This window comes from Bufo bufo, chromosome 4 (genome assembly GCF_905171765.1).
Source record: "Bufo bufo chromosome 4, aBufBuf1.1, whole genome shotgun sequence".
Classification (NCBI taxonomy): domain Eukaryota; kingdom Metazoa; phylum Chordata; class Amphibia; order Anura; family Bufonidae; genus Bufo; species Bufo bufo.
In genome coordinates this window covers 281,975,756-282,119,934 of record NC_053392.1, presented here as the reverse complement: position 1 = coordinate 282,119,934, position 144,179 = coordinate 281,975,756, and the positions used below count along the sequence as shown (strand labels likewise).

Genomic DNA, 144,179 nt, shown 5'->3' with positions numbered 1-144,179 from the left:
CGTTCCCGAAGCTAAGCAGCAGGTCTGCGGCTAATGGGGGACCGAGTGCACCTTCGAAACCCTGTTACAGTACCCCCATTTTACGAGGGGTCACCGGACCCAAGACTTCAGGCGATGGCCTTTCAGGGTGTTCTAAATGAAATTTTCTAACAAGTCTAGGAGCATGAACCTCCCTGGCAGGTACCCAAGATCTCTCTTCAGGTCCATACCCCTTCCAGTGAATCAGGTACTGCAAGGAATTACGCACCTTCCTGACATCTACTATTTTAGACACCACATACTCGACAGCATCATTAACAAGAATCGGCAGAGGCGAGGCTTTCGATGGTACTACCGGTTCAAAATATTTTTTAAGTAGAGATTTATGGAACACATTATGAATGTGGAATGACTCGGGCAGCTCCAACCTAAATGATACCGGGTTAATCACCTCCGTGATCTTATATGGTCCAACAAAACGAGGAGCAAACTTTTTAGAATCTACCTTAAGAGAGAGATTCTTGGAGGACAACCATACCTTATCCCCAACCTGAAAATTCACCCCCCTTGAACGTCTCCTATCAGCCTTGAGTTTCTGAGAACTTTGAGCCTTTTCTAAGTTCGATTGAACCCGGGCCCAAACTGTGCACAGTTCAGAGGAGAACCTATCCGCCTCAGGGTTAGAGGAGGAGACGGATGACCCAGAATGAAAACGGGGATGGAAACCATGGTTACAAAAGAAAGGTGAAACCCCAGCAGAAGAATTGACACGGTTATTCAAAGCAAATTCAGCCAATGGAAGAAATTTCACCCATAATTGCTGGTCATCAGCAACATACAACCTCAAGAATTGTTCCACAGACTGATTAAGGCGTTCAGTCTGCCCATTACTCTCAGGGTGGTAGGCAGAGGAAAAAGACAATTAAATTTTACATTTTTGACAGAAGGCCCTCCAGAATTTGGACACAAACTGCATACCCGTCAGAAACCATATTTTCCGGGATACCATGCAATCGAACAATTTCTTTCACAAAAATAGACGCCAGGGTTTTGGCATTCGGGAGTTTAGACAGGGGAATGAAATGGACCATCTTGCTAAACCTATCGACCACTACCCAAACTACAGTCTTACCCTCTGCCGGCGGTAGGTCAGTTATAAAGTCCATCGAGATATGGGACCAGGGTCTACTGGGAATAGGTAGGGGTCGTAGGTTACCAGCAGGGTGAGTCCTAGGTGTCTTGGACCTGGCACAAACCTCACAGGCTGACACGTAGGACTTGACATCCCTAGTTAGAGTGGGCCACCAATAAGATCTAGAAACCAGATCCTTAGTGCCCTCAACACCCGGATGTCCACAAAAGGCAGAATCGTGACACTCACCCAACAGCTGGAGACGAAATTGTACGGGAACAAACAACTTATCTGTTGGGGTGGATACCGGTGCCAGATGTTGTTCAGACCTAATGTCTGCCGAGATATCCTGGGTAAGAGCTGCTAAGAAGATTTTTGCTGGTAGGATGGATTCAGGTGGTACCTCAGTAGGTTGAAAAGCCTGGAAGCTCCAAGATAATGCGTCCGCCTTCACATTTTTACTTCCCGGCCTGAACGTAATGGAAAAATCTAAATGAGTAAAAAACAGAGCCCATCTGGCTTGACGGGGATTCAACCTCTTAGCAGACTCGAGAAGCATAAGGTTTTTATGGTCAGTGACAACAGTTACACAATGCCTTGCCCCCTCTAGAAAATGTCTCCACTCCTCAAAAGCCCATTTAATGGCCAGTAGCTCCCTATTCCCTATGTCGTAGTTTCTCTCCGTGGGTGAGAATTTCCTGGAGAAGAAGGCACATGGTCTCAGGTTAGTGAGGCTAGCAGGACCTTGTGAAAGGACTGCTCCTGCGCCGTCCTCTGACGCATCCACCTCCACAATAAAAGGTTTCTCCTTATCAGGCTGGATCAGAATGGGAGCGCTACTGAATGCCTCTTTTAATTTTTCAAATGAAGAAATGGCCTCAGTAGACCAATTCTCCAAATCCGCCCCTTTCTTAGTAAGGTCGGTCAACGGTTTAGCAATTACGGAAAAATTCATAATAAATTTACGATAGTAATTGGCGAAACCTAAGAACAGTTGTAAGGCCTTTGAGGATGAAGGTCTTACCCATTCCTTAATTGCTAGTACCTTACCAGGATCCATCTTGAAGGCGTGAGGAGTCAGAACATGCCCTAGAAACAGAATCTCCTGTACACCAAAGACGCATTTCTTTTGCTTAGCGGATAGCAGATTCTCCCTCAACACCTCTAATACTTGTTTAACATGAGACACATGGGATTCGGAATCAGGAGAGAATATCAAAATGTCGTCAAGATAGACTATAACAAATTTACCTAAGAACTCCCTAAGAATGTCATTCATGAAGTTTTGGAACACAGCTGGGGCATTGCTGAGTCCAAAAGGCATCACCTGATATTCAAAGTGTCCTACCGGGGTATTGAACGCCGTCTTCCATTCGTCTCCCTCCTTGATTCGGATTAGATTGTATGCCCCTTTCAGGTCAATTTTGGAAAACCAGGTTGCCCTCAGAACCTGGTTAAATAAATACGGAATCAATGTGAGGGAGTATCTATTCTGGACAGTGATTTTATTTAATCTCCGGTAATTGATACATGGCCTAAGACCACCATCTTTTTTCTTAACGAAGAAAAACCCCGCCCCCATAGGAGAGACAGAAGGTCTAATATGCCCTTTACCAAGGCTCTCCTTAATATAATCTTCCATGGCCTTGCGTTCGGCATAGAAAGATTATAAATTCGTCCCTTAGGAAACTTGGCCCCCTCTACTAGCTCTATGGTACAATCATAAGGTCTATGGGGGGGTAGAACCTCCGGGGTTGGTGATGAGAATACATCAGAATATTCTCTAACAACAGAGGGTAAAGTATCAGACTTTACTGAGACCCCAGCTTGTACCACGGACAAGCACGAGTCACACTTAGGCCCCCATCTCACCAACTCCCCATTGGACCAATCTATAGTGGGGTTATGTAGTCGGAGCCAAGGCAACCCTAGTACCACCTCAGCCGGTAGGTTCTCCAGGACTAAAAGCGAACATCTCTCTGAGTGGCACACACCCACGGTTAGAGAAATCTCAGAGGTACATAAGCTCACCGTACCACCAATAAGAGGAGTAGCATCAATAGCCATGACATGAATAGGAGTTGGTAAGGCAAACATAGGAATACCCAATCTTACAGCATACTCAGAGTCAATAAAGCTAGCCGCTGAGCCAGAATCAATAAAGGCCTTACCTGGCCATTTATCTACTCCCAGAGAAATCGTAATGGGTACCGAAAGCTTACATTTAGAAAATTCAGGGTGTACCTGGTCTTTAGGTTGCCTTGCCTTAGGAGACTTGACAGAGAGGACCTTCTTAGGACACTGGTTGATCCAATGGTCAGGATCTCCACAGTAAAAGCATTCTTCATGTCTGCGGCGAAGATTCCCTCGGGTCATGCCAACCTGCATGGGTTCCTCGGTGGAGACCTCAGCATTGTCTCTGGGATAGGCCTCTGGCTGGATCACCATCTGGGAAGAGAACTGTTGTTCCTGTCGTCTCTCTCTAACCAGTCGGTCAAGTCGGACAACAAGGGTCATCATCTCCTCTAAGGTCTCTGGAAGTTGATAATTGACCAGAAGATCCTTTAATTTATCAGACAGACCTGACCTGAACTGACTCTTCAGGGCTGGTTCGTTCCATCTTGAGGGGACACACCACCTTCTGAATTGGGTGCAATAATCCTCCACTGGTAGATTGCCCTGAACCAGTGCCTTTAGAGCCGTCTTGGCTACTAGAGCCCTGTCTGGTTCATCATAGAGGGTACCCAGGGCCTGAAAGAACCCCTCCACAGAAGATAAACAACTGGCACCAGCAGGTAAAGAAAACGCCCAGTCCTGGGGATCACCCTGTAATCGGGAAATGATAATGCCCACGAGTTGACTCTCGAGGCCAGAGGACACGGGGCGCAAACGGAAGTAAAGTTTGCAATTCTCCTTAAAAGAGAGAAACTTCTTCCGGTCTCCAGAAAAGGGTTCTGGGAGCTTAATCTGGGGCTAAAAATGTGGACTGGAGGCCTGAGGAGTGGAAGAACCTTGCCCTAACTCAAAAGAACTGAGTTTTCCCCCTAACTCCTGCACCATCTGCGTCAGATTAGAGACATGGTCAGTCAGGGTCACCAGAGGATTCATTATACAGTGGTTAATGGGCCTGTTAATCTGTAACGGTCGCGTACACACACACACACACACACACAGGGGGGAGGGAAGTGACCACTGCCCTCCACCCTTACCCCTGGCCCTGCCTACTTGCCTCGCGAGTCCTAATGACAGGGGACAACTGGACGGCAATCCCTAACTTGGAATAAGTGCAGGGATGACAGACAGACAAACAACAGGACGTGAACGGACCGAGTCAATACCAGGAAAGCTACAAAGTACAAATGGAGCAAGCAGAGAATTGTCAGGAGAAGCCGGGGTCATAAATACCAGGAGAGACGTGAAGTACCAAAGGAGTCAGCAGAGGATCGTCAGGAGGAGGCCGGGGTCAGAATACCAGGAGAGCAGCAAAGTACACAAGGAGCAGGCAGAGGATCGTCAGGAATTCAGCAGGAGGTAAGTACGCCAGGAAAGACCAAATCACAAGTGGAAACTAAATTAACAGGCAACCTGTGGCCAGCAGGCTGCCTGTATTTATAGAGGGAAGTGAGGGTCATGTGAGGTGGCCAGCGTCACATGACCGACAGACCAACCAGTCGAACACCGAGTGATCAGCTCGGCGCTCAAGGCAGACTTAGGAGCAGGGAGCCATCCAGCTAGTAAAGCCACCCTGGGAACGAGGTAAAACACAGATCCTCATTCCCGAAGCTAAGCAGCAGGTCTGCGGCTAATGGGGGACCGAGTGCACTATCGGAACCCCGTTACAGGAACGAATCAGGTAACCTTAATCTAAACGACACTAGATTGATTACCTCCGTAATCTCGTATGGACCGATAAAACGAGGTGCAAACTTTTTGGAGGCCACCTTAAGAGGTACATTCTTAGAGGACAGCCACACCTGATCCCCAACCTGAAAACCCATCCCACTAGAGCGTCTCTTATTAGCTTTGATTTTTTGATTATTTTGAGCCTTCTCTAGGTTCGACTGAACCCGGGCCCAAACTGTGCACAGTTCAGATGAGACCTTATCCGCCTCAGGGTTAGACGAGGAGACAGATGACCCAGAATGAAAACGAGGATGGAAACCATAGTTACGAAAGAATGGGGAGACAACAGCAGAGGAATTAACATGGTTATTAATCACAAATTCTGCCAAGGGAAGTTATTTAACCCACAACTGTTGATCACCAGAGACATATGACTTGAGAAATTGTTCCACAGACTGATCAAGTCGCTCGGTCTGCCCGTTACTCTCAGGATGATAGGCAGACGAGAAGGACAATGAGATTTGGCATCTCTGACAGAAGGCTCTCCAAAATCTCGACACAAACTGGACACCCCTATCAGACACAATGTTCTCGGGTACACCATGCAGATGTACAATTTGTTCCACAAAAACAGAGGCCTCCATCTTTCTTCAATGAACGCATTACCGGAACATTTGTTAATACCCATAGAGACAGTAATAGGTACTAATAACTTTTTCTTGACCACATTAAGAAATACCTGGTTCTTAAGCTCCCCTGTCTTGGTAGATTCATCGGAAGCAGGTTTCTTGGAGCATCGGTTTATCCAATGATCTGACTCGCCACAATAGAAACAAGCCCCTTGTCGGTGACGCTGATTTCTACGAGTCATCCCGACCTGCATGGGTTCGTCAGAAGAGAAATCGGCTCTACTCACAGGACAGACCTCTGACTGGAGCACCTCCTGGGAAAAAAGCAAACGTTCCTGCTTTCTCTCCCTAACACGTCTGTCAAATCGAACAGTGAGTGTCATAGTCTCCTTCAATGTCTCAGGATCTGGTAGTTCACCAACAAGTCTTTGAACTGGCTTTTTAGGGCTGGTTCATTCCAGCCAGAAGGAACACACCATCTCCTGAACTGGGTACAATACTCTTCGGCTGGTTGGTCTTCCTGTACCAAAGCCTTCAGAGCTGTATCAGCTACCATGGCACTGTCAGGTTCATCATACAAGGTACCTAGGGCCTGGAAGAACCCCTCGACAGAGCTGAGACAACCAGCGTCAGCAGACAAGGAAAAAGCCCAATCCTGGGGATCTCCCTGGAGATGAGAGATTACAATGCCCACACGCTGGCTCTCAGAACTGGATGACAAGGGGCGTAATCTGAAATAAAGTTTACAATTCTCTTTGAAAGACAGAGATTTTCTACGGTCACCTGAGAATGGTTCAGGAAGCTTAAGCTGAGGCTCCATATGATGACTAGATACATGCGGAGTGGAGGCAATCTGTCCTGACTCATGTAACTGGAGCTTCTCCCCTAATTCCTGAACCATCTGAGTCAGATTAGAAACATGCTCCGTCAGGGTAACCAAAGTATTCATGATAATAGTGGTAATGTGGGCCTGTTATTCTGGCAAACACACAGGGGGTGGGGTAGTGACCACTGAACTCCACCCTTACTCCTGTCCCTGTCTACTTGCCTCGCACGTCCTAGCGACAAGGGACAACTGGCAGACAAACCCTTAGCTAGGATAGTGCAGAGAAGACAAACAACACTTAAACAGAAAGGTCAAACAAGCTGCGTCAATAACAGAGCAGAAAAGGTACCGGAGGAGCAAGCGGAGAATCGTCAGGACAAGCCAAAGTCAAACCAGAAGAGCACGCCAAGACCAGAGAATGAGACGGACGGGAAATCGGAAGCCAAGCAGGAACAAACAAACCAGGTGAGTATCATGCAGGAAGGACCTCAATAACAGGCAATCTGTGGCCAGCATTTAAATAGAGCGCTGGTGGAGTCATGTGACATGGCCAGCGTCACATGACTCCTGAGTTCTGATGCAGCCGAGCACCGAGTGATCAGCTCGGCTCTCAGCCCTATTGCAGTTGTCATGGAAACGGGCGAAGCCGGGCGCGCTGATGACGCAAGCGCGCCCCGGCCGTCTCCGGTTCCCAGAACACTGCATCGTGACACAAATTTAAGATTCATCTATATTTTACTAAATAATATATATTCTAAAATATTATTAGCCAAACCCAACATAGGAAAAATGTAAACAGGTGGGTGGCTGCAAAAAAATAAATAAAAATTAAATCACTGCATTTATTTTCTTAATAATTTGCTCCAAGTGGTATATAAGTAGGGGGTTATTAAACATTTCTGATGTAGCTAAAGGATCCAGCCAATCTCAGCCTGAATATAGAATTATATAATAAAAATTATGGTAAATTAAGGGTCCAATCACCTTGGAGGGACTGGCCAACGAACAAGGAGGCCTCTCCTCATGCATAAATCAGCACCTATTTCCATTCTTTGTTTTATGAATGAGAGTAGCTGCACGTTTATGAATGAGACTAATTTTTGATTGGCTGCCTCGCCATACATTAAATTCATCATCCCGTGGTGCAAGGGATATCAAGAATGGCATAGAACACATCGATCTTGATAATTCTTCCCCCTTTACAATCATCTCAGAGAATGCCCTTAAATAAAGCAAGGTAGGACCATAGCATGGAAGCTTTTAATCACCTTCACCTATGCTGCTGTTCTGAAGCTGCTGTGGTCTCCACAGCAAAACCCTTTACTGCAGGCAATATGACTGATCGGTAAATATGCATACGGTCTGTGGCAACAAAATAAAAATCTGCCTGATGGTGCTAAAAGGAGTTGGCACCTTTAGAAAGGACGTAATAGAGGGGACTTTTGCTGGTCAAAACCCACATCCTCTATTAGCGAAAGTGAAGGCCACTGGAAAAAGTTCTCTTTCACTGTGGGACCTAGTTCACTGAATAATGCAGTGTTACCATTTCAGCAATGCTGTAATGAAATAAATCCAATCTGTCACATTGAAAATGCAGTCCAGGTGATAAGTTGCACTGGAATTTTTTGCACAAAACTTTATATTGGTCAGCACAATTCCACCTGCTGTATAAGGCTACTTTCACACTAGCGTTCAGAGCGGGTCCGTCTGATGTCTGCTCAGACGGATCCGCTCCTATAATGCAGACGTTTGTATCCGTTCAGAACGGATCCGTCTGCATTATAGTTAAAAAAAAAAACTAAGTCTGAAAGTAGCCTGAACGGATCCGTCCAGACTTTACATTGAAAGTCAATGGGGGACGGATCCGTTTGAAGATTGAGCCATATGGTGTCATCTTCAAGCGGATCCGTCCCCATTGACTTCAATTGTAAGGTCGGACGGATCCGCTTGCCTCCGCACGGCCAGGCGGACACCCGAACGCTGCAAGCAGCGTTCAGGTGTCCGCTTGCGGAGCGGAGGCTGAACGCTGGCAGACTGATGCATTCTCAGCGGATCCGCGTCCACTGAGAATGCATTAGGGCTGGACGGTTGCGTTCGGGGCCGCTTGTGAGCCCCTTCAAACGGAGCTCACAAGCGGACAACCGAACGCAGGTGTGAAAGTAGCCTAACATGTTGCCCGCAGACTGCACTGCATATTCAGTTATACAGCTCATTGCTGCTACAATCAAATTTGTGTTCCAAAGCTCTGACATATGTATATAGTAAGTGGAAGTCACTTACTAGCATTCTATGCTAGATTTTTAATGTAGAAAAGTCACAAATTTAGTTGATGTGAGACAAAATTTGCAACAATTTCACTTTTTATAAAACCATTGACCCTTTTAAAAAAAGGGTAAGATGTGTGCCAGAGTTGGGGGGGGGGGGGGGGGGGGGCTGGGTGTTTAGCGGCCTAAGAAAGAAAGCAAGGCCCCTTTTAAACACTTTGTCACAATACTAGTGGAATACTGCTGGAATCCAATGGCAGGGGCTAGGCTCAAACACAGGAGTCTAGAACAGGAGGTAGCAGAAATGGAGATGAAGGTAGGGATCCAGACACACCGTGGCAGTATGCAGTGGAGATGGAGGCAGGGATCCAAATACACCGTGGCAGTATGCAGTGGAGACAGGGATTCAGACGAGAGGTCAGGGGGAAACCCAGCGAGCGGTCAGCAGGTGTCCAGGTGTAGCAGGGTAAACCGCAAGGAGGAGGAACAAACCAGAGAGAAAGTTCCAGGCGAAAGGAATGAACAAGCAGGAGCTAAAACACAATACTCAAGCAATGAGTAACAGGCTTGAGAGGTTTATATCTGGAACAGGAAGTAAGATGGCACCCAGCTAAGACACAATCCACCATCTTGACTGAGGGAAAACTTAAGGGCAAGACAGTCTGAACTACACAGACATAGCAGGATGATTCCTGACACACTTTTAATAATTGTAATGATAGAAATGTCTATCCAGTTCTGTACTTTCAAGCCACAGATTGTTTGTTGGTAGCTTGATAAATGTCTAAGTTTAGAGACATGTTTTACACCAGCCAGAGAAACCTGACTTCTATGGGAGTGTTTTAGTGTTTTCTATGTATACTGTATGATGAGGTAAGCTGCGATCATCTATTGTCAGTGACGAATGTAACGTGAGTCGAAAGATTTGAGAATGAATAAGCTTATGCAGGCTACGTGAATAAATATATTTACTGAGTGATTAAATATACGATAACACAAAGAAATCACATATAGAATAATAAAAAGGCAATAAACCTCACAAGCCTTAATGGGGTGGAGACTCCATTGATCATGCTATAACCCATGTCTGTTTACTCCATTATATCACATGATCAACACCGCAGGGTGTACAAGAGATAGGGCAATCATACTCACATCCTACCTAGAATGGAGAGCCTGGTGGAGTCTGTTTAGGGAATGTGTGTCATAATGTTTTAACCTGTTAGCCCCTCCTCCAGTGCGCAGCACGCATGTCACAGGAATGTGGTCTTATCAGCACAATGTGGGATGGGTACTATCTCTAACCCACTTCATTACAAGGGAAACGTATAAACTAATACACAAAGTATTAAACAGAATTAAAGGGGAGAACCAATCAGAAAAATACCCTTACAATACAAAGAATCATACGTTATCTGCCTCCAGATTACATTGTAATCCTGTTATGATAATAGGTTGACTGCTGAAAAGTGATGTCTACAATACAAGAATTGTCAGTCTATGGAGTGTGTAGTGGCCAGTTTGAAAACAGCAATAATATTTTTAAAATATATCTGATTATCCTTAAAAATATATTGTAATTAAAATAGATGACATCTTTCATTTTTCCATCTTACAGTCATGCTCGATCTGTGTGGTTATGTAGTCAATCATATTCAAAAACTGTTACAAATCTTTTTCATATCACTATACAAATGGCTAGCCACACATTTAAAAAATAACTAGAACTTTTTTGACTGCTTTCCAGAAGCAGCAACTAGCTGTTAACAGGGTGTTAGCTAAAAATCATATTGTATAATCATCTACAGCAGAGTTCCTCAACTCCAGTCCTCAGGCCCACCTGCCGGTCTCGATTTGAGAATATCCCACCGAATGAATACCTGTAGTAAGTCCTGATGCATTGACACTAATTATATCGACCCCCTCAATACTAAGAAAATCCTGAAAACATGACCGTCACTTAGGCCCTGAGGACAGGAGTTGAGGAACACTGATCTACAGTATTGGAAAAAACACATAGCGATAATCTATCTGTACAGCCATATATCCTGGCACATGGCAGATGTAATAATAATTTATGTACACCAGATTAAGCTTATATAACACATCTGTTGCCATATCTAACAGTATAGTGCCTTGAAAAAGTATTCATACCCCTTGAACTTTTCCACATTTTGTCACGTTAAACCCACAAACATAAATGTATTTTATGTGATAGACCAACACAAAGTATTATGTGTGAAGTAAAAAGAAAATGATACATGGTTTTCAAAATTTTTAATAAAAAATAAAATCTTAAAAGTGTGGCGTGCATTTGTATTATTCATTTGTACTCCGATACCCCTGAATAAAATAGAGTATGACCAATGCATTCAGAAGTCACCTAATTAGTAAATAGAGTCCATCTGTAATTTATTCTCAGTATAACTGCAGCTGTTCTGTGAAGGCCTTAGAGGTTTGTTAGAGAACATTAGTGATCAAACCGCATCAGGAGAAGCAAGGAACACACCAGACAGGTCAGGGAAAAGGTTGTGGAGAAGTGTAAAGCAGGGTTAGGTTATAAAAAAACATCCCAAGCTCTGAATATAATGGCCATGCTGGAAGAAAAGAAATAAAATAATCTTTATCGTTGTGAGTGGTAGGTAAGTGGTAAGCAAGCCATAAGAAGTTCCGTTTGCAGTTTGCCACAAGCTATGTAGGAGACACAGCAAACATGTGGACGAAGGTGCTCTGGTCAGATGAGACTAAAAGTTAACTTTTTGACCTCAATGCGATATGTCTGGCGGAAAACTAACACTGCACATTACCCTGCACACACCATCTCCACCGTGAAACATGGTGGTGACAGCATCATGCTGTGGGGATGCTTTTCTTCAGCAGAGACAGGGCAGCTGGTCAGAGGTGATGGAATGATGGATGGAGCTAAATACAGGGCTATCCTGTATTCAGTTTCTGCATACGGTCCACAAAAACCCCCGGAATGGACACGGAAAGAAAATACGTTTGCGAGCATGAGCCCTTAGTTAATGAGTTTTTATTTATATGTTCAAACAACGCCAATGTATAGCTGAGGCAACTTCTTTTATCTCATAAAGATGAGCATGAAACTTCTTCGTTTTGTAGTCCAACATTGTATTAAGAAAAAAAAAATAATAATTGCTGACCCACAAACTAAAAACAAACCACTTTGGCTTCTTACAATGATCTATTATACCTATTACCTTCCTGTACAGTGCTTGCATTGTGCTGTGTTTAGAACTGCTGATACCTCCTCCTGTGTAATTGACTGCAGTGTTTTAAAACTATGCTATAAAGATTTAGTGACCTATAAATTGAATTGTATGACTTGTCCTGTTTTTCTGCGCAACTTTACTACATTGTAGTTGCAATATTTCTTTCTTTAAAGATAACTTGTGAAAAAAGCAATTAAAAAATAAATAAAATACAAATAAAAGTGCAAATCGGAGCAGTGAATCGATTGATTTAGAGATTACAATGGTTACAGTTCAGCAGGAACAATAAAAGAAACCACTGCACTAAGATGGTAGCCAGTGCTAGAGAAGACTATGGCTCAGAGGTACCTGAAGCAATGCACACTAGGAAACTTAAAAGGCATACAATAGTGCAAGATTTGTAGGAAAATAAGAAAGGAGAGCATTCAGGGGGAAATTTATGAAATCTGGTACAAATGTTGCAAATTATGTCACATGCAACTTTTTGCACAAAATCCTGTGACATTTGGTCTCTTGAACTAACCCGCGCCACTTTAACCACCTCAGCCCCCAGTGCTTAAACACCCTGAAAGACCAGGCCACTTTTTACACTTCTGACCTACACTACTTTCACCGTTTATTGCTCGGTCATGCAACTTACCACCCAAATGAATTTTACCTCCTTTTCTTCTCACTAATAGAGCTTTCATTTGGTGGTATTTCATTGCTGCTGACATTTTTACTTTTTTTGTTATTAATCGAAATTTAACGATTTTTTTGCAAAAAAATGACATTTTTCACTTTCAGTTGTAAAATTTTGCAAAAAAAACGAGATCCATATAGAAATTTTGCTCTAAATTTATTGTTCTACATGTCTTTGAGAAAAAAAAAATGTTTGGGTAAAAAAAAAAATGGTTTGGGTAAAAGTTATAGCGTTTACAAACTATGGTACAAAAATGTGAATTTCCGCTTTTTGAAGCAGCTCTGACTTTCTGAGCACCTGTCATGTTTCCTGAGGTTCTACAATGGCCAGACAGTACAAACACCCCACAAATGACCCCATTTCGGAAAGTACACACCCTAAGGTATTCGCTGATGGGCATAGTGAGTTCATAGAACTTTTTATTTTTTGTCACAAGTTAGCGGAAAATGATGTTTTTTTTTTTTTTTTTTCTTTTCTTACAAAGTCTCATATTCCACTAACTTGTGACAAAAAATAAAAACTTCTATGAACTCACTATGCCCATCACGAAATACCTTGGGGTCTCTTCTTTCCAAAATGGGGTCACTTGTGGGGTAGTTATACTGCCCTGGCATTTTCCAGGGGCCCTAATGTGTGGTAAGTAGGTAAATGACCTGTGAAATCCTAAAGGTGCTCTTTGGAATATGGGCCCCTTTGCCCACCTAGGCTGCAAAAAAGTGTCACACATGTGGTATCGCCGTATTCAGGAGAAGGTGGGGAATGTGTTTTGGGGTGTCATTTTACATATACCCTTGCTGGGTGAGAGAAATATCTTGGCAAAAGACAACTTTTCCCATTTTTTTATACAAAGTTGGCATTTGACCAAGATATTTCTCTTACCCAGCATGGGTATATGTAAAATGACACCCCAAAACACATTCCCCAACTTCTCCTGAGTACGGCGATACCAGATGTGTGACACTTTTTTGCAGCCTAGATGCGCAAAGGTGCCCAAATTCCTTTTAGGAGGGCATTTTTAGACATTTGGATACCAGACTTCTTCTCACGCTTTGGGGCCCCTAGAATGCCAGGGCAGTATAAATACCCCACATGTGACCCCATTTTGGAAAGAAGACACCCCAAGGTATTCAATGAGGGGCATGGCGAGTTCATAGAAATTATTTTTTTTTGGCACAAGTTAGCGGAAATTGATATTTTTAATTTTTTTCTCACAAAGTCTCCCTTTCCGCTAACTTGGGACAAAAATTTCAATCTTTCATGGACTCAATATGCCCCTCACGGAATACCTGGGGGTGTCTTCTTTCCGAAATGGGGTCACATGTGGGGTATTTATACTGCCCTGGCATTCTAGGGGCCCTAAAGCCTGAGAAGAAGTCTGGAATATAAATGTCTAAAAAATTTTACGCATTTGGATTCCGTGAGGGGTATGGTGAGTTCATGTGAGATTTTATTTTTTGACACAAGTTAGTGGAATATGAGACTTTGTAAGAAAAAAAAATAATAATTCCGCTAACTTGGGCCAAAAAAATGTCTGAATGGAGCCTTACAGAGGGTGATCAATGACAGGGGGGTGATCAATGACAGGGGGGGTGATCAATGACAGAGGGGGTGATCAATGACAGGGGGGGTGATCAATGACAGGGGGGTGATCAGGGAGTCTATATGGGGTGATAACCACAGTCATTGATCACGCCCGTGTAAGGCTTCATTCAGACGTCCGTATGCGTTTTGCGGATCCGATCCATCTATCAGTGCATCCGTAAAAATCATGCGGACATCTGAATGGAGCTTTACAGGGGGGTAATCAATGACAGGGGGGTGATCAGGGAGTCTATATGGGGTGATAACCACAGTCATTGATCATGCCCCTGTAAGGCTTCATTCAGACGTCCGGATGCGTTTTGCGGATCCGATCCATCTATCAGTGCATCCGTAAAAATCATGCGGACATCTGAATGGAGCTTTACAGGGGGGTAATCAATGACAGGGGGGTAATCAATGACAGGGGGGTGATCAGGGAGTCTATATGGGGTGATCACCACAGTCATTGATCACGCCCCTGTAAGGCTTCATTCAGACGTCCGGATGCGTTTTGCGGATCCGATCCATCTATCAGTGGATCCGTAAAAATCATGCGGACGTCTGAATGGAGCTTTACAGGGGGGTAATCAATGACAGGGGGGTGATCAGGGAGTCTATATGGGGTGATCACCCCAGTCATTGATCACGCCCCTGTAAGGCTTCATTCAGACGTCCGGATGCGTTTTGCGGATCCGATCCATCTATCAGTGCATCCGTAAAAATCATGCGGACATCTGAATGGAGCTTTACAGGGGGGTGATCAATGACAGGGGGGTAATCAATGACAGGGGGGTGATCAGGGAGTCTATATGGGGTGATCACCACAGTCATTGATCATGCCCCTGTAAGGCTTCATTCAGACGTCCGGATGCGTTTTGCGGATCCGATCCATCTATCAGTGGATCCGTAAAAATCATGCGGACGTCTGAATGGAGCTTTACAGGGGGGTAATCAATGACAGGGGGGTAATCAGGGAGTCTATATGGGGTGATCACCACAGTCATTGATCACGCCCCTGTAAGGCTTCATTCAGACGTCCGGATGCGTTTTGCGGATCCAATCCATCTATCAGTGGATCCGTAAAAATCATGCGGACGTCTGAATGGAGCTTTACAGGGGGTTGATCGATGACAGGGGGTAATCAATGACAGGGGGGTGATCAGGGAGTCTATATGGGGTGATCAGGGGCTAATAAGGGGTTAATAAGTGACGGGGGGGGGTGTAGTGTAGTGTAGTGGTGCTTGGTGGTACTTTACTGAGCTACCTGTGTCCTCTGGTGGTCGATCCAAACAAAGGGGACCACCAGAGGACCAGGTAGCAGGTATATTAGACGCTGTTATCAAAACAGCGTCTAATATACCTGTTAGGGGTTAAAAAAAACACATCTCCAGCCTGCCAGCGAACGATCGCCGCTGGCAGGCTGGAGATCAACTCTCTTACCTTCCGTTCCTGTGAACGCGCGCGCCTGTGTGCGCGCGTTCACAGGAAGTCTCGCGTCTCGCGAGATGACGCATATATGCGTGACTGTGCGCAGCGCTGCCACCTCCGGAACGCGATCCTGCGTTAGGCGGTCCGGAGGTGGTTAAAAAATGGGCTGAGATTAAAGACAAATGGGCAGATTCGATCACCTTTAAGTCTCATTTATCTTCTGAGACATTCACTAAAGTCGCAGCTCCACACCAGGCAAACCCCTGGCATGCTATCATTTACAAAAGCACAGCCACATTGCTTGTGTGCCAAATTTATAACCAGCGTGTGCCAATTCATACATTTGGCGCAACCCCATATAAAAAAAAAAAAAAAAACACTTAAAAATTACATTACGAGGACCCCAAATCCTGTTAAAATCATTCAACAGATTCTTTAGTTTTAATTATTATTTTCTGTATGCAAGCTATAAACTGCTTATTCTTTTAGTGCACCGGCTATCCTGATTCTCCTGTGCTTGCCTTCCTCACTTTGACTATCCTTATCCTGCTCCCTTCAGTCTGACGCTATGGATAACAAAGTAAGGCCTGTATTAGACCTTCAGGTCAGCATTTCATCAGGGAAGGAAACATTCCTTCCCAGCAATTGCTTGCTATTACATGCAGCGATCTCCTCCTCAGTATGGGGAGGAGCAATTCGCTAATGTCATCGCTCGTCTCCATACAGAATCATTATTTGGCTGCAGGAGAGCGTGATTAGACAGCACGATCTACCACCGGCAAACAATGATTTTTTTAGCCTGCATAACAATTGCAATTGCCCGATGAATGAGTGCTTGCTCATCGGATAATCGGAGGTACTTTTACACAAGCAGATCATCGCTAACGAGCGTTCGTATGAACACTTGTTAGCAATGATCTGCCTGACTATCTCCAGGTCTAATGCATCCCTTATGCTGTGACCCTGACCTTAGATTAAACTTCTGCTCAGTAAATGCTCTTGCCAAAATTGGAGGGATTCTCCATGTTTCTCATAAGGCTATTACAGCATTTATTTCTATAAAGATGCTTTGCAGCTGTAACGCTAATCTACCAGTCTTTCTAAGACTACTTTCACACTAGCGACAGCCTTCTCCGGCAGGTGAACAGCCTGCCGGATCCGTGCTGCCGCTAGTGTACGCGTGCCACCCGAGGTCCGCTCCGGCCCCATTGACTATAATGGGGGCGGGCCGGAGTTCCGGCGGAAGCACGGCAAACATACTGACAAGTCGTAGTTTTATTCCGGCCGCCTCTCGGCATGTTTACCGTGCTGCCGCCGGAGCTCCGTCCTGCCCCCATTAAAGTCAAGCGACACGTGTGCACTAGTGCCAGCACGGATCCGGTAGGCTGTTCACCCTCTGGAACAGTCTGCCGGAGAAGGCTGCCGCTAGTGTGAAACTAGCCTTATACATCCATATCTAACCTTAGTCTAGTTGTTCTAAAGTTCACAGCTCCATCTGTAGTAGCAAGCACATTGTTTTAAATAGAGAAATCTAACTGCTGTATACTAGTTAAATGGGGTTGTTAATGCAGCAGATTTTGACAGTGTCAAAATCCAGAACGGTTGTTCATTTTTGATGCCATGGACCCGCTGTCACGACCGCTACCCCAGCAGCAGTCGTGTCGCACCAGACGGAGGGGAAGGGGGACCCTTATCTACGGATGGGAATAGTATGGCCACCCCTGACTAACCCTAAGCTGGCACCTGTCTGCCCTGATACCCTAGACGGGGTGTGAACCCGTGCGGCGAGCAGGATGCCTAAACCCTCAGTCACCCTAAAGCCTAGAGTGGGGAAAGGCCTATGGGAGCACTAGTCACCATCACTAATGTCTAGGAGAACAGCAGGGGAAGACAGAAAACAAACAAACTATATCAGAGATAGACTTATCCAGTCACGAGCAGAGAAGGCGATCCCAATCACGACTGTCCACGCCGGACAAAAGCTCCACAGCAACACCATCAAACGATCTCCTTCAAAGGTCAGAATAGAACTGGAAGTAAGGACTATATCTGGCAATGACTGCAAGTGAAAGTGAAACTAATATAGTAGCTGGGAGTGGCAGACAGGACTCACCTGAGAAGGATGCCTACAAACTCCCAGTCAGGACAAAAAGGTTCACAAGGCAAAACCCAGATGACATACCCTGAACCACGGAGCAAACTAACAAGCTATCGCGAGTAGCAAGTCGCTGCGACCTTCTCCTCCCAGACCTGTCTGGATCAGTCACAGTCGTGACACCCGCTTGCAGTTTAGCACTATTGAATGGAGCTAAACTGATAGCAGACACCTGTCTCAGCTCCAAGCACTGTCACCACAATTGGAGACAGAAACCACATGGCCGTAAGCTGGAATTTTGGAGTGGTGTCAATGGTGAAATTCTGCCAACAAATTCCACAGTGAGAACAGGCCCTAAAACATTATTTTTCTGTTAAAAATGATGACAAGGGGAATTGTGAACAGTCTTTCAGTCCTTGAATATGTTCCTAGAAATGGTCTTTCTAAAGAGGTTATCTTCCTAACAACCGTCAAGATTTTTTTAAAAGGTCAACTTTGTGGAATTCTTTTCAACTTACAACCTACCTTTCGTTGTGTGATATGTGCTCCATATGCCTCTTCATAAAATTATACATTTTAATTATTGATGAGTAGAAATTATTAAGGTAATGAATTTGTAAGATTACAAGTAGATAAGAAGTCAAGTATGTCACTATGGTTAAAGGGTTGTCTCAGTTCAGCAAATGGCATTTATGATGTAGAGAAAGTTAATACAAGGCACTTACTAATGTACTGTGATCGTCCATATGGCTTCCTTTGCTGGCTTAATTAATCTTTCCATCACATTATACACTGCTGGCTTACATGTCTATGACCACACTGCAATTCAGCAGCAGTGGCCACGCTTGCACACTATAGGAAAGGCGACAGCCTCTCTGGTGGCTGGGACCGAGGGAGTTTGAATAGGCCAGAACTTTTTGCGCAGGCACAACCACTGCAACTGGATTACAGGGCGGTCATATCCCCTTGATATGAGCAATGTATAATGAGATGAAAAATTAATGAAGCCAGCAAAGGAGGCAATATGGACAATCACAATACATTAGTAAATGCCTGGTATTAACTTTCTCTACATCATAAATGCCACTTGCTGAATGAAGAAAAAACTTCAGAAAAAATCACAATGAACTATGATTCCGTAGAAATATGCTTTGCTTTTATTGAATCTGCGGCCAATGTTGATGTTAAGTTTCGGCCAATTACAGCCTTTATCAAACTGGTGCCGCTACGAGGGAGAAATAAGGATAATCTTGTAATAGGGTTATCAGCGCGCTCAATTGTAGGCGTGCGTGATGGGGTGGGAACCCGACTCCATGAAATTCTAAAGAAAGAAACTCCAAGTAGTGTGTGACTAAGCTACTCTTCAACTAGGATTGGATGAGGCACCTTAAATTTCCTACAGAAATAGATAATATTGTTAAAGCTTTACTAATTATTCAGTAGATTTTTTTGCTTCTTTTGCTTAGACTTGACTTTAAGTTCATAGGACATTTGTCTCTTGATCCCTAAATAGTGCATGTGATCTTCATCTTTGGCTTCTTATTTCCTCCCAATCTTTCTTTGTAAACTTCGTTTTTGACTTGTCTATTGCTTGTGGTAAAGAGACTCCTTGTAAATTGCAAGCGCTAAATCTTTTATTGTGTGGACTCCCAGTACAATGTGTATAAAATGTTTTTGGCCAACAAGGCCTTTATCAGATTCCAGGAATACTGCGCTGTAATGGACCGATCTGAAGATGGACATATTGTAGAGCATAAAGATGCCTCAGAACAGGCCCAGTTAATAGCTCTGATTCATGTAGGGCCAATGCCCTCTGTGTATGGCCCTATACAAAGACATTCCTCTGCTATACAATGTGCCTATCTTCAGATTGGTCCATTACAATACCATACTCCTGTAATCTGATGAAGGCTTTGTTGGTCAAACACGTTTATACACGCTGTACTAGGAGTCCACACATAGTGCAGGAGTCTTTTTACTACATATATTTGGCTTGGGGCCATCATCTGCAATCATACCTTTTGTGTGTCTATGCCTTGTCTCATCTCTTTCTCCTTCAGCTGTGACTTGCCTATCTCTTAGGATAGGGTGACGTGTTCTGCAACCCTTGAACTAATGACTGGCAATGGTGTTGCAGTGCGACCTGTGACATTCTGCGACCGTGATGCAACAGTTTAAAAAAATCCAGACCTGATGGATTTTGTGTCAGAAGTCGCAAGCGACTTTTACTCCATTCAATAATGTAAGTCGCGCACCCAAGGTACAGTTCTAAAATAGTCATGTGACAGCAAGTTGCCGACAATTTGCACATATTTTTGTCGCAGGTCTTTTCTGCTAATTGCTGATGCACACACATCGACATGCAGTCTTAAAAAGAACCAGTATTTTATGCTGCCTGAACTAAAGGCAAAATGGAATACAATCAGTCTCCCTGGTTAAACTATAGATGTTTTTTTAACCAGGGAACCTGTTGGTATTTCATGCCATCCATAGTTCTGGGAACATGTAGCACCTGACTGGCCAGCACAGCAAATTAGAGTTTAGCACTGTTGCCTTGCAGAACTACAGTATGGTCCTAGGTTCAATTTCAATTAAGGGCAGTTTCTGCTCGGAGCAGGGGCCTTGCTAGGGTCTCAAAAGATCCGGGGCCAAGCCCCAATGAATATGGCCCAGTTCTCTAAATTGACCCTCCCCCCACACACATTTTGTTGTAATTGCTATACAGCACCACATACCTGTCACATCCAGTGCCTCCAGGTGACGTCTCCTCCGATGTAGATCTTCTCTGTCATCATCTTCTCCATTTGGTCCGTACATCTTCTTTCGTCTCTGCAGAGTGTGACACACAGGCATCTTAGCTTCCTCACATTTCTATCATCATCCCCCAATCGGGAGTCCCAACAGTGTTATCCTGCTGTTCGCTGTGCTACCCAATACCTCTAAATACTATCCTGAAGAAACAATAGTGCCCCCCATAGTAATAGTGCTCCTCCCAGTCCCACCAATAGTAATTCCCTTCTAGAATGCCCTCATTAGTAATACTCCCCCCATTAGTAGAAAAGCCCTCCAGTATTATTAATACCCTCACAGAGCTCTTAGTAGAAATAAGCCCCCCCTATTGTTCCCCCAGTGGTAATAAAGCTCTCTACAGACCCCTCAGTAGTTATAAGGCCCCCCATAGTGCTCTTAGTAGAAATAAGGCGGATCTATAAGTCCCTCCTATAGACCCCCCCCCAGTAGTAATAACAAGGCCTATAATGTCCGCTGTATTTATAATACCCCTACAATGCCCCCTGTAGTTATATTTCTCCCTCCACCATACAGTCCCATGTAAATAACATCACTCCCTTCAGCCCCTCCAATATATAGTCCCATGTAAATAACATCACACCATCTCTCCTGCCCCCTCCAAAATACAGTCCCATGTAAATAACATAACTCCCTTCAGCCCCTCCAATATATAGTCCCATGTAAATATCACACCATCTCTCCAGCCCCCTCCAATGTACAGTCCGATGTAAATAACATCACCTCCTCCCCAGCCGCCTTCAACCTACAGTCCCTTGTAAATAATATTACCCCCTCCGACATTCAGTCACATGTAAATAGCATCATTCCTTCTCACAGTCGCCAACAAACATTCCCATGTAAATAACATCACCCCCTCAACATACAGTCCCATGTAAATAACATCTCTCCCTTCAGCCCTAACATACAGTCACAGTTAAATAACCACAACTGCCTGCATTGCTCTGCCTCTCCCTTCACTTACCTCTCATGTAGCAGACATCACCACAGCTTCTTCCCCCAGGACTTCTCCAATTCACTGCCATCCTCTTCTGCACTGGTCACATGATGGTGACATCATCACAGGTCCTTCTCAACCACTGCTTGTTTTACTGGTCACATGACCTGTGATGTCATCGCAGGTCCTTCTGCTCTTCCAGTGCATTAGATTTAATTATATTGCTGTCCTGAGGACAACAATACAGTTGTATTTAGCAGGCAGGACATTCGGGGCCTGGGACAAAACATCAGGGGCCCAGGCCCCGAATGTTTTAACCTAGCAACGCCCCTGGCTCAAAGTTTGTATTTTCAGTCCATTTTTTGTGATTTTCCTCCAACACCACTATACTAAAAGGTAAAATGGCTTCCTATAAAACTGACCCTAGTATGTCACAAACCAGCGGGTATGAATCCACTGTGCCATGTGACCAACCTCCTTTAAGGGCGTTGTCTAAGTGAACCCCTTGTTCTTCACAGTACTGCTGATGGTGGGGATATGCTTTCCCAAGGGAAACACCAGGTTCATACCTCTTCAGGTGGATTGACACACGAAGAAGCCGGTCGAGGCAGACCAGGTGGTACCAGAGAAAGGTACCAGATGTACAGTCGCAGTCAACAGGCCGAGTCATAACCAGGAGCTACAGTGCAGGACCGAAGGATGCGACAGAGGCAAAGTTGTACAAGCAATGGGCAGGTGGCTCAGGTACAGGTCAGGCCATCCGGGTCAGCAACAGGAAAGATGAGACAGGAAAGAATCAAACAGGAAGCGAAGTCCAGAATCCAAGCACAGGTCAGGAATGCAGGAACAGTCAAAACCAACAGCAACCTTTGCAGGCCACAAGGACCTTTGACACTCAGGCACCTGGGAAGTGGGCTGGACCACTTATATAGGTGCAGGGTGGCTGGGATTGGTCACATGTGGAAAACCCTTAAATCCCAGGAAGTGAAACATGCCATCCCTTAACGTGGTGCTACTGGGAACAGGCTGGAAGGCATTCTGTGTCCAGGGCTAGAAAGAAACCGTGGAGTGGATTCCATAAAGGATGGTGTCTGTAAGGACAGAACCCAGGACCACTGTGGTGAATGGGAAGACACTGGCAGCTGATCACTGACACTACCTTCCCCGTAATGCAGCCAGACACGGACAATGACAGAGGCGGCCAGGGAGGACACTGCTCGCCCAAGAATGGAGCCAGGGACCACGGTGGTGAGTAGGGGAACATCGGCGGTCTGCAACCACTGTTACAGTATTCTATTCCCTTGCATGGGTTCTCAGTGAAAACCAGGGGGCTACATAACCCCACAGTTCAGAGTAAATCTCATGCAACACAGAGAATCTGTTCTAGCTGTAATCTTCTCAGTCTACTATTTTATTTACTATTATATATGATTAGGCTTAGTAGACTAGAAAATATTCAGGTATTTATTAGATACTTCTAATTTCTCGCATTGTAAAACAAAACTCACATTTTTAGTGCATGAAAAATGACTGTTGCCTTTAAATTTGAGTCTATTTTCATGGCTTGTTTAAGAAAATAAAGGATACCTATTTTCCTAGAATATTAAGCATTCCCTTCAATCATGCCAGCGAGCAACTGCACCTGCACATTGGCTCAGCACAAACAGCAGGCTAGAAATAATAGGTAGCGCACTGAGAATGTCTCAGTCCATTTATTAAAGTAATAACTCGGCAAATCATTACTAATCTCAGTACATTCCCCAGGGAGTGGATCTTATTGTTCTATAATTACTGTGTAAGCATATTCCATATTATACTACCTGTTGTATCCATTACAGCAAATATGTTGCAGTAGCTTCTTGGATACTCAAGACCAACTGTAATTATGTCAGAACATTCAAGTAAGTTTTCCAAAACTGCAATCAAAACTGTTGCACTTCCTGTGGTCATTTTTGCATAATTGCCATTTTTTCATTGGCGCTTTGGATAGTATGTGGTAGAAAAAGGCAATACCTCTGTAAGCACAGAATATGCTGTATAAATATGGAACCAGGGCTGCAACTCATACTTTTGATAATATTATATTGCATGCCTTGAATTCTAATTGCATTTATCATTGTATATTTACAACCCATTAGAGAATCATAAACCTAAGCAAAAGCATACATGTACAGAAATCAACATTTTTTGCAGGACGAATGTGGACTCATTCATTTCAATGGGGCAGCAAAAAATGTATGACTGTTCTATGCATCCGCAAAAATATAGAACATGCCTTATTCTTGTCCACATCATGGACAGGTATAGGACTGTTCTATTACGGATGTTACGTTCTGCAAAATGCGGAATGCACACGGCTGGTATCCGTGTTTTACAGATCCGCAATTTGTGGAACGCAAAACAGGTAACGGTCGTGTGCATGAGCCCTAACAATCAGACTCAGGTAGTAGTTGCGCAAATAAATAATACTACAATAAAGGGGCACTCTGCATGTCAGTTTCTTATAGTTTTTAAGATCTCTGCTTGCAGTCATTCAGTAGGATCTAGAGATGAGCAAAGTGAACTTCAGATGTAGCACCAAGTCGCTTCGTTCCAAACTTCGGAATAAAACTGCACGGAGATTCGTCTCCGTACAGTATTAAAATGCATGGGCTCCGATGAGCCGAAGTCAGTTATTCGCAAAGACGTGCGAGACTTCATTGAATTACTTTGGTAATTGATTTTTAAAGTGGAAAATCACTTTAAAACTTGAAACCGAACTCGGCTTCGGTTCCGAGGTGCCAGTTGGAACTAAAGCAGAGTTCACTTTAAAAATACACTGTGTGGTAATGTGAACAGAAGAATATGTGGTAAAGTCCTGGAAGGGAAGTATATCTCATCCAGGTTCCTCAACTGGGTGAGGTAAGTAAGATCCAGGATGGTGCTGGCTTCAGCAAACATAGTTGTTGAAGCTATTTTCTTTAGTAGTTCATGGGCTGGATTTTATTGGGCTGCGGAAGGTAGGCTTGGTAGTGGGACCTCCCCAGTCCACCTCATTCCAGGGCCTGTTTTCCCCTAAGCCTGAGGGATCTCCAGGTGTGTCATCGTTAAGGGGAAATAAAAACTTGTCCCAGGCTGGCAGTCTGGGGGAAGTGATGTCTGGAGATAAGTCCGGGAGGCTGGCTGCTGTCCTGACTAAAGAAAAGCCTGATGCTCTCTCAGACGAGCAGGATTTGTTTTACATTTTTGCCGAAAGTGTAAAGGCTCTTTAGGCCTCATGCACACGGCCATTCCGAGCATTGGGGACCGCAATTGCGGTCCCCAATGCACGGGCAACATCTGTGCATCGAGCTGGACCCATTCAACTTAAATGGGTCCATGGTCTGTCCGCATCGCAAGAAAATATGACATGGAATATGAATGGGTACGCATTTGAGATGCGTGGTGCACACGGCCAGCGGCCGTGGATTGCCGACCCGCCATTTGCGGGTCGCAATACGGCCATGGTAGTGTCATGCCCCGTCCTGACGGTGTGCGGAGGTCGGCCAGAATAGCAGCACGAGTTTAGTGTTTTGTTTTGGAGCTGTGCTGGATCTGCCTCCCATCAGGTGCACTGGGTGGGGTTATGAGTTTAAATAGCACTCCACCCCAGTGCTCTGAGCGGATTATATTAATCACTTTGGTCTTGGATGCTAGAAAGGAAGGTTGTCTGTTCCAGCGCAGAAAGATAAGTGTGGTTTCTTGTTTGATGTCATCTCTCCCATCCAGGTTCTGTGCGAGCAGACTGCTATTTCCCCTTTTCACCATCTCAGGGAATTTAGGGTGTTTCATTCCAGGCACGAGGACACATCATACCTACCACAAAGGTCTGCATGTGGGCTGAGCAGTGCAGGGAGAGAGGTCAGGGATAAGTTAGGAGGTGACCCTTCCCCTGCCTCTCGCCTATAGCCTGGTTTGTGGTTTAACTGTTAGTCTGAGTGCACGTCCGCCGTGACATTATAATCCGCCCAAAACTTTGACTGTCATTGCTCAGCGGTTTTGTAATGGCGTCAATTGAGGCATTAGTTGACCGCATGCAGGGGCTATCCCTAGAGGTTGTGGAGCTGCGTGGTTCGGTCGCACGGTGTAAGAGTGCTCTGGCATCAGGAAGAGGTCAAGTTTGTGTGGAGCCTAAAGTGGCTCTTCCTGATCGATTTTCAGGGCGTACGGATGACTTTGTCCGTTTTAGAGAGTCCTGCAAATTGTACTTTCGGCTGCGTCCATCTTCATCAGGTGATGAGGGTCAGAGGATAGGAATAATTATTTCTCTGCTTAAAGGGGACGCGCAATCCTGGGCCTTTTCTCTGCTGGCTGTTTCTCGGGCCCTCCGGTCGGTGGACGAATTTTTTAAGGCTCTGGGATTGATCTACGATGACCCAGATCGTGTCTCGATGGCGATATTACGTAATTTATTTCAGGGGGAACATACTGCAGAGGCTTATTGTGTTGAATTCAGGAGATGGGCTACTGAATCAGAGTGGAATGATCCTGCGTTACGTAGCCAGTTTTGTCAGGGGTTATCTGAAAGACTGAAGGATGCCCTTGCTTTTCATGAATACCCAGACTCTTTGGAGAACGCCATGTCGTTAGCAGTACGGCTAGACAGACGTATCAGAGAGAGGTATAGGGCTTCTCCTGCACGAGGTATCCCTTCTGTGAGTGGTTTCGTCTCTACTGCCTCCCCGGGTGATGTTACAGGTAACGCGGGGGTAGCGGAGGAACCCATGCAATTGGGTCAGATTTCTTTCCATTCGGATAGTAGAGACTTTAGGAAATCGCACAAACTATGTTACTATTGTGGAAAGAGTGGACATTTTGTTTTTGCTTGTCCTTATGTTAAACCACAGGTGGTAGAGAAAAAAAAACTTCCCTGACACTTGGTAGCATGAATGGTGTGGTGGAGCAGGCAGGTATGCAAGCTCCCTGCAGTTCCCGTTTTCTCCTTCCAGCTATGGTGGCAATGGAGTCAAGAAATATTTTTTTAGAGGTGTTCCTTGATTGTGGTGCTGGTGTAAACCTAATTGACTTTCTTTTCCTTCAAGATTTAGGACTAAGTACTTGCACTTTAGAGAACGAGATTCGTGTTTTTGCAATTGATTCCTCCCCTCTTTCTCAAAGAAGTCTTACTCACATTGTTCATGGTATTCACTTAAGGGTGGGTGATTCACATGTGGAAATTATTTCTTGTTTTGTCTTGAAGGATTCGCCAGCTCCTATAGTTTTGGGGTTGCCATGGTTGACTAAACATAACCCAATTATAGACTGGCAAGCGAGACAAATCATCGGTTGGAGTGAGTTTTGTTCGGATAATTGTTTTGGCACTTCTATCTCTGGTGTGTCCACTTCGGCTTTACCTCCGTATGTCTCAGATTTTGCTGATGTCTTTTCGGAGGGTGGGGCTCAGGAATTGCCCCCTCATCGTGACTATGATTGTCCAGTCAATCTCGTCCCAGGGGCTAAGTTGCCAAAGTCTCAGCTTTATAACCTTTCTCAACCCGAAAGAGAGGTCATGCGAAGGTATATCGCAGAGAGTTTGGCAAAAGGGCATATTAGACCATCTAAGTCTCCAGTGGCAGTGGGGTTGTTCTTTGTGAAGAAAAAGGATGGATCACTGAGACCGTGTTTGGATTTCCGGGAATTGAACCGTATTACAGTCGGGGATCCATATCCCCTGCCTTTGATCTCTGACCTTTTTGATCAGATTGTTGGAGCCAAGGTGTTCTCCAAGTTGGATTTGAGAGGGGTCTACAATCTGATCAGAATCAAGGATGGGGATGAGTGGAAAATGGCCTTCAATACGCACGAGGGTCATTTTGAGAACCTGGTTATGCCTTTTGGGTTGACGAACACGCCAGCAGTATTTCAGCAATTTGTCAATGACATTTTTCATCATTTGGTGGGGAGGTTCCTAGTAGTTTACCTGGATGATATTTTAATTTATTCTCCTGATCTGAAGACCCATCAGGATCATGAGACAGGTTTTGACGATCCTTCGGGAGAATAAATTATATGCTAAATTGGAGAAATGTTTGTTTGCGGTGCAAGAGCTTCCATTCTTGGGATACCTGCTTTCTGATTCTGGTTTTCGTATAGACCTCGAGAAGGTCCGGGCGGTTCTGGAATGGGACCGACCAGAGAATCAGAAAGCCTTGATGCGGTTGTTGGGGTTTACGAATTATTATAGAAAATGTATTTCAAACTATTCTACCATAGTAAAACCTCTCACTGATCTGACCAAGAAGGGCGCCGACGTCTGTCTGGTCGGATGAGGCATTGCAGGCCTTTTCGGCTATTAAGGAGCGTTTTGTGTCCGCTCCCATTCTGGTGCAGCCGGATGTGTATTAGCCATTTGTAGTGGAGGTTGATGCATCAGAGGTGGGGGTTGGAGCGGTACTGTCACAGGGTTCATCCCTGGGCAAGTGGGTCCCGTGTGCCTTTTTCTCCAAGAAGCTCTCGGTCGCCGAGAGGAATTATGATGTTGGAGATAGAGAGTTGTTGGCTATCAAGTTGGCCTTTGAGGAATGGCGCCACTGGTTGGAGGGGGCAGTTCACCCCGTTACGGTATATACAGACCATAAGAATTTGGCATACCTGCAATCTGCCAAGCGTCTGAACCCTAGGCAAGCCAGATGGTCACTGTTTTTTTACCAGGTTCAATTTTGTGGTTACCTTTCGCCCAGGGGTCAAGAACGTCAAGGCAGATGCCTTGTCTCGCAGCTTTCCTGGGGGAGGTGATTCAGAGGATCCTACGCCGATTTTAGCGGATGGGGTGGTGGTCTCCGCTCTGTACCCTGAATTGGAGATGGAGGTGTTGAGAGCCCAGGAGGGGGCTCCTGGTTCTTGTCCCCCAGGGAGGTTGTTTGTTCCTGAGGGCCTGCGATACAAGGTGTTCAAGGAACATCACGATACTGTCCTTGCTGGACATCCTGGTGGTAAGTCCACCTGTGATCTGGTGTCCCGGAGGTTCTGGTGGCCAGGGTTACGCAAGAGCATTGAGAATTACGTAACCGCCTGTGAAACCTGCGCTCGGTCAAAGGTTGCTCATACTCGACCGGCAGGTTCGCTTCTTCCATTGTCTTTTCCGTCTCATCCTTGGACGCATTTGTCTATGGATTTCATTACGGATCTGCCGAGTTCCTCCGGGAGAACAGTGATTTTGGTGGTGGTTGACCGTTTCAGTAAAATGGCTCACTTTATATCACTAACTAGTCTGCCTAACGCTAAGACTCTGGCGCAGATTTTTGTGGATAATATTGTGAAATTGCATGGTATTCCTTCGGATGTGGTCTCTGATAGGGGCACGCAGTCTGTCTCTAGGTTTTGGAGGGCGTTCTGCTCTCGGCATTCAACTTTCTTTCTCTTCGGCTTTTCATCCGCAGTCGAATGGTCAGACGGAGCGTACTAATCAAAACCTGGAGACCTACTTGAGGTGTTTTGTGGCTGAGAATCAGGAGGACTGGTCCTCATTCTTGTCCTTAGCAGAATTTGCGTTGAATAACCGTAGACAGGAGTCCACGGGTAAGTCACCATTTTTTGGCGCATACGGTTTCCATCCTCAGTTTGGTACCTTTTCTGGGACTGGTTCAATTGGGATGCCAGAGGAGGAGAGATTCTCTTCTGCCTTATCCTCCATCTGGCGGAGGATTCAAGGGAATTTGGAGAAGATGGGTGAGAGGTATAAACGAATGGCTGACAAGGGACGTGGGACTGGTCCGGATCTGTGTGTGGGTGATCTGGTATGGTTGTCACTATCAAGTTGAGGGTGCCATCTTGGAAACTGGGTCCAAGATTTATTGGTCCGTATAAAATTTCTGCGGTGATCAATCCTGTAGGTTTCGGCTGGATCTTCCGCAGACTTGGAGGATCCATGATGTGTTCCACAGGTCGTTACTAAAAAAATATGTGAAACCAGTGGAACCATCGCCATTGCCTCCTCTTCTGGTCGAGGGAAACTTGGAGTTCGAGATCTCCAGGATTCTCGACTCTAGAATTCTTCGGGGTTCCCTTCAGTACCTGGTGCACTAGAGGGGATACGGCCCTGAGGAGAGGACGTGGGTTCCGGCGCTAGATGTCAACGCCAGCCGACTGGTGAGGGCTTTTCATAGGTCCCATCCGGATAAGGTTGGTCCGGGGTGTCCGGAGGTCACCCGTAGAAGGATGGGGGGGTACTGTCATGCCCCGCCCTGACGGTGTGCGGAGGTCGGCCAGAATAGCAGCACGAGTTTAGTGTTTTTTTTTGGAGCTGTGCTGGATCTGCCTCCCATCAGGTGCACTGGGTGGGGTTATGAGTTTAAATAGCACTCCACCCCAGTGCTCTGAGCGGATTATATTAATCACTTTGGTCTTGGATGCTAGAAAGGAAGGTTGTCTGTTCCAGCGCAGAGAGATAAGTGTGGTTTCTTGTTTGATTGTTTGGTGTCATCTCTCCCATCCAGGTTCTGTGCGAGCAGGCTGCTCCTATTTCCCCTCTTCAGCATCTCAGGGAATGTAGGGTGTTTCAGTCCAGGCACGAGAACACATCATACCTACCACAAAGGTCTGCATGTGGGCTGAGCAGTGCAGGGAGAGAGGTCAGGGATAAGTTAGGAGGTGACCCTTCCCCTGCCTCTTGCCTAGAGCCTGGTTGGTGGTTTAACTGTTAGTCTGAGTGCACGTCCGCCGTGACAGGTAGCCCAACGGTCGTGTGCATGAGGCCTTATTTTGCGGTTTGTAGCACAGTAAAGTGGAACCTTATTTGAACTTGATCCTGTTGTCTGCACACGAATCTGTCACCGCCGCCCTGCTTGAGAGAGCAATCCCTGACAACTGATACACGGATAATACACAGATACACTGCAGATTTGCCATCATGGATTTATGTGTGGTATTTGCAGTAGTAGAAAAGTGGGTCAGATTTTAGCAAATCTCATCCACAGGCTGCTGAAAAGAATCAGTGTAAATTTACTGATGGTGAGATTTTAAATCTGAAGCATGCCAATTTATGCTGTGTATTTTACCTTTTGTAATGGAGAGGATGAAATCGGTGGCAAATTTGCTGCAAAATCCAGCTCCCATCAGGAAAACAAAATGTCCCAGTGATGGGGTACACTGGTACAGGTCTGATTACAGTTACAGTACAATTTATTCTAATAAGTCATGCACCAGTATATTCAAAATATGACCAGGACTGATTATTATCCACTGGAACTAATATATGACAGGTCCTATTAAATGACTGTGTGAGATTTGAAGTAGGCCAAAACAAAATGCAAGATGGCTTTGACAAGCCACATTGACCCTTTTGGTTAAGGTTAAAAAAAAAAATTGTCCGGCCAACAGCCGGCATTTTGCTAGAAAGTGGCCACAAAGTGGATTCCAATATAGTCCATGGCCCCTCTGCGTCCAGCAGTATCTAGGTATACCGGATCCGGTGATCTCTGGAAGATTGTTGTCTCCCGTCACAGCCTCCAGGTCTGGACCTGACCTACATTTACACGATCTACAGGCTTGGTCAATCTGTCCCAGTAAGTCAGAAATCTGTTGTTATTGTGTGAATTGACCAATGGTGCCTGCGGTTTTACATTTTGAAGAATTAGTGCTGGACTTTCACTCGTTACCACTGGAACCTACCCTTAGACAGTCAATCTATACATGCACCAGATTTATCACTAGGGCTCAGGCTTGGTGATAAATCTGGTGCAGGGATAGACCCTTTTGTCTAAGGGCTCATGCACACGACCATGATTTTTGATGACAAAATGTGCTGTCTGCATCTGTATTTCCATTCCGCGGCACCCACAAAAAAATAGAACATGTTCTATACTTGTCTGTTTTACAGACAAGGATAGGACTGTTTTATAGATGGCAGGATGTTACGTTCTGCAAAATGCGAAATACATGTGGCCAGTATCCGTGTTTTGCAGATAGCAAAAACACCAACGGTCATGTGCATGAGCCCAACTATTGGTTGGCTTATGTTGAGGCCAAAATTATGTTGCAATGCATCTTTGCCACGACATTTTCAGACTAGGCTTAGAAACTTACGTTAAACAAAGACACTCTAAACTGCGCCACTTTTTGGCCCAATGTATGCCAAAATCTAGGCGCACCCATGTTACTAAATGTGGGACACTGTTTTCCTTACTTTTCTTTTTTTATATACAGTATATGACATTTGATGTGTTGTAATTTGTGAATTAAATAGCATGCAATTGTGGGGACAATATATTTGGAATCCTTGCAATCAATATAGAAAATGCTCTTCATATACCACTCTTTTTGAACATATATGTCACGTTTCTAGTTGATCATGTTATTTGCCTTCCATATATTTCAAGTATGCTTCGAAATCTGACAGGATGATCTAATTTTTGATATGATTATACTTGACAAATGGGAAATCAGCTTAAGCCACATTCAAGACATTATGTCAGTTTTAATCACTTGAATAGTTCACATTTATTCATTCACTTTAGTTCTTAACCAGAGGCATCCGCAAATGTCTGAGGGGATCCAAATTTTTATAACAGTGCTAGCTTTTTTTAAATATACTTGGGTATGGCCACACAATGCCGCCATGCCGCAGTTGTGATGAGGTCGCGGGATCAAAGTAACTAATTAAGACTGCATAGTTAATTAGGTCTTGTTTGTTAATGGGCTGTAGTTTTGTGGGTAATTAAAGAGGACCTTTCACCGATTATTACACTATGAACTAACTATACAGACATGTAGAGCGGCACCCGGGGATCTCACTGCACTTACTATTATCCCCGGGCGCCGCTCCGTTCTTCTGCTATGCCCTCCGGTATCTCCGTTCACTAAGTTATGGTAAGCGGACTCTGCCCTTGTTCTTATGTAGTGCTGGCTAATCACATTGCAGAGCTCACAGCCTGGGAGAAAATAACCTCCCAGGCTGTGAGCTCTGCGCTGCGATTGGCCAGCGCTACAGCAGAACAAGGGAAGACTCCGCCTACCATAACTTAGTGACTGGAATCTCCACCTACTATAACTTAGTGAGCGGAGATACCGGAGGGCATAGCAGGAGAACGGAGCGGGGCCCGGGGATAATAGTAAGTGCAGGGAGATCCCCGGGCGCCGCTCTCCATGTCTGTATAGTTAGTTCATAGTGTAATAATCGGTGAAAGGTCCTCTTTAAGATCGAAAATGTGGTACTAATTAGTTAATTTGATCCCGCTGTGGCTCATGTGGCCGAACCCTAATGGTGCTGCCATACATTCTTTAATGGTTATTAGAAAAAAAAATCTGAAAAAAAATAAATATATATTTTAAAAATACACCCATCAACCAAAAACAAAAACCCACCCGGATAGAAATCAGGTGAACGGTGTAAGAATTACAACAGTTTGCATATGTGCCTCTCACTTGTTAAGGAACCAAAAGTAATGGGGCAGAATAATAGATATAAATATAACTTTCACTTTTTAATACTTGGTTGCAAATCCTTTGCAGTCAATTGCAGCCTGAAGTCTGGAACGCATAGACATCACCAGACGCTGGGTTTCATCCCTGGTGATGCTCTGCCAGGCCTCTACTGCAACTGTCTTCAGTTCCTGCTTGTTCTTGGGGCATTTTCCCTTCAGTTTTGTCTTCAGCAAGTGAAATGCATGCTCAATCGGATTCAGGTCAGATGATTGACTTGGCCATTGCATAACATTCCACTTCTTTCTCTGAAAAAACTCTTTGGTTGCTTCTGCAGTATGCTTTGGGTCATTGTCCATCTGCACTGTGAAGAGCCATCCAATGAGTTCTGAAGCATTTGGCTGAATATGAGCAGATAATATTGCCCGAAACACTTCAGAATTCATCCTGCTGCTTTTGTCAGCAGTCACATCATCAATAAATACAAGAGAACCAGTTCCATTGGCAGCCATACATGCCCACGCCATGACACTAACACCACCATGCTTAACTGATTAGGTGGTATGCTTAGGATCATGAGCAGTTCCTTTCCTTCTCCATTCTCTTCTCTTCCCCTCACTCTGGTACAAGTTGATCTTGGTCCCATCTGTCCATAGGATGTTGTTCCAGAACAGTGAAGGCTTTTTTAGATGTCGTTTGGCAAACTCTAATCTGGCCTTTATGTTTTTGAGGCTCACGAATGGTTTACATCTTGTGGTGAACCCTCTGTTTTCACTCTGGTGAAGTCTTCTCTTGATTGTTGACTTTGACACACATACACCTACCTCCTGGAGAGTGTTTTTGATCTGGCCAACTGTTGTAAAGGGTGTTTTCTTCACCAGGGAAAGAATTCTTCAGTCATCAACCACAGTTTTCCGTGGTCTTCCGGGTTTTTGGTGTTGCTGAGCTCACCGGTGCGTTCCTTCTTTTTAAGAATGCTCCAAACAGTTGTTTTGGCCACGCCTAATGTTTCTGCTATCTCTCTGATGGGTTTGTTTTGTTTTTTCAGCCTAATGATGGCTTGCTTCACTGATAGTGACAGCTCTTTGGATCTCATCTTGAGAGTTGACAGCAAAAGATTCCAAATGCAAATAGCACACTTGAAATGAACTCTGGACCTTTTATCTGCTCATTGTAATTGGGATAATGAGGGAATAACACACACCTGGCCATGGAACATCTGAGAAGCCAATTGTCCCATTACTTTTGGTCCCTTAACAAGTGGGAGGCACATATGCAAACTGTTGTAATTCCTACACCGTTCACCCGATTTGGATGTAAATACCCTCAAATTAAAGCTGACAGCCGGCAGTTAAAGTACATCTTGTTCGTTTCATTTCAAATCCATTGTGGTGGTGTATAGAGCCAAAAATGTTAGATTTGTGTCAATGTCCCAATATTTATGGACCAGACTGTACATATATCATTAACTCCTTTTGGTGCTTTTTTCAATGAGTGTGGGATGAACTCAATTTTTTAAATACATAAGCATCTTCATACAATATTATTGAATAGAGGGGCACTGCCACTTGTAAAATTTCAAAGAATCATGCTTAATTTGGTGCATCTTTCATCTTTACACTGTCTAAATGTTACTGTATGAGTAAGGCCTCATGCACACGGCCATTATTTTGGTCCGCATCCAAGCCGCCGTTTTGGTGGCTCGGATGTGGACCCATTCACTTCAATGGGGCCGTCAAAGATGCGGACAGCACTCCGTGTGCTGTCTGCATCTGTTGCTCCGTTCCGTGGCCCCGCTAAAAAAAATATAACATGTCCTATTCTTGTCCGCGCTTTGCGGACAAGAATAGGCATTTATATTAAAGGCTGTCGTGCCGTTCCGCAAATTGCGGAACGCACACGGACGCCAGTGATTTGCGGAGCGCAAAACACACCACGGTCGTGTGCATGCAGCCTAAATCTGCCCTATGGTGTTTATCAGGGAAGATAATAGTTCGATGTAAATGTTCACAGATGAACCGGTAAACTGTATACATGAGACACATGTGCATCCCCTTTGCAATCTCAAAGGCTATACTTATGAAAAGGTCCAAAATCTCACCCTAAGTTGATCCCATCAATGGCAGCCCAAAAAGCATTTCTAAATGTGTTTCTATGAATTTAATTCAACCTAATAGAACATAGCAGCACTACAGGTCATATTTGGCTAGCTGCAGGTTAGACTTTTTCACTCCACTGTGTTATCTTCAAACAAAATGTGACCAGGCAGACTAAAGCAGTGACAGAGGACTTTAAAGACAGCATTATTTAGTGACATGGCTCCCGAGGAGTGGACTTTCCTCTTTAAAACAAAGAGAAAGGAATTTTCAGTTTCTTCACAATGTCATTCTTCTATACATCATACTCAGGGCCGGTGCAAGGATTTTTGCCGCCCTATAGTGTTTTCCTGGCACTATAGTGCTTCTTTAACACCAGTACTGCACAGTGTCTTTTCTCTGCAGGAACAGGCTATAGACACCAGTACCACTACATTAAACTGTAGTGATTCTGGGACTATAGTGTCCTTTTAATGTGAGGTAAATTAGTTTCCAATGTAGTATTAATAACTAAACAATTAAATAATAAACATATTGCATTGTCTACTTACCACCAGGACAATAAGATGATCTGGTCATTGGCTGCAGTCTGGCTTTGGGGACTCCCTTGTCACTCTCTTCTCCCCCCCTTCCTCCCTTGTCACTCTCATTCCCCCCCCCCCACTCCCTTGTCACTCTCATTCCCCCCCCCCCACTCCCTTGTCACTCTCATTCCCCCCCCCCCCACTCCCTTGTCACTCTCATTCCCCCCCCCCCACTCCCTTGTCACTCTCATTCCCCCCCCCCCACTCCCTTGTCACTGTCATTCCCCCCCCCACTCCCTTGTCACTCTCATTCCCCCCCCCACTCCCTTGTCACTCTCATTCCCCCCCCCCCCACTCCCTTGTCACTCTCATTCCCCCCCCCCCACTCCCTTGTCACTCTCATTCCCCCCCCCCACTCCCTTGTCACTCTCATTCCCCCCCCCACTCCCTTGTCACTGTCATTCCCCCCCCCACTCCCTTGTCACTGTCATTCCCCCCCCCCCCCCCACTCCCTTGTCACTCTCATTCCATTTCCCCCCCACCTCTAGTGTAGCGTGGCCGAGCTCTGTTCGGTCCGCGGTACAGGAGCATTTGTTTCCTGTACCCGGCTGGACTGAAAGGAAGTGCACACTAAGTGAGCACTTCCTGTCAGTCCGGCCGGGTACAGGAAACAAAAGCTCCTGTACCGCGGACCGAACAGAGCTTGGCCACGCTACATTAGAGGCGCTTCCCTCCTGTCAGTCGCTCTCTCTGGGCAGTGCGGCAGCTGCCCGGTGCGGGGGAGGGCCCGCTGCCATACTTAAAAAAAACTAAAAACTTGCGGCAACGCTTTTTTTTTAAACCGCACTGGGCCGGCACCCCCTGCTAAATTGCGACCAAGGCGGCTGCCTAGGTCGCCATACAGGTGGCGCCGGCCCTGATCATACTATTATTTGATGTAAACTAAAGAGCAGGTCTTTGTTAGGCAAGCACTATATAACATATTAAAGCATTTGCCACAGACGTACCGAGGCATACGGACATCCCTGCGACAGTGAGTGGCAGGAGATCTTTGAGACTGGCAACACGTGGTTTGATTTGACATGTTTACCTTGTGAATCAATAGGCGTCTGTAGTGGCACACCCTTAACCTCCAGGTGTTGCTTTTGTGATAATTTAATTTTCCCCATTTATAATTATCTCTCCCACAATGCTGTGCGGTTTATAGCTTCAGTTGGACCTGTGGATAGCTGGTGTTTGGATCTCAGCTGAGTTCCTGGTGCTGCCATAGCTTCTTGGAAGTTACGTGTTACCTTTGTATTTTGTATTTTCTTTGTTGTTTTGTATTAGGCCTTAAGGAGACTCCTGTTCATCCTTCTTTTTGGAAGAACAGGAGGTCTTATTCCTGTCATTAGCTCCGGGGTCCTTCAGGGGTAGATACCTTAGGTATTCCAGTGTATGAACACACCTACCTCTGGGGTCTGTTCATACTGGTAGTCAGTCAGGGCTTTGTTTAGGGTTTTCACTAGGAGGTGTCCATTTCCCTTCCCTAGTTTTCAGGCCTTATTTCCTTTTCCTCCTATGTTCAGTGTGGGGGCTTCCCTCACTAGAGAGTGACAGCATTTTGAGATTATGTACACTGCTCAAAAAAATAAAGGGAACACTTAAACAACACAATGTAACTCCAAGTCAATCACACTTCTGTGAAATCAAACTGTCCACTTAGGAAACAACACTGAGTGACAATCAATTTCACATGCTGTTGTGCAAATGGGATAGACAACGGGTGGAAATTATAGGCAATTAGCAAGACACCCCCAATAAAGGAGTGGTTCTGCAGGTGGTGACCACAGACCACTTCTCAGTTCCTATGCTTCCTGGCTGATGTTTTGGTCACTTTTGAATGCTGGCGGTGCTTTCACTCTAGTGGTAGCATGAGATGGAGTCTACAACCCACACAAGTGGCTCAGGTAGTGCAGCTTATCCAGGATGGCACATCAATGCGAGCTGTGGCAAGAAGGTTTGCTGTGTCTGTCAGCGTAGTGTCCAGAGCATGGAGGCGCTACCAGGAGACAGGCCAGTACATCAGGAGACGTGGAGGAGGCCGTAGGAGGGCAACAACCCAGCAGTAGGACCGCTACCTCCGCCTTTGTGCAAGGAGGAACAGGAGGAGCACTGCCAGAGCCCTGAAAAATGACCTCCAGCAGGCCACAAATGTGCATGTGTCTGCTCAAACAGTCAGAAACAGACTCCATGAGGGTGATATGAGGGCCCGACGTCCACAGGTGGGGGTTGTGCTTACAGACCAACACCGTGCAGGACGTTTGGCATTTGCCAGAGAACACCAAGATTGGCAAATTAGTCACTGGCGCCCTGTGCTCTTCACAGATGAAAGCAGGTTCACACTGAGCACATGTGACAGACGTGACAGAGTCTGGAGACGGCGTGGAGAACGTTCTGCTGCCTGTAACATCCTCCAGCATGACCGGTTTGGCATTGGGTCAGTAATGGTGTGGGGTGGCATTTCTTTGGAGGGCCGCACAGCCCTCCATGTGCTCACCAGAGGTAGCCTGACTGCCATTAGGTCCTGAGATGAGATCCTCAGACCCCTTGTGAGACCATATGCTGGTGCGGTTGGCCCTGGGTTCCTCCTAATGCAAGACCTCATGTGGCTGAAGTGTGTCAGCAGTTCCTGCAAGACGAAAGGCATTGATGCTATGGACTGGCCCGCCCGTTCCCCAGACCTGAATCCAATTGAGCACATCTGGGACATCATGTCTCGCTCTATCCACCAACGTCACGTTGCACCACAGACTGTCCAGGAGTTGGCAGATGCTTTAGTCCAGGTCTGGGAGGAGATCCCTCAGGAGACCGTCCGCCACCTCATCAGGAGCATGCACAGGCGTTGTAGGGAGGTCATACAGGCACGTGGAGGCCACACACACTACTGAGCCTCATTTTGACTTGTTTTAAGGACATTACATCAAAGTTGGATCAGCCTGTAGTGTGTTTTTCCACTTTAATTTTGAGTGTGACTCCAAATCCAGACCTCCATGGGTTGAAAATTTGATTTCCATTTTTTTATTTTTGTGTGATCTTGTTGTCAGCACATTGAACTATGTAAAGAACAAAGTATTTCAGAAAAATATTTAATTAACTCAGATCTAGGATGTTTTATTTTTGTGTTCCCTTTATTTTTTTTGAGCAGTGTAAATAGAGATGTATGACAGATGGGAGCCACATAAAGCACTCCTGTGTAGGACAGGTGACATCTATTAAAACCCCAAAACACAAGGCTATGGCCAGAAAAAATTCTGTCATTTGGACTGTTGAGCTTACATAGATCCATTGCATTCTTATTTTTCCTAATTCTCCATTTACATTTTTTTTTTTTTTTTTAAGGTTTGAGCTTAGATTAGCTTCAGGGGAGGTGAGAGGGGCTGCAGGCACAGTCGTCAGGGAGCGAATCTGATGGATTTAGCACAGAAGATTATTGCAATGTATGAGTATCGAATACAAGCCAAACAATAGAACATTTTTAATAAAACCAGTTACAAATCTCTTATTTGTAAAAAGACATGCAATGCAATAATGAAACAACTGTACAAAAGAATTCTTAGCTTTTAACTACACTTCTCTATGTAATAATAGCTGATCATGGTAGAACCTAGTAGCAGGATCCCTTGTAGTCAGTATTACTCCAGGGAAGCGGTAATTTGTAAAAAGGATTGTCTAAATATTGGGGCATTGCAAGTTTTGGTCAATGCTATAAGCTGCTTTATTTAAAGGGGTTGTCTCACAAAAAATATTCTACAGCTTTCAAATCAGCCCCTGGATTTGAATACTTTGTAATTGCTTGTAATTAAGGTTATTCACTGAACGCTATCTGTATAGCACCGCCTGCTGTTTGCTCCTTTTCTAATTGCTCTGTCCTGCTCACTCAAATGGATGCACATGCTCAGTTCCATCCTTCAAATGGCACCAGTTGTGAGCAGAAAGGACACACTCCAGAGAAAGGACATGCTTCCTCAGCTGACAGCTTGAAATAAATCTAGCAGAAAAAGTCAAGCAATGAATGGCGAGATTTTTCGATCCATGTGAGGTGCAGAGCAGGTTCTAGCTCTGTTAAAAGGAGATTTTTGTGAAACTCACCTGTAAAATCTTTTTCTCGTCTTTTCCATTGGGGGACACAGACCATGGGTATAGCTTGAGGTATTAGTAGGAGGGACACTATGCAAATGAAAGAGCTCCTCCTCCTCGGGCTATACCCCCCGACTCCACCAGGAGGAACTCAGGCGTTGCACAAGCAGTAGGAGAAGGAGCAAGAAAAAACTATGGAAACCATCGGACCAAGCCATAAAGGTCCAACCATAAGCAAAAACTGAATTGAAGACCCCTCCTGCAACAGACAGAATGGGTGGGAGCTGTGTCCCCCAATGGAAAAGACGAGAAAAAGATTTTACAGGCGAGTTTCACAAAAATCTCCTTTTCTCGTGCTTTTTTCCATTGGGGGACACAGACCATGGGACGTCCTAAAGCAGTCCATGGGGTGGGAAAAAATCTCAGCACCGCCAGGAGGAACGTCCAACGGTCAAACAGGAACCACAGCCTGTAAAACCCTGCGGTCAAAGACAGCATCAGGGATGCAGCTGATAAAACTTCGTAAAGGAACGTAAGGACGACCAGGTGGCCGCCTTACGCAGCTTAGACGCAGAGGCACGATTGCGCCTTGCCCAGGAAGCCTTCACCACCCTAGTGGCGTGAGCAGCATTTCGTGCCGGGGGAACCCTAACACGAGCGCGACAACAGCAGAGCGGATCCATTGCGCCACAGTGACCTTGGAGGCCGCCAGACCCCTACGAGGTCCCTCAGAAACCACAAGGAGGAATCAGAACTGCGAACGTAAGTGGTAGCCGTGAGATACACTTCCAAGGCCCGGACGACAGCCAGGGAGTGTAGAGCGCGTTCCCTGGAGTTTGCCGGAGAAGGGCAAAAGGAGGGCAGGACAAGATCCTTGCTAAAGGTGGAAAGAAGAGACCACCTCGGGCAAAAAGGAGGGAACCGGACGGAACACAACCGTATTCTGGAGAAAAACTAGAAAGAGGCTCCTGGCGGGAAAGAGCGGCCAGCTCCGACACCCGTCTGATGGGAGATGTGGCCACAAGGAAGACCACTCTCCAGGTGAGAAAGGTCAGGGAGACCTCTCTCAGAGGTTCGAAAGGGGCCGTCTGCAGAGCGCGCAGGACCAAATTGAGATCTCAAGGAGACAAAAGGGGAACATACGGAAACCGAATGTGCCACCCTCTGAAGAAAGAACTTCACAGGACCCATAAGAGCAAGGGAACCTTGAAAAAGGACGGCCGCGCCGAAACCTGACCCTTCAGGGAACTCAGAGACAGTCCCATCTCAAGTCCGGACTGAAGAAAAGACAGCACCATCGGGATGGAAAAGCGAGGGGAGGGAACCCCGACTTCTCACAAAAAGTCATGAAGGCCTACTAGGTACGATAGTAATCCGGAAGGTAGCCGGCTTCCCCTGATCATGATTCTAACCACCGAATCCGAGAATCCCCTCTTCTTCAGGATGGCGGTTTCAACAGCCACGCCGTTAAACGAAGAGACCGTAGATTCCGGAGGAAGAGAGGACCCCGAGACAGTAGAACCTCCCTGTCGGGAAGAAGCCATGGGGCATCCGCCAGCATCCGAGCCACGTCCGAGAACCATGCGCGGTAAAGTCAATCTGGGGTGATGAGGACGGTCGAATCCCATCCACCGCAATCTTGCGTAGACCCCTCGACAGAAGAGAAGCGGAAGGAAGACATAGAGGAGGCTAAAGACTTGCCACGGAGACACCAGCGCCTCCACCCCATACGCCTTCGGACCTCGGGCGCGAGCCGGAGACCTGGGAGCTTGTTGTTGAACCTATGACGACATCAGATCCACATCCGGACGGCACCACCTGCCACGCACGTCATCGCAGACACCCGGATGCAGAGACCCTCGCCTGGCTCCACCTTGTTTCGACTTAGAAAGTCCGCAGCCCAGATGCCTATTCCCGGAAGGAATACTGCTGGCCACACCGGAACGTGCGACTCTGCCCACAGCAGAATATTTTATTTATCTTTTTTTTTTTTTTTTACTTCCCGCATCACTGTCCGGCTGTGGTCCCACCTTGATGGCTGAAGTAATTCACTCTCAGCTCAAGCATGTTGATAGGGAAAACTATTCCGTCGCCGACCAAACCCCCAGAATCGAGTGGGACCGGAGAACGCCGCCCCAGCCAGAGGCAGGCATCAGTGGTCCAGGAAAAGAACGGGAGTAACGATCTTCCCGCCGTCAGGTTCTGTAGAAAAAAACAGAACGCGCCACCTGCAGATGTAAGCATACAGACCACGAGAGGGCTCGTCCCAGAGGGAAAGATCTCCTGTCGCGGCGACAGTGTGAGAAAAAAACTGGACATATGGTACGGCCTCGGAAGAGGCCACCACAAGACCGAGGACCCGCAGGTACCCCCGAAAAGGAGAGACACAGGGAGCGCAGAAGGTGCGACACCGCCATTTGGATCCAGAAGACCTAGTTGTCTGAAAGAAAAAATCTCTTGGTCAAGGCATCCAAAAATATGCCCAGAAGGACAGCTTCAGGGACGGGAGGAGAAGGATCGTGGAAGTCGATCAACCATCCGAGCTGTTTAATTTGAACAGTGATCCGGATGCCAAGAAATGTCCTTGGTGCGAGGAAGAGCCATCAAAGGCGCTAGGATCATGGTACAGACCCTAGGGGCAGTCGCTAACCCGAAAGGGAGGGCGAAAAAAATACATAGAGTCGGCCACCCATGGCAAGCGCAGGAATCGTTGTGAGATTCTGTGATCGGGCCATGCGGACAGGCGTCCTGGAAGTCTACGGACGCGAGGAATTACCCTGAAGAAGAGAAACAATAACGGAGCGGAGGGATACCAATTGAAACCTCCTTATCCGGAGGAAAAAATTTGAGCAGCTTCAGATCCAGGGTCGGACGCACCGACCCCTCCTTCCTTGGAACGATGAACAGGTCTGAAAAGAAACTCGTGCCCTGTTCCTCTGGAGAAACCGGGGTAATAATACCCCTGGTCCAGAAGGGAAGAAACTGCCATCCAGAGATCCGAGGCGCGGAACGGATCCCCCGAAACGCTGGATGTAAACTATCTTGTAACCCGACGTTACAATTCTTAGAGCCCAGGCGTTCCTGAACATGAGCCCTCCAAACCTGTGGAAGTAGCAGGGAGGCAGACTGCGTCCTTGGACACCATGACGGCTGGGGCTTGAAGGGGGGAGGTTCCTGCGGGAGTCCTGTAGCCCCCCCAGCGGCGGGGCAGCGAAAGGACTGGTACTGGAACCGGAGGACCCGGTTCGAAAAGGACGTTAGGACGTAGGTGTGGAATGTAAGAGTTCTTGCCCCCAGATAGCGGTAGGGAAGAACTCGTCCAGCTGAGCCCTAAAAAACCTGGAACCCTCAAAGGGGAGGTTAGTAAGGGGACACTTGGAGAAGCGTCAGCGTCCCACACTATTAACCCAACCTCTCTGTGCAGAATGACCGAGAGGGCTGGAATGCGGGTAAAGAGGGAATCAATGCCCATGGAAGCCTCGCAAAGGAATTTGGAAGACTGAGACACCTGGAGAACCAAATCCGGTGTGTCAGTAGACGCATCATGTTCCGCCAGGTTCAGGTGGTGGCGCTGCAACCACACTTGGGGAGAACACTGACCTAACGTGCCCGCCAGAGATAAATGGCTCTTGAGAGAGAATCTAGGCGCCTGTCCAGAACGTCCTGCAGAGAGGAGCCGGTAAGGACAGGGAAGGCAGTGATCCTGGACACTGGGGGATCCACCCTAGGGGAGAAGACCAGCCCTCCACACTGCTTAGTCGTAAAAGGAGGATCCTGTCCCAGGTTCTGGGTATGACCGCGGAAATTCCTCATGGATAGGAAAAAATGCGGCAACCTATGGCTTCTTGGACAGAAAACCAAAAAAGGGGGGAACTCCCGCGTAGAGGAGAATCCCCTTGGAGATTACAGGTGTCACGGACAGCCGCTACTAAGTCCGCCAAACGTGGGGAGCTTAGGCGGAGGGACCCGCTCCATGACCTCGTCCTAGCTGGACAATCCCCCTTCAGACCTGCGCTCCTTAGGGGGGGGAGAGTCGTCTGAACACACCTCTAGACGAGGGAGGAAAACTGAGTCATCCAAGATGGATGCTACCGCTCACGCTGCCTCTTATTAGTCAGGCGACCTCAGCGGGAACCACTGCGGGGAGACGGAGTGGTAGGGGCCACTGGATTGGCAACTGCCATACGGTCCAAAAAGGACATGGCTGCCTTGGCGACTCAGGCCAAATCAGCGGCCGCGCAGGACCTGGCAGATGCCCAGGCGGGTACCGCCAGCTCTGCTGGGACAGAAATAAGCATTTTTCCCACTTTTTTTATTTTTTTTAATTTTTTTAAAGGCTGAAAGTGGTTTGAACTCAGAAAGCCTGGACTGGGGCAACAGCCTTATCACTGAGATACCAGCTTGCCTTAGGAGCTGGGTTGGGCAGGAAGGAGATCCTGTCCAGGGCCAGGGCAGGAGGCACAAACACCAGTGGTCTAACAGGACCCCATTGGAGCCTGAGAAGGTGACTTGGCTTAGGCATGAGAACAACTATGCAAGAATCTACAGTTGCAGTTAGAGAAAAGAAATCTTAAAAGTGTCTTCTGGGAATCGAACTAGAGATCGTTCACATCAGAAGCAAGGCATTTATACACACACACATACACAGCTAGACAGCTGTTCAGAGAGAAGCAGATTGAATAGGGTTAAAATGCCATACCACACATACCCTTGTGGACCAGTATGGTGCTGCACATGAAAAAAGAAATGGTAAAATGACACAGCCCATTTAGGCTGACACCCTTAATCCATGTTCAGAGAGAAGCAGGGGAGCGGATAGGAGCGTGGGAACCTTTGTAGCAGACGGAGGAAGATGCCGGAGCGAAGCGCTAGGCTCCGCCCCCCGGCCGCGTCAGGCTCCGCCCCCCGGCCGCATCATAGAAGCGCGAAAAAATCGCGCACTCCACTCCCTGTGCTTCCTGAAAACATGTCCCCCAGTGCCGAACACAGCAAAGCGGGGGTTAACAAGGAACGCACGCCTGCCTGCAGTTGCAGCCCAAAATCCTTGTTCTGTCCAAGGTTAGCTGGCGCCGCCAGGGAAAAGTCATGCCTCATAAAGGGGGAGCAGAGAATCCCAGCAGGGAGATAAGCCAGTATAGTGCCTCTATGCCCCAGAACCCCCGGACAGAGAACATCCTCAGATCACCCAGGCGGCCCATAGACATAAGACATGGAGGGGAGGGGAAGCAGAGCGATTGCAGTAACAGCCACGCCGTTATACTTATCTGCTCCTGCAGTCTTCTCCCTTCATTCAGGACCAGCAGGGCTCACCTCTTCAGACGTCTGACTCCAGGAGTGCAGTCCTCTGGGAGGAGGGCAGCAGCAGGTGACCCGGGAGCTGGTGGGATGCCGGAGCTAACAGGTCGAGCCCGGTTCCACTTATCTTCTTGGGGGGAAATGGAGGCAGCCAGGCAACGTCCCAAAGACGGTGGCGGGCACTCCACGGGGGACCAGGAAGGCGCCATGCCGACCTGTGTCCCCATCTAGAATAAAAATAACAAAAGGGAGTAGAATCAGAGAGTGTAACCTCCTTCACCAGACACTAAGCAAAGACTGGGTTCCTCCTGGTGGAGTCGGGGGGTATAGCCCGAGGAGGAGGAGCTCTTTCATTTGCATAGTGTCCCTCCTACTAATACCTCAAGCTATACCCATGGTCTGTGTCCCCCAATGGAAAAAAGCACGAGAAAAGAGGTTGTCATGTACTGGATTAAAATTATACATCTATTTTTACATTATTCATGGAATAATGCTTTTAATTACATTCAGATTTCAACAATTCATTCATGTCATGTACATTCATATACTCTGATGCATACCTGTGGTACATTTCTCTCTAAGCTTTAGAAGTTCTTCCTCCAATCTTTTTACACCTCCAGCCTTTTATGCCTGAAAATAGGCACTATAAAAGGAAGTGAGTAAAATGGATTTAAATGTACTGTTTGGAAAAAGGACTACATTTATAAAAGCCCTACAGGAGTTTTATGTCATCAAAAAGTCACACGTTTTTGAGCCAAGCCCCACTTGAATAATACGGTGCTACTTCTTGGTGGGTTTGCGCCCCCACTCACCACTCTTCCATACTGAGGTAGTGGTAAAAAAGGGGAGGGGGGACGACGACGACAGTGAAGGGCTGGACCTAGATGGTAGAGCAAATTTATTATAATTTACAGCAGAAGAGTGACATAAAATTATACCTGAAATCTGCACCAGCTCTGAGGTGTCACAGATTTTAGTTTTGTGCACAGATCTGCCAGGCTGTTATGCACAGATGCATCTCTCTAGCGCCACCTTGTGGCAGTGGCTCCCTACGAGTCAAAGTCCGACTTTTTAACAAACCTTGGGACAGGACAAGGGAAAATAGCCAAGCCAGATACTCACTGTATAGAGGCAAGTTGTTTACTGTATAAACAGAAAAAAAGGGCGCACCATAGGGTAAAAACGTTTGGAAATTCGGATTTAACTCCAATTTAGGAGGCTCACCTTATAGGGTTGCGCAATTATAGGCACAACGCTATTGTAGACATGTGGTAGATGAATTCAATCCCCAGAATAACGGTTGGTATGCAGCCACGGATGCAAATGTCCTCGGATAAGCGTGCCTAGGCCCACACAGAGGATAAAAATGTAATGGAGAGAAGGAGCATCCCTCGGCGCAAGGAACCAACCAGAGGCAGATGATGAATCTTCAAGAGTATTTATTGCAATCACACAACGCGTTTTGGGGAAAGGGTCCCCTTCATCAGGTGAAGAATATTGTGGATATATATATACACAAGCACTGCATCACAAGTCACATGATCGGAGTTGCGATCATGTGACCCTGTATGATGCCGTTCCTCCTCCCCAGCAATGGGCTGCATTTGAAAGCGATGTTCTTTCTTGTGAATGTTTTTTAAAAATACATTTATTGAGTAGTCTGTAAGCCCACTGGGCTAGTTTTTGTATATGTATATCTTATTTTACCAGTTTGTGTACTGATCACTTGGATTCTAGTTTGGGGTTTCTTTGAGGTGACGCCCACCTCCCCTTTGACCTTGTTTGCATGTGACCTCTTTTTGTGTATATATATATCCAGCATGTTTGTCTATCTGCTATGCAATATTCTTCACCTGATGAAGGGGACCCTTTCCCCGAAACGCGTTGTGTGATTGCAATAAATACTCTTGAAGATTCATCATCTGCCTCTGGTTGGTTCCTTGCGCCGAGGGATGCTCCTTCTCTCCATGACAAATACTCACTGTAGACAGCTGTTTCGGGGGTGACTGCCCCTTGTCCCTAAGGCGTAGGATTCTGGCTGGCCGAGTGTGATGCCTTGGATGCAGCTTAGGCAGGATGCCGGCTCTCCTTAAAGAGACCACCTGGTACAGAGACTTATTGAAAGTGCTCTGTGGTATGGAGACTTGCCTCTTACTAACTGTGGCACATCCTATGCCAGCAGGCAGAGATTAAAACCAAACTATCTTATGTAAATTGTATCTTTGCATAATAATTCCAATCTAGAGACAATACTGGAGCATGTGGATGTCACCAAAAAAATCTAAAGTTGGCCTCAGCATGCAGATTTTCAATTTTCATCACTTATTTTATAGTAATCTTCAGCCTCAGAGAAAAACATATTTTATGGTATATATTTTATATTTAGATTTCATTGTAAAAAATAAAAATATTACAAAAACTTTTGATTTAGGGTTACAGATTACATAGCTAACAGCACTTAAATCAGACATTTACCGATTAATATCTAGTAAAAACATTACAGTATATATTTCTATTCAAGACAATAATGGAATGAACCCCAGACATGCACAGACAGAAGTGGAATCATTTTCAAGTTTCATAGTAAGTGAAATATTCCTTTAACAGCTGAGAACATAGAAAACAATGTTCCATATACTTAATGTTTACCTTTGTTTTTAAGAACTATAAACTAACGACGTATATATACGGCTAATACATTTGAACATTTTTATACAATTTAAATTGTACTAGTATTGGTCACATTTATGTGCTATAATGTTATGTTCTTTTGCATAGGGAAATTATTATATATCAGCTATGACAGTTTTTATTTAATAAGTAAGCAAAAAGTGTCAAACTGTGCATATAAAAAGTGGAACAGAAATATAGGTTTCCTCTAAGGATATTTATACACATACAGGGTGGTACTGCGTCTCAATACAAGTAGAAAAATGTTTCATTATTTCTAGTTCAACTTCAGATTTTTTCAGTTTCATGCATAAATATGCTTGACTTGAAATAATCCCCAGGACTGATCTTTGACTGTAGCTGTTCCATGTTTGTGTTCAGAATTATATGGCTAGACATAGACATTTAACTGTGTCCCATGAAAAAAAAAAAAAAGAAAAAAAGTGTATACTATTTTTGTATAGAATTGTTTTAAAAAGCACACCTCAATACAGCCGAGACTGCAAAATACTAATGCATTCCAGCTGAACATATGCTATGGCAGAACATCATGGCATTGCATATATTTAGTAAATAAAGTCTATAGATTTTGGACCATTCACACACTATAGGCTGACCCCACCTCACAGACATAATTGTTCTTTAACAACACAAATTTATAGCAACCAGATTCAGTGAAGAAAACTTGCATATTTCCTCATCATGTTTGTATATATATGATGTATTTTATATGGAATATAACTGGAACTTTAGTGAGAAAAATAAATAATCATCTAGGTCACCAAGGAACATCATACTCACCTGCTCCCAGCTACTCCAGTGTTCCAGCTCCGTTTGGAAGACTTCCGGTCTTCGGCCTGTTTACTTTAGAATGTGGTCGTTGCAACCAATAAATGGCCTCAGCGGTGATGTGTCCCCAAGTTGTGCATCACTGGTGAGTTGTGTGCCACTTAGAGACACGTCACCATTGAGGATAGTCATTGGCAGCACTGATACAAGTGACCATGTACATACCTTTGTCATAAGTAAACAGGCCGGGGACTGGAAGATTGCTGAATGAAGCCAGACTGCTTGAGTGGAGGGTAGCAGGCAGAGGTCGCACTACATTTTTTCTGGAAGAGTAAAAATACTCCTTATCATTTTTGAGGAGTATTTTTTTTTAGGTGAGGAGAGGTACGAAACTTGAAGTAACAGAACTAACTAATAGAAGGCCTACATAATGTTAAGGGCTTGTTCACATCTGCATTGGAGGCTCTGTACGAGGCTCCGTTGCAGATTCTGTCAAAGACCGGACAAAAAACCCTTACATGCAGGACTTTTTTGTCTGGTAAAAAGACAGGATCCAGAATAGACTCTATAACAGTAAATTGAGTCTGTTCATCTCAGTTATGTGCCTGATCCAGGACTTCTGTTATTTTCATTGTTCTGCTCATCTAACAGAGCATAACAACAGAAATAAATAATGGTGATGTGAACGGGGCCTAAGAGGTGGATATGCAGGGAACAGTTACTTGTCTTAATAACAGCAGGCAATTATAGCACACTGATAAAGTATAGCCCAGTATAGTGGATCTTCCCTGTACTTTATCACAAGTCAGACAGGTCAGTCATAAAAGTGGCACCTCTCCTGACAGAATCAGTAGGCTGCAACAGCCCTCTGGTTTTAGGTGGCATACAGCTTCACGTAGGTCTATGGGAGCTACAGGCAGGGTTCCATTAGCACTGGGACCCTGTCCTTCTCCACACCAGTAGATTCTATGACATGTTACATGGGAGTGAAGCAGCACTTCACTTCCAGCTTAAGTACTGCAGAAAGCCAAGAGAGCCAGAGCAGGGCACAGGCCTTCCTGCCACTGCCTGCCTCACAAACCCCACTGCCCTCCAAATGCACAGGGCAACTTCAGAACACCAGTGTCAGGGGCATGCTCCTCCTCTTCTCAGAGCATACACAAACTGGAGGCTGCAGTGCCACAGCTCTGTGCCCATATACCATGGATGAATACACACACAGACACACACACTGTAGAGATAATACGTAGTGCCCCCTTCCCCACAGGAGAAGAGGAGCTAACTTACTGGGCTCATCTTGAGCAGGAAATCGGGCCCAGGTCTTGACAGACAGAGCAATTTGCAGGATGATAAGGGGAAATGCAAAGTTTAATTTGTGTGGGTCCTTCTTTCTTCTGAAGGAACAGCAAGAGTTAATAGAGCTTGGTGCATGTGTGCAGATCAACAAGCTGAAGCTACCCAAGCTGTACCCACAATATCTGTAATGGTAAAGGAAGGGAAAGGAAACGGGATGCAAGATCTTACAGTAGGACGGGTTTAGACTGACTGAAGGGATTAACAATGGGGGATGCTTTGCATACAGCTCGGCACAGTCCGGTACTATACAAGTTTACGGCATCAAGTAAACCTCAGAACATTCCTTTGGCGCATTACAGTGTGTGCCACTGAGAGACGATACCTGGTGCCCCCTACCCACAGAGTCCCTCACCACGGTAGAAGAGGAGCAAACTTACTGGGCTCATCCTGAGCAGCAGCTGGGACCGGAGGGCGGAGCTCTAGTTCCTGCACATGGTTCTCCGGGTGCTGTACAGTGTGGGCAGCACCCACTGCGAGAGTTGCCATGTGCAGATGGTGTGTGGACATATAGTTAGATCACGTGATGTAGCTTCAGAGCAGCGTGCCGAATGGTTGGCAGCCTGCTCAAACCAACCAATAACAAAGCTCCTTGCTGTAAGGAGCTTTGTTATTGGTTACTTTAGGCACAGGCCGCATCCCTGCGCTGCCCATGCCGTTCATAGCACGGCCTTCACTGATGAATCAAAGGGGTATTGGTACTCCTTAGACTTTTTCCAGGGAGTAAAATGGCCTGAACAGGAGTCTATGACGCTTGTACAGGCATTATTGCAACCTCTGGTAGCAGGTAATTTTTTTTTCATTAGGTACAAAACACTCCAATGGCTAGTGTGACAATGTGAACATTGAGGTGTTGTTTCCCCAGGCTCCAGTCTGGGACTTAGGGCATGCTCATGTCCAGGGATCCTATTTAATCCTGCTACTGGATCTTGGGTGTGTTGTGAAGCAGAGTCCTGGTGAGGCTCTGTGTGAGTGGTCTCAGCCGGGTGGGCTGAGGGCCACGAGGCTAGGCGATAGCCTGAACTTTGGGGGACGCGGTGACACCTGTGAAACAAGGATCACGAGGCCAGAGTCGGGAGGACTACTGGGCCACAATCCCCCAAAGGGTATTGAAGTGTCACAGCCTGGAGGTTGCTGGACTGAACGGCTGAGGAAAGCCGCATTTGTATTCCATGTGTGAACAGGGCTCTCTAGGAGAGTCAGGGATACACTTGTGTTTAGTTAGAGCCTAGCCGGGCAAGCGTTTGTTATTTTGTGTGAATGTCACACGTGATAAGTTGAAGCTGCCACTTCTTAACCTGTGCTTTGCTAAAGCGTCTGAAATAAAGCAAGAGTTTGGACATTATAATCGTGTCTGCGAAGATATCTGAGTGTGACCCCCTGAAAAGAGACGATCCCTTACAATTGGTGGAGGATGCGGGCAAGTTGTCCATGAGAGAAAGGCAACGGTCGGTTGCTAGGGGCAACGCTGAGACTGCAGGTGCTGCTAAAAGCAGTTTTTTTTTTGCCGTGTGTGGAGTTAAAAGGGCTGGAAGGTTTTTTTTTTGTCCAGTGGAGCAGGTACTGCTCATAAGAGTGTGGACTATTTTGCTGTGGTGCAAGTAAAACTGCAGTGAATTAAAGGGCCAGTAGCCCAGCAAAAGTGGACTTGTGGCTGAAAGTTTTTCCTGCTACCATGGGTCTCGGGGAAGAGTACGTCCGGCGGCGCTGGCGCATACAGCAGGCAGAAGAAATGGCCATAGCAATTGGCTACACTAAAAATGAATTGGCGAAATTTGATGCACAGCGAGAGGCTTTGGAGGCACAGTTGCAGCTGGCCTTGAGAAATGGGTTCTCAACACTGTATGGACCCTGTACAAAGTTCCAAGAGGTTGGTGGTGTGCCAGGACTATCGGGGGAAAAGCAAAGATATGCCGTTGCCAAGGGCAACCGTCGGGAAGATAAAGAGGGGGAGAGCGGTTCAGCTCTCAGGAGGTCGAATGTTCCCTACCAGTGGAGACAGAGTCCTAGAGAGGATGTGCCGAGGATCTGCGAGGCTGTTGCTAAGTGCAACAAACCACAACAGCGTGCGGCTGCCCAGCAGTTATGGAGCGGAGCAAGTGGCTCATATTCTGTGTCTGGAGATCCCAAGGACAGGTCTCCCGAGAGTGTGACTCCACATCTGGAAGGAGGATGGAGTCACGGCGTTTCTCGTAGCAACCACTGCAGTCAGGAGGCTGCAGGTGATTTTGTAATGGAGGATCCAGGAGTATCCTTGGATTCTGGGACTGCCGAACCCGTGACATCGCTGGGTAAGATCGCTCCTGTTATTAATTATGTGACAGACCCAGTGACAGTGAGCCGGCGGCAGGGGATACCTGCTGGGACAGTGAGTGATAAATCACTGAGGCGAGAATCTGTCTCGCAAGTGTGTGACATTGGAGAAAACGCAGGGTCTGAACAGGCGGGTAAGCCTGTTGCGGTTGTTCCCTTGCAGGACTTTGCGGGGGAGAAGGTTGTTGTGTTGCCCAAAATGCCTGTGACCAAGGCTAGGCATGGGGTGGAGAAAATTAGAGACCCTATGATGGCCCGGGTAAGGAGGTAGCACAATATGGAAACCTGAGATAAATAAAGTGATAAATATGCTGGACAGACATGCGGTTAATGAGGACTGTCAGGTAGTTTTCACTGAGTGTGAGGCTATAGTGACAGCTGGGACTGATGGACTTGCTGCCGTAAATTCGCCCGTACCTGAGAGAAGGTTGTTCCGTGATTTGTGGGGTAGAAACACTTCTGCGGTCGGTCACGTAACTTCCGCATAACTGGTACCTAGCCCATTAAATGAAGTGACCATTAGAAACAGTGGAGCTGATAAAGGTGCAAAGTGATGGTACCATGTTTGCCGAAATGCATAATGAAAACAGTGATGCAGTTGAAGTAAAAAATTAAAATGTGAAGTATATGATGATGACATGCCTTTTCCCTATTAGGATGTGATCAGGAGAGAAGTGCCCCCTCCTGGTAAAAATATATGTGATACAAAAATGCTGGTTAATGTTGTGAGCCCAGAGGGTGTACCACACGTACCAGAGGTGGATATGCAGTACCCACGTGGTTTTTTGGTTGCTGGGGAAGTGTCCAATGTGGGGACTAGCGCACCGGTGCCCCTAGAGGTCAGAACTGATAATGATGACACAAGTAATATAAGTGACGCATGTGCCGTGGCCGATAGCAACTCAGAGAGAGAGGCTGCCATGTCGAGTTCTTGCCAAATTGACGTAGTTACGGGTAGCAACCAGACGATAGTTGTACCTGACGTGACTAGAGTTGAGTGGGGAGACACCAGCCTAGTGTCGGAGACCCATATTCAGGCAGCGGTAGATGACCTGACCTGTCAGTACAGCTGCAATCAAAGATGATTTCTCTCTCTCCACACGGTCCCTAGATACGATAGAGAAGGGACTAGTTGTCATCATAAAGACATTGAAGGCGGCTGCAGAAGGGTCAAAAGAAGAGACCCCGGAAAAGATGAGTGAACTGAAGGGTCTACTGCCTGGTGTCCCGGAGAAGAGGAAAGACTCCAGAAAGACACGGAAGTCTGTAGTCGACATCGACAATGGGCTTGAAGAGTCCCTGGGTGGAAATCCCACAAAGTGTCTAAAGGAGAAGGGTGGTACTCCTTCGGCTGATGCGGCAGCAGAACAGAGTAAAGAGCCGCTGAAACAGAAGGCCCAAGAGTGGGGCGCTTCCAACAAGCTAGTGCGAAAAACTAAGAAGGAACAGAAGTTTGGCCAGCTCCTGGCTGCAGAGAAATACATATCGGCTCGGTATGCCGAAGAACGTGACGGGAGAAAGAGTCCAAGGCCCTCTCCTTGGCTAGAGCCCTTGAAGAAGTGCTTGAGGAGCGAAATGAATTAGAGAGGCTGAACAAGCAACTCAGAGCAGAGATAGAAGCTCTCATGAGCTCAAAAGATGCCATCTATGAGTTGGAGAAGCCTAAGCGTGCTCCTGCACAGCAGGTGGAAGAAAATGAGAAACCGGAAGAGGAAGATCCTCTGGAAGGTGCCAAGAAGTCAGAGCCTGTTAAGAATGGGACTGGAGATGATGGCGCCGTGGTGACGGCAGAGAAGAAGATATAAGATGTATCTGCTGAACCAGTTGATGGGGCTGATGTGGAAGAAGCAGAAGACTCGGATACTGAAGCCAAACCTGAGGTAACCCCTGTGGGGACTAAAGAAAAAAAGAGAAGTGCTATCTGGTGATAGAATAAAGAAACAAAGTGAGTGGGAACACCAGGTGACATTAGAGCGGCTGAAGGGTGGTTTAAAATGGACCAGTCGGATCTCCAACAAAAAGGAGGAGGCGGGAGCTCCCCGTGGAAAATGCGGCTGTAAAAGGTTGCGGAAGTTAAAGGTTGTAGGCCTAAGAAGAAATCTAGAAAAGAAGCAAGCCAGAAAGCTAAGTTCTCCAGCGAAGAGGAGACGGAGGAGACTAATCTAGGTAGGAAGGCAGTGTTTATGACAAACCAAGCTCTGATGGCCTGGGTCTGGCAAAATAAAGGGACGCATGTGACGCTGGCCATCTCTTCCAGGGGGACGTTGAGTCGGAAGATGGCAGTATAATGCGGATGCCCTGTCACGAGCATCCAGTTGGTACATGTGTTCACCCCCACAGGTTTGAACAGGGGGGGGGGGGAAGAGATATGTGGTGTTGAGGTGTTGTTTTCCCAGGTTCCAGTCTGGGACTTGAGGCATGCTCATGTCCAGGGATCTTATTTAATCCTGCTACTGGATCTTGGGCGTGTCTTACTCTGGAGTGTCTTGTGAAGCAGAGTCCTGGTGAGGCTCTGTGTGAGTGGTCTTAGCCGGGTGGGCTGAGGGGCCACGAGGCTAGGCGATAGCCTGAACTTTAGGGGAAGCGGTGACTCCTGTGAAACAAGGATCACGAGGCAAGAGTCGGGAGGACTACTTGGCCACAATCCCCCAAAAGGTATTGAAGTGTCACAGCCTGGAGGTGGCTGGACTGAACGGCTGAGGCAAGCCGCATTTGTGTTCCATGTGTGAACAGGGCTTTCTAGGAGAGTCAGGGATACACTTGTGTTTAGTTAGAGCCTAGCCGGGCAAGAATTTGTTATTTTGTGTGAATGTCATATGTGATAAGTTGAAGCTGCGACTTCTTAACCTGTGCTTTGCTAAAGTGTCTGAAATAAAGCAAGAGTTTGGACATTATAATCGTGTCTGCGAAGATATCTGTGAGTGTGACTCCCTGAAAAAAGACGATCCCTTACAATAGGTAAAAAGGGCAAAATCCCGTGACGCTAGCCATACAAATGAGGCAACAATCAACTGCATTCCGGATGAACAGTCATCCGCGCGACTGTTTATAAGAATGATCCCACCATCAAAAGTAAATGACCCAGGAGTCCATTTAATAATAAAAAATAAGAAAAAAATCTGACTCCCTGGTCCTTTACCACAATGTCAAATGAGCCAAATTTGGAAGATCATGCCATAGACATGCAGCTAGTGTTCAAACTTTGGCTGGCCGAAATCAGCCTTTTCGGTCAATGTTAGTCACAGCTAAGTAACAACTAGGTTTCAGTCACAGATTAGTAACATTTTTCACAAATTATCACTACCAAAATGCACCAGCATTAGGTTGTCACGTCACTGACATGGCTCTTGATGATAATGAAAGATAATTAGCAAGTACCAAGTATTCAGGCTGCTAATTATTTTTGGATCATTGTGTCTCTGAAGTATAAAACTAACAAACACGATCACAAAACTTGGTATTGACAGAATATCAACTGCCTTTGATTAACATTTTTCTACATCACATAGTTCAATATGGCTTTACTTCTGTTAAAGGTGTCCACACATTATGGAGTATGATAAATCACTACTAAACAAGTTACATAATTCTAGTAAAAATAGATAATAAAAAATCTAGAAGTAGTTTCAAACGTTATTCATACATATTAAAGTGCACCAGTTATTCTGTGGACTGAAGTCACATTTCTGCCAGTGAACTAACAGCCTGAATTGTTTACACCTTACATTATAAAGGAACATGTGCTGTAATTTTAACATTTCAGATTTTTTCACCGTTTGCCTTCTTTATCTTCCAGTTCAGCTTCCGTTTCTGTTCCTGAGGGTTCGATGACATGAGCAGTTGCTGAAGTACCAGGCGATAGGTTGCACAAACCATCTGCATTGCTCTCATCAATGCTATCAACTATTACGATGCTGGCTAGATTATTTTCTTTGTTGTGTTCTGCGCCTTCTGCTTCTATGGCTGCTGTAATCGAGGAATCTATGATGGGGTCCAACAGTGCTTGCTGACAATGTTCTGAGCTGGAGCCATCCTTCTCAGATTTATTCCCAGCATCATCAACATCATCCTCTACCTGGCTGTACACTTCATCAGCTCGTTCTGATTCCAATCCCTTGTCATTCACTGAAGTACTTTGTGGCCTCTCTAGACTATTTTCAACCTTGATATCCTTAGATTTAGGTGTATTTTTCTTCAAAGATCTGCTTAAACATGTCTTTTTTAGAACTTTGTTTTGTCCAGACTTAAACTTCTTCGGTGGCCCCCAAATAAAATGCTCTGGGGGTTGGTAATTATGAGAAGCAAAACGTAACAGTTTTCTTCTTTCCCTTCTATCCTTGATAGTGTACACAAAATACTCTAATGCACTTTGCTTCATGTTTGGGATAGTGTTCTTAACAACAGACTCTTCAAGAAAAGCCTTCACTAAAGGAGACTTAAAATTCTCATATCCAAGTTCCCCAAGACTTTTCAATATGCGGGTAATTCTTAAATAGTTATGCTGAGATCTAGAATGATATAAATATGACAGATGAAGCAATTCTCACAATACCATATACATAGCTTTTCTATTTATGAGAACTAATTTCTGCAAAAATCAGCCAAGCATTGTAAAGCCAATACATGAAAAATCTAGAAGGGCAGACCGTTTCCTGATACTGGAACCAGCCTTCACATAAAATACATATATTATTACAATTTTATAAATGTATAATCATTACAACCTATGGCTACATCTTCTGATGCCTGTAACTGGACTAGAATGTGATATTCAAGTGTTCCTCCCATTAAATTAATTGCAAGTTTCTGCAATATGCCTGCAAATTGCTTTTTGTGTCCATTTAAAATGCATATGTTGATAACCTTAGAGTGAAAAATAACTAGCAGAAGTACCACATTGGTGTATGAACTGTGCAGGACACTTTACAGAGAACCGCAGCAATATGGTATGGTGCAAATATATTACAGGTAATGTGGAAGCCAATGCGCAATAAAGAGAACCATATATAAATCAGCTCTAATAAAAAGCCTTTTTTATTAGGCGATGGCAGCAAATGTTCTGAAAGTGTATGTTGAGAGTGATCTGGGCTGAACTTGTTCCAATAAAGAAAAATAAACCTAGACATCATTTGACTGACCTATCAGGCTTCAGAATATAGGGAAGAGGGTAGCAGGTTGGTATAGTCTTTGAAAAGGGACAATATGCAAAACTAGACTAGATTTCACACACGTCCAGTAGTCTAGACTTGTGAGAACATCTGCTTTTTTTAGAGAAAGGTTTCATCATCAGATTTAACCTTTTTCCTAGAACAAAACAACTTTATTTTTACATTTTCCAGTAAAATCCGAAATGTCAATATTTAAATATTCCGTCCTTTATCATGTTTCCATCCGTTTCAGTAGCTTTGGAGATCAGAGGAGATTAAATAACTCCAGTCTGGCTGCTAAAATGTAACATTAAGCTCTTGGGACTAGATGTAAAAATCCATCTCACGGCCCCTCTAACAGTCTCATGCCATTTATAATATTATGTAGCTCAAAAGCATTTGAGCCCACTGAAATGCCAATACTCAGGTTGACTGCTGTCTCTTTGTACCCCACATAGTGGTTTACTATATGGTCATTAAAAAGGTTTCTGTTAACCTATACTTGAGAGCAACATACAAATCTAATCTTCACACTACTTTCTGGTAGGTTTATGGACTATCATATTGGTACTATTTACTCTGGTATTCCATCTAATAATTGGATTGTTTGTAAATCAATGACATGATACTTGTTTCGGAAAAGTAGCGGAAAACAACACAGGCTGGTTTACTTTGGTATACCTTTTTCTGCTATACTGAATAGTGCAGAGGTATGTGTCCTTGTATTATTACGGGGAGAGTGATGCCCATAGTGGCATGGCTGCAACTGTATGCCTTTACAGAAATTCTTCCAATGTATACACACACACACACACACACACACACACACACACACACTGCAAAATGCAGTGCAAAAGCACTCTACTAAGGTAAAGGGGTGTTGTGAAGTGCATGTCTGTACATTAAAGGGGTTTTCCAACACCTATAATGACCCCCAAAATGCCCAGGCACCTCATACAGGTTATACTTACTGTGCTCCCCGGCACTCACTCCTGATGCCTGCACGGGTGATGCTAGGGAGTCTCGTTCCAGTCGCGGTGTTTTGATCCATGCAACGGGAAGATGCAGTGGCAGCCGTAGAGGCATCAAGAGTGACGTGGGTGCCGGGGTGGGCAGCAAGTATAACCTGTATGAGGTGCCCGGGCATTCTTGGGGGGCATTATAGGGGTTGGATAACCCCTTTAAAAGCTATAGCACATGGCTCTTTTGCATCAGATGATACAACAATAAGATGACACCAATGAAACAGCTTATTATCTTGAGTCAGGTATAAAAATAAGAGTGGATTAGTATGATGTGGTTCTATAACCTGTAAAGACAATGGTTAAGAAATGTACATACTCATTCAAGTGCTGGAATCTGTCTTGCCAGTTTGCAGCCCGTGAAACATTTCCACTCTTGTCTGCAAATTTTAACCCAAAAAAATCCAGCATCATTTTGTATGCCAGGAGGAATCTTTTAGTAGCTTCTTTTGTTTTTTTAAACTCCTTGGAAGAAAAAAGATGCATACATTTACAAGTCAGACTCAAGGACAACCGATTCATTGAACACATTCAAGAACTGTCTGGAAGCCTTTCTGCAATGTAAAAATATTGCAGGTTATGGGTACTAGATTTCTGGTGAAAATATGTTGGTATTTATTCCATTATATTTGGAGTTGGGAAGGATTTTTCACCCTAACATGGTGCAACTGGCATCTGTCTCATAGGGATTTCTTTTCTTCCTCTGGATCAACACTGTAGGATTATAAAATGAACTTGACGGAACCATTATGTCTTTTTCCAACCTTAATACTATTTAGTAATAGAGTAATGAGCGAGCACTCATACACTTGGCAACCAGATTGACATGTGCAGAAAATATTTATTATATCCCCATAAAATACAAGTAATAAAATTTATAAGAACAATGTAGCAATAATATACAACATTACAGTCACATATTGTGGTAGATATGATCAACACTATATTCATATGACTCAATAGTGTCGATAAATTCAAAAATATATATCACACCAAGAAACTTCAAGTATATGCTGTTATTTGGGAAGAGGGGGTATTATCTTCTAGCGCTCTATCCCAATTTGGGAAACTGAATGTCACTGAAAATGTTGTAGGTGTATTCACTGGGAGCGCAATATGTTCATAAAGTGTCCACAGGAATCCTGATAATGTGAAAAGTCTCTTATAGCATATCCTTTTAAGCTCGATATGAGCTTTGGATTGGAGAAAACTTTAAATCGATGTTTGGCTTACCGTCTAGCGTCTGCTGTCTCCCTATTGCTTCAATGGAGCTTTAAATATTTGCCGGCTTATTCAGTCGCTCCATACAGCAAGCTGGTTTAAATTTCGCAGGAGTTCCAAAGATCGCAGGAGTTGCCACTCTGTTCCGCAATTTCCTTTGGTGCAGCTTTCGACGATAAGAATAGTTAATCCTTTACTGTAGAGATTTTCTTCTGTATGGCCATACAGTATTATCGGAGGCTTTTCAATGCAGGTACATCACTTGTTTCACCATACGCGTTACGGGTAGATTCACTCTCCCTTCCTCAGTGGTCAAGTGTCTGCCTGCTCTGCCTCCATTTTTATCCATTCCTTTGATTGCTTCCCAAATCTCGGACACCTGTTGTTCATGCTACTCCCAGTTTGCAAGGGAATCCTCCCACATAATCAAGGGATAATTCTATACAGCCTCCCACTGAGGAAGGGAGAGTGAATCTACCCGTAACGCGTATGGTGAAACAAGTGATGTACCTGCATTGAAAAGCCTCCGATAATACTGTATGGCCATACAGAAGAAAATCTCTACAGTAAAGGATTAACTATTCTTATCGTCGAAAGCTGCACCAAAGGAAATTGCGGAACAGAGTGGCAACTCCTGCGATCTTTGGAACTCCTGCGAAATTTAAACCAGCTTGCTGTATGGAGCGACTGAATAAGCCGGCAAATATTTAAAGCTCCATTGAAGCAATAGGGAGACAGCAGACGCTAGACGGTAAGCCAAACATCGATTTAAAGTTTTCTCCAATCCAAAGCTCATATCGAGCTTAAAAGGATATGCTATAAGAGACTTTTCACATTATCAGGATTCCTGTGGACACTTTATGAACATATTGCGCTCCCAGTGAATACACCTACAACATTTTCAGTGACATTCAGTTTCCCAAATTGGGATAGAGCGCTAGAAGATAATACCCCCTCTTCCCAAATAACAGCATATACTTGAAGTTTCTTGGTGTGATATATATTTTTGAATTTATCGACACTATTGAGTCATATGAATATAGTGTTGATCATATCTACCACAATATGTGACTGTAATGTTGTATATTATTGCTACATTGTTCTTATAAATTTTATTACTTGTATTTTATGGGGATATAATAAATATTTTCTGCACATGTCAATCTGGTTGCCAAGTGTATGAGTGCTCGCTCATTACTCTATTACTACATTTGCCTTTAAGAGAGGGTGGGGCGATTCCCTCTATATGAGCTTGCAGCACCATACCTTAACTACTTGCTAGTGAGCCACCACAACCTACCACTATTTCTTAATACTATTTAACTTTTTCTGTGTGAGGCACAATACCTATATACTTATGCCTCATAACCCCATCGATTATAAGAAGGAATGTACATAATTGTCTAAAAGAAAACTCCAGCTGTGGTAAGGTTTGTTAATCCTAAACTGCTAGGGGAGATTTAAAAAAGGAAAACGAAGAAGAATGGATTATTGCTCTCAAGCAGATTCCAGCTCCCAATTTTTAGAGGTCCAATGGAAAAAAAAAAGCAGCACTGGTAGCTAAAGCTAGCTGCTCCACTTCTGCATTGCACAAGGTCTTATAATTCTCTAAGGCTACTTTCATACTAGCGTTTTTGCTGGATCCGGCAGGGTTCAGCAAAAACGCTTCCATTACCGATAATACAACCATCTGCATCCGTTATGAACAGAGCCAGTTGTATTATCTTTAAAGGGTTTCTATCACTTCGTATGACATAATTAGTTGTCAGACACTAGCGATGTGCTAGTGTCTGCTCTGGCCAACCATCCTACTATAATCACTTGTGGGGCAGCGGTTTTGCTAAAAAACTAACTTTTATAAATATGCTAATGAGCCTCTAGGTGCTATGTGGGCGTCATTAGCACCTAGAGGCTCCGTCTACCTTTATACACAGCGGCCGCCCAGCGCGTCCCTCCAGCCCGCCCATGTCCTCCTCCGTGTGACGCAGCGGACGAATTCTCGCGCATGCGCCGTGCGCGGCTTGAGATGTCTGAGCTCGGAGCGGTCAGACATTCAATGCGCATGCGCCGAATACAGCCGCGCATGCGCATTGAATGTCTGACCGCTCCGAGCTCAGACATCTCAAATGCGCCGAATACAGCCGCGCACGGCGCATGCGCGAGAATTCGTCCGCTGCGTCACACGGAGGAGGACATGGGCGGGCTGGAGGGACGCGCTGGGCGGCCGCTGTGTATGAAGGTAGACGGAGCCTCTAGGTGCTAATGACGCCCACATAGCACCTAGAGGCTCATTAGCATATTTATAAAAGTTAGTTTTTTAGCAAAACCGCTGCCCCACAAGTGATTATAGTAGGATGGTTGGCCAGAGCAGACACTAGCAGATCGCTAGTGTCTGACAGCTAATTATGTCATACGAAGTGATAGAAACCCTTTAACACAGCCAAGATGGATCAGTCATGAACTCCATTGAAGGTCAATGGAGGACGGATCAGTTTTCTATTGTGTCAGAGAAATGTATGCTGCGGTTTGCTCTCTGGTATGAGAACGGAATGGAATGCATTTGGGAGCATTCCGTTCTGTTCAGTTACGTTTTGTCGCAATTGACAAATGAATGGGGACAAAACGAAAGCGTTGTTTCCGGTATTGAGCCCCTATGACGGATCTCAATACCAGAAAATATTAACGCTAGTGTGAAAGTAGCCTAACTCTATATTTCAGTAAAGCCATATTCATATTGTTGATTTTTTTCTAAAGTCAATGACAATCCTTTCTCTGAAGTATCTTCTGACAGTATAACGGGATTGTCACCCAGAAATCTGCATGACATCCAGTGTCATCAACAGCGTACATGCTGGACTTGACGTCGCTGGGCAATGGCCATATCAGTTTTGGGTACTGGCAGTTAAAACAGGTAAAGTAGGAAGTATTATGCTTCTGTTACTGTGCTGACCCCTGAAAGTGTATTAAAGCATTTCCTGAACTAAAAATAAAATACCGTTAATGTGGGGAAAAAACATTACTCATCCTAGGTTTGTCAACAATTTGACAATGCTAAACTGCTGACAGCATAAGGTAGGGGCTTGGGAGTGCAGAATAAACATAGCTTTTGTGCAGCTTTTATCATCAGGAGTAGAGTGAATATTATTTTATTCTGCTTCTTAGTGCTGGAGACAACGCTTCATGGTAAAGTGCTTTGACTGGATGCTACAGCTGCCACAAGAGAGCAGAGGTGAGGAGCACAATGCTCCACCTCCAGTGCACTTTCAGGAGCAGAATAAAAGGTTTCTGCCAGAATAAAAGTTGATATTAACATTACTTCTGATAATAAAAGCTAAAAAAAAACCAAAAAAAACAAAAACGTATATTTGCACTGCTCTCCCTACCTACTGCTGTCACTAGCTTAGCAGGTCAAAACTACGGACAGATTCCCTTTATTTCTGTTCTGCCCTGTATTACTAAAGGACCGTTTTGATGAGAGGACTTTGCAGGAAATTATTGGGAACGACGCTTCCCAATAACTCCCTGGTGGTGAGAGCTGCCCAGAAACTGCTTTCTTCAGCAGAACCTTTACACAGGGTAATTACTGGGAACAAGCATTCCTAGCAAAAAGCTCCTTCATGATAATTGACCTGATCATCAGTCCATGTAAAGGGACCTTAAAAGCTGTGGCTCTGTTGGCTTCTGGGTTGCTCATGAATGACGCAGTGAGGAGCAGGTAAATATAGCATTGTTCACAATTCCCATGTCAGTGAACGACCGGTATCTCTATATGAACAGTCACAGAAGGAAGGTTGTCAATCACTGATAAAACCGCCTCCTTGACTTCAAAACCCAGAATGAGCAAGGGTTTAAAATTACATACTTACATAGTTAATACGGTTGAAAAAAGACATAAGTCCATCAAGTTCAACCAAGGCGGCTTTACTTAATGTGCTCTGTATGCCGCCAGCCCGCACGTCTATTGATCTCCCCTATGGTGGTAAAGCATTGGGTGGGCTGGCTGCTTCACTTACTGTGGTCCACTGCCGCCAGCCCGCACATGCATCTTACCTAGGAGCTCCTGAGGCCGCCGTTGGGCGGGCTGGTGGCTTCACTCATTCAGCTGATCGGTGGTGAGTGCATCCCGCTACGTACACCTCGACCAATCAGCCTCCTTCCTATCTCCCGCTGTACCAGCTCTGCTTTTGCTGTGTACGGCGGTTTTGTGGATCTAGTCTCTGGGCGAGTCCAGCTCAGGGGCTGTAAATGTGCACCATAAATGACTGACTATAACCCCCTTCATCCATTAGGTATCCACTCATATACTGCAGTATATGAGTGGATTCCTATGGATGAGGGGGGTTATAGTCATATTTAATATAAACACTGTCCAGGGACTGTTCTGTAATTAGCATGTGTTTATATTAAATAAGGCTATAACCCCCCTCCAGCCATAGGAATCCACTCATGTACTGCAGTACATGGGTGGATTCCTATGGATTAGGGGGTTATAGTCATATGCCAATTACAGAACAGTCTCTGGACTGTGTTTATATTAAATATGACTAACTCCCCTTGAGAATACACCAATGTACACTAGTGTATTTTTTAGGATGGGCGTTATAATCACATAGCAGTGCGTCATCCACAGAACCCCCATAACAGTGTCATCCACAGACCACCATTAGTTCCAAACCCACCAAAACCACACCTTTTGGTTAATTTTAATTTTTTTTTTTCTTATTTTCCTCCTCAAAAACCTAGGTGCGTCTTATCAGGGGCATCTTATAAAGCGAAAAATATGGTAATTATTTTGAGCACTCCCTTAATAGATTTAATAAATCTGCATCTGGGTCAGAATACCTTGGATATCGAGAGTCGTCCCTTCTTCATTTTTATCTAAAAAAATTGGAAGATAATACAGCCTGTGCACAATGTTAAATTAAACAAGGCAATGTTTTTTTTTTTTGTTAGAGAGACTTCATTAATATTTTGATATATATTTGCCCAGTTTAACTCCCCAAACCTCACCAGGCCCTCTCTCCCATGTAACCTTGCTACGGAAAGGTTTGTTTGCACTAATACTAATACAGTGCTGGCAGATTTCACAGAAGGGATACGCCCCCTGCTTCTGTGTGAAATGCATCTAGCTGTGCAGCTGAAACTGGGAATAATATGGCTGAAAGAAACATCAGGGAAGCCCAAACATTGCTCACAGTTATGATTCTACAATGAAACAGCCATTTTCTTGAAAATTCAGGTATGCTTTAATTTCTGCAGTGCATGTTTTAAATTGGAAGTAGGAGGAAAAAGTAAACTACTGGAAGATTATGCTTAAGAGAGTGATGGCCATCCCAAGATATCACCCCTCTCAATAACACCATTAAAATTTGCAATATCCCTGCTCTCCAGCTCAATTCATAAAGCTCCCCAAAATAATTATACTATATTGGGGTAGAGTCAAATAATAAATTAACATTATTAAGCTTTTTCATTCCCCCCCCCAACATTTCCCCATCATAACACTTGAGGGTAATCTAGCGAACTGCCCATGTAGAAACTGACCTGTTTCCAGAACTTTTCCTAATTGCTTAAAAGGGTTCTCAGGGAATTAAATACTTAAATATTACTTTATTATAAATATATTCTCAAATACCTTTCATTACCGTATTTTTCACCCTATAAGACGCACCTGCCCATAAGACGCACCTAGGTTTTTGAGGAGGAAAATAAGAAAAAAATATTTTGAACAAAAGGGTGTGCTTTTGGTGGGTTTTGAACTAATGGTGGTCTGTGGGTGACACTGTTATGGGGGGGGGGGGATCTGTGGATGACACTTATGGGGGGGGATCTGTGGATGACACTGTTATGGGGGGGGGGGATCTGTGGATGACACTGTTATGGGGGGGATCTGTGGGTGACACTGTTATGGGGGGGGGGATCTGTGGATGACACTGTTATGGGGGGGGGGGGATCTGTGGATGACACTGTTATGGGGGGGGATCTGTGGATGACACTGTTATGGGGGGGGATCTGTGGATGACACTGTTATGGGGGGGATCTGTGGATGACACTTATGGGGGGGGGGATCTGTGGATGACACTTATGGGGGGGGGGGATCTGTGGATGACACTTATGGGGGGGGGGATCTGTGGATGACACTTATGGGGGGGGGGGGATCTGTGGATGACACTTATGGGGGGGGGGATCTGTGGATGACACTTATGGGGGGGGGGATCTGTGGATGACACTTATGGGGGGGGGGATCTGTGGATGACACTTATGGGGGGGGGGATCTGTGGATGACACTTATGGGGGGGGGGATCTGTGGATGACACATATGTGTCATCCACAGATCCCCTCCATAACCGTGTCCCGGTAGTGTGAATGACCCCCAATACAGGGGTTGGGGGTCGCATCTGGTTTTATAATGACAGCGTGGCCAGTGCAGTGACTGCATTCTACTACACGGGCCCCGCTTACTGTATATACCGTAATCTTATCTATAATTGTAGGCATTGTTAATATATACAAATTCAGGGTAATCAGCGCCTGTATTACTTTCAACAAGCGCTCGGTAGCAGAAAGGAGGGAGGAGGCAGGCCGGGAGGACGGGCGCTGGCAGCGTGAGTCACTACGTCATGCGCCCACGCCGCCTGCTTCATTCATAAAGTGGGCGGCGCAGGCGCTGATTACCCTGAATTTGTATATATTAACAATGCCTACAATTATAGATAAGATTACAGTATATACAGCGAGCGGGGCCCGTGTAGTAGAATACAATCACTGCAAGGGCCCCGCTGTCATAAAACCAGAATCCGGCCCCCAGCCCCTCCTCCCTCAGCTGATACACCCACCGCGCGGCATCGCAGCGTATCATTGACAGTTCGGCAAAATGCAGCATTCGCCCCATAAGACGCACTGCTATTTCCCCCCCACTTTTGGGGGGGAGGGGAAGTGCGTCTTATAGGGCGAAAAATACGGTATTTATAATGGCTCATTTTGTCTGGAGAGCAAATCATCAGGGGAAACAAAATGGCCACTGTCCCATTAGTTTACACAAAACCTGTCCTGATCACACATGAGGGCAAGTTACTTTACAACACTGAGCTGAAGAGCTGCCTCATCTTCCTCTCTGCTCTACTTGTCAGGGATTATGATCCGGAATACAGATAAGAACTTTAGCTGAATGTCTGGGGAATTTAGTTCATGAGGAGACATGAAGTACAGAGAGGACGGACAGGACAGGCTGTGGTAATGGAGACTGTAAACAAGTGCTGCTGCTCATTAGCCATACCTCACCCTCCCCTCATGTCTCCTCATCTCATTCCCACAGAGATTCACCTGTATTCAAGATCATGATTCCTGACAAGCAGAGCAGAGAGGATGATGAGGCAGCACTATGGCTCATTGTGGTGAAGTAACTTGTCCTCCTGTGTGATTAGGACAGGTTTTGTGTGTACTGATAGGATGGCGGCCATTTTATTTCTCCTAATGATTGCTCCCTAGCCAAAACAAGCCATTCTAAGTAATGAAAGGTATTTGTGAATAGATTTATTATAAAATAAATATTTAAGTATTTTCAATTTTCTTAATTCCTGGAGAACCCCTTTAACCAGCAGTGCCAGGACAATTTATTCTAAGTTTGGGAAAAAGGGCAGAGCTAGGATACTTTGTCTGGTTCACAGTCAGGTTACTGTAATAGCAATCTTCCTACACAGATTTGTCTCCAATGAAGACAATGAAAGATAAATTGCTGCTCTTAAAAGGGTTTTCCCCATCTCAGACAATGGGGGTATATCGCTGACTCAGCTATTTCCGTTGGCCCCATAGAAGTGAATGGAAGCAGTGGCCTCACAAGCGCGGTGCACTCCCATTCGTTTCAACAGGAAATCCGAAAATAGCCTAGTACGCCGCTGCTATTTTCGGTGGGCCAATAGGAAAGCAAGGTGGTGGCCGGACCAGGCACTGCCGACAACCACTTTGCCAACTTAGTTTTCGGATGTGTTTACTAGATAGGTGGGACCCGCACCTATCAGCCAATGGGGGCATATCCATTGTCTGAGATTGGAATACCCCTTTAAAGCTAATCCTTGTTGTCCCTTGACATTTTTCCAGCCAAAGATGGGAAATGTACCAGTTTTCCTCCTTTCTGCATTTCTATGTGCACCATTTACATCTTCTAGTCTTAGAAAGGTCTTTTGTATTCAAAGTTTTACTCTATGTATGTTATTTTGCAGGAGAGACTATGAGGCACATTTATTAAGACCAGCGTTTTAGATACTGGTCTTAATAAAGGCCCATAGCTGACGGTGGATCCACCGGAGATATGAAGAGGCGCAGGCCTCTCCATAACATTGGAGCATCCAGCGCCAGCTCTATATGTAAAACCGCTTCCGAGCTGTCTTACATTTAGGACCCTTTTCTACACCTGAAACAGGCATAGAAAAAAAAAATGATGAATGAGATGGGCCTGCCGGTCCACTTCCTTCCCCACCCATAATTTTAGACCTGAGTGGGGCAAAGTCACAGATAGCGGCACAACTAACCACTATCTGCACCTGAAATACGCCTAATTTAGGCATATTTCAGCACAGTAAAGGACCCCTTATGTATGTTCTTGTATTGTGTAAATTTTTTATATCATTAATACATTTATTTTAGGTCTCATTCACTTAAAATCTAATCTGCACATATTTGTCTGTACATATTTTTTAAATGTGATCATTTAGTTTCAGATGTAGACCGACTTGCAAAGCTCCATACTTTGTACTAAGAAGAGGCACTAAGCACTCAAAAAAATAGATAGCTTATTAAAGTTAGCACAAGGGTGACAATCAATGGGAGGCTTTTCTTGTCATCTTTTCGTCTAATATTTTCCCACTGCTTGATGTATTATTAGATGTCATATGGGAACTAAGAACATCAAAAGATGCAGTATTCTGTTTTAGAAGAATGCATTAGAACAGCCAACAGCTCTCAGAGCAGTTAAGTAAAGATAAATCCATGCTCTCTTAACAATTCAACCTCTACTTTTAAAGAAAAAAAAAAAAAAAAAAAAAAAAGGAATTTTCATTAGAAAATATATCTTCATGAGAGCACAGGTAAAAGACACAGCAGGTATATAGCTTTAATCTTAAGAATCAATTAGCAGCAAGCATATAATTTTTTTGTCATAATATTTCTGTTGGTTTTACCTCAATTTCAAATGAAGTTAGCTCCTTAGCATAAAAATTTAAGCCTTGCTCTCGAAGAGGGAAAAGCCTGCAAAATCAGATCATACAATTAGTGATATTCCTCATAATATATTCAACACTATGTCTATCCATAAAATCAGGAGTTTATTTCACATAACTAGGAACACATACAGGTTTACTAGTGCATTTTGAGATTTACAGCTTCTTAAAATCATACAAGTAGTGACATACCTGGATCCTTACAACACATGCAAATTATCTACTTTGGTATTATAATAACATCTGCAGTTCTGGGTATTTTCTTGACCAAAATACAGTCAAGTCACCACTACCTACTTTCAAAGTTGGTAGTGCGTAGCTCATGAAGGACGTTACGTGTCCCGAGCTGGCTTGGTGGGTATATAAGGTGTGCAATAGGCTGTCTGCACATAGATCGCATTTCTGTAATGGGTAAAGGGTCGATTTATCAGAGTTTCAAAAAGCGATGGATTACTGGTTTTTGGGACCAGGAAACTGCACAGTTTCAGAAAGGTTTGCTTGCTGCCGTGACCGGTTAAGAATAAGTGACATGGAAATTGCAAACCACTACAAGTATGTACCAATGATGTGAGAGGTGAACGTCAGCAACGAGGATGCATAAGGGAGGACCAACAGTGGAGCAGCCCATGTCACAATAGGCAAGAAGACTACCAGACGTGTGTCTAAAACAAAAGTTCAGAGAACCCTACTGCATATGGTGCTCCGAAGCAGATGGATGGTCATTGCACCTCTGCTAACGAAGTTGCATTGGCAGAAAAGGCTTATATTTTTGCGGTAGTATTGGAACTGGACTGTTAAACAAAACATGCAATGCAACAGCTCACTGCAGACCAAATAAAAGTACAAAATTGCATCATAATTGCAAATGCTATACTAATAAGTTAGAGATGCTTGGCAAATCGTTTTGTACAAAATTATTTGAGCCAGTCTGCCGCACGTCAAGGCGATCTCTAGTTCCTAACACTAAATTTTACCTGTTATGTGCCATGACGGCTACCATATAATTCAGAAAGTGCAGGTTCCACATGAGTGCTGGATCCGCCTGAATTTCTGTAATTTTTGGTGCCAAAATGGCCTCCATTATATCCACGGAAAGCAGTTATGAGCATGCCTATTGGAACTGGACCTCCACTGATTGGCAAAGGATTGCTTTCTCCAATGAGTCACATTTTCTGCTTTATTGAACAGATTGACTTGTCAGGCGAGAAACAGAAAAAACACAGTGCAACCATTGCTGGAAGAACACAAGCTGGTGGTGGCAGCGTTATGGTCTGGGGAATGTTACATAGATAATACAGTAGAAAAAAAAGACATAAGTCCATCAAGTTCAACCAAGGGATAGGTGGGGATGCGAATCCCAGAAGGAAGCAAGACTCAGATTTCTACACATTTTCATAAGCTTTAATGTCATTTACTTTTAAGAATTAATCGAAACCCTTTTTAAAACTGTCCATGGTTCTTGCTGTGACCACATCCTGCGGAAGTCTATTCCACAGATTTACAGTTCTTACAGTAAAGAATTTTTGACGCTTCTGGAGACTGAACTTTTTCTTCTCCAGCTGGAGGCAGTGCCCCCTTGTCTTTTGAGGGCATTTGACATGGAACAGTTCTTCACTGTATTTTTTGTATGGCCCATTTATATATTTGTATAGGTTAATCATGTATCCCCTTAGACGTCTCTTCTCAAGACTAAATACATTTAATTCTTTTAAATCTTTCTTCATAACAAGACCCTCCATTCCTCTTATCAGTTTAGTTGCTCTCCTTTGTACTTTTTCCAGCTGCAGAGCGTGCTTCCTATGGACTGGTGTCCAGAACTGAACTGCATATTCTAGATGAGGCAGCATCAACTCTTTGTAAAGTGGTAGTATTACATCCCTGCCCCGCAAGTCCATGCCTTGTTTAATGCCTGGCAATATCTGCTAGCCTTAGAAGCAGCTGATTGACATTGTATGCTGTTATTTAATCTACCAGGACACCCAAATCCTTCTCTATAAGCCCAGTGTTACATCCCCTAGGATATATGATGTACGGAGATTATTACTACCAAGAAGCATAACTTTAAATGTATCCACATTGAACCTCATTTGCCAAGTTGATGCCCAATCACTCAGAGACATCTTCCATAGACTGCACAGTACTACATAGCTTGGTGTCATCTGCAGAAATAGAAATGGTGCTATTAATCCAGTCCTTGATATCATTAATAAATACATCAAATAATAGATGACCCAGCACTGAACCTTGGGGTACACCATTTATAACCCGGACCATTCTGAATAGGAATCATTGACCACAACTCTCTGGACACGGTCCTTCAACCAGTTTTCAATCCAATTACAAACTATACTTTCCAAGCCTATAGACATTACTTTACCTATTAAAAGTCTATGAGTGACAGTATCAAAAGCCTTTAGAAAAATCCAGAAATACTACACCCACAGCCACCCCTCTGTCCAGGGTTCTACTCACCTTCTCATAAAAACAAATCAGGTTAGTCTAACTTCTGTTCTTGGTAAACCCATGTTGGTTATCACTTATAATATTTACAGTCAAATACTCCTGTATATAGTCCCTTAAAGGGGTTTTCCCACGACTAAAGTAAAAAATGAAAATCAGACATCATATAGTTCATGACAATCTCTTTCTAACAAAGCTAGAACCAGCCCTATACCTCACATGGATCCAGAGATCTCCCCATTCATTGCTCTACTGGATTTATATCAAGCTGACAGCTCAAGGGGAGTGTCTTTTCTGCTGCAGCTAAGGGGGAGTGTCTCAGCTCTCCCCATCATAGCTCAGGAGGCAGTTGAAGGATTAAAATGAGCATGTGCAGCCTTCTCCGTGAGCAGGTCAAAGAAATGAGAAAAAAAAAAACAAAAAAAAAACACTGCAGGTGGCGCTATACAAATAAATTTTATTGAATAACTCGGTGGCTGTGCTAACTTTTTAATTACATGCAATTACAAAAGTATTCAGATCCAGCTGATCCAATTGTAGAATATTTTTTGTGGGACAACCACTTTAACCCCTTTAGGACACAGCTTTATTTCACCTTAAGGACCAGGCAATTTTTTGCAAATCTGACCTGTGTCAATTTAAGTGCTGATAACTAGGGATGAGCGAACCCGAACTGTATAGTTCGGGTTCGTACCGAATTTTGGGGTGTCCGTGACACGGACTCGAACATTTTCGTAAAAGTCCGGGTTCGGTGTTCGGCGCTTTCTTGGCGCTTTTTGAAAGGGTGCAAAGCAGCCAATCAACAAGCATCAAACTACTTGCCCCAAGAGGCCATCACAGCCATGCCTACTATTGGCATGGCTGTGATTGGCCAGTGCAGCATGTGACCCAGCCTCTATATAAGCTTGGGTCACGTAGCGCTGCACGTCACTCTGCTGATACAAGTGTAGGGAGAGGTTGCAGCTGCGACGTTAGGGCGAGATTAGGCAGTGATTAACTCCTCCAAAAGACTTCATTCAGTGATCGATCTACAGCTGTGGATCATTGAACTGCTGCTATTCAATTGCTCACTGTTTTTAGGCTGCCCAGAGCGTTTTTCATTCACTTTTTTCTGGGTTGATCGGCGGCCATTTTGTGGCTTGTGGTGCGCCAGCACAAGCTGCCACCAAGTACATTTAACCATCAATAGTGTGGTTATTTTTTGCTATATCCTACATCAGGGTCAAGCTGTCATCAAGTGCATTTAACCATCAATAGTGTGGTTATTTTTTGGCCATATACTACATCAGGGGCAAGCTGAGCCTGTCACAAGTGCATTTAACCATCAATAGTGTGGTTATTTTTTAGCTATATCCTACATGAGGGTCAAGCTGTCATCAAGTGCATTTAACCATCAATAGTGTGGTTATTTTTTGGCTATATCCTACATCAGGGTCAAGCTGAGCCTGTCACAAAGTTATTCTCAATAACTTCACACACACACGCTACTGTGCAATTCCAAGTCTAATTCTGTGTGTAAACGTATACCTGTCACCCAGCGCCTAAAAAATAGGCCTCACATTTATATTCATCCAAATCGGTCATTACTGCTTTAGCTGGTCAAGTTATTTAGTGTCTGTCAAAGCACAGTTTTTGTTCTGTGTTGAAATACAATTCCCAATTTTGCAATTTTCTAAATTGGTGGTTTCTGCTGTATCAGGCCTACTTTAAATCTATCCCTAAAAGGGTATATTAGATTCAAGGTGCTGATAGGGTAATTCTCAATAAACTTCACACACACGCTACTGTGCAGATCCAAGTCTAATTCTGTCCATAAACGTATACCTGTCACCCAGCGCCTAAATAATAGGCCTCAAATTTATATTCAGCTAAATCTGTCATTACTGGTGTGCCTGTATTAGTGTAATACGGTACCTAAATAGATAGCCAGACAGTGTTAGGTTTCTGTAAAAAAAGGCCTGAATTTGAATTCAATACATTGGCCCGAATAATATTTTTCTTATTGTGGTGAACGGTAACAATGAGGAAAACATCTAGTAAGGGACGCGGACATGGTCGTGGTGGTGTCAGTGGACCCTCTGGTGCTGGGAGAGGACGTGGCCGTTCTGCCACAGCCACACGTCCTAGTGAACCAACTACCTCAGGTCCCAGTAGCCGCCAGAATTTACAGCCATATTTGGTGGGGCCCAATGCCGTTCTAAGGATGGTAAGGCCTGAGCAGGTACAGGCATTAGTCAATTGGGTGGCCGACAGTGGATCCAGCACGTTCACATTATCTCCCACCCAGTCTTCTGCAGAAAGCGCACAGATGGCGCATGAAAACCAAGCCCATCAGTCTGTCAAATCACCCCCATGCATATCAGGGAAACTGTCTGAGCCTCAAGTTATGCAGCAGTCTCTTATGCTGTTTGAAGACTCTGCTGGCAGGGATTCCCAAGGGCATCCACCTAGACCTTCCTCAGCGGTGGAAGACATAGAATGCACTAACGTACAACCACTTATGTTTCCTGATGATGAGGACATGGGAATACCACCTCAGCACGTCTCTGATGATGACGAAACACAGGTTCCAACTGCTGCGTCTTTCTGCAGTGTGCAGACTGAACAGGAGATCAGAGATGAAGACGATGCAGGGGACGATGAGGTCCTAGACCCCACATGGAATGAAGGTCGTGCCACTGACTTTCACAGTTCGGAGGAAGAGGCAGTGGTGAGACCGAGCCAACAGCGGAGCAAAAGACAAAGAGGGAGCAGTGAGCAAAAGCAGAACACCCGCCGCCAAGAGACTCCGCCTGCTACTGACCGCCGCCATCTGGGACCGAGCACCCCAAAGGCAGCTTCAAGGAGTTCCCTGGCATGGCACTTCTTCAAAAAATGTGTTGACGACAAGACCCGAGTGGTTTGCACGCTGTGCCATCAGAGCCTGAAGCGAGGCATTAACATTCTGAACCTTAGCACAACCTGCATGACCAGGCACCTGCATGCAAAGCATGAACTGCAGTGGAGTAAACACCTTAAAAACAAGGAACTCACTCAGGCTCCCCCTGCTACCTCTTCTGCTGCTGCCGCCTCGGCCTCTTCCTCCGCCTCTGGAGGAACGTTGGCACCTGCCGCCCAGCAAACATGGGATGTACCACCAAAACCACCACCTGCGTCACCAAGCATCTCAACCATGTCACACGGCAGCGTTCAGCTCTCCATCTCACAAACATTTGAGAGAAAGCGTAAATTCCCACCTAGCCACCCTCGATCCCTGGCCCTGAATGCCAGCATTTCTAAACTACTGGCCTATGAAATGCTGTAATTTAGGCTGGTGGACACAGGCAGCTTCAAACAGCTCATGTCGCTTGCTGTTCCACAGTATGTTGTTCCTAGCCGGCACTACTTCTCCAAGAGAGCCGTGCCTTCCCTGCACAACCAAGTATCCGATAAAATCAAGTGTGCACTGCGCAACGCCATCTGTGGCAAGGTCCACCTAACCACAGATACGTGGACCAGTAAGCACGGTCAGGGACGCTATATCTCCCTAACTGCACACTGGGTAAATGTAGTGGCGGCTGGGCCCCAGGCGGAGAGCTGTTTGGCGCACGTCCTTCCGCCGCCAAGGATCGCAGGGCAACATTCTTTGCCTCCTGTCTCCTCCTCCTCCTCCTCCTCAGCTTCCTCCTCCTCTTTTTCCACCTGCTCATCCAGTCAGCCACACACCTTCACCACCAACTTCAGCACAGCCCAGGGTAAACGTCAGCAGGCCATTCTGAAACTCATATGTTTGGGGGACAGGCCCCACACCGCACAGGAGTTGTGGCGGGGTATAGAACAACAGACCGACGAGTGGTTGCTGCCGGTGAGCCTCAAGCCCGGCCTGGTGGTGTGCGATAATGGGCGAAATCTCGTTGCAGCTCTGGGACTAGCTGATTTGACGCACATCCCTTGCCTGGCGCATGTGCTGAATTTGGTGGTGCAGAAGTTCATTCGCAACTACCCCGACATGTCAGAGCTGCTGCATAAAGTGCGGGCCGTCTGTTCTCGCTTCCGGAGTTCACATCCTGCCGCTGCTCGCCTGTCTGCGCTACAGCGTAACTTCGGCCTTCCCGCTCACCGTCTCATATGCAACGTGCCCACCAGGTGGAACTCCACCTTGCACATGCTGGACAGACTGCGAGCAGCAGCTGGCCATAGTGGAGTTTCAGCTGCAGCACGCACGGGTCAGTCGCACTGCGGATCAGCCCCACTTCACCACCAATGACTGGGCCTCCATGCGAGACCTGTGTGCCCTGTTGCGCTGTTTCGAGTACTCCACCAACATGGCCAGTGGCGATGACGCAGTTATCAGCGTTACAATACCACTTCTATGTCTCCTTGAGAAAACACTTAGGGCGATGATGGAAGAGGAGGTGGCCCAGAGGAGGAGGAGGAAGAGGAGTCATTTTTAGCACTTTCAGGCCAGTCTCTTCGAAGTGACTCAGAGGGAGGTTTTTTGCAACACCAGAGGCCAGATACAAATGTGGCCAGACAGGGCCCACTACTGGAGGACGAGGAGGTGGAGGAGGATGAGGATGAAGCATGTTCACAGCGGGGTGGCACCCAACGCAGCTCAGGCCCATCACTGGTGCGTGGCTGGGGGGAAACGCAGGACGATGATGATACGCCTCCCACAGAGGACAGCTTGTCCTTACCTCTGGGCAGCCTGGCACACATGAGCGACTACATGCTGCAGTGCCTGCGCAACGACAGCAGAGTTGCCCACATTTTAACGTGTGCGGACTACTGGGTTGCCACCCTGCTGGATCCCCGGTACAAAGACAGTGTGCCCACCTTACTTCCTGCACTGGAGCGTGATAGTAAGATGCGCGAGTACAAGCGCACGTTGGTAGACGCGCTACTGAGAGCATTCCTAAATGTCACAGGGGAACAAGTGGAAGCCCAAGGCGGAGGCAGAGGAGGAGCAAGAGGTCGCCAACACAGCTGTGTCACGGCCAGCTCCTCTGAGGGCAGGGTTAGCATGGCAGAGATGTGGAAAAGTTTTGTCACCACGCCACAGCTAACTGCACCACCACCTGATACGGAACGTGTTAGCAGGAGGTAACATTTCAATAACATGGTGGAACAGTACCTGTGCACAACCCTCCACGTACTGACTGATGGGTCGGCCCCATTCAACTTCTGGGTCTCCAAATTGTCCACGTGGCCAGAGCTAGCCTTTTATGCCTTGGAGGTGCTGGCCTGCCCGGCGGCCAGTGTTTTGTCTGAACGTGTATTCAGCATGGCAGGGGGCCTTATTACAGACAAACGCAGCCCCTGTCTACAGCCAATGTGGACAAGCTGACGTTCATAAAAATGAACCAGGCATGGATCCCACAGGACCTGTCCATCCCTTGTGCAGATTAGACATTAACTACCTCCCCTTAACCATATATTCTTGTACTCCAGGGCACTTCCTCATTCAATCCTATTTTTATTTTCATTTTACCATTATATTGCGGGGCAACCCAAAGTTGAATGAACCTCTCCTCTGCCTGGGTGCCGGGGCCTAAAAATATCTGACAGTGGCCTGTTCCAGTGGTGGGTGACATGAAGCCTGATTCTCTGCTATGACATGAAGCCTGATTCTCTGCTATGACATGAAGCCTGATTCTCTGCTATGACATGAAGACCGATTCTCTGCTATGACATGAAGACTGATTCTCTGCTGACATGAAGCCAGATTCTATGTTATGGGACCTCTCTCCAATTGATATTGGTTAATTTTTATTTATTTTATTTAAATTAATTTCCCTATCCACATTTGTTTGCAGGGGATTTAACTACATTTTGCTGCCTTTTGCAGCCCTCTAGCCCTTTCCTGGGCTGTTTTACAGCCTTTTTAGTGCCGAAAAGTTCGGGTCCCCATTGACTTCAATGGGGTTCGGGACGAAGTTCGGGTCGGGTTCGGATCCTGAACCCGAACATTTCCGGGAAGTTCGGCCGAACTTCTCGAACCCGAAAATGTTCGCTCAACTCTACTGATAACTTTAAAACGCTTTGACTTATCCAGGCCATTCTGAGATTGTTTTTTCATCACATATTGTACTTCATGACACTGGTAAAATGAAGTAAAAAAAATACCAAATTTACCCCAATTTTTTTTTAAAGGGTTTCTATCACTTTGTATCACATAATTAGCTGTCAGACACTAGCGATCTGCTAGTGTCTGCTCTGGCCAACCATCCTACTATAATCGCTTGTGGGGCAGCGGTTTTGCTAAAAAACGAACTTTTATAAATATGCTAATGAGCCTCTAGGTGCTATGTGGGCGTCATTAGCAACTAGAGGCTCCGTCTACCTTCATAAACAGCAGCCGCCGCCCAGCGCGTCCCTCCAGCCCGCCCATGTCCTCCTCCGTGTGACGCAGCGGACGAATTCTCGCGCATGCAAATTTCCAAGTTTCAATTTCTCTACTTCTATAATACATAGTAATACCTCCAAAAATTGTTATTAATTTACATTCCCCATATGTCTACTTCATGTTTGGATAATTTTGGGAATGATATTTTATATTTTGGGGATGTTACAAGGCTTAGAAGTTTAGAAGCAAATCTTGAAATTTTTCAGAAATTTTCAAAAACCCAATTTTTAGGAACCAGTTCAGGTCTGAAGTCACTGTTAGGCTTACATAATAGAAACCACCCCAAAATGACCCCATTCTAGAAACTACACCCCTCAAGCTATTCAAAACTGATTTTACAAATGTCGTTAACCCTTTAAATGTTCCACAAAAGTTAATGGCAAATGGAGATAAAATTTCAGAATTTAGATTTTTTGGCAAATTTTCCCTTTTAATCTATTTTTTCCAGTAACAGAGCAAGGGTTAACAGCCAAACAAAACAATATTTATTGCCCCGATTCTGTAGTTTGCAGAAACACCCCATATGTGGCCATAAACTACTATACGGGCACACAGTAGGGCGTAGAGGGAAAGGTGCGCCATATGGTTTTTGGAAGGCAGATTTTGCTGGACTGGTTTATTTACACCATGTCCCATTTGAAGCCCCCCTGATGCACCCCTAGAGTAGAAACTCCATAAAAGTGACCCATCTAAGAAACTACACCCCTCAAGGTATTCAAAACTGATTTTACGAACTTTGTTAACCCTTTAGGTGTTGCACAAGAGTTATTGGCAAATGGGGATGAAATTTGAGAATTAAAATTTTTTGCCAAATGTTCCATTTTAACCCATTTTTTCCACTAACAAAGCAAGTGTTAACAGCCAAACAAGACTGTATCTTTATGGCCCCGACTCTGTCGTTTACAGAAACCCCCCATATGTGGTCGTACACTACTGTACGGCCATGCGGCGGGGCGTAGAGGGAAAGGAGCGCCGTGTGGTTTTTGGAGGGCTGATTTTTATGGACCGGTTTATTTACACAGTGTCCTGTTTCAACCCCCCTGGAGTAGAAACTCCCTAAAAGTGACCCCATTTTGGAAACTACGGGATAAGATGGCGGTTTTGTTGGGACTATTTTTAGGGTACATATGATTTTTGGTTGCTCTATATGACATTTTTGTGAGGTAAGGTTACCAAAAATGGAAATTCAGAAATTTCTTCTCCATTTGCCATTAACTGTTGAGAAACACCTAAAGGGTTAATAAAGTTTGTAAAATCAGTTTTGAATACCTTGAGGGGTGTAGTTTCTTAGATGGGGTCACTTTTAGGGAGTTTCTACTCTAGGGGTGCATCAGGGGGGCTTCAAAAGGGACATAAAAAAAGCCATCAAAATCGGCCTTCCAGAAACCATGTCTGTCCTTTCCTTTTGCGCCCTGCCTTTTAGTGATACAGCAGTTTACGACCACAAATGTGGCGTTTCTGTAAACTGCAGTATTAGGGTAATAAATATTAAGTTTTGTTTGGTTGTTAACCCTTGCTTTGTTACCGGAAAAAACGTATTGAAATGAAAAAAAGTGCCAGAAATAGCTGTTTTGGCACAGTTTTTAATTTTTTTTAATTTTTTTGTTTTAGTGTTAATCTGGGGGGTTAGGTCATGTTTTTTTTTTTTATAGAGGAGATTCTTACAGACGCGGCGATACCTAATAAGCCTACTTTTTTTTACAATTATTTAGGTTTTAGACTATATTATCCTTTTTGATACAAATTTTTTTATTTTTTTTATCTCTAAAGTCAGTCATTTTTTATTTATTTTTTTAGCAGATTATTTTATGTAGGGGCTCATTTTTTGCGGGATGAGAGGATGGTTTTATTGGCACTATTTTGGGGGCTATATGACTTTTTGATCGCTTCCTATTAAACTTTTTGTTATGTAAGGTGACAAAAAAAAAAGTGTTAATCTGGGGGGTTAGGTCATGGGTTATTTTTATAGAGGAGATTATTACCGACGCGGAGATACCTAATTTGTATACTTTTTTAAAATTATTTTAGTTTTTACAATTTTTTTTGGTGTCTCAAGTCTGAGAACCATAGTTTTTTTTTATCCGATTGTCAGTGGCTAAATTGGGATATAAATTTAGTACTCCATGGAAGTGTGGTACTCCCTGACGCAACCAATAATGGAGAGGCCCGGATGATCGGGGCACGTGTCACACTGAGTGGTGGTGTCCTTCCGTATCCCCTCCTGTGACACACTCTGCAACTTTTTTGGGTCCGTCCCTTCTTTCCAGTATGGGGGACCACACCTGGAAAGTGTTGGCCAGGGACGATCCGGGCGCCTTCAGTTCCCGAGGTACTCCGGCCTGCTCTTTCCCGGTCCAAAAAGATCAGGGCCTTGAGGACTGCCTCATAGAACTGAAGGAATGTCCCTGTTTTGCCAGCGCTCCGGGACAGCACAAAAAGCGTTGTACAAGGCAACTTGTACCAAGTAGACCGCAACTGTTTTGTACCATGCCCGGGTTTTGAGCATGGCATTATATGGCTTGAGGACATGATCAGAGAGATCAACTCTTCCCATATACCGATTGTAGTCGACGATACAATCGGGCTTGAGGACCGTTGCCGCGGTACCTCACACAGGGACAGGGGTGATGCCGTTACCATGAATTGTGGACAGTACAAGGACATCCCTCTTGTCCTTATATCTGACCAGCAACAGGTTTCCAGTGGTAAGGGCACGGGTCTCACTCCTGGGGATAGGTACCTGGAGGGGGTGGGCAGGGAGGCAGTGTTGATTTTTCCGCACGGTCCCACAAGCGGACGTGGATCTGGCGGCGAGGGACTGGAACTAGTATAAAGGTTATATACGTACAGGTGGTAACCCTTATCTAGCAGTGGGTGCATAAGGTCCCACACAAGTTTCCCGCTAACACCCAGAGTGGGGGGACATTCTGGGGGTTGAATACGGGAATCTGAATAATGCAGGCATTTCCGGATGGCCTCAAACCAAGAGCATGTCATGGCCGTACTGTAAAGTGGGGTTTGGTAGAGGACGTCCCCACTCCAGTAATGCCTGACACTGGGTTTTTTGACTAGGCCCATATGCAGCACGAGGCCCCAAAATGTCCTCATCTCGGCTGCACTGGCCGGCGTCCAGCCACCGGGCCTAGCCAAAAAGGATCTCAGGTGTAGAGCAACGAACTGTTGGGCGTACAGGTTCGTCTTCTCCACCATTAGATTTACCAGTTGGTCACTGAAAAAATTACTAAAAAAGGTCATATTCAGTGAAGCCCACTGTGGAAATCTGGATTCCTGGTTGGCCTACAAAAATCAGGAATCACGGGCTCAAATCGCTCTGGGGTACACCAGACAAGTTCACCGGCAGGGGGCTCCGGTGGATTTAACTGGTGGGCCGGAAAACTAGTACGAGCACCAGAGCTGCTCATACTAGGGTGGGCCACAGGGTCCCTAACATGGCGGTCCCCTTGCTCCGCCGCCTTGGGGGCTCATCATCGTGGATGACAACAGGAAAGTGGGGTCATCCTCGTCCTCACTGATACTCTCAGACTCGGAGGCAAGCTGGGCGTATGCCTCCTCGGCCGAGAACATCCGAGTGTGTGTGGGCACGGGTGTTCGCAGACTTATCCCTAAAACTAACAGAAAAAAAAAAACGACTAATTAACTAAAAAGGGCAAAAAATGTGAAAAAAATTAAAATGAAAAAAATAAAAAATAATAATAATTTCAAAACCGCTGATCAACCGTCCGATGTTGATCAGTGGTGGGGTGTGCAATGCGCGCTGTGCTGTGGACCCCAGACACCCTACTTAGGGTGATGCAATCAAACTTTGTTTCCACTAGCTTTCCCTTTTATATCCCTGCCTAGCCCAACCTTTCCCTAATTACCTGGCTGATCAGATGGGGGGTGCTGGGGCACAAATTGGGTCCTGGGGCAAGGATGGGTGCTGGGACACAGATTGGGTTGAGATCCACACGTGCAGGCAGCGCTCCACTCTCCTCTGCTCCCCGGACACAAAAGGAGGAGGAGAGGAGCGCTGCCAATATTTGAATCTCCCGCCCACCAACCAATCAGAGGCAATCCTGAGAGGTGATGTCACATCACCTCTCAGGATCGCAGGATGGTGATTGGTGGTGTAAAAAATAAATAAATAAATAAATAAATAAAAACCACACCACCGATCACCATCCTGTTCCGGGTTATCGGGTCCTCAGAGACCCGAATAACCCGGAAACGCAGCAAACCGCAGGTCTGAATTGACCTGCGGTTTGCTGCGATCGGCGACATGGGGGGGGGCCCATCTAGCCAAGGTGCCTGCTCAATGATTTGAGCAGGCACCAGGTTCCGATCACCGCCTGCTAGGCGGTGCTGATCGGAACTATACATGACGTACTGGTAAGTCATGTGTCCTTAAGTACCAGGACAACATGCCGTACCGGTACGTTATGTGTCCTGAAGAGGTTAAGAGTCCTTCAAACATTTTTCCCACAACAGGAGTTAAGCTAACTGGTCTATAATTACCTGTGGAGGACTTAGATCCTTTTTTGAATATGGGAACCACATTTGCCTTGCGCCAATCACTTGGCACTGTACCAGTTCTTAGAGCATCTTTAAAAATTATAAACAGGAGCACCTCAATGACTGAACTGAGCTCTTTAAGAATTTGGGTCTTTGGTATTGTCGCGTCCGTAACAACCTGCTCTATAAAATTAGCTCATGATCTAACCGGTCAGATGAACGTTGTAAATAACAAAACAAAAACAGTGCCAAAACAGCTATTTTTTTTTGTTACCTTGCCTCACAAAAAGTGTAATCTGGAGCAACTAAAAATCATCTGTACCCTAAAATAGAACCAACAAACTGCCACCTTATCCCATAGTTTCCAAAATAGGGTCACTTTTTTGTAGTTTCTACTCTAGGGTGCATCAGGGGGTCTTCAAATGTGACATGGCAAGTTAAAATTATCCCAGTGAAATCTGCCCTTCAAACACCATATGGCGTTCCTTTCCTTCTGCGCCCTGCCGTGTGCCCGTACAGCAGTTTACGACCACATATGAGGTGTTTCTGTAAACTACAGAATCAGGGTAATAAATATTAAGCTTAGTTTGGCTGTTAATCCTTGCTTTGTTAGCAGAAAAAAATTATTAAGATGGAAAATCTGCCCAAAAAAGTGAAATTCTTAAAATTTTATCTCCATTTTCCATTAATTCTTGTGGAACACCTAAAGGGTTAACAAAGTTTTTAAAATGAGTTTTGAATACTTTGAGGGGTGTAGTTTCTAAAATAGGGTCACTTTTTGAAGTTTCTACTCTAGGGGTGCATCAGGGTGGCTTCAAATGGGACATGGTGTCCAGCAAAATCTGCCTTCTAAAAACCATATGGCGTTCCTTTCCTTCCGCGCCCTGCCGTGTGCACGTACAGCAGTTTACGACCACATATGGGGCGTTTCTGTAAACTACAGAATCAGGGCAATAAATATTGAGTTTAGTTTGGCTGTTAATCATTGCTTTGTTAGCGGAAAAAAAAAAATTAAAATGTAAAATCTGCCCAAAAAAGTGAAATTCTGAAATTTCATCCCCATTTTCCATTAATTCTTGTTTGTAAAATCAGCTTTGAGGGAAAAGGGGGGGGTAGTTTCTAAAATGGGGTCATTTTGGGGTGATTTCTATTATGTAAGCCTCACAAAGTGACTTCAGACCTGAACTGGTCCTTAAGTGGGTTTTGGAAATTTTCTAAAGACACAAATAAACTTTGTGTGGTCCCAGGAATATAAAATGAGCAGCAGTACCCAAACGTCGGAGTAAGTCCCTTCTCCAATAAAATCCCCCCCCAAAAAAAAAAAAAAAATACATACATATGGGTCCGCGCTAAACTTGAATGGGGAGAGTTTCACAAACAGGCAGTCTTCACGGAGATTTCGCAGCTTCACAGATGCATCCCCGTTATATGGTCTCGATATCAACCAGCAAAGCGACTTCCTTCAAGAGGAACAGATCATAGTGCAATACCCGAATCTTTTTTTTTTAAAAAGGTATAATCTATTGTACTTACAATAAAACAACTTGCATATAGCGTATAAACTTGCCCGACCCGGGTTTCAACTTCGCTTCGTCTGGGGCATCACAATCAAATCCACCCGAACTCGGATTTAAATAGTCCCCGATCACATGAGCTTAGGATAACATGTCATTTCAGGTTTACCAGAATAAAAATTAATACAAAAATCACAATGTTCTCATATAAAAAATTAGAATGCCCGTGGCATATTATTCAAACACTTACAGCGATAAATACAGAAATCACTGTCACAAACCACACTGGCATCGAGTAGCATATACACATGCTCTAAAGCAACAGCATGATCGTGAATCCGCCAGTTAGTGCCCTGTACTCAGAGTGCATACCAATATTCCGGTTCGGGCGGTGGGCAGTACAGTGCCTTGCCCTATGTGAATATTAAAATATATGTATATAAAGGATATGGAAATCTAAAACCTCTACAGCTACCTTAAAACACCTAATATATCCATTACCTTATACCATCTATAACCCCCACCCTCTACCATTCAAGGAGGAAGCCTATGAGTACTATAATGGTAACCTAATGGAATGATGTTATATTAATCCATACCGAGAGCTTTCATGTCCCATTTAATATTGAGGCCTTTGGGATGTAGCGTATTTAATTCATAAATCCACTGTGTATCCCTCCTATTTATTTGTTTCACCGCATCCCCCCCCCCCTTCTCCAGTTCTTGTGTACGTGTTCAACCCCCACAAATTTCAGTCCTGCAGGATTTTTTTGGTGAACTTTTTCTAAAATGTGCTGATACACTATGGGTTTCAAGACCTCTTTTTAGGTTTCCAATATGTTCACCGATTCTAATTTTAAGTTTCCTTAGTGCTCTGCCCACATATTGTAACCTGCAGGGGCACTCTAGCACATAAATTACCCCTGCAGACTCACAAGATAGGTGTCCTCTCACTCTCATTTCTTTTTGGCTGGAACACGAAAATATTACATTTTGTGTCCTGAATTTCTTATCTGCCATCGATCTATTTTTGCAGCCGGAACAGAAACCACACCACACAAAATTGTTCTGGGTGGTGGCCTTAGTCTTTTTCTTCAAACACCCCTGTACTATTTTAGTGCGCACAGTGGGGGCCCTTCTGAAGATAAACTGTGGTTTCTCCGGGATCATTGAGCCAATAACTGCATCATTTCTCAGGACTCTCCAATTTCTCTGGATAATTTGTTTAATCCAGGTACATAGGGCTGAATATGTGGTTTTAAACGCCCATTTGTATTTGTCAGTATTTTTATTTCTATTATCCTTTTTAGCATTATTGTTCTCGCCAAATGCCCTTCTCTGTTCTTCTAGCGACTCCTCATTATATCCCTTTTCTCTGAACCTATTTAGAATGATAGTACTGTGCACCTGTTTGTGAAACACTCCCCATTCAAGTTTAGCGCGGACCCATATGTATGTACTCTTTTGGAAATTTTCAAGATTTGCTTCTAAACTTAAGCCTTCTAAAGTCCCCAAAAAATAAAATGGTATTCAAAACATGATCCAAACATGAAGTAGACGTATAGGAAATGTAAAGTAATAACTATTATATGAGGTATCATTATCTGTTTAAGGCTACTTTCGCTAGGTGCGGATCCGTCTGGCATCTGCACAGACGGATCCGCACCTATAAATGCAAACAATGGTATCCGTTCAGTGCGGATCCGTCTGCATAACAGCTTTTTTAGATCTGAGTTTTCACGATCGTGAAAACTCAGATCCGACAGTATATTCTAACACAGAGGCGTTCTTATGGTGATGGGGACGCTTCAAGTTAGAATATACACTGCTCAAAAAAATTAAGGGAACACAAAAATAACACATCCTAGATCTGAGTTAATTAAATATTTTTCTGAAATACTTTGTTCTTTACATAGTTGAATGTGCTGACAACAAAATCACAAAAAAAAAATAATGGAAATCAAATTTTCAACCCATGGAGGTCTGGATTTGGAGTCACACTCAAAATTAAAGTGGAAAAACACACTACAGGCTGATCCAACTTTGATGTAATGTCCTTAAAACAAGTCAAAATGAGGCTCAGTAGTGTGTGTGGCCTCCACGTGCCTGTATGACCTCCCTACAACGCCTGTGCATGCTCCTGATGAGGTGGCGGACGGTCTCCTGAGGGATCTCCTCCCAGACCTGGACTAAAGCATCTGCCAACTCCTGGACAGTCTGTGGTGCAACGTGACGTTGGTGGATAGAGCGAGACATGATGTCCCAGATGTGCTCAATTGGATTCAGGTCAGGGGAACGGGCGGGCCAGTCCATAGCATCAATGCCTTTGTCTTGCAGGAACTGCTGACACACTCCAGCCACATGAGGTCTAGCATTGTCTTGCATTAGGAGGAACCCAGGGCCAACCGCACCAGCATATGGTCTCACAAGGGGTCTGAGGATCTCATCTCGGTACCTAATGGCAGTCAGGCTACCTCTGGTGAGCACATGGAGGGCTGTGCGGCCCTCCAAAGAAATGTCACCCCACACCATTACTGACCCAATGCCAAACCGGTCATGCTGGAGGATGTTGCAGGCAGCAGAACGTTCTCCACGGCGTCTCCAGACTCGTCACGTCTGTCACATGTGCTCAGTGTGAACCTGCTTTCATCTGTGAAGAGCACAGGGCGCCAGTGGCGAATTTGCCAATCTTGGTGTTCTCTGGCAAATGCCAAACGTCCTGCACGGTGTTGGGCTGTAAGCACAACCCCCACCTGTGGACGTCGGTCCCTCATATCACCCTCATGGAGTCAGTTTCTGACCGTTTGAGCAGACACATGCACATTTGTGGCCTGCTGGAGGTCATTTTGCAGGGCTCTGGCAGTGCTCCTCCTGTTCCTCCTTGCACAAAGGCGGAGGTAGCGGTCCTGCTGCTGGGTTGTTGCCCTCCTACGGCCTCCTCCACGTCTCCTGATGTACTGGCCTGTCTCCTGGTAGCGCCTCCATGCTCTGGACACTACGCTGACAGACACAGCAAACCTTCTTGCCACAGCTCGCATTGATGTGCCATCCTGGATAATCTGCACTACCTGAGCCACTTGTGTGGGTTGTAGACTCCCTCTCATGCTACCACTAGAGTGAAAGCACCGTCAGCATTCAAAAGTGACCAAAACATCAGCCAGAAAGCATAGGAACTGAGAAGTGGTCTGTGGTCACCAGCTGCAGAACCACTCCTTTATTGGGGGTGTCTTGCTAATTGCCTATAATTTACACCTGTTGTCTATCCCATTTGTACAACAGCATGTGAAATTGATTGTCACTCAGTGTTGCTTCATAAGTGGACAGTTTTATTTCACAGAAGTGTGATTGACTTGGAGTTACATTGTGTTGTTTAAGTGTTCCCTTTATTTTTTTGAGCAGTGTACTAAGAACTGTGTACATAACTGCCCCCTGATCTCTTACAGGGGTCTGTGATCTGCACAATTAACCCCTCCGGTGCGGCACCTGAGGGGTTAATTGTGCGGATCACAGCCCCCTGTAAGAGAACGGGTGCTGCCAGGCAGGGGGAAGTTATGTACACAGTTCTTAGTATATTCTAACTTGAAGCGTCCCCATCACTATGTGTTAAAATATACTGTCGGATCTGAGTTTTCACGATCTAACTCAAATCCGATGGCATATTCTAACAGAGGCGTTCCCATGGTGATGGGGACGCTTCAAGTTAAAATATACCATCGGATTGGAGAAAACTCTGATCAGATGGTATATTAATAGGGACTCCTGACTTTACATTGAAAGTCAATGGGGGACGGATCCGTTTACAATTGCACCAATATTGTGTCAATGTAAACGGCTCTGTCCCCATTGACTTACATTGTAAGTCAGGACGGATCCGTTCGGCTCAGCACCGCCAGGCGGACACCAAAACGCTGCAAGCAGTGTTTTGGTGTCCGCCTCCAGAGCGGAATGGAGCCAAACTGATGCATTCTGAATGGATCCGCATCCATTCGGAATGCATTGGGGCTAAACTGATCCGTTTGGGGCCGCTTGTGAGAGCCTTGAAACGGCTCTCACAGGCGGACCCTGAAACGCCAGTGTGAAAGTAGCCTTAAAAGCAGAGAAAATGAAATTTGGAAAGATGCTAATTTTTCTACATTTTGATTCAAATTTACCACTGTCATGATGTACAATATGTGACGAGAAAACAATCTCAGAATGGCTTGGATAAGTAAAAGCGTTTTAAAAAGTTATCACCACATAAAGTGACACGACAGATTTTTGCAAATCTGACTGGTCCTTAAGGTGAAAAATGGCCTGGTCCTTAAGGGGTTAACAGCCCAGTCATGCGAAGAATCCAACCATGTCTCAGCCACACCAACTATATCTATGTGTTCTTCTAGTACCATAGCCTCCAGCTCCCCTATTTTGCTAGCTAGACTTCTGGCATTTGTGAAAATACATTTTAAATTACTATTCTCCTCCAGCCATCTAACCATTTCTTCCACCAGGGCAGGTGCACCCTCCCCATTAAGGTGCAGCCCATCCCTACTGTAAAGCCTGTAACCAACAGAGAAGTCGGCCCAGTTCTCCATGAACCCAAACCCTTTCTTCCTGCACCAGCTTCTAAGCCACTTATTTAACTCTCTAAGCTCCCGTTGTCTCTCTGGTGACGCTCGTGGCACTGGTAGTATTTCTGAAAACACTACCTTGGAGGTCCTGGACTTGAGCTTCTCTCCTAGTTCCCCAACATGGCAGGATGCGCTGAGTGAAGCTCCGCAACAGCCCGTGCTTTGCTACCCTAACTCCCTGCATTACCGGACTTGATGGAGCTCAAGATCTGGGTGTCTGGGTGTCTCTCACGCAGACACCTCCCGGTCTCGTATGGACCGATTTTTAGTTACGATGGGGAGCAGAAACAAGCAGAAGGGACCACCGAAGGCCACCAGATCGCAGTCTGTGGCGCGAAGCATGGCGGATCGCGCCCTCCAGTTGGTCCTTACAGAGATGCCGCTGCTACAATCAGAAGAGGACCCTGGAGTAGAATCTGATCAGCCAGAGGACTTTGCTGTAGATTACAAGCAACTGGCTCTAGGAGGTGGCGGCGCGCATCCTTCCTGATCTACAGGAGTCTCTCTCCACTACGGTCTTGGCCTCCCTGTCACAGATTCACCAAGACCTGGCAGAACATGGCTGCCGCCTAGATGAAGCAGAGGGGAGAATTACCTCACCAGAGGAAGACCAGACCCACTACAGCTCCGAATGCTCCAGACTCCAACAAGAAAACAAAAGAATCTTGCTAAAATTGGATGATTTGGAGAATCGTTCACGAAGGAATAATCTGTGGTTAGTGGGTATAGCTGAGACAATACCCCTGCATGAGCTGGTAAAGTTATGTGAGCAAGAACTTCCTCAGGCACTGAATTTACCTGCCCATTGCAAAGTGGAGAGGGCTCACAGAATCGGGCAGGCGCCGTTGCCGGCAGGGAGACAAGACCGGGATTCATCAGCTCATGCGGCTCTCAAATAGAGGGCGAGACAGGTGATAGTGCATTATCTCGACTACTCAGAAAAAGCAGCCAGTCTCAGAGCCTGCAAAAGTAGCAAGACACCCTTGATGTTAAGGGGCTCTCGAGCTCTTCTATTCGAAGATTTCTCAGCAGAGGTGACTAGACGAAGACGGGAATTCTCTTCACTCTGCTCGGATCTATACAGTGCTCAAGTGAAATTCACCCTACTCTACCCCACGACCTTACGAGTTCACAATGCGGAGGGATCTGTTGCTACATACCAAAATCCTCAAGAAGCTAGGAGCGCCTTGCATCACATACTTCGCAAAGAGGGAGAACGTTCTCCGTGCTACAACATCCGAAGACGAGCATCCCCATGGCGCAAAGGTCAGTGCATAACTGAAACCGGTTATGCCACATAACTCTGTCAGAGTCAGAGGAACAGTGAGTACCAGTATATATGTCTGGAAATGTCCGTTCTGACTCGGTCAAAGTTCATCCCGGGACTGGGTCGTCGGGGGCGTGATCTTGTGTTCGCTCCGCTCACTGTATCCAGACTTGTTCGTTTTGGATTAATGAAGCCTCTGATGCATCCTTTCACATCGACACAGGGCTACTTGCGGACTAATGATTTTGTTCATTGTCTCAGCGCGACAAAGATTCGCGCTATAATGCTGTGTTGGGAAGAAGTGAGGTCTAAGCATTATAATGTTGGGTTATTAGCGTTACTGGGGAAGGAGGGTGGATAGGGGGGATTGAGTTTTTTGGGGGATTAGGTGTTTTTCATCTCAGATATTGGAGGTCACTGTTTAGTCTCTGGAATCAGACAGATACGGAAGATGTCCATTTCAAAAGCGCAATTATGACTAAAATTGTCACGTGGAACGTGAAGGGATTAAAGTCCCTGCACAAGAGAATCATGGTCCTGAGACATTTGAAACGCCTACACACAGACGTTGCTTTGCTCCAGGAGACTAATTTGCCAAGATCCGACTTTCATTGTATGCGACGTCTGTCGGTAGGTCAGGTCCTTGGTTCTCCAGCAGATGGATCCAGGAAAGGGGGGTTCTGCCTTTGATACATAGACGTTTACAGTGCAAAATTGTAAATAGCAAAGAGGATAACGAGGGCAGACTCCTTCAATTACACACAGAAACCTTAAGCATCTATAACGTCTATGGACCAAATGAGAGCAACACTATTTTTTTGATAACCTATGTAACCTGGTCATGCAAGATACAACACCACATTGTTTGGTATCAGGGGACATGAATACGGTTATGTCCTTCTCAGAGGATAGGCAAAGCGATGCAAAACAACAGCCTAGACCTAGATATAGGGATGCAATATTGAGTAGAGTTGCGGCTGACCTACACATGCACGATATTTGGAGATCCACCCATCCAGAAGAAAGGGAATTTACCCATTTTTCTAACCCCACAACTCCTGGTCATCATAAGGAAGGATCTGTAATATATGTTGATCCGAAACATGTTGATGATATGAGCCTGATGTTTGGTTTTTAAGCACGTTTCCTAATAAAACACGCACTGCGAGGTGAAGCTGGACAATATTTTTTTGCCACAACTCCTGGTCACGTCTTGACTATTTCTTGGTTACCGACTCTATACTGCAGCGCACTATATCAGCGGAAATAGGAGATTTAGTCATTTCGGATCACTCCCCGGTGATCATAGAAATCACAGATTCAGTGCCGAGGGGAAGCGATTTCCTCTGGAGGTTCCCATCAGATTTAGTATCCAATGAAAATGTTGTAGAGCTGTTGAATCCCTGGTGGTTAGAATATTGGGAGGAAAACTCCCCCACGAGTGAATCCCAGTTGGTTTGGAGAGCAGGTAAAGCTGTGCTAAGAGGCAGGATACTGGCATATATTGCCAACTGGAGGAAAAAATGTGAAATTACGAGAACTTACAGAGGTGCTTAGGAAATCTTACACACAACATTTATTACACCCCTCCGCATCCACCAAAACAAGTTGGGTAGAGGCTAAAAATGCATATGACAGTTGGCTTAAGAGGAGAGAGGAATTAGAAGGTAAAAAGAAGGAAGCGAAATACTACAAATATGGTAACAAAGCGGGAAGACTTTTGGCCTCCCTAGCGAAAGGCTTAAAGCCTTCTACTCAAAAAGCAGCGTTGAGAGATAATTGGGGTTCTATTAGGGGTGGGCGATATGGCCTAAAATCTATATTGCGATATAATTTTAAGCATGTGCTATATATATTGCGATATATTGTTTTCTATATTGGGGGGGGGGGGGGGGTTTAAACTTTTTTTTTTTACTTTTTATTTAATAACTATTAGCCTCCTTAAAGAGGACCTTTCACTACTCTACAAACTAAAAACTAACTATATCAGTGGGCAGAGCGGCGCCCAGGGGTCCCCCTGCACTTACTAGTATGTCTGGGCGCCGCTCCGTTCGCCCGGTATAGGCTCCGGTGTCTGCGCTCCCTCTGACTGATTTTTTGTATGAGGCGTGTCCCTTGCTGCAGCGCTGGCCAATCGCAGCGCACAGCTCATAGCCAGGCTATGAGCTGTGCGCTGCGATTGGCCAGCGCTGCAACAAGGGACACGCCTCATACAAGAAATCACTCCAGTACAACAGAGGGAGCGCAGACACCGGAGCCTATACCGGGCGAACGGAGCGGCGCCCAGACATACTAGTAAGTGCAGGGGGACCCCTGGGCGCCGCTCTGCCCACTGATATAGTTAGTTTTTAGTATGTAGAGTAGTGAAAGGTCCTCTTTAAGGGCTAGAACCCATGTCATATTCCCCCTAATAGAGCTCTATTAGGGTGAATAGGACTTTACACTCTCCCTGCTGCCCTGTGCACACAACAGCAGGGAGCTGACCATGACAGCCAGCCTCTCATGTGCCCCCCCCCCCAGCCTCTCATGTGCCCCCCCCCAGCCACTCATGTGCCCCCCCCCCCAGCCTCTCATGTGCCCCCCCCCCCCCAGCCACTCATGTGCCCCCCCCCCCAGCCTCTCATGTGCCCCCCCCCCAGCCTCTCATGTGCCCCCTCTGGTAACTCAAACCCACCCCCCTCCCTCCCCAGTATTAATCATTGGTGGCAGATCCGATCGGAGTCCCAGCAGTGTAATGCTGGGGCTCCGATCGGTTACCATGGCAGCCAGGACGCTAACTGAAGTCCTGGCTGCGATGGTATGTTAGTGAGCAGCATTATACTCACGTGCGCCGTGGCCGCCGGGCGCTCCTTCTCATAGGTCTGTGCGGCGCATTGCTAATGCTATAAGCATTAGCAATCCGCCACACAGACAGAAGGAGCGCCCGCCGGCCACGGCGCACGTGAGTATAATGCTGCTCACTAACATACCATCGCAGCCAGGACTTCAGTAGCGTGACTCCTGGCTGCCATGGTAACCGATCGGAGTCCCAGCATTACACTGCTGGGACTCCGATCGGAACTGCCCACTGCCACTAATGATGGGGGGGGGGAGGGGGACCCTATGGGATATGGCCGGCACATTCATTGGTGGTGCAATGGCCACAGTCCCTCCCCTCCTCCTCCTACTCTGTCCTCATTGGTGTTCAGCGGCAGCCGCGCACAGTGGGGGAGGGAGGGACTCCCTCCTTCTCCCTCCACTGTGCCGGCCGGCTCATCAGGAGAAAATGGTGCGCGCAGAGAGAGCGATCATATCGCGGTCCGGCGACATGGCGAAATCCATATCGTGGCCCAAATTTATATCGCATATCGCCTATACCGCCCACCCCTATGTTCACAAGACCCAAACAAATAGTGGATATCTTTAAGAAGTTTTATGCTGATCTTTATACATCCACGGTGAGCCCTGAAATCCAGGGAAAATCGTGGCTGGACAGTTTGTCATTGCCGACGGTCTCCCAGGAGGAGTTAGATATTTTAAAACAAACCTATCACTGTGGAGGGGGTTCAGAGGGCGATTATAAACTCTATTAATGGGAAGGCACCGGGACCGGACGGGTTTACCAATGAGTTTTGTAAAGCATTAGCCCCTCAGATCGCCCCAGTACTTACATCTCTATATAATCAAATCCTGCAAGGACAAGAAATACCTCAGGATATAAATACGGCATACATAAAAGTTTTACCGAAGGAGGTTAAGGATTGTACTCTGCCCTCATCGTATCGCCCGATATCCCTGATTAATAATGACCTAAAATATATATCCAAAATATTAGCTGACAGGTTGGCCACTTTTCTGCCTCGACTTATCTCCTGTGTGTGTCTCCTATATGATATATTTAACTGACATTTTTTATCGTAACAACCAACGATTTATACAGGAAAATCATGACTATTAACAAGGTTGCCCAAACTTTAGCATCCCACTGTATATAGAGTTTTGATGTATTCCCTAAAGGATCCTTCAAACGCCATCACATCTAACACTCCCTCAAGTAGGTTTTGTTCAAGGCAGATCAGCGGTATATAAAATCCGCAAGGTCTTGGCAGTGCTAGATGACATCAAGATAAACCCACATCGTCATCAATCTCCAGCTTTGCTCGCCATTGACGCGGAGAAAGCATTTGATAATGTGAGCTGGAGATGGTTGAATGAAGTGTTAGATGTGATGGGATTTGAAGGATCCTTTAGGGAATACATCAAAACTCTATATACAGTGGGATGCTAAAGTTTGGGCAACCTTGTTAACCACCTCAGCCCCCAGTGCTTAAACACCCTGAAAGACCAGGCCACTTTTTACACTTCTGACCTACACTACTTTCACCGTTTATTGCTCGGTCATGCAACTTACCACCCAAATGAATTTTACCTCCTTTTCTTCTCACTAATAGAGCTTTCATTTGGTGGTATTTCATTGCTGCTGACATTTTTACTTTTTTTGTTATTAATCGAAATTTAACGATTTTTTTTGCAAAAAAATGACATTTTTCACTTTCAGTTGTAAAATTTTGCAAAAAAAAAAACGAGATCCATATATAAATTTTGCTCTAAATTTATTGTTCTACAGGTCTTTGATAAAAAAAAAATGTTTGGGTAAAAAAAAAATGCTTTGGGTAAAAGTTATAGCGTTTACAAACTATGGTACAAAAATGTGAATTTCCGCTTTTTGAAGCAGCTCTGACTTTCTGAGCACCTGTCATGTTTCCTGAGGTTCTACAATGGCCAGACAGTACAAACACCCCACAAATGACCCCATTTCGGAAAGTACACACCCTAAGGTATTCGCTGATGGGCATAGTGAGTTCATAGAACTTTTTATTTTTTGTCACAAGTTAGCGGAAAATGATGATTTTTTTTTTTTTTCTTACAAAGTCTCATATTCCACTAACTTGTGACAAAAAATAAAAAGTTCTATGAACTCACTATGCCCATCACGAAATACCTTGGGGTCTCTTCTTTCCAAAATGGGGTCACTTGTGGGGTAGTTATACTGCCCTGGCATTCTAGGGGCCCAAATGTGTGGTAAGGAGTTTGAAATCAAATTCTGTAAAAAATGACCTGTGAAATCCGAAAGGTGCTCTTTGGAATATGGGCCCCTTTGCCCACCTAGGCTGCAAAAAAGTGTCACACATCTGGTATCTTTGTATTCAGGAGAAGTTGAGGAATGTGTTTTGGGGTGTCATTTTACATATACCCATGCTGGGTGAGATAAATATCTTGGTCAAATGCCAACTTTGTATAAAAAAATGGGAAAAGTTGTCTTTTGCCAAGATATTTCTCTCACCCAGCATGGGTATATGTAAAATGACACCCCAAAACACATTCCCCAACTTCTCCTGAGTACGGAGATACCAGATGTGTGACACTTTTTTGCAGCCTAGGTGGGCAAAGGGGCCCACATTCCAAAGAGCACCTTTCGCATTTCATAGGTCATTTTTTACAGAATTTGATTTCAAACTCCTTACCACACATTTGGGCCCCTAGAATGCCAGGGCAGTATAACTACCCCACAAGTGACCCCATTTTGGAAAGAAGAGACCCCAAGGTATTCGCTGATGGGCATAGTGAGTTCATGGAAGTTTTTATTTTTTGTCACAAGTTAGTGGAATATGAGACTTTTTTTTTTTTTTTTTTTTATACAAAATCAGCATTTTCCACTAACTTGTGACAAAAAATAAAAAATTCTAGGAACTCGCCATGCCCCTCACGGAATACCTTGGGGTGTCTTATTTCCAAAATGGGGTCACTTGTGGGGTAGTTATACTGCCCTGGCATTTTCCAGGGGCCCTAATGTGTGGTAAGTAGGTAAATGACCTGTGAAATCCTAAAGGTGCTCTTTGGAATATGGGCCCCTTTGCCCACCTAGGCTGCAAAAAAGTGTCACACATGTGGTATCGCCGTATTCAGGAGAAGTTGGGGAATGTGTTTTGGGGTGTCATTTTACATATACCCTTGCTGGGTGAGAGAAATATCTTGGCAAAAGACAACTTTTCCCATTTTTTTATACAAAGTTGGCATTTGACCAAGATATTTCTCTCACCCAGCATGGGTATATGTAAAATGACACCCCAAAACACATTCCCCAACTTCTCCTGAGTACGGCGATACCAGATGTGTGACACTTTTTTGCAGCCTAGATGCGCAAAAGGTGCCCAAATTCCTTTTAGGAGGGCATTTTTAGACATTTGGATACCAGACTTCTTCTCACGCTTTGGGGCCCCTAGAATGCCAGGGCAGTATAAATACCCCACATGTGACCCCATTTTGGAAAGAAGACACCCCAAGGTATTCAATGAGGGGCATGGCGAGTTCATAGAAATTATTTTTTTTTGGCACAAGTTAGCGGAAATTGATATTTTTCATTTTTTTCTCACAAAGTCTCCCGTTCCGCTAACTTGGGACAAAAATTTCAATCTTTCATGGACTCAATATGCCCCTCACGGAATACCTGGGGGTGTCTTCTTTCCGAAATGGGGTCACATGTGGGGTATTTATACTGCCCTGGCATTCTAGGGGCCCTAAAGCGTGAGAAGAAGTCTGGAATATAAATGTCTAAAAAATTTTACGCATTTGGATTCCGTGAGGGGTATGGTGAGTTCATGTGAGATTTTATTTTTTGACACAAGTTAGTGGAATATGAGACTTTGTAAGAAAAAAAAAAAATAATTCCGCTAACTTGGGCCAAAAAAAATGTCTGAATGGAGCCTTACAGAGGGTGATCAATGACAGGGGGGTGATCAATGACAGGGGGAGTGATCAATGACAGGGGGAGTGATCAATGACAGGGGGAGTGATCAATGACAGGGGGGTGATCAGGGAGTCTATATGGGGTGATTACCACAGTCATTGATCACCCCCCCTGGAAGGCTCCAGGGAGACGCCTGTATGTGTTTTGCGGATCCGATCCATCTATCAGTGGATCCGTAAAAATCATGCGGACATCTGAATGGAGCTTTACAGGGGGTTGATCAATGACAGGGGTGTAATCAATGACAGGGGGGTGATCAGCGAGTCTATATGGGGTGATAACCACAGTCATTGATCACGCCCCTGTAAGGCTTCAGACGTCCGTATGCGTTTTGCGGATCCGATCCATCTATCAGTGCATCCGTAAAAATCATGCGGACATCTGAATGGAGCTTTACAGGGGGGTAATCAATGACAGGGGGGTAATCAATGACAGGGGGGTGATCAGGGAGTCTATATGGGGTGATCACCACAGTCATTGATCACGCCCCTGTAAGGCTTCATTCAGACGTCCGGATGCGTTTTGCGGATCCGATCCATCTATCAGTGGATCCGTAAAAATCATGCGGACGTTTGAATGGAGCTTTACAGGGGGTTGATCAATGACAGGGGGGTAATCAATGACAGGGGGGTGATCAGGGAGTCTATATGGGGTGATCAGGGGCTAATAAGTGACGGGGGGGGGGGTGTAGTGTAGTGTAGTGGTGCTTGGTGCTACTTTACTGAGCTACCTGTGTCCTCTGGTGGTCGATCCAAACAAAGGGGACCACCAGAGGACCAGGTAGCAGGTATATTAGACGCTGTTATCAAAACAGCGTCTAATATACCTGTTAGGGGTTAAAAAAAACACATCTCCAGCCTGCCAGCTAACGATCGCCGCTGGCAGGCTGGAGATCAACTCTCTTACCTTCCGTGCCTGTGTGTGCGCGTTCACAGGAAGTCTCGCGTCTCGCGAGATGACGCATATATGCGTGACTGTGCGCAGCGCTGCCACCTCCGGAACGCGATCCTGCGTTAGGCGGTCCGGAGGTGGTTAATAGTCATGATTTTCCTGTATAAATAGTTGGTTGTTACGATAAAAAATGTCAGTTAAATTATATCATATAGGAGACACAGTGATATTTGAGAAGTGAAATGAAGTTTATTGGATTTACAGAAAGTGTGCTATAAATTGTTTAAACAAAATTAGGCAGGGGCATAAATTTGGGCAACACAAAAAAAAAAAATGAAATCAATATTTAGTAGATCCTTCTTTTGCACAAATTACAGCCTCTAAATGCTTCCTGTAGGTTCTAATGAGAGTCTGGATTCTGGTTGAAGGTATTTTGGACCATTCCTCTTTACAAAACATCTTTAGTTCATTCAGGTTTGATGGCTTCCGAGCATGGACAGCTCTCTTTAAGTCACACCACAGATTTTCAATTATATTCAGGTCTGGGGACTAAGATGGCCATTCCAGAACGTTGTACTTGTTCCTCTGCATAAATGCCTTAGTGGATTTTGAGCAGTGTTTAGGGTCGTTGTCTTGTTGAAAGATCTAGCCCCGGCGCAGCTTCAGCTTTGTCACTGATTCCTGGACATTGGTCTCCAGAATCTGCTGATACTGAGTGGAATCCATGCGTCCCTCAACTTTGACAAGATTCCCAGTCCCTGCACTGGCCACACAGCCCCACAGCATGCTGGAAACACCACCATATTTTACTGTAGGTAGCAGGTGTTTTTTCTTGGAATGCTGTGTTCTTTTTCCTCCATGCATAACGCCCCTTGTTATGGCCAAATAACTCAAATTTTTGTTTCATCAGTCCACAGAACCTTATTCCAAAATGAAGCTGGATTGTCCAAATGTGCTTTAGCCCACCTCAAGCGGCACTTTTTGTGCTGTGTGCGGAGAAAAGGCTTCCTCTGCATCACTCTCGCATACAGCATCTCCTTGTGTAAAGTGCGCCGAATGGTTGAACGATGCAGTGACTACATCTGCAGCAAGATGATGTTGTAGGTCTTTGGTGCTGGTCTGTGGGTTGACTCGACTGTTCTCACCATTTGTCGCTTCTGTCTATCCGAGATTTTTCTTGGTCTGCCACTTCGAGCCTTAACTTCAACTGAGCCTGTGGTCTTCCATTTCCTCAATATGTTCCTAACTGTCGAAACAGACAGCTGAAATCTCTGAGACAGCTTTCCGTATCCTTCCCCTAAACCATGATGGTGAACAATCTTTGTCTTCAGGTCATTTGAGAGTTGTTTTGAGACCCCCATGTTGCTACTCTTCAGAGAAAATTAAAAGAGGAGGGAAACTTACAATTGACCCCCTTAAATACTCTCTCATAATTGGATTCACCTGTGTATGTAGGTCAGGGGGGTCACTGAGCTTACCAAGCCAATTTGAGTTCCAATAATTAGTTCTAAAGGTTTTGGAATCAATAAAATGACAACAGTGCCCAAATTTATGCACCTGCCTAATTTTGTTTAACAATTATAGCACACTTTCTGTAAATCCAATAAACTTCATTTCACTTCTCAAATATCACTGTGTGTCTCCTATATGATATAATTTAACTGACATTTTTTATCGTAACAACCAACGATTTATACAGGAAAATCATGACGATTAACAAAGTTGCCCAAACTTTAGCATCCCACTGTAGCTCCCCCCTAGCTAGGATCACAATCCTGGGATTCCTGTCAGAGCACTTTGTGCTGCAAAAAGGCACCAGACAAGGGTGCCCGCTCTCGGCTTTATTATTTAATATTGCCTTAGAACCACTTTCTAGAGCCCTTAATCAGGATCATTCCATTAGAGGAATTAACATTAAATCCCAGACCCTTAAACACACACAAGCTGATATCCCGATACTCTTTGATTTATTGGAGCATTTTGGCAAGCTATCTGGCTTTAAAGTCAATAGATCTAAGTGTGAACTACTAAATTTGTCCCCTTCACCCAGCCTAAATCCCAGAGTGCTACAAGATTTACCAGTTGCTGTGACAAACACCAGCATCAAATATCTCGGTATAAAAATAGGTAAAATGCTGGATACTCTTTACACTCTAAACTACCCCCTCTATTTAAAAAAATAAAATAAAATCATCGGAGAGCACAACTCCTGGACTAATTTACCCATCTCGCTCCTTGGTAGATGCTCGCTAATAAAAATGATGAGTTTTAGCAAACTCTTGTATCCTATGCAGAGGTTGCCGATTCTCCTGAAACACAAAGATATCTAAAATTGACAAAAAAAATTCTGATAGTTTATTTGGCGATCTAAGAGGAGTAGAATATCCTTGAGGACCCTGGCAGACAAAAAGACAGGGGAGGGGTGGGATTTCCTGACATCAGAAAATACAACCTTGCTAGTTTACTGAGACACAGTTTAGATTGGGTGCATAATACGTCACATTACTTGATTTTACAGGTCGAGAAGGAAATGGCCAGTCCTTGGTACTTAAATGCGCTTTTACATACCAAATTTGCGCAGCTGCCTCCCAGTATAAAACACAGCACTTTATTCAGAGATACAATAGCCGCATGGAAGGCAGTGAGAAGGATGTTTGATCTTCCCTTTCTAGTTTCCAAGAGCCCTATCCATTAATGCCCAATTCGTCCAATGGAAGGCCGGGGGGATTAATAATGTGGAACACTTATGGAACAGAGAGGAAGGCAAATTTTATACTTTCCAAGACTTTAGGATGAAATACCAATTACCGGCATCTCATTTCCTGGCATACCAACAAATGATGTCATTCTTATCTTCCAGAATCAGAGAGTTAACACGTGAATTTTCAGCCAATACCTTTGACTCTTTCCTGCTCTCCAAGGAACCAAAAAAGGATCTAGCAACCATATATGGTTCTCTAAGGGATATTGACACTAAATTGGGTGACTCTTCGCTTTTTAAGTAATGGCTTAAATTCTTTCCTAATCTAATGTTACCAGACCAGTTTCTGGATGGGTGGATCCACATAAGAAAAGTGGTGGGTAGTGAGATATGGCGGGAGACATAATTTAAAATTATTCAAAGAGCAATATACGGATTCTACTTGCCGAAATCCCTGAATAGGATCTCAGCTGATAAACGGACACATTGTCCGAAATGCAAAATGTCGGACACTGATGTCACTCACGGGTTGTGGGAATGCACTACGGTTCACACCTTTTGGAAGGCTCTTCTTGACATGTTAAGCTCTAAATGCAATCTGAAGATTAATATGAATCCAGAGGTCCTCCTATTTCATATTGGGCGGTCAGAGAGGTCTTCAAAGATTCAGCCAGCTTTTCATGTGTTGATTTTGGCTTCCAAGAGGTGTCTTTTAAGTCATTGGCTGCAACCAAGTGTGCCAACGATAGCAGAAGTGGTGCAACAAACTACAAATTGTCTGATACTTGAACGTATAGAGGCAGAGCAGGCTAAGATGAAACTTACAGCGCGCTTTTTCAAAAAAATTGAGACAGTACATGGAAGGTTTAATGTCAGATCAAGAAATACTAACACATGTAACTCCGTTTGTTCATACAGAATGGTATTTGAAGTTCAAATCCAGATTCTTGGTATCAACTTCACAAAAAGTCTTTGTCACCTCTGGCCGGACCTCCTCAACGGCTCATAACCCCGCCCTCCGTGTGCCTCTGCCCGCCCGTTTACGCTCCTCCTCTCTCCTTTTCCACTGCGCCGCAGGAGAGAGGAGGAGCGTAAACGGGCGGGCAGAGGCACACGGAGGGCGGGGTTATGAGCCGTTGGGGAGGTCCGGTCTTGGGCTCGGAAGATTGAGACGCCGCTCTGGGCACTTGAGAGGGCGCATTTACAGAACCTACAAAGTTCATTTTTGGCTGAAACAAGACTCCGGTATATGCAACAAAGGTACCGTTTTAAACTTCTGGGTGGCACATATAACGCTATTGGATCTGTCTAATAGGCTCAAATGTGGTGACAGACTCCCTTTAAACAAAAAATTGACTTCACATTTTCCTTTCAGTCCAGTGACATCCAGTAAATACTAACACTTACCACTGTATATAAGTGTGATTATGTTCCAACTTGTCATAGTCGCCTTTCCATTTATTTAAAATGTCTTCAATAGAAACACCTAAAATAGAGAAATAGGTTTGAAATCTGGTAATGACTGCATGCAAAAGCAAAACCAATAATTACAGTAACTCTGATATTATATGAGACACCATTAACTAAACAAAATAACAATACAGAAAATTATATTCTGTATTGAAACATATTGTAACGGAAGTGCAGGTACATTTATAACAACAAACTAGCATAGCTGAAGATGTGAAAAGTCAGCAAGGAGGAGCAAAATCATATAAAGAACCTTCCTCAAGAAATTGATCCTACCACGGCACCAATAGTGTTCTTCATAAAACAAATTAATTCGGAAAGTCTGAATACTCTGTCCATGCATAATTTTAGTTTTTCTTTTTTAACAAATTTACAATCATTTCTAATATATTTCTTTCACTTTCTCATTATGCGGTACTGAGATTGATGGGGGAAAACGTGATTATTTTTCCTTTCGCACAAGGTTGCAACATAACGTGTAATAAAAGTGAAAAGGTCTGAAGACTTTCCAAATGCACTGTAAGGCTACTTTCACACTAGCGTTAATATTTTCTGGTGTTGAGTTCCGTCATAGGGGCTCAATACTGGAAAAAACGCTTCAGTTTTGTCCCCATTCATTGTCAATGGGGACAAAACTGAACTGAACAGAACGGAATGCACCAAAATGCATTCCGTTCTGTTTAGTTCCCAGACCGCAGAGCAAACTGCAACATGTTGTATTTTGCTTTCCATCCTGGGATGCGGAGCAAGACGGATCTGGCATTACCCCCAATGCAAGTCAATGGGGACGCATCCGTTTTCTCTTATACAATAGAAAACTGATCCGTCCCCCATTGACTTTTAATTGAATTAATGACGGATCAGTCTTGGCAATGTTAAAGATATGTTAAAGATAATACAACCGGATCCGTTCATAATGGATGCAGATGGTTGTATTATCAGTAACGGAAGCGTTTTTTTGCTGAACCCCGCCGGATCCAGCGAAAACGCTAGTGTGAAAGTAGCCTATTTTTGTCTATCTAATAATATTACTGAATGTTTAACCTCAGAGTCCTTCACTGATCCTATGCTACTAGTGTTTGGGTACACACTACAAGATGACAGTTATGTGAATGGGCCAAACAAGCATGGGCTGCATATCAAATCCAGTGACATCACTACAGTGTGCCCTGACTAGCCCGGGCACTCAAATGATACGTATGTTGTTCCCACAGATGACACGCCATCATGCAGACATGTGACAGAAGCGCTGAGACACTCAAATAGCAGCAGTAAAAGGAACAGTGAGGAATCTTACTTTGCCTTATTAGGGTGAAAAGTCTAGGGTAGTCTGGAATCCACATCCTTTCTCAGCTGATGATCAATATAAAGGATGTAGATTAAAGTGATATACTAACCACAGACACATAAAACCCACTAAATGGGTCATATCAGATAAAATTGTGAAAAAAGTGGGCACCATCTCTGAGACCTGAACTTTTCAAAAAGAATGGGAGCCTGAAGCAGCAATTGGTGGGCGGGTATAGGGGGGTGACAAACCCATGTGTAGCGTTCTTTCCACTGAAGTACTGTATATAGAAGTTATGCAAAAAGATGTGCATTCTTGCTTCTGTGGGTATACCACAAACGTCTGTAGTCAGAATAACCCTTTAAGGATAATGTTGAAACTATGCATACTATAATGGGCGTTTTTAAAGTTTATATTTGATTTTTATTATGATTATCTATAAAACAGGGGTAATTAAATCATACCGTCAGGCTTAAACGGGATCTTGTTCATATAAAACCTGAGATTGCTCAAGTCATTTTGAGAGCGAAGATCCTTAAGATTCTGCTGAAAAAAAAAAAAAAAAAATGAATGATATATTTCAGGAAACATAGCAAAAGATGATATGGTCACGAGAAAAACAAAAGCACACCCTCTTTGAATTCTATGGTTTTAACCCCTTAAGGACCAGTGACGTACATGTACGTCACAAGTTCCGCCAGGCACTGGGGAACGACCGCGCGGGGGGAAATAAAAAAATAATCGGGGCACCATGGCTGCTTTTCCCGGCAGGCAGCCATGCCGGATAAAGGCAGCATGGTGCTCCAAGCGCTGCAATTGGCCGGTCAATCAAGACTGGCACATCACAGCGCCGGAAGCTGTAAGAAGCATCAGGGGGAGGTGACCGTTGCTGAAACAGTCAGGACCGGTCTCCTCCGAGGTGAGGCAGGGGACACCGGTGTTTGTGGTCCCCTACCAGCGCTGCGATTGGCTGGAGTAACGCTCCAGCCAATGGCAGCGCTATAGCTGCACAAGAAAGGGCAGAACCTCCCTGCATGCAGCCATTCTAGCTGGTGATTGCATGCAGAGATGTTCTGTGCTGATGTTGGCTTGCTGGGACTTGTGGTGCACCACCACTGCTATTTAACCCTTTTCTGCTCAGAGAAGAAAAAGAGAAGCGAAGAGAAGATCTGGAATTGCTGCACTGATTTTTTCCATTTGCAGCTGTTCCAGATCCCTAAACCACCCTCTGCCCCTGTTCCTTCCCACCCCCACTGTCCTTTAAGGACGCAATTTGGTCCATGCATTTTTTTTGGTCCCTTTTTTTTTTTTTTTACAATTTTCCAGCTCTGCACCACTTGTTCTGCGTGCAAGCTGTGACAGTCAAGTGCTGTTCAGTGCATACCTGCCTGATCAGCACCTGGGAATTACCGTATTTTTCGCCCCATAAGACGCACCCCCCAAAGTGCACTTTTTCCCCCCATTATGGAAGCGCTTCATTAGTACCGGGAAGCGGTGAAGGCTCTGTACTCACTGCTTCCTGGACCTCGGCTATCGGCTGTGCAGGGCTGCGCACAGCGTGAGGGCACTCTGACCTCACACTGTGCGCCGCGATACACAGCCAACAGCAGGATGAAGAGGACCGCAAATGGTGAGGAGTGGTGGCGTCTAGGAGCAGGAGAGATAAGTGAGTTTTTTGTTTTTTTATTTGCACTGGGGGCTGATGGCTGACATATAGAGGTTGATATATGGGGCTGATGGCTGAATATATGGGGGCCGCTGGCTGAATATATGGGGGCCGAAAGATGGCTGAAGGTTGGGGGGGGGGGTTGATCTGAGGCACTGGGGGTCTGATCTGAGGTCTGATTGACATTGACATTGGGGGTCTGATCGGAGCTGTAAGCTGAGGTCTGATTAACTTTGGGGGTCTGACCTGATGTGTAATGGAAAATATTTTTCTTATTGTATTCCTCTAAAACCTAGGTGCGTCTTATGGGCCGGTGCGTCTTATAGGGCGAAAAATACGGTTCTTTGTGTTTTTTTATTTTATTTTTCACATCTGTTTTTTTTTTGCAAATTTTGCCTTTTTTTGGTTTAAAAAGAATAAATTGATAAATTGTAGTTAGGGTGTGTGTGTGTGTGTGTGTGCGTGCGTATGTATATATTCATTTTTAGCCAGTGCTTACTTTAAAACAATTTTTTTTTTTTTTACAATTTTTTGGGGTGAATTTTGCACGAACGCATCATCTGCGTACGTGCATTTTCCAACCACTGAGCACCGATCAGTAGTGTCCATTACTGATCGCGTCTGCTCAGTTTGCACTGCAAGTTGTGTTTTTTGCAGTAAAGACTTACAAAAAAAATATATATATATTTTTTCTTCTAAATTTAATTAATTTATTACAAGCCCCTTCATGTGTTAAAACACAACATACACACCCCTCACACAAAATAACGGTTTCCACATTTTACACCCCAATAAAATGAAAATAGCCCCTCCATCCCAACGAGTATACTCAGCTGAAGAGGCATACGCCATGCTTGCCTCCGATAGAGTCTGCTAGTGAGGGAGAAGAGGATGCCACTTTCCTCTACCCCCTCATCATCATCCGCTGATGAGGGACCCTCTAGAAGGTGCACCAGGGTAGCAGTGGAGTCAGCCCCCCCAGAGTGAACCCTTGGGGTATGCTGGTATAATAGTTTATGCATGTCCCTAACTGCCAGAGGTACTGTGGCTTGCGACACACTGCGTAAAAATATGAGAGGCCTCCCTAGATCCCTGGTAGGGCAACCACTGAGAATGGGTGAAAGTAGGGCTCTCCTCCATGAGAACATGCTGGTGGTTAAGGACAAGAGGGACATCCTTGTACTGACCACCATTCATACTAACACCAGCTCCCCTGCTCCTGTACGAGGTACCACAACCACTACCCCCAAACCAGTTTGTATCCTAGATAACAGGCACATGGGAGGGGTGGATCTTTCAGATCAACTTCTGAAGCCCTACGGTGCCACACAAAACACGAAAGTGTGGCACAAAAAGCTGGCCGTACACATTGTACAGATGGTAATGTGCAATGCGTACGTGCCATTTCAATCTGCAGGCTACACAGGAACTTTCCTTCAGTTCCAAGAGGTGGTTATCAAGGCCCTAATTTTTCAAATCTAACAATCAGAGGATGTGCAGCTAGACTTGAATCAAACAAGACACTTAGGGCCGAAATCTGAACCTTTAAGGTACTTAAGGCCAACCCTTTATCTAATCCCCTCTGGAGGAACTCTATATTACTAGGGATGCTAAGCTGACAGGAAGGAGAAGGAGGTAGCCCTAAAAACTTTAAGAAAACTGACCATACTCTAGTGTATATGCCTGTAGTCACTTCCTTCCTACTCTTTAATAAGGTTGAGATTACCGATTCCGATAGCCCCTTCCGGATCAACAGAGACCTTTCAAGAATCAAGCAGTCAAGTAAAGGCCCCCTACTGGGGGATGCATTACCGGGCCTTGACACAAGAGACCAGGAATCTCCGGAAGGACCCATGGCTCCCTGACCGACAGTAGTCTTAACCAGGTGAACCATTCTCGACGAGGCCAAAAGGGGGGCTATCAAGATCACAGAAGGTCTGTCTTCCCTTATTTTGTTTAACACCTTGGGAATCAACTGTAACGGAGGGAATGCATACAGAAGACCACTGCTTCAAGGCTGAAGGAAGGCATCTACTGCTGTGGGAGAATCCCCTGGACAAAGGGAAAAGAACCTTTCCACCTTCCTGTTACTTCCAGTAGCAAAGAGGTCTATGTCTGTCAACCCCCACAGGCTCACTATTTTGGCAAATATGTCCAGATTCAAGGACCATTCCCTCTGGTCTAGACTGTTTCGACTAAGGTAGTCTGCTTTCCAGTTGTCCCTATCAGCCCTACATATCAGAGGTATAGACAACACTCTCCCTTCCAACAAGGGGAATATTTGACTCGTAATTCCCATCATCTCTTTGGATTGGGTTCCCCCCTGATGATTTAAGTAGGCCACCACGGAACCATTGTCGAACAAAACTTTTAAATGTCTGTTCTGAAGCCAAGGCAGAATCTCCTGCAGAGTCTTCAGAACCGCTGGCAATTCATTTGCATTGGAAGAACTCTCCCAATCTGCACTGCCCCAGGATCCCTGAAAAACTCTGTCCAGAACATGGGCCCCCCATACAGATGGACTGGGGCCTGTAGTGACTATTAAAGAGGACCTTTCACCTATTCTTACTCTATGAACTAAGTATACAGCCATGTGGAGCGGCGCCCGGGGATCTCACTGCACTTACTATTATCCCCAGGCGCCGCTCCGTTCTCCTGCTATGCCCTCCGGTATCTCCGTTCCCTAAGTTATGGTAGGCGGAGTCTGCCCTAGCGCTGGCCAATCGCATTGCAGAGCTCACAGCCTGGGAGAAAATAACCTCACAGGCTGTGAGCTCTGCGCTGCGATTGGCCAGCGCTAGGGCAGACTCCGCCTACCATAACTTAGGGACTGGTATCTCCGCCTACTATAACTTAGGGAACGGAGATACCGGAGGGCATAGCGGCAGAACAGAGCGGCGCCTGGGGATAATAGTAAGTGCAGTGAGATCCCCGGGCGCCGCTCCACATGGCTGTATACTTAGTTCATAGGGTAAGAATAGGTGAAAGGTCCTCTTTAAGGGTTTGCCACCTTCCACAGGACCCCCTGATCTAGATTTTCCTGTACCAGCCACCATTCCAGTGACCGACGGGTCTTCCCGGAGATTAGAATCTTGCTGTTCAGCTCCTCTGGCTTCCCTGACCAAGACTGGAGAATCTCCCACTGGAGATCCCTGGAATGAGCTTGAGCCCACAGAACTGCTGGAATGCATGATGTTAAGGTACCGAGAACGGACATAGCTTTCTTGACTGAAACGTAAGGGCATAGAATCAGATCTCGCACCATTAACCTTACTTTGTCCAAGGTCAGAAGGGATCTCCCCAGGAACCTCTGCAACTGTAGGGGGATCATTCTGGATTTCTCTATATTTACGATCCAACCCAATAACTCCAGGATCTAAATTACTTGCTCTGCCTGTGCAAGACAACTCTGCCTGGATGGGGCTACTATTAAAAAAAAAAAAAAATCATCCAAGTATGAGACAAACAAGATGTCACTCTCTCTTACGTGAGCAGCCATCTCCGCCACCAACTTGGTAAAAATACAGGGAGCGATAGAAATCCCGAACAGAAGAACCTGGAACTGAAAGTGTCTTAATCTCCCCTTCAGATGCAGAGCCACTCTCAGAAATTTTTGATGACCAGGAAAATTGGCAGATGGTAATACGCATCCTTTATATCCAGCACTCCCATAAAACAATCCTTGTAAATTAGATCTATCAAGTTTCTATCTTGAACTTTCTGCATTTCAGAAATTTGTTCAACCCTTTTAAATTTATAATTGTCCTGCAATTCCAGTTTGGTTTCTTCACTAGAAAGAGATAGGAATAATAACCAAAACTTTCTTCTCCAGGAGGGCAAGGAATAAGAGTACCATTTCTTAACAACGTATCCACCTCTCTTTCTAGCGCCCCTTGCGTATTCTGACCCATTTCTGAAACGAATTTTTTTTTTCTGGTGGGGAGGAGCTGAACTCCAACTTGAAACCCTCTTTTAGAGAGGTTAAGATCCAACTGCTGTTGGAAATTCTGGACCAGGCGGGGAGGAAGTTTCCTCCCACCCTGAAGTCACTGTGTATTATCTTCCCTGGGGCCAGAGCCCTGACCCTTGAACAGAAAGCCATTTGATTTAGAGGAGGAGAATTTCCACCTGTTATCCTTTCTACCCATGTTTCTATCTTTACCAGGAAATCTTTTATTCTTACAAAAGGGATTATAATGCCTGCGGAAGCAAGAGGGGAACCCCTTTTTTCCTATCACCAGGTTTTTCTAATATCTCATCTTATATAGAGACAAATAAATACTTTCCTTCGCAAGGAATATTACATAGGCGGTTCTTTGATGCTACATCGCCTGACCAATTTTTTTTTAACCATAAGGCCCTCTGGGCAGAGTTGGATAACAAAGCAGCTCTGGCAGATAATCTAACAGCATCCACAGAGGCATCCGCTAAAGAGTCAGATGCTTTAGCAAGAACTGGAATATTCTCCAATAATTGTTCTCTGGGAACTCTAATCTTTAATATGAGAATCGAGCTGTTTAATTCATAAGATCAGGGCTCTGGCTGTGCAAGTAGCAGCAATATTGGGCTTAACGGAGGCCTGTAGTGATTCCCATGTGCGTCTAAGAAAACTGTCTGCCTTCCAATCCACGGTGTCTTTTAACTGACCTAAATAATCAAAAAAGGAGGGAGGATCTATGGGATACTTTTGGTATCGGTACATCAATCTTTGGGGCCCGATCCCAAGAATGGCAATCCGACTCCTCAAAGGGATACTTCAGCTTCATGGATGATGGAATAAAACTCAGTTTATCTGGATTCTTCCATTCGTTTCAAATTAAGGATACATTTTTATGAATGAAAAAAACACTGCTTCTTTTTCCCTTCTAGACCTTAAACCATTACATCCTGAATGGAAAGAACCTCTTTTTGGTCTTCAATGTTCATAGTCACTCTAATCGCTTTTAAAAACGGATCCGTATCATTAATAGGAAACAGGAGTTTACCACCCCTGTCCTCCTCAGAATAAGAATCTGAGCCTAGTTCCCTGCTTTCTAACACAAATTCTTCCTCTTCTGAACTAGAGATATCGGAGATTTATGAGGAACCTTCTTGGATTTAAGCGCGTTTCCCACTTCCTCTCTAACTTCTTCATGCATTTCATCATGGAAGCTGATTCTTCTGCAATTGTAGACAATACAAGGGCGACAAAGTAGCTTAACATAGGCGGGAGCCGACTTTGCTTTACACAATCCACATTCTTTGTATTTTGTTTTAGAGTATGCCTTTTTAGGTTTATCCTGAAAAACAACAAAACTGCCATTAGCTCGTATTCATGGAACAGCACATATCACCGTACATACCCTCCATCCATACCACTGGCGCAGGGGTAGATGGCTCCTTCTGGTCATTAGCACTCTCCATGACCTTCAACAGCCTGGATCCGGACCTTCCCGACAAGGATTTTGGCTTGTAGCTGGGTAGGTGAATTTAAACACAGCCTTTTCCCGCACTTTCTGGTCTGCCGGGACAAATCTCGCGGGATTTAATAACGTCACACACTTCCACGCTCACATGACCCATCAGGTCGATTCTCCAATCATCATAATAACACTCTGCCCCCTTCCCGGCTTAGAGTGCTGCATGGGAGCCTGGCTCAACCGCTGGAGATGTCCGCAAATAGCAGGGAGTTGTGCTATCCGGTTAGTAACCTGGTGTAAGGGAAGAGTGAGTGAGGACAATTATGCCAGATATGGAGTCTGGAAGCTGATCGCGCACACCCGCTCAGCCCAGTACCGAAGCCTCACTTCCCATTTAGTGACTCGCGTCCTTGCTACTTCTGGGTGTGTGGAGCGGGGGAACTCACCCTGTGCACACACCCCTAGCTGAATAAAACTTCCTTAGTTGCCCAGGGAGAAACTACTCCCTTCTATGGCCATACCTGTAGGATCCACTTCCTAGGACAAGAAACCACTGAGGAAGGGAGAGGCTCTTTTTTTTTTTTATACCTGTGGGTTTCCTGTCCTGGGAGGCGGACACTCTCTCATGGTGCTGTCATGGACAAAAGGGGGGGGGATTTAAAATCTGCAAATAAAAAAATAAATAAATATGTTTTTACATTTCATTCCCATTTTCCTTTAATTCGCGTGGGACACCTAAAAGGGTTAAAGTTTGTAAAAATCAGTTTTGAATAGCTTGAGGGGAGTTTCTAAAATGATTTATGGGTGGTTTCTAGGGGTGCACCGAAATGAAAATTCTGGTCCGAAACCGAAAATTCAGGATGCCCTTGACCGTAACCGAAACTGCCTTTTTGCCCAAATACTTTTTTTTAAATGATTTTATTAATAATTATTTTTCATGAATGAAATTCATCTGTGGGTGGCGCTGTTATGGAGGGGGGGATATGTGCACTGTTATGGGCATAACAGTGCACAGATCCCTTTCCCCATAACAGTGCACAGATCCCTTTCCCCATAACAGTGCACAGATCCCTTTCCCCATAACAGTGCACAGATCCCCCCCTCCCCATAACAGTGCACAGATCCCCCCCTCCCCATAACAGTGCACAGATCCCCCCCTCCCCATAACAGTGCCATAGACCGATCCCTCTACCCATAACAGCCCCGGCCCTGCTGCTCACAGCAGACTAATCACTCACTGCATCTTTATTTTACCTTACAATCGTGACGCTCCAGTAACAACTCTGCAGGCAGAGCGGAGGGCGGCGTAACGTCACTTACTCACGTGACGCACCTGCTCCGCCCACTTTATCAATGAAGGAGGCGGAGCAGGCGCGTCACGTGAGTAAGTGACGTTATGCCGCCCTCCGCTCTGCCTGCAGAGTTGTTACTGGAGCGTCACGATTGTAAGGTAAAATAAAGATGCAGTGACTTAAAAGTAAACCGCCCGCCCGGCGCGGGTGACAAATCCCAAACCTCATATTTTCTGCCGATATGTACCAATATCGTCCGAAATGGATTAAGCCCATTTTCGGCCGATATTTTCGGCCGCTGGAATTTCGGTGCACCCCTAACTGGTTTCTAATATGTAAGCCCCTGAAAGAGACTTCATAACTGAACTGGTCCTGAAAAAAAAAATTGGGTTTTGGAAGTTCTCTTAAAAGTTTTAAGATTTGCTTCTAAACTTCTAACGTCCCCCCCCCCCAAAAAAAAAAAAAAAGATCCAAAACATGATGTAGACATATGGGGGGAAAAATAATAACTATTTTTGGAGGTATTACCAACTATTACAAAAGTAGAGAAATTAAAATTAGCACATTTTTTCTAATTTTTGCTAGATTTGGTATTTTTTTTTATAAATGAAAATGAAATATTTTGACTCAATTTTACCACTGTCATGAAGTACAATATGTGACGAGAAAATCTCAGAATGGCCTGGATGAGTAAAAGCGCTTTAAAGTTATTACCACATAAAGTTACGTCAGATTTGCTAAAAATGGCTTGGTCCTTATGGTGAAAAATGGCAGGGTCCTTAAGGGGTTAAGTATCAGGACATACAATAAAAACTTAGAAGGTCTTAACAGCTGTCAATTATGGTGGTGAAGGGGTGATGATTTGGGTTTGTTTTGCAGCCACAGGACCTGGGCTACTTGCAGTCATTGAGTCGATCATGAACGTCTTTGTAAAAGAAAGTGTCCTAGAGTTAAATGCGAGGCCAGCTATCAGATAGCTAAAGCTTGCCCAAAACTGGGTCATGCAAAAGTACAGTGATCCCAAGCACAGAACGACTTAAAAAGAAAAGAATCAAGGTGTTGCAATGGCCCAGTCAAGGTCCAGACCACAAGCCAATTGAAATACTGTGGCAGGACCTTAAAGGCTATGGACACCTTTGTGTAGGGTTGTCCCGATACCGATACTAGTATCGGTATCGGGACCGATTCCGAGTTTTCTCGGCGGTACTCAGCCGCCGATACCCCGCCCCGATACATAAATAGAATACTATGGGCGTAACTAGGGGCGGGGCCCGGTGCAGTCACTGTACTCTTACACCGGGCCCCGCCGCTCACCGAAGTATTTATAAACGTGAATCCTTATCCTGTTGTTAAGTTGAACTAACGCTGCCCTCTCCCATGTTCCCCTGTATCCCCACAGCACTTACTTAAGCTTCCATAGCAGGCAGAGCAGACGGCAGCAGAAACGTCACTCACTGACGTAGAGCGCCTGCTCCGCCCACTTTATGAGTGAAGCAGGCGGAGCAGACGCGCGACGTCAGTGAGTGACGTTACTGGTGCCGTCCGCTCTGCCTGCTATGGAAGCTTAAGTAAGTGCTGTGGGGATACAGGGGAACATGGGAGAGGGCAGCGTTAGTTCAACTTAACAACAGGATAAGGATTCACGTTTATAAATACTTCGGTGAGCGGCGGGGCCCGGTGTATTGGGGGACACTGTTATGAGGGGGATCTGTGGATGACATATAGCAGTGTCATCCACAGATCCTCCCCATAACAGTTCCATCCACAGATCTGTGGATGACATATAGCAGTGTCATCCACAGATCCTCCCCATAACAGTTCCATCCACAGATCCCCTATAACAGCACCATCCACAGATCCCCCACCAAATAACAATGCCATCCTCAGATCCCCCCACCCCATAACAATGCCATCCACAGATATCCCACCCCATAGCAGTACCATCCACAGATCCCCATAACAGTGCCATCCACAGATCCCCCATAACAGTGCCATCCACAGATCCCCATAACAGTGCCATCCACAGATCCCCCATAACAGTGCCATCCACAGATCCCCCATAACAGCACCATCCACAGATCCCCATAACAGTGCCATCCACAGATCCCCCATAACAGTGCCATCCACAGATCCCCCATAACAGTGCCATCCACAGATCCCCATAACAGTGCCATCCACAGATCCCCCATAACAGCACCATCCACAGATCCCCATAACAGCGCCATCCACAGATCCCCCATAACAGTGCCATCCACAGATCCCCCATAACAGTGCCATCCACAGATCCCCCATAACAGTGCCATCCACAGATCCCCCATAACAGTGCCATCCACAGATCCCCCATAACAGTGCCATCCACAGATCCCCCATAACAGTGCCATCCACAGATCCCCCATAACAGTGCCATCCACAGATCCCCCATAACAGTGCCATCCACAGATCCCCCATAACAGTGCCATCCACAGATCCCCCATAACAGTGCCATCCACAGATCCCCATAACAGTGCCATCCACAGATCCCCCATAACAGTGCCATCCACAGATCCCCCACATGACAGTGCGTCATCCACAGATCCACAGATCCCCCAAAACGGTCACATGACATTTAAAAAAAGTATCGGTATTCGGTATCGGTGACTACTTGAAAAAAAGTATCGGTACTTGTACTCGGTCCTAAAAAAGTGGTATCGGGACAACCCTACGCTTTGTGCACTAAAAATCGATAACCCCATATCTTACCGTAATGCAGCACATGAGAGCGAGATAATGTGTGCTCACGTGTGGAGACAGGAGGAGTTACAGAAAATCCGTCAGATGACGGATTCTCTGTAAACTCACTGAGAGTAGCCTGCTGTGCATAGGAAGCACACAGGCTGTAGAACAAAAACTAAAAAAGAAAGATAAATAGAACCTTTTGGAGAAATGATTTTCTCCACAAAATAGATTAATTACTGTAAAAAAATATAATTTTGCCATTCATGCAGCATTTTCTTTTCAGTGGACACCTAGGCTCAAATTTCTCCTGTAGCTGTGTGGTTTCTGCCTCCCATTCATCTCAACCAGAAGAAGTGCTGAAGATCGCAGACCAGTGGTTTAAAGCCGTGGCCACTCCGAGGATGTCCCTTCTTAGCACGGTTGTGGTTTTCAACCCGATCCTCAATGCTGCCTCCGACAGAAATTGCAATGTGTGGCCAAAGAGAGAAAAACGCTCATTGGGTAAATAAGTCAATATGTGAGGACCCTCACAGAGGGATGTAGTCTGCTCACCTGTTTAACCGCCTCCGGACCGCCTAACGCAGGATCGCGTTCCGGAGGCGGCAGCCCTGCGCACAGTCACGCATATATGCGTCATCTCGTGAGACGCGAGATTTTGCTCAAAGCCGGCCCGCGCATGCGCATCGCGGGCCGGCAAAAGTTAAAGAAGTATTTCGTCATCAGCCTGCCAGCCAATGATCTGGCTGGCAGGCTGGCAATTTTCAAAAAAATCAAATCAAAAGCCGTCTAACACATTATATTTCTAAATATGATGTGTTAAATGGCTTGTCTGCTCCTCTGCTGGTCCTTTTCGTCGGTTGGTTCCAGCAGAGGAGCAGACATCACAGTGAGTAGCACCAAACACTTCACCTTAGCCCCAGATCACCCCCATCACCCGAATTAACCCCTTGATCGCCCCTGTCAATCACCTAGTGAAAGGAAAAAAGTGATCAGTGTAAACTGTCACTTTTTTTTCACTGGTATTGACTGTTAGGTTTTAGGATAGTTTAGGCCCCTTGGTTAGGTAGTTTAGCGTCAGTTAGCGCCCAGCCCACCGCACCGCAGTCACTGATTCGCTGATTAGCGTATTGCTAATCAGCATTTGTACTTTTATAGTATCTGTAAGTGATCAAAACTGATCACGGTCAGATCTATAATTGTATTAGTGTCACCTTAGCTCGCCCTCCACCCAAAACGCAGTGTTTGCCCGATCAGGCCTGATCGGTAGCCCACACATGCGTTTACCCACACCCGCCCCGCCGCAGTGACAAAAAAATATATATTTTTTTGATCACTGCACAATCACTTTCCAAGCGCTGCGGCGATAAAAAAAAATCAGTTTTGATATTTTTTATCAACCGCAGCGGCCTCCGGTACTTCGCTAGCCTCCCCTTTGTAAAACAGGCTTGCTTTTTTTCTTGGGTAGTCTCAGGGAATACCCCTAAATTTAGTAGTCCAAATGTCAAACAGGGGGTATTCTTCTGAAGAGGCCTACAGGATTCTGACCCAGTCGGATGAGGAATGGGAACCCTCATCTGACGAATCTAGCGGGTCAGAATATGAACCTGTAGAAAGCAGTGGCAGTCTGACCCAAAGTTCGGACGAAGAGGTTGAGGTCCCTGATAGAACCAGGCATACCCGGCCCCGTGTCGCTAGACCACAGGTTGCGCAGGATCCGCTTCAAGAGCAGCAGAGTGGGGCTGGCGCTGTCGGATCATGTGGTGAGGCATACACCAGCAGCGCAGCCCTCCCTGGACCTAGTACCAGCACTGCCGTACAACATGGTGAAGTGGCGAGCACCAGAAGGGCAGTTGGAGCTGGTACAGTGGCACGTGCAGTAGTTACCCCGTCGCAGCCACCGCACAGACAGGCCCGTAGACCCCCTAGAGTCCCTGAGGTGCTGGCAAATCCTGATTGGCAGTCACCAACTTCAGCCGCACCATTAGTTCCCCCTTTCACCGCCCAGTCTGGAGTTCGGGTTGAGACAGCTCAGATCGGTTCGGCCCTGGGATTTTTTGAGCTGTTCTTGACTGCGGAGCTCTTGGACTTAGTCGTGGCAGAGACAAATCGGTATGCCACTCAATTTATATCCGCCAACCCGGGAAGCTTTTATGCCCAGCCTTTCCGGTGGAAACCAGTCCAAGTTTCCGAAATTAAAAATTTTCTGGGCCTTCTCCTCAACATGGGTCTAACCAAAAAGCATGAATTGCGGTCATACAGGGAGTGCAGAATTATTAGGCAAATGAGTATTTTGACCACATCATCCTCTTTATGCATGTTGTCTTACTCCAAGCTGTATAGGCTCGAAAGCCTACTACCAATTAAGCATATTAGGTGATGTGCATCTCTGTAATGAGAAGGGGTGTGGTCTAATGACATCAACACCCTATATTAGGTGTGCATAATTATTAGGCAACTTCCTTTCCTTTGGCAAAATGGGTCAAAAGAAGGACTTGACAGGCTCAGAAAAGTCAAAAATAGTGAGATATCTTGCAGAGGGATGCAGCACTCTTAAAATTGCAAAGCTTCTGAAGCGTGATCATCGAACAATCAAGCGTTTCATTCAAAATAGTCAACAGGGTCGCAAGAAGCGTGTGGAAAAACCAAGGCGCAAAATAACTGCCCATGAACTGAGAAAAGTCAAGCGTGCAGCTGCCAAGATGCCACTTGCCACCAGTTTGGCCATATTTCAGAGCTGCAACATCAGTGGAGTGCCCAAAAGCACAAGGTGTGCAATACTCAGAGACATGGCCAAGGTAAGAAAGGCTGAAAGACGACCACCACTGAAGCTCAACTCCCAGTCCTACTGCCAGTTTCTGGAAGACACCTTCTTCAAGCAGTGGTACAGGAAGAAGTCTGCATCCTTCAAGAAAAACATGATTTTCATGCAGGACAATTCTCCATCACACGCGTCCAAGTACTCCACAGCGTAGCTGGCAAGAAAGGGTATAAAAGAAGAAAATCTAATGACATGGCCTCCTTGTTCACCTGATCTGAACCCCATTGAGAACCTGTGGTCCATCATCAAATGTGAGATTTAAAAGGAGGGAAAACAGTATACCTCTCTGAACAGTGTCTGGGAGGCTGTGGTTGCTGCTGCACGCAATGTTGATGGTGAACAGATCAAAACACTGACAGAATCCATGGATGGCAGGCTTTTGAGTGTCCTTGCAAAGAAAGGTGGCTATATTGGTCACTGATTTGTTTTTGTTCTGTTTTTGAATGTCAGAAATGTATATTTGTGAATGTTGAGATGTTATATTGGTTTCATTGGTAAAAATAAATAATTGAAATGGGTATATATTTGTTTTTTGTTAAGTTGCCTAATAATTATGCACAGTAATAGTCACCTGCACACACAGATATCCCCCTAAAATATCTAAAACTAAAAACAAACTAAAAACTACTTCCAAAAATATTCAGCTTTGATATTAATGAGTTTTTTGGGTTAATTGAGAACATGGTTGTTGTTCAATAATAAAATTAATCCTCAAAAATACAACTTGCCTAATAATTCTGCACTCCCTGTATTGGTCCACGAACCCGATTCATCACATGCCCATGTTCTCTGCTGCTATGTCCAGGGCACGATTTGAGGCCATCCTGCGTTTCCTGCACTTTAGCGACAACACCACCTCCCGTCCCAGAGGCCACCCAGCTTTTGACCGGCTCCACAAAATTCGGCCCCTCTTAGACCACTTCAACCAGAAATTTGCAGATTTGTATACCCCAGAGCAAAACATCTGCGTAGACGAGTTCCTAATACATTTTACCGGGCGCCTTGGCTTCAAACAATACATCCCAAGCAAGCGCGCCCGGTATGGGGTCAAATTGTATAAGCTCTGTGAAAGGGCCACAGGCTATACCCACAAATTTCGGATCTATGAGGGAAAAGATCAGACCCTGGAGCCGGTTGGTTGCCCTGACTACCTGGGGAGCAGTGGGAAGACAGTCTGGGACTTTGTGTCACCCTTATTTGGCAAGGGGTACCATCTTTATGTGGACAATTTCTACACAAGTGTGGCCCTCTTCAGGCATTTGTTCCTAGAACAGATTGGCTGCTGTGGCACCACGCGAACTAGTCGCGTGGGCTTCCCCCAACGGCTTGTTACCACCCGTCTTGCAAGGGGGGAGAGGGCTGCCTTGTGTAACCAAGAACTGCTCGCGGTGAAATGGAGAGACAAGCGTGACGTTTACATGCTCTCCTCCATTCCCGCAGACACGACAATACAAATTGAGCGAGCAACCCGTGTCATTGTCGGGTGTATGCGGCGCTGCAAGACGAGATTTCTCCTCTGCAGTAAAAGATACGTTTGCCGAGGCATATGAGCTGAGGAGGTGGCGGTGCTCATATGCTTTGGCAAACACTTTGCCGGGATTTTTTTTTTTTTATATATATATATATATATATATATATATATATATATATATATATATATATATATATATACACACACACACACACACACAATGATTTATTCATCCACATCGATTGATGTGAATGGATAAATCTGGTTTGCCAGGGCATACGGGCTAAGTGGGTATGGATGTTGGGCGGCTTTCCCCTCCTTTTTTTTTTTTGGCAGAGATTTTTTTCATCCACATTGATCAATGCGAATGAAGAAATCTGTGCCGTTCATTTTTTCTTTCAGCCCAGAGGCTGAACGGAAAAAAAAAATATCTCATTACCCGTATGCTCAATATAAGGAGAATAGCAGAAACTCCTAATGCTGGCCATACATGTAATGATTGCGGAGACCCTCAAATGCCAGGGCAGTACAAACACCCCACAAATAACACCATTTTGGAAAGAAGACACCCCAAGGTATTCGCTGAAGGGCATATTGAGTCCATAAAAGATTGAAATTTTTGTCTCAAGTTAGCGGAAAGGGAGACTTTGAGAAAAAAAAAAAACTATTTCCACTAACTTGTGCCAAAAATTTTTTTTTTTCTATGAACTCGCCATGCCCTTTATTGAATACCTTGAGGTGTGTTCTTTCCAAAATGGGGTATTTATACTGCCCTGGCTTTTTAGGGGCCCTAAAGCGTGAAAAGAAGTCTGGGATCCAAATGTCTAAAAATGCCCTCCTAAAAAGGAATTTGGGCACCTTTGCGCATCTAGGCTGCAAAAAAGTGTCAAATGTGGTATCTCCGTACTCAGGAGAAGTTGGGCAATGTGTTTTGGGGTGTCATTTTACATATACCCATGCTGGGTGAGAGAAATATCTTGGTCAAATGCCAACTTTGTATAAAAAAATAAAAAAAAATGGGAAAAGTTGTCTTTTGCCGAGATATTTCTCTCACCCAGCATGGGTATATGTAAAATGACACCCCAAAACACATTGCCCAACTTCTCCTGAGTACGGAGATACCACACGTGACACTTTTTTGCAGCCTAGGTGGGCAAAGGGGCCCACATTCCAAAGAGCACCTTTCGGATTTCACCGGCCATTTTTTACAGATTTTGATTTCAAACTACTTACCACACATTAGGGCCCCTAGAATCCCAGGGCAGTATAACTACCCCATAAGTGACCCCATTTTGGAAAGAAGACACCCCAAGGTATTCGCTGATGGGCATAGTGAGTTCATGGAAGTTTTTATTTTTTGTCACAAGTTAGTGGAATATGAGACTTTGTAAGAACGCAAAAAAAAAACAAAAAAAAACTGCATTTTCTGATAACTTGTGACAAAAAATAAAAAGTTCTATGAACTCACTATGCCCATCAGCGGGTGTCTACTTTCCGAAATGGGGTCATTTGTGGGGTGTTTGTACTGTCTGGCCAGTGTAGAACCTCAGGACAGGTGCTCAGAAAGTCAGAGCAGCTTCAAAAAGCAGAAATTCACATTTTTGTACCATAGTTTGCAAACGCTATCACTTTTACCAAAACCATTTTTTTTTTTACCCAAACATTTTTTTTTCTATCAAAGACATGTAGAACAATAAATTTAGAGAAAAATTTATATATGGATGTCGTTTTTTTTGCAAAATTTTACAACTGAAAAATTTCATTTTTTTGCAAAAAAATCGTTAAATTTCGATTAATAACAAAAACAGTAAAAATGTCAGCAGCAATGAAATACCACCAAATGAAAGCTCTATTAGTGAGAAGAAAAGGAGGTAAAATTCATTTGGGTGGTAAGTTGCATGACCGAGCAATAAACGGTGAAAGTAGTGTAGGTCAGAAGTGTAAAACGTGGCCTGGTCATTAAGGGTGTTTAAGCTAGGGGGGCTGAGGTGGTTAAGTTGTGCTATCCTGGGCACAACACTAGTGAGAGAAGAAAAAATAAAATAAAAACTTCCCGGAAATGTTCGGGTTCGGGATCCGAACCCGATCCGAACTTCGTCCCGAACCCGAACCCCATTGAAGTCAATGGGGACCCGAACTTTTCGGCACTAAAAAGGCTGTAAAACAGCCCAGGAAAGAGCTAGAGGGCTGCAAAAGGCAGCAACATGTAGGTAAATCCCCTGCAAACAAATGTGGATAGGGAAATGAATTTAAAAAAAAAAAAAAATGACCTAATATCAATTGGACAGAGGTCCCATAGCAGAGAATCTGGTTTCACGTCAGCAGAGAATCAGTCTCTTCATGCCATAGCAAAGAATCTGGCTTCATGTCAGCACAGAATCAGTCTCTTCATGCCATAGCAGAGAATCTGGCTTCATGTCAGCACAGAATCTGTCTTCATGTCATAGCAGAGAATCAGGCTTCACGTCACCCACCACTGGAACAGGCCACTGTCACACATTTAGGCCCCGGCACCCAGACAGAGGAGAGCGGTCCCGTAACAGAGAATCTGGCCTTATGTCAGCGCAGAATCTGTCTTCATGTCATAGCAGAGAATCAGGCTTCACGTCACCCACCACTGGAACAGGCCACTGTCACATATTTAGGCCCAGGCACCCAGGCAGAGGAGAGAGGTCCCGTAACAGAATCTGGCCTGATGTCAGCACAGAATCTGTATTCATGTCATAGCAGAGAATCAGGCTTCACGTCACCCACCACTGGAACAGGCCACTGTCACATATTTAGGCCCAGGCAGAGGAGAGAGGTCGTGTAACAGAGAATCTGGCTTCATGTCAGCACAGAATAAGTCTTCATGTCATAGCAGAGAATCAGGCTTCACGTCACCCACCACTGGAACAGGCCACTGTCACACATTTAGGCCCCGGCAGCCAGACAGAGGAGAGGTTCATTCAACTTTGGGTTGCCCCGCAATATAATGGTAAAATGAAATTAAAAATAGTATTGAATGAGGAAGTGCCCTGGAGTAGAATAATATATTGTTAAGGGGAGGTAGTTAATATCTAATCTGCACAAGGGATGGACAGGTCCTGTGGGATCCATGCCTGGTTCATTTTTATGAACGTCAGCTTGTCCACATTGGCTGTAGACAGGCGGCTGCGTTTGTCTGTAATGACGCCCCCTGCCGTGCTGAATACACGTTCAGACAAAACGCTGGCCGCCGGGCAGGCCAGCACCTCCAAGGCATAAAAGGCTAGCTCTGGCCACGTGGACAATTTGGAGACCCAGAAGTTGAATGGGGCCGAACCATCAGTCAGTACGTGGAGGGGTGTGCACAGGTACTGTTCCACCATGTTAGTGAAATGTTGCCTCCTGCTAACACGTTCCGTATCAGGTGGTGGTGCACTTAGCTGTGGCGTGTTGACAAAACTTTTCCACATCTCTGCCATGCTAACCCTGCCCTCAGAGGAGCTGGGCGTGACACAGCTGCGTTGGCGACCTCTTGCTCCTCCTCTGCCTTCGCCTTGGGCTTCCACTTGTTCCCCTGTGACATTTGGGAATGCTCTCAGTAGCGCGTCTACCAACGTGCGTTTGTACTCGCGCATCTTCCTATCACGCTCCAGTGTAGGAAGTAAGGTGGGCACATTGTCTTTGTACCGGGGATCCAGCAAGGTGGCAACCCAGTAGTCCGCACACGTTAAAATGTGGGCAACTCTGCTGTCGTTGCGCAGGCACTGCAGCATGTAGTCGCTCATGTGTGCCAGGCTGCCCAGAGGTAAGGACAAGCTGTCCTCTGTGGGAGGCGTATCGTCATCGTCCTGTGTTTCCCCCCAGCCACGCACCAGTGATGGGCCCGAGCTGCTTTGGGTGCCACCCCGCTGTGAACATGCTTCATCCTCATCCTCCTCCACCTCCTCCTCGTCCTCCAGTAGTGGGCCCTGTCTGGCCACATTTGTACCTGGCCTCTGGTGTTGCAAAAAACCTCCCTCTGAGTCACTTTGAAGAGACTGGCCTGAAAGTGCTAAAAATGACCCCTCTTCCTCCTCTTCCTCCTGGGCCACCTCCTCTTCCATCATCGCCCTAAGTGTTTTCTCAAGGAGACATAGAAGTGGTATTGTAACGCTGATAACGGCGTCATCGCCACTGGCCATGTTGGTGGAGTACTCGAAACAGCGCAACAGGGCACACAGGTCTCGCATGGAGGCCCAGTCATTGGTGGTGAAGTGTGTCTGATCCGCAGTGCGACTGACCCGTGCGTGCTGCAGCTGAAACTCCACTATGGCCTGCATATGCAAGGTGGAGTTCCACCTGGTGGGTACGTCGCATAGGAGGCGGTGAGCGGGAAGGCCGAAGTTACGCTGTAGCGCAGACAGGCGAGCAGCGGCAGGGTGTGAACGCCGGAAGCGCGAACAGACGGCCTGCACTTTATGCAGCAGCTCTGACATGTCGGGGTAGTTGCGAATGAACTTCTGCACCACCAAATTCAGCACATGCGCCAGGCAAGGGATGTGCGTCAAACCGGCTAGTCCCAGAGCTGCAACGAGATTTCGCCCATTATCGCACACCACTAGGCTGGGCTTGAGGCTCACCGGCAGCAACCACTCATCGGTCTGTTGTTCTATACCCCGCCACAACTCCTGTGCGGTGTGGGGCCTGTCCCCCCAAACATATGAGTTTCAGAATGGCCTGCTGACGTTTACCCCGGGCTGTGCTGAAGTTGGTGGTGAAGGTGTGTGGCTGACTGGATGAGCAGGTGGAAGAAGAGGAGGAGGAAGCTGAGTAGGAGGAGGAGGAGACAGGAGGCAAAGAATGTTGCCCTGCGATCCTTGGCGGCGGAAGGACGTGCGCCAAACAGCTCTCCGCCTGGGGCCCAGCCGCCACTACATTTACCCAGGGTGCAGTTAGGGAGATATAGCGTCCCTGGCCGTGCTTACTGGTCCACGTATCTGTGGTTAGGTGGACCTTGCCACAGATGGCGTTGCGCAGTGCACACTTGATTTTATCGGACACTTGGTTGTGCAGGGAAGGCACGGCTCTCTTGGAGAAGTAGTGGCGGCTGGGAACAACATACTGTGGGACAGCAAGTGACATGAGCTGTTTGAAGCTGTGTGTGTCCACCAGCCTAAATGACAGCATTTCATAGGCCAGTAGTTTAGAAATGCTGGCATTCAGGGCCAGGGATCGAGGGTGGCTAGGTGGGAATTTACGCTTTCTCTCAAATGTTTGTGAGATGGAGAGCTGAACGCTGCCGTGTGACATGGTTGAGATGCTTGGTGACGCAGGTGGTGGTGTTGGTGGTACATCCCATGTTTGCTGGGAGGCAGGTGCCAACGTTCCTCCAGAGGCAGAGGCAGAGGAAGAGGCCGAGGCAGCGGCAGCAGCAGCAGAAGAGGCCGAGGCGGCAGCAGAAGAGGCGGCAGAAGCAGAAGGGGCAGCAGGGGGAGCCTGAGTGACTTCCTTGTTTTTAAGGTGTTTACTCCACTGCAGTTCATGCTTTGCATGCAGGTGCCTGGTCATGCAGGTTGTGCTAAGGTTCAGAACGTTAATGCCTCGCTTCAGGCTCTGATGGCACAGCGTGCAAACCACTCGGGTCTTGTCGTCCGCACATTGTTTGAATAAGTGCCATGCCAGGGAACTCCTTGAAGCTGCCTTTGGGGTGCTCGGTCCCAGATGGCGGCGGTCAGTAGCAGGCGAAGTCTCTTGGCGGCGGGTGTTCTGATTTTGCCCACTGCTCCCTCTTTTGCTACGCTGTTGGCTCGGTCTCACCACTGCCTCTTCCTCCGAACTGTGAAAGTCAGTGGCACGACCTTCATTCCATGTGGGGTCTAGGACCTCATCGTCCCCTGCATCGTCTTCCACCCAGTCTTGACCCCTGACCTCCTGTTCAGTCTGCACACTGCAGAAAGACGCAGCAGTTGGCACCTGTGTTTCGTCATCATCAGAGACGTGCTGAGGTGGTATTCCCATGTCCTCATCATCAGGAAACATAAGTGGTTGTGCGTTAGTGCATTCTATCTCTTCCACCCCTGGGGAAGGGCTAGGTGGATGCCCTTGGGAAACCCTGGCAGCAGAGTCTTCAAACAGCATAAGAGACTGCTGCATAACTTGAGGCTCAGACAGTTTCCCCGATATGCATGGGGGTGATGTGACAGACCGATGGGCTTGGTTTTCATGCGCCATCTGTGCGCTTTCTGCAGAAGACTGGGTGGGAGATAATGTGAACGTGCTGGATCCACTGTCGGCCACCCAATTGACTAATGCCTGCACCTGCTCAGGCCTTACCATCCTTAGAACGGCATTGGGCCCCACCAAATATCGCTGTAAATTCTGCTGGCTACTGGGACCTGAGGTAGTTGGTTCACTAGGACGTGTGGCTGTGGCAGAACGGCCACGTCCTCTCCCAGCACCAGAGGGTACACTAACACCACCATGTCCGCGTCCGCGTCCCTTATTAGATGTTTTCCTCATTGTTCCCGTTCACAACAATTTTGAGAATGGCAAATTTGGGAATGCTTTTTCAACCCAGAACAAAAAGTCTGCTTTTACGGTCACTACAAATAACTTGACCAGCTAAAACTGTGCAGATTTGGTTGAATAGAGATGTGAGACCTGTTTTTTTTTGCGCTGTGTGACAGTTATAGGTTTAATCACAGAATGACACTTCTATCAGCACGCTAGCGTGTGTCTTAGGTTTTTCTGAATCACACTATCAATACCTTCAATGTAAGATTTTCTTTTTGGGATAGATTTCAAATAGGCCTCAAATACCACAAACTAGTAATTTTGAGAATGGCAAATTTGGGAATGCTTTTTCAACCCAGAACAAAAAGTCTGCTTTTACGGTCACTACAAATAACTTGACCAGCTAAAACTGTGCAGATTTGGTTGAATAGAAATGTCAGGTCTATTTTTTAGGCGCTGGGTGACAGGCTCAACTTGCCCCTGATGTAATATATGGCCAAAAAATAACCACACTGTTGATGGTTAAATGCACTTGGGTGACACAGGCTCAGCTTGCACCAGATGTAGTATACAGCCAAAAAATAACCAGACTGTTGATGGTTAAATGCACTTCTTTGACACAGGCTCAGCCTGCAGCTAATGTAGTATATGGCCAAAAAATAACCACTGTTGATGGTTAAATGCACTTCGGTGACACAGGCTCAGCCTGCAGCTGATGTAGGATATAGCACAAAATAACCACACTATCGATGGTTAAATACACTTGGTGATAGCTCGTGCTGGCGCACCACAAGTCACAAAATGGCCGCCGATCACCCCAGAAAAAAAGTGATCTAAAAACGCTCTGGGCAGCCTCAAAAAAGTGAGCAAGTCAATAATAGCACTTCAATGATCCACAGCTGCAGATCGATCACAGAATGAAGTCTTTTGGAGGAGTTAATCTGCCTAATCTCGCCCTAACGTCGCAGCTGCAACCTCTCCCTATACTGATCATAGCAGAGTGACGTGCGGCGCTACGTGACTCCAGCTTAAATAGAGGCTGGGTCACATGGTGCACTGGCCAATCACAGCCATGCCAATAGTAGGCATGGCTGTGATGGCCTCTTGGGCCAAGTAGTATGACGCTTGTTGATTGGCTGCTTTGCAGCCTTTCAAAAAGCGCCAAGAAAGCGCCGAACACCGAACCCGAACTTTTACGAAAATGTTCGGGTTCGGGTCCGTGTCACGGACACCCCAAAATTCGGTACGAACCCGAACTATACAGTTCGGGTTCGCTCATCCCTATACATCACGCAACCACCGTTAAATTGGTTTGAGGTCTAGGCCTTGACTGGCCCAAAAAATGCTGTGTGAACAGCCCCTAAGAGAGCTTTACATAAATAAAATGCCCACAAACCTCAATCAACTGAAGCAACACTAAAGAAGAGTGGGCCAAAATTCCTCCAGAACATTGCGAGAGACTGATCATAAAAAACACGATTACTTCAAGACATTGCTGCTAAATGTGGTTCTACAAGCTACTGATTCATGGCTTTTACTTAGTTTTCCTTACATGACTTTTCCATTTTGGCTTCATTTTTGCTGGATAAGTAATTAATGGTGGAATCTGTTGTGCAGTGTTGTTGATAAAATTTTATATTTGTGGTTGAGGCTACGCAGTGCGTCCCCCCACCCAAGCCCCCCAGTATTAATCATTGGTGGCAGTGGCCACAGGATCCCCTCTCCCCCTCCTCCTCAGTGGAAGTTCCGATCAGAGCCTGGGGCTCCGATCGGTTATCATGGCAGCCAGGACGCTATTGAAGCCCTGGCTGCCATAGTCAGCTCCCTTGCTGCTGTGTGCACAAAGCACAGAGCAGCAGGGACAGTGTGAGGTCCTATTCACCCTGATAGGGATCTATCGGGATGGGGACCTGATCTTTATTATTTTCCCTTATAACATGGTTATAAGGGAAAACAATAGCATTCTGAATACAGAATGCATAGTACAATAGGGCTGGATGGGTTAAAAAAAATAAATAAATAATTTAACTCCCCTTAATCCACTTGTTCGCGCAGCCCGGCTTCTCTTCTGTCTTCATCTTTGCTGTGCACAGGAAAAGGACCTGTGGTGACGTCACTGCCCTCATCAAATAATCATCACCATGGCAAAAGATCATGTGATGGACCATGTGATGAGCGCAGTGATGTCATCAAAATGTCCTATTCCTCAAAGAAGAAGACAGAAGAGAAGCCGGGCTGCGCGAACAAGTGGATTAAGGAGAGTTAAATTATTTTTTTATTTTTTTTAACCCCTCCAGCCCTATTGTACTAAGCATTCGGTATTAAGAATGCTATTATTTTCCCTTATAACCATGTTACACAACACCTAACCCAAACCCGAACTTCTGTGAAGAAGTTCGGGTACCAAACATTCCGATTTTTCTCACGCGCGTGCAAAACGCATTGCAATGTTTTGCACTCGCGCACTTGCACAACAAAATATTAATTATAAATGAAAAAAAGATTTACAAACAAAAACTACACGTTAACAATAAACATTCATTTTCAGCAGATTTGTGTAGGAATATTTATTTTTTCTAAAATAAAAATTCACAGAATAACGGTATAAATTATCGGCTATTGGCCTGAAAGTTCACAGATTATCAGCCCTAAAAAAAAAAAAAAACAATATCGGTCGATCCCTAATACAGACCAGACCATCTGATCCCGTAAAACTTCCACAACTGTGGGTGGATTGGAAGCAACTTGAATGCATCGGCAATATCGGCTTTAGCCTACCTGTCTGAATGATGAGCTGGATGGCCTCGTCAATGGATGAATATTGCATGGTAAATTCTTCTGACGGAATAAGGGAATTAATGCTTGGGATACCGGAGGCATGAGGTGCAGAAAGGTCATAAATGTAACTTTTTTTATTTGTAAATTTTTTACTTACAAGCCCGAAGGGGCTGACACTCCAAAAATCAAAAGGGGGTGTAGCAAAAGGCCCTAACAAGAAGCCCTTTTGTATTTCAGACTGGATTAGTAAGTCCACCGAACCCGGGTCATGGAAAGTGGAAAGGAGGTTGGGACCTTCCCAGGTAGTCTGAGGTAGAGCTATCAATCCAGTGTGAAAACCTTCCCTGAACCCCGAAACTAGGAACTGAACAAAATTAACATCATGGTTTGCTGATAAGAGAGAGACTAACAAATCCACATTAACCCCGGCTAGTCAGGCGTTTCTGTATGACCTTTGCAGACAAGCGGACTGAGGATGAGCTCTAAAACAAACAGAGCAGACGTGAAGGGCCCTACACTTATTGTAATTACACAGAGAAAGATTGTAGTTATTACAAACCTGAGTTTTGCCTAAGAAAACTATGGGTCTGCCTAGTTTGTTAACCGCTGGGAAAGTTTTAGGCGGAGTCGGGGGGGGCGAAACGAACCTACTCTGCGAGGTAGAAACCAGGTTAGGACACCACTCGGAAAAATGGAGAATGGATTGACAGGTGGCGCATGCGGGGGCCTTGAGCCCTGCAAAACAACTCCACATCCGTGACAGCCCAGTTAGTGACGTGCTGAAACCTAGCTAAAGCTGCGGCCGCTTTAGCGGAGAAGGAACGATGAAAGTCGTACAACGCTTATCCACCATATTTATAGGCCCAATCCATCACTCTGTATAAATAGATATCCAAATCCTGCCGTCTACTGGGCTGTGTAGAACAAATAATATCCCTGAAAAGGCTAAATGCTAACAAACTCTGGGATGGTAAGCTTCTTGTTAAGCCGAGCGTCTCTAGATTTAAAGGACTATGGAGACATCGCCGCAGGCGATGGTTTTATTATCAAAAGAGTTGTGGGTGGCAATGAGAATGGATGCCAGATTGACATCTTTACCCGCCAAAAAGTCTTTCTTAATATTATCAGGGAGAGGGAGAGGAGGTTGGACAGCAGGGGATCAAATCCCTAGCTTCTACTGCGAGAAGCCCGTTTTACAAATCGGAAACCGAGCTGGACATAATATTGATGGCTGAATGTAACTGTACGATTGAAAGTTGGATAGATGACATAGTGGCTTGTTCAACTGACGAAGCGGAGGAGTCTGAGACCAACAGCCTATACAGTTCAGCCTTCTGGGCGGATGAAGGATGACGAATCCCCCTTTATTTAATTCAGCCATCAGCCTGGGAATAGTCCAGCTCCGGAAGGAGAAGCTGCTGGCGTGATCCACGCTTGCGGATCCAGCAATCGACAGGGCACCTTCAATATCCGAGGCGTGGGACATCGTTCACTGTGAAACGAAGCGGAGAGAATTTTTATTTTTTATAAGAAAAGAGCCAGACCCCTGCGCACCAACGAAAACTGTGGCAAAGCTGAAAGGGAGACATGATTCAAATAACGTGAGAAAGAAAGCCGACTGCGTGAGTTTGAGCCTAACTCGGCCCAAACTTGTGTGCAGAAAGAAGAAGCTGAGAAGTGACGGGAAATACGGACGAGCCTCTGGCGAGGCGACGGTGAGAAATACCTCCCCCCCACCTCCCCTATTGAAGGAAAAAAAAAAAAAAAAAACACAGGTGACAGGTGAAACAATAAATGAGGCGACAACGAGAAGTGCCTAAAAAATGTGACAGATTTGAACTGAAGGAGACTACCCTGGAAGAGGTGAGACGGGAAGACCAAACCGGTGAAAGCATAGATAGAAGCACTTGAAACTGGAAAGCATTAAATAAAACTGACATAAGCCCGGCTACAGAGCAAGGCCAGAAATTACCTTTAAACCACGTGAACCTGCCATAAAATTAAACAACGTAAGCATGACGAACGTGACAGGCAAATGTGGACAATTAAGACAATGTAGCCTGATGAACATGACAGGCAACAATTAAAAAAAAAAAAAAAACAACGAAAAACGCATGAATTACGAGGAAGCAAAAGCTACTTTAAACTACGTAAGCCTGAGAAACGTGACAGGCAAGTATCAGTTTAACAACGTGCCCCTGAGGAACGTGACGGGGAAAGGAATGCTTTTCCGCAACGTAACCGATGTTTTTTTTTTTTTTATTTAAATTGCAGGTGTGTGCGCAACATGACCTGGAGAGTAGAAACAAAATGTTCACAAACATTGGAGTAGTAGGAACTTTCAACTGGTTCAGGGCTGGCCAACCTGTGGCTCTCCAGCTGTTGTAAAACTACAATTCCCACCATGCCCTGCTGTAGGCTGATAGTTGTAGGCTGTCTGGGCATGCTGGGAGTTGTAGTTTTGCAACAGCTGGAGAGCCGCAGGTTGGCCAGCCCTGAACTGGTTGCTAGGGATGATTGCTAAGCTCATGCAGCCTACACCTATTGTTCACTGAACATTAGAGCAGGCATGCTCAACCTGCGGCCCTCCAGCTGTTGTAAAACTACAACTCCCACAATGCCCTGCTGTAGGCTGTTCGGGCATGCTGGGAGTTGTAGTTTTGCAACAGCTGGAGGGCCGCAGGTTGAGCATACCTGCATTAGAGTATATTTGGAGAATCAGCCAGCTGCCTAAGAAAGGGAAAGAAGGAAAATTATTAAGGCAGGGCCCAACAACATGGTATGCAATAATTACTATTGTGCTGGAGCAGGAACAAAATCTAACTGGGTGATGAATGAAGTGATGCCGTTCCCGCGATGCTTGGGAAGTGCAGCTACTGCAGACAGACTCCGCCGGCGTCCGCGCTCCCCGGGACTAGCGCGATGGACCCGTGATTACAGCGCCACCGAGGGGAACCAGGTAACAAACAACTTACCAACGAGGGAGGCAGGAGCGATTTGCCACGAAGCAAACCCTGCTTACCCTTAGACACGATACGGGAGAGCGTCCGAACAGATGCCGTGCCGGAAGTTCCGCATGCACTGGAAACGCTCGTGCACCTGAGTGTGGCATCCTGGGGGATATAAATAGGCCCTTTGCCCCTCCCACAAATGCAGGCCGAGTGCACAGCCTTCCCCATTTACGACCTTCGAAGGACCAAAGATGTTTTTTTTTTTATTCTGTCCTGATACATAAAACCATAGAATTCAAAGAAAGTGAACAATGTTTCTCATGACTGTACATACAGTAACTCATTTGAGACACTAGAGATAAACTGTTCCAGGGGAGTTACTGTAAATGGACAATCACTCATTACAACCATGCTTAACTGGTATGGGGGTTTTCTAGGAGCTGCCTCCTGCACCAAGGTAAACAAATGCTTATGAACAGCTGTCAACCAAATGTCAATTTCGATTCTCAGGGACGCTGGAGAATAGTTTCCTAAATAACTTTCATGATCACAGTTCACCCATGATTACACCAATGAAGCAGGCCTTGGGGGTAATGTTTCTCTTTGTAGAGAGTGTCAGAGCTAGCATAGGGAATCTTATAGGCCAGGCAATGGTCCCTGGGAAAGATGTACATATCCATGAAGCAGTTATAGCTAGATGGTTTGTTAGATTAGTAAAGAGGAAAGCTTTTGTAAAGACATGATTGGCTGATGGCTTAAATTTAGCTTAGGGCCCTTTCACACTTGCGTTCTTTTCTTCCGGCATAGAGTTCCGTCGTCGGGGCTCTATGCCGGAAGAATCCTGATCAGTTTTATCCTAATGCATTCTGAATGGAGAGAAATCCGTTCAGGATGTCTTCAGTTCCGGAGCGGAACGTTTTTTGGCCGGAGAAAATACCGCAGCATGCTGCGCTTTTTGCTCCGGCCAAAAATCCTGAACACTTGCCGCAAGGCCGGATCCGGAATTAATGCCCATTGAAAGGCATTAATCCGGATCCGGCCTTAAGCTAAACGTTGTTTCGGCGCATTGCCGGATCCGACGTTTAGCTTTTTCTGAAGGTTACCATGGCTGCCGGGACGCTAAAGTCCTGGCAGCCATGGTAAAGTGTAGTGGGGAGCAGTATACTTACCGTCCGTGCGGCTTCCCGGGCGCTCCAGAGTGACGTCAGGGCGCCCCACGCGCATGGACGACGTGATCACATGGACACGTCATCCATGCGCGTGGGGCGCCCTGACGTCATTCTGGAGCGCCCCGGGAGCCGCACGGACGGTAAGTATACTGCTCCCCCGCTCCCAACTACTACTATGGCAACCAGGACTTTAATAGCGTCCTGGCTGCCATAGTAACACTGAACGCATTTTGAAGACAGATCCGTCTTCAAATGCTTTCAGTTCACTTGCGTTTTTCCGGATCCGGCGTGTAATTCCGGCAAATGGAGTACAAGCCGGATCCGCACAACGCAAGTGTGAAAGAGGCCTTAAAATGTACCAATCTTAGAGAATTTATATTGCTATGGATTTCCAAGACTGCCTGTTTCCTCTATGACTAGATCATGAAAATATTACAGTAGAATTCAAGAATTCCAAGCTTGACAGTTCAGTTTTTCCAGTTAGCATCAGACACTGATGAGCCTCCATTTTGCTGTGGTGTAAAGAAGCCAGCTATAAAAAAATAAATCTAAACTCAGAATATTACAAAGCCCACAGGCAAGGCTGCTAAGGTTCTCAGCGAAAAGCTGCGGTTAGCAACTATAAAAGCTACAAAAAAAAAATGTAACAAATACAATTTTAGTCTTGAAGGTGACATTCAAACAATTAAGATTAATGGTATACAGAAAAATACAAAAACGTAATAAAACAAAAAACATAAATCAGTTTATATAATATGGTAAATGCCAATCATAGTGCTTCAATCTATGAAAATTATATTAAACTTGAGAAGCCAATTGTGCAAAAAGCATACGATACAGTTAACACTGACATAGATTATGAAAATAGCAAACAAGGTTACTGTAGGCTAATAAACGCTTATGATAACCTTGGAGCACTGTGGATTCTAACCATTAATGCAGAGCGACAGTGACTCAATGACAAAAAAAAAGACATGCAACCCCTTTTAAGCTGGGTTTCAGAAAGCAGAAGCAAACAGTAATAATTTAGGTACATGCATTTGGGGCACAGTAATTGAGAATGACATCTAAAATCATAGTACAGTAAATACAAATAACACCACCAATGTTATGGCTAACAAGCTAATAAACAGGCAAAACTACTCATTCCGTTCGGTTAGGTTCCTGATGTAATCTAAGTCACTGTCCTGTTGTCAGAAAAATACTATTACAGCTACATAAACTGCAGATTTCACAGAATATAAGTAGAGAAAGTGCAACAAACAGTTATCTCTGACACAGGAAGATTGGAAGACAAAAAGCATACATTCTGTTCTTTTACAAAAGCAGTATGTAAATGTCAAGGAATTTCTTACTGGATATTGGTGTCGATACTTGTACAAATCTCTTGCTGCATAAAAGCTTCTCTTTGGTTTGATGTTCAGTTCAGTGGCGGTGCCGTCACTCTGTAAGACACAGTGCACATTGTATGGGTTAAAAATAAAAATAAAAAAAAAAGTCAATGGCAAAACCGCTGTAAATGTAGAGGGGGATGCCCATAGCAGCCACCAGTAGAAACCTGATTGCTATGGACAACGGTTCCACAAAAAATCTCTTCAATTCTCTTTTGTGATACTCGGTAACATACAAAATGATTTAAGGTGGCTGTCTGCTTTGAAAAATCCCTTCTTTTTGTTACAAGGATCACCTAAAAATAAACTGACAAGGGCTGTGTCCCGCACAGTGGCAGCAACCATTCAATTGCCATCATAGACGGAATAAACCCAATGAATAATCCATGGACAGACAAGGGTCCATGAAGCCCCACTCCACTCTGGATAACTTATCAGGGCTCAAACGTGAGAATTCTCTAACAGGTTAGCCTCAGTTTAATGAATATACCAGGTAAAGCTCCCAATGCATATGTTAAAAGGATGCTATGGCAGTGCCTAATGGTGGCATCCATCACACATGGGCTATCGGATTAACGGATACATCATGAAAAGTTAAAGGGATTGTCTAGGTTCAGAGCTGAACTGGGACATAACCACTATTTCACCCAGGTAGCTCCCCCTGATATGAGCATCAGAGCATTTCATGCTCCGATGCTTTCCTTTGCCCTGCATCTCGTAAGGAGATCTGGTAACATACCGGGCTCTCCATGGAGACTGCTAGGCAGAGGCTTTTGTCACCGGCACTTATGGGCCAGCTTTAGTGCTGCCCTAGCCTGTAAAACGGCTAGGGCAGCGCTAAAGCCAGCCCATCAGAGCTGATGACCTCACCGAACACACTGCTGGGCGGAAGCATCGGAACATCAAATGCTCATATTAGGGGGACTGCCTGAGTGAAATTCTGGGTATGTTCCGGTTCAGTCCTGAACACAGACAACCCCTTCAATGACGTATACATTTAATGGATGCCATACGATGTCTACTAACTCCCCTAGGCTACCTTGTAAAAAACAAATACATTTAATGTACGTGTCTTCTTATTGTACCATGCAGGATGGAATAGTGCAGTGTACTATGCTGTTCTTTCCTAATTTTTTGCAACATACCCACATTTGTATACTGGCCAGACCAAGGTTAAAAGGACACTTATATGGCCTCTGCCTGACTAATGGATCAGTATTTACTTGGGAGCTTTTATGGTATACACACTTAAAAGGGAGTCTGTCAGCTCCATAAAAACCCCCAAACTAGAGTAAGCGGTGTATAGTATAAGTAATGGCGAGTCAAATCCACTTCTATTCAAACACTGTGCTCTGACGAACTAGCAATAAAATGCATTGAGAGGACTCCCGTGCTCACCCACATAATGGAGAGGACTCAAACAGAAGTCCTCTCAATGCATTTTACGGGTCCGCAGCTCTGCAAAAGATAGAACATGTCCTATTCTTGTCCGCAGCTTGCGGACAAGAATAGGCATTTCTATAGGGGTGCCGGGTGGGTGTGTAGCGGATCCACAATTTGCGGGTCCGCAACACACCACGGACCTGTGAATGGAGCCTTAGGCCTCATGCACCAGACCGTATGGGTTATGCGGTCTGCAAACCACAGATCCGCAAAATACGGATACTGGCCACATGCATCCCGCAATTTCTGTTCTATTTTTTGGGGGGGGGGGACAGACATACGGATGCATTTGTGTGATCCCATTGACATGAATTGATCCACATCCAAATTTGCAAAAAAAATGCGGATCAGTAAAATATGTTAATTCTTGAATTGTCTCATGTCAAACTTAAAATCATGCGGGATATTAACAGAAAATGTGATTTTCTATTTGTTGTTGCTAGATTCACATGTCATAATTTTCACTTTATATGTGATAACTGCCATACACAAAGAGGTGTCACAAAAAAAGCAACACTTCATGTATGTCTGTATGGTTGCTAATATATGACTTTCTGAGATCCCTGGCTGTTGCTAGCAGTATAAAGGACCAAGTATAAAGTCGAAGAGCATGTCAGAATTTGTTTCCCAAATAAGGGAAGATTAAAGAACATGGTCCTATAAAGACAACCTCTCCTCTATCCACAGATCGGTGGGGATCCAACCTCTAGGGACCCCAGCATTTTTGAAATTACTCCCCATTTAAATGGCGCGGCAGACACACATCCATGTCCACTGCGCCATTCAACTATGGGACTGCCAGAGATGGCGTACAATCATTCGGCCATCTCTGTCCGCCCCATTCAGCTAAAATGAAGTGGCATCGTACATACATGACGGCTCTTCCAATTTAGATAGGGGAGAATGGACCCTCATTCTCACGATTGGCAGACGCGCCAGTGGGTGGACCACCACTGATCAGGCATTTACTGCCTATCCTGTGAATAGGGGATAAGTTGTTTTCATGGGACAGCCCCTTTAAGAATGTAGTAATGCTCAATTTTCCCACCACTCATGAGTGGCCAAATGTTGCCATGAAGTTCTAGCCTCCAAGGGCCCACTAACACCATCACTGACACACACTAACTATGCCTGAAATCCAGGACTAAGGGATCCGGATTCCCTCTGTGCTGCACAAGTAATTGTGTGTTAATAGGTTAAGTGATTCAAATATTCCCTTAGCTAATCTATAGGATCAAACAGATTGCTCCATGAATTCTCCAGGCACAAGTGCCATTGATAAAGTCTACTTGTTTTGTCCACATTTGCAGTTTCTGATAATTGGCTTATTCTGCAAGTCTGTTGTTTAAAAAACCCGCAGCAAACATTTTTACCTTTGTGTAACCAGATAATTCTCTGCATGTACAAGGAAAACAGTCATTTCATGATCCATTAATATACATTGGGCTTGAAGGGGTGATCCAGCCAGAAGTACTCATCTATGCACTGGATAGATGCTAAATGAATGGGGGTCTGACTGCAAGGACCTGGGTCCCTTGGTCCTCCCACCTGTGTGACCACTGCTAGGAGCAGTGGTTCAGACTATGCCTCTGTGGCACTGATGGGCACAGCAGACCCCCACCAAACAAATCTAGCATTTATCACAGACATAGTGGACAGTTGATCTTTGATGTTTGAAGAGCGTCCCTCACTTTTAGAGGAGTTGTCTCAACTTTGACACTCCACACAATCATGAGAATGGGGGTCCTGTACCTCCTATTTGTCCGTCAGTCCCACAGACTAAATGGAGCAATAATGTGCATGCTTGACCATCCAAACATGGGACTTCAGTGATCAGACACTTATCACGTACACTGTGAATGTGGTAAGTGTCAATGTGGGGACAACCCCTTTAAAATCTACCTGTTTTTCCCCACTTTCCCCTAGTTTTCACAGCACACAGCCACTTCCCCAGTAATTACAGGAGCACCGCACTCCCTTTTCTAAGCAGACGGTCCCAACAGAACTTCACACAGCACTGACCCTGGCTGTTATCCCATGTACTCCTCTTCCACGCCCTCTAGTGGCAGGAGTCTGCAGACAAGCAGCCTATAACTGTGCTGTATGTACAGTAGCTTCCAGCATCAGTCTGCGCTAACTGATGACAAAAGGAGCAAACTGCTGTCATATAGATATAGGCCCGTACTTGTGGAGGTTCTTCACTGTAGGTTGACAAGGGGATGTCTCACTTCAGCAAATGGCAGTGATCATGTAGAGAAAGTTAATACAAAGCACTCACTCATTTATTGTGATTGTCCATATTGCCTTCTTTGCTGTCTTGATTCATTTTTCCCATCACATTATACACTGCTCATGTCCCTGTAATTCAGCAGCGCTGGTCGTGCTTGCAAAGTATAGGAAAAAGTGCCAGCCTCTCGGATCGGGACCGTGGGAGTGCACATAAGCTGCCACCTTTTTCCTATACTGTGCAAGCGTGACCACCGCTGCAGGGTGGTTGTAACCTTTGGATATTAGAAGTGTATCGTGTGATGGAAAAATTAAATCAAGCCAGCAAAGGAGGCAATATGACAATCACAATACATTATTGGCCACAGACCCTACAGGGAAATTTTCCCGTGGGCCGCAGCCCAGGGAGCTACCAGCTGATCAGGCTAAGGCCTCTTTCACACTTGCGTTGTCCGGATCCGGCGTGTACTCCACTTGCCGGAATTACACGCCGGATCCGGAAAAACGCAAGTGTACTGAAAGCATTTGAAGACGGAACCGTCTTCCAAATGCGTTCAGTGTTACTATGGCACCCAGGACGCTATTAAAGTCCTGGTTGCCATAGTAGGAGCGGGGAGCGGGGGAGCAGTATACTTACAGTCCGTGCGGCTCCCGGGGCGCTCCAGAATGACGTCAGAGCGCCCCATGCGCATGGATGACGTGATCCATGTGATCACATGATCCATGCACTTGGGGCGCCCTGACGTCACTCTGGAGCGCCCCGGGAGCCGCACGGACGGTAAGTATACCGCTCCCCCGCTCCCCACTACACTTACCATGGCTGCCAGGACTTTAGCGTCCCGGCAGCCATGGTAACCACTCTGAAAAAGCTAAATGTCGGCTCCGGCAATGCGCCGAAACGACGTTTAGCTTAAGGCCGGATCCGGATCAATGCCTTTCAATGGGCATTAATTCCGGATCCGGCCTTGCGGCAAGTGTTCCGGATTTTTGGCCGGAGCAAAAAGCGCAGCATGCTGCGGTATTTTCTCCGGCCAAAAAACGTTCCGTTCCGGAACTGAAGACATCCTGATGCATCCTGAACGGATTTCTCTCCATTCAGAATGCATTAGGATAATCCTGATCAGGATTCTTCCGGCATAGAACCCCGACGACGGAACTCTATGCCGGAAGACAAGAACGCAAGTGTGAAAGAGCCCTTAGGCTACTTTCACACTTGCGTTTTTCTTTTCCGGCATAGAGTTCCGTCACAGGGGCTCTATACTGGAAAAGAACTGATCAGTTTTATCCCCATGCATTCTGAATGGAGAGTAATCCGTTCAGTTTGCATCAGGATGTCTTCAGTTCAGTCGTTTTGACTGATCAGGCAAAAGAGTAAACCGCAGCATGCTACGGTTTTCTCTCCGGCGAAAAAAACTGAAGACTTGCCTGAACGCCGATCCGGCATTTTTTCCCATAGGAATGAATTAGCGCCGGATCAGTCGTTCCGGCATGCGCATATCGGTAAAAATTTGAAAAAATGTACAAGATGGATCCGTCGGTCCGCATGACAAGCGGAGAGACGGATCCGTTCTTGCAATGCATTTGTGAGACGGATCCGCACCCAGATCAGTCTCAAATGCTTTCAGTCAGCGGCAGATCTGCGGATCCGGCGGGCAGTTCCGACGACGGAACTGCCCGCCGGATCACACTGCCGCAAGTGTGAAAGTAGCCTTAGATATACTATGGCGAGCCAGATGCCTGTGAAGGCGTCCGGTTGCCATAGTAACCATTGGAATGCTGTCACAGCAGAGCAGTGGCCCGATTTGGGGGGGGGGGGGGAGAGGGAGCTGCAGCCATGAACTGTGGGGATCATAACCTTCCACCAGCATTATTATTGTCTGATTGGCTAGTCTGTACAATCAGAGCGATCACCGGCCTGGAATCACCCTCACTGGTCCCGGGCTGGTAAGCTGAGATCCCTACTCATCATGGAGCACTAAGTAGCAGTGCTCCATGACAAGTATACATGTCATATAGCACTAAAGGGGTTAAAAAAAAGTATTTGGTGCAATCAGGGTGTCACCATTGCTCTTGTTGCACCCAAGCTCCATTCCATTCCGTGGCCACAGAAAGGAGCAGAGGTTATGTGCAACAAGAGCAATGTTGACGTCCTCATTGCACCAAAGGCCTAACTTCCATATTAAGATTAGGGCTGCAACGATTAATCAACGTTATCGAATATATTTGATAACGGGATTCGTTGTCAACGAATCCCGTTATCAAATAATCGGCCGATTCGTTGCTATGTGGGCGGTCAGGCGCTATGCCTGCGGGTTCTTGAACTTTAAATCACTGCATCTTTATTACCTTACAATGAAGCTCCAGTAGCAGGCAGAGCGGGCGGCGTAACGTCACTTACTCACGTGACGCGCAGGCTCCGCCTGCTTCATTCATAAAGCAGGTGAAGCAGGCACGTCACGTGAGTAAGTGACGTTACGCCGCCGCCCGCTCTGGCTGTTACTGGAGCTTCATTGTAAGGTAATAAAGATGCAGTGATTTAAAGTAAAAATTACTGCTGGTGAAGGAATACTGCTGTGAGCGGCAGGCCGGGGCTGTTATGGGGAGGGAGATCTGTGGATGACACTGCTATGGGGGAGATCTGTGGATGACACTGCTATGGGGGAGATCTGTGGATGACACTGCTATGGGGGAGATCTGTGGATGACACTGCTATGGGGGAGATCTGTGGATGACACTGCTATGGGGGAGATCTGTGGATGACACTGCTATGGGGGAGATCTGTGGATGACACTGCTATGGGGGAGATCTGTGGATGACACTGCTATGGGGGAGATCTGTGGATGACACTGCTATGGGGGAGATCTGTGGATGACACTGCTATGGGGGAGATCTGTGGATGACACTGCTATGGGGGAGATCTGTGGATGACACATATAGCATAAGATGCTATATAGTGCCATCCACAGGTCCCCCTCCCCATAACTGCGCCATCCACAGATCCCCCCCCCATAACAGCGCCATCCACAGATCCCCCCCCATAACAGCGCCATCCACAGATCCCCCCCCCCATAACAGCGCCATCCACAGATCCCCCCCCCATAACAGTGCCATCCACAGATCCCCTCCATAGCAGCGCCATCCACAGATCCCCCCCCATAACAGCGCCATCCACAGATCCCCCCCATAACAGCGCCATCCACAGATCCTCCCCCCATAACAGCGCCATCCACAGATCCCCCCCATAACAGCGCCATTCACAATTTGTTTTAATATGGCCTTTTAACATAATTTTTCAAGTAAAATAATATAAACCTTTTTTTGTCATTTTGGTGTTTTTTCCCCGATTAAAATCGATGAAATTATCAACTAATCGATTATTCAAATAATCGTTAGCTGCAGCCCTAATTAAGATAAAGTATCATTACTTGGAACTGAGCCTCAGATCAAAAGAAGAAAAGCAGCATTTTAATCGGGTGAACTACAGCTGTCCCGCAGCATGTGAAGGCACCCTAGGGAGCTTTAGCACATAGGTTTTTGCTGGTCTTTTTCTGCACTTTTATGTTTCTAGTGGCGTTTTTTTCACCTGCATTTCTTGTGGTAAAAAGCTCCAGATGCTAGCCGACGGTCTATGGGAAATCTAAAACACAGGACACACGGCTACTGGCATTTTTGTTCATTGGGTGGCCTTTTTTTGTATTTTTATTTTTTTAAAGAAAACACATGCTGGATCTCTTGGCGTTTTTTGACATCATGTTCTCTGTAAGTGGAAAATGCCATGAAGAAAACGATAGTGGCAAGACCTAATGGGGCAGATTTACTATTAGAAATGTGCCAATTTTTCTGGTGCAATTTGTGCTAAAACACTGGCATACACGCTTTCCGCCACATTTAATCAACTGTTTTACACACTTTTCTAACCTGTTACGCCCTTGTCCAACAGGGGCTGTGGCTACAGTGAAAGAGTGTGGTTTTAATGCCAACTTTTAGGTGGCGCATGCTTAGACTAGACGCAGGGATGGCCAACCTGAGGCTCTCCAGCTGTTGCAAAACTACAACTCCTAGCATTCCCAGACTGCCTACAGCAGGGCATAGTGGGAGTTGTAGTTTCACAACAGCTGGAGAGCCGTAGGTTGGCCATCCCTGGACTAGAGAGTTCAAAGATGTGCCACGGTGATCAATTTGGCGCAGTTTAGGAATGTCTAAGTTTACACTGTCTTACTATAAAGGGCTGATGCACACAACCATAGCAGTTTTTGCAGTCTGCAAATCGCGGACAAGCAGAACACGGATACCTGCCGAGATCCTGCTGCCATTTTTTTTTTACTCCTTCAGAAACGTTCTATCCTTGTCCACAAAACAGGACATGTTCTATTTTTTTGCACCTTTTGCTCCCCAGTAAGATGAATGGGTCCACAAAAAATGCAGAACAAAACCGCGGTCGTATGCATGACCTCTTAATAACATGTTTCCCCACTCTCTCCTCGGTTAGTGAAAAAAAGAAATACCACAGTTCTGAAAATCTGTCAATTTTGGTGCACACAGTCAATAATTATTATTTTCTGGCACATGCACAGAATTCCATTATAAATCTGGCGCAGAACCCACACCAAATTTACAAAGGTCCATGTACCAGTATAGTACATTTCTGTAACATTACAACTGTGATTCATATTCTTAAGAAAGCGCAAAGTGCAACAATATTAGTAAATCTCCTCCAATGTGTGTAAAAAAAAAAAAAAACACCCAAAAAGCCAGAAAAAACACACTTGGCAAAATAAATAAATAAATAAATAACAGATGTTATTCTGGCATTTTTAAAATCCCACACATCTCTGGAAAACGTGATGACTAGTGATGAGAGAACTTGTGTTTTCAAGTTTGGGTTATCCAAGAATTCCGTTATGGTCCGTGGTAGCGGAATCCATAAGTTATGGTCCGTGGTAGCGGAATCCATAAGTTATGGTCCGTGGTAGCGGAATCCATAAGTTATGGTCCGTGGTAGCGGAGTTCTTAGATAACCCGAACTTGAAACCACAAGTTCTCTCAACACTACTAGTGATATAAGCGAGTTTCTAATCATTTATAAATGATGCATATGGCATTGGTGGCGGTATACCACATACTCAGTCATGCACACTAGAACAGTAATGCCCAGAATGTACCAGGTGTGCCCATGTTCCAGCACATCAGAGCTGGTAAGATAGTTACACTGTACCCAATAAAAGATAGAGTCATGCCCATAGTCTGTGTGCCCCTGGTCTGATGGATAATGCAGAGCTGCAGCAGTACAGCCGGTTGGAGTTTTATGCCCACTAATAACATGGCACTGTATAATAAGTAGATGACATATGCCCCCTGTGCCATGCCTGGCTCTGCACACGTGTACCTGGCTGGAGGGCTCCGGGCAGTCGCCCGCCGTCACCTCAGCACCGGGCTGGTCTTCCCCCTCCGCTTCCTCCTCATCCTCTCCCAGCAGGTCTTCTCCCCCGGAGTCCGAGTCCCACGTAGAGTCGCACTCCTCCACACTGGTGGGCTCTTTGAAGCTGACCCCATTCAGGAGATTGCCCATTGGCACGGAGGGTGCTAGCAGTGCCCAGCAGCGGATGCTGGCATGTCACGGAGCGCCAGGCCTCACACTACAACTGCCGGGACCGCCGGTGCTGCGCTGCCTGCCCGGAGAGCGGAGGAGACAGGTGATCCCCCCTATATTGGTCGCGAGCGGCTACTTCCCCTTCTCGGGAAGGAACACCCACGTCATCACATCACGTGACCAACTACTTCTTAACGGCTCAGCTTTCTGCCTGGGAGTAGTCAGTTCTCAGGAGTGAGAAGCACTTTGCAATGGCTTCTGCTTAGGCTGTAGTCAGAGGGCATTAGTTTGTAGTCCTAGGGGGTCGTAGGTAGGACCGTGAGGGGAGAGATGAGGAGCACGCTGAGGTGGCCCTGTGGGGATTTAGGGGGTCGTGAGGAACATACGGAGGAAGGCAGGGTTCTTCTTTTTTCTGGCCATCTAATCCCAAAATCAGGGACAGCCAACATTTTTAAGGGACAAATTGGAAAACCATATTATAATGTAGACTAGCACATTCACAGTCACAGGAGCATATCCATCCAGCAAACATGGTTGATAAAAAATGGCTGCACAGCATTTCACATACAAGCAATAGAGCTGAGGAATGGGGCTCATTCTAGATTAAAGTGGTATTATACCTACTAAAAATGGAGAAATAGAAGCTCTTTGTGCACATTTTTGATCAAACTTGTGTCAGGGCCATTTAGCAGGTGTCAAGGGGGCTTCCGCAGACGGGTACCTAACACTAATATTAATTACCGCGATCGGCATTTCTAACGGTCACAGTAATTAGCCGCAGGTGTCTGCTGTTTGAAACAGCGATCTGCCGGCCATGGCGCCCGCTGTACGTGCGAGCTGGCGCCATGTTTACACATCGCTCCAGCTCCGTACATGTTAGGCGCTGGTAGCGAACAGATTAAAGGGATTGTCCGGGTTCAGAGCTGAACCCGGACATACCCTTATTTTCACCCCGGCAGCATCCCTGAGGCTAGCATCGTAGCATCTCATGCTCCTATGCGCTCCCTTGCCCTGCACTAGATCGCGCAAGACAAGGGCTCTTTTGTTTATCATAACACACTGCTGGGCGGAAACGTCTGCCCGGCAGTCTGTTCGGTGACGTCACCGGCTCTGATGGGTGGGCTTTAGCGCTGCCCTAGCTGTTTTACTGGCTAGGGCAGCGCTAAAGCCCGCCCATCAGTGCCGGTGACTTCATCGGGCTTCCTGGCAGCCCCATAGAGAGCCCCGGTACGTCACCGGAACTCCTAAAAATGCCTTTGCCCTGTGCGATTTAGTCAAGGGGGCTGCCTGGATGAAAATGGAGGTATGTCCAGGTTCAGCTCTGACAACCCCCTTAATGTGCCTCAGACACTGTTCCAACAGGCAGTCTAATGTATATTAAAATGTTTTTCTAGTTCAACTGCTACACCATACTTAGTCACATAGTTAAATTACTGATTCAGTTACTGTACACTATGGCCACTATACAGTTCCCAGGGCCCTCAAAAGGAACGGGCAGTGGCAAAAATGTACAATAGCAGCAAAGAGGGGTAGTGGTAGCAGCAGAATGATCACTTAACTGGAATAATGACCAGTCAAACAAATAATATTCTATATGGCACCCGTAATTATTGAAAGTGTAATTGAAAAGTGGGATTGCCTTAACCCCTTAAGGACTCGGCCCTATTTCACCTTAAAGGAAACCTGTCACCAGGATTTTGTGCATATAGCTGGGGACATGGGCTGCTAGATGGCCACTAGCACATCTGCAATACCCAGTCCCCACAGCTCTCTGCGCTTTTATTGTGTTAAAAAACCGTTTTTATCAATATGCAAATGAACCCGATATGTGTCCTGTATCCGGAGATGAGTCCAGCAGAAGGGAGCCCAGCACCGCCCCGCGTCCTCCGAATCTCCTCCTTGCTGGCTGACGTCACAGAGCTGGAGCGCCGAAATCTCGCGATGCGCGAGCTAGCGCATGCGTAGTTCGTTCCCTGTGCTGATGCCAGCACAGGGAATGAACATGATGCCGACACTGCGCATGTGCTAGCTCGCGCATCGCGAGATTTCGGCGCTCCAGCTCTGTGACGTCAGCCAGCAAGGAGGAGATTCGGAGGACGCGGGGCGGTGCTGGGCTCCTTTCCGCTGGACTCATCTCCGGATACAGGACACATATCAGGTTCATTTGCATATTGATAAAAATGTTTTTTTAACACAATAAAAGCGCAGAGAGCTGTGGGGACTGGGTATTGCAGATGTGCTAGCGGCCATCTAGCAGCCCATGTCCCCAGCTATATGCGCAAAATCCTGGTGACAGGTTCCCTTTAAGGACTTGGCCATTTTTTGCAAATCTGACCAGTGTCACTTTAAGTG

General features: G+C 45.5%; 1 protein-coding gene across 2 annotated transcripts; it reads right to left on the bottom strand.

Annotated features, from left to right (window-relative positions):
- Window positions 1-55,154: 55,154 nt before the first annotated feature.
- Window positions 55,155-141,958, bottom strand: OGFRL1 (opioid growth factor receptor like 1). 2 transcript variants are annotated; one of them, XM_040428641.1, is made up of 7 exons: window positions 141,624-141,958; window positions 132,533-132,622; window positions 102,924-103,005; window positions 101,109-101,187; window positions 68,539-68,605; window positions 58,461-58,606; window positions 55,155-56,480 (listed from the first exon to the last, which is right to left on the bottom strand). In XM_040428641.1, exons 1-7 carry the CDS (start codon window positions 141,804-141,806, stop codon window positions 55,742-55,744), a joined length of 1,386 nt encoding a protein of 461 aa, XP_040284575.1. In that variant the 5' UTR covers window positions 141,807-141,958; the 3' UTR covers window positions 55,155-55,741. The 2 variants fall into 2 exon arrangements, with proteins under 2 accessions (XP_040284575.1, XP_040284576.1); XM_040428642.1 differs by having other exon boundaries at window positions 102,924-103,002.
- Window positions 141,959-144,179: the final 2,221 nt, after the last annotated feature.

Bases quoted from the DNA above. Each gene is read 5' to 3' on its own strand.
- OGFRL1 (XM_040428641.1), bottom strand. From the start codon at position 141,806: ATGGGCAATCTCCTGAATGGGGTCAGCTTCAAAGAGCCCACCAGTGTG. The intron at 132,623-141,623 runs GTACACGTGTGC...TGTGTCTTACAG, and splicing joins GCCCGGAGCCCTCCAGCCAG to AGTGACGGCACCGCCACTGA. The intron at 56,481-58,460 runs GTATGTACATTT...ATATCATTCTAG, and splicing joins AGATTCCAGCACTTGAATGA to ATCTCAGCATAACTATTTAA.